Genomic DNA, 144,179 nt, shown 5'->3' with positions numbered 1-144,179 from the left:
AAGTGATCCGTGATGCTGAGGTAAATGATGATGATCTGCACGGATAAGCTTACGGAATACATTTGCGAGTCGGGGCATTTTAGTGTGGGTACATCCTATTAGATATACTGTGTAGCCTGTAACACATGGCAATATACCCATTGACAGACAGCTGTCAATCAACGATCATATTAAAATTCTTTTTCATCGAACTCGCACTATAAACGGACGTAATTTGGGAAACACACATTTGATTTTTTTGTTGTTTATTGAACAAGAACACAAACGTACGGTTATTAAATAATTGAGGAAAGGAGTGAACATGGCGAAAAAATTGGCACAAATGTGCACCATTTATAGTACAGCTGCCACCCGCTTCATTTGTTAGTTACAACCCATTTGACGCTACGATCGCTAAATGGTGCTGCGATAAATCAACTTCTAGTCCGTTCACACGATCGCTGTAAAAATCAGTATACTTATGTGATTTGAGAAACATATTGATGCTGTTTACGTTTTTGTACATTGTCCCTAAATACAATGGCTCAACTTACAACTTTCGATCAGTTGTCATGACAAATCACTTACTACTAATTAATGTGGCATTTTATTCTGAAAATTGTTGAAAATTCCACCCAAAAGGCCAGTAGAGCTGCTGAAATAACTGAGAAACGGGACTGACAACTGGAAATAGAACGAATCAGAGCTTCTACTTTAAAAGCTGCTGAAACATGGGAATAAGATGTCAAGCCGCAAATATGACCGGGTTAGAGCTCCTACTTCGATAGCTGCTGAGAAATTGGAGGAGCGAGATGCATAATTTGGCAACATGCGAGTTTGGGGTTCCCCTTCGAATTTCGACAGCCTCAACAAGATAGTATGCACACGACGTGAAGCTGAATGCTCACGATAGGCTCGAACAAAATTGAGAATCGAACCCAATAAAGCAATATTCAATTGCAATGAAGACTATGAGCACAAAATGCTTCGAAGTGTCTACATTGATCTAATGGGTTTATTAGATCGTTGCGCTTTAAGTTTCAGTGAGAAATAACTAGCTTACATTGTTCTACTGGTAAAGTCAATTTCCACCACCGACTGATCCGCTGGATCCACTTATAACTCATATTACTAGAGTTGTCCAGGTATCCGAACACTATTTACAGCATATTCGGAAATACAATACATGTTTCAAATGGGATAGCCATAGTTTATACTGAGTGCATGAGAGGCCTAGCTAATACCTTAGCCGCAATTAAGGGGTACGAAGGCCAGAGGTGTACAGCGTAACTCCACACTAGAGCTATGCTCGCGATATGGGCAAAATCACGGCCACCTTGAAACTATCCACAAAGAGACCAACTCAACTCAAGAATTCATCTGAAACATATGCGACAGACCGCCATCCCGGTTCTGATGGTACCAGATAATCTTCGGTAAACTTCATGGCAAGACCCACTTCATATGAGCCCCATTACGGACTTGGATTTCATCGCCCTTCTCGAGTGCGTGGCGACGAAATGCAAGGGCCACTCTTTACTTCTTGCAGTACACCAAGAACATATGCAATTTTATACTTAGGCAAAACAATGTCTGCCGGATTCAGCTACTTATTTATATTTTACAATATTTTTTAATTGCGTTTTTGGTTATTCTGGAACAAATCTGTGGCGGAGCACTAAGGGGGTCATCCCGTGTGAAGGTCATTTCTTTCACTTTTTTTAGACATTTTTTTTTACGAACTGGATGAAGGTACAAATACAAATTTTTCACCATATATTTACTGATGTTTAGAGCATGCGTAGGTAATGGTTCCAGCGCGACAACATCTTTCGTTATTGAAATACAGAGCAGATATATAGGTGTACTCCAAAAAAAGGTGTTTTTCTGCTGCCACGCTAGAGGGCGCTGTGACCATCTTAAAGAAAAAATATAAACGGCATTTTAACGTGCAGACTTAACTACTGTCCGCAAGGTAGGATTATTAAAAAATATCAAAAGCTGCCTTGTTAAACTCTTTTTGTAAATTTTTTCAAGGCTTCTTTAATGAATAAAAAAAAACTACCGAATGAATCGCAATTATTCTAGTTTGCGGACCTTATGTTCTCAATAAGTCGCGAAAATTTCTAAAAAAATTTCGTTAGATAGATTTTGGGCAGCCGATTTTCAACACGCAGTTTCGAGAAAAGCGTATTTAAAAGCTAGAATGCGATTTTTAGCCACAAAACCTTAACTGAATGCTATACCTAGTCCATAAACTTTAGGTTTCTTGAAGAAACACAGTCTTGGCTTCAATTCTTATGATTTTAGCGAAGTCAGCGATAAATGCGCGCTTCATTATCTCGATCAACATAAACGTGGCATGTGACATTTTACCTGTTTAACACTGTTGCCCATATATTCTACACTACATCTAGATACAAATGATGCCAAAAAAAATCGATTCCTCAGATCCGACACACGGTATGACGCCCCTTAACAAACACTCGCTTCTCACCTCACCAGGGATTCACATTAATGGGTGACAAAATGTTTAATTATTTACAGTGTGTCAAAAAAGTATTCGTCTGCTTACCTTCACCTTAAGAAAATGTTCAGTTCATGTCCTCAATTTTTCTCTATTATCTACTCTTTAAAAATAAAATTATTATTAGTATTGTTATTAAGAAAAAACTCAGCCGACGCGGCAGGACGGCCCTGGTCCTGTCGAGAAATAGGCAAGTGTTGTTGACGCATGGCGGCGTCAAGACTTTACTTAGCCCGAATAAAACAAATACGATTCTGCACGCTAAATATTAGCACCCTAACTGGAAAGACTAAGGAACTCGCAAAAGCTCTTCGGAAAAGGCGCATTGATTTCTATACTCTGCAAGAAACCTAATGGTCTGGCTCCAAAAGCTGCGACATTGAACGGAAAGGAGGTAAAAATAGCTATAAACTGTAAACTATATATTTTGGTAGTGCACGCACTCAATACGGAGTTGGCATTGCCATCTCAGAGGGTTTCCGTGACCATTATATCAGCTGATCGCACTATTTACTTCTCCACCGCGTACGCCCCACAGACAGGTCGACCTGATGCCGAGAAAGAGGCCTTCGAGCAACTTCTCGATGAAAAGACTTGCCAGGTGCCTGCTGACGACTATTACATTCCCGCCGACCTTAATGGTGATGTGGGTGAAAAGGCAGACGGGAACAGGTGCCATGGGGAAAGGGGTTTGGAGCGCGCAATGAGGGTGACGAGCGTATAATCGATTTTGCGGACACCCATGACCTTTTACTTATGAATGTATGGTTCATCAAACGATTGTCTCATCCTATACATTTGATAGTGGGTTTTTCGTAAGACGCCGACATTTTACCACCGTCACTGATTGCAAAGCCGTATCTTCTGAGACCATCGCGCCTCAACATCGGCCAGTTGGTTCCCGTCCTGCGAATTAAGCCACCCATAAAACAGGGTGAGAAACGCACTAGCCAGCCGCACATTAAGTGCTGGCGATTTCGTGAGAAAAAAGAAGAAATTATCTCACTTATGCGATTATCAACCATTACAAATGTGGAAGAATCGTGGAACCAAATGAAAGACACGATTCATAAAGCGGCCTCTGCCTCTCTCTCTCAGGGTCACCAAGCGAGGTAAGCGATACATCAACCGAGACACTTGGCTTTGAAATGATGAGGTTGGGATGAAGGTTTATGAAAAGAAACGCCTCTATCACAAACTTTCTCGACCATAAAACGCTTGCCGATTGGCAAATTTATAAGGATGCCAACCAGGAAGCAAAGAAAGCAATAGCTGTCACCCGAGCGGACCATTACAAAAATCTTTACGATAAACTGGACACTGGATTGCGAGAAAGATCTGTATTGATTTGCCAAAATCCGAAACGAACGCACACAGGATATCGAACTACTTCTGTTGCGTTAATGACAAGAACGGTACTTTGCTTACCAACGGTCGAGCAGCAACGGATATATAGGGATAATATTTCGAGCAGATTTCAACTGAAGAATTTGCTCATCCTCCACTTCCACAATCAATGCCGACATTTGGAGCAGTTGCACTTGTCAGCGCAACTCAAATCGGGAAGGCACCACTCAGTGAATTTTTTAATCGTATTATTCAGGAAGGTAGAACACCATCTGGCTGCCAAGAAAGTACCAGCAGTTCCAATATGGAAAAGAAAGGTAATTCAGCAGAATCTTCAAATTACCGTCCGATCCGATTACCATCCCATACCACGAGGATTTTTGAACGCATTCTTGGCAACCGTATTCGCGAAATCGTTGACATAACCGTGCAACAAGCCGGATTTATTAAGAACTACTGACGCAATACACGCTGCGCGGTTACTCATGGAGAAACACCGTGAGAAGCATCGCCCCCTTTCCATTGCATTTCTGGATCTAGGGAAAGCGTTTAACCGTGTGCCACACGAACTCATCTGGTATGCTCTATGACAACACTTCGTACCAGAAGAAATCATGCGCTGGATGCAATTGCTCTACCACGATCCAAAAAGTAAAGTTCAAAGTGTGGGGAGTGTATCAAAACTGCTTCGTGTCCTCTGTTGAGGTTCATGAAGGAAGCGCCCTCGCACCACTCTTCTTTGCTCTTATTATGGACACCGTCACACTGGACATTTAACATCAGTGCCCTATACACTGCTTTATGCAGATGGTGTTTTCCTGGTATCTAATAGCAGTAGCTTGTCCAAAAATGGAATGATCGCCTCATGCAACACGATCTCAGTGTGAATGTGAATAAAACTGCATTTTTGACTACCGATCCCCATGAAAGAGGTATATTCACTGCGATGGTGGTGACCTGCCCAGAACTGAGCGATTTAAATACCTCAGGTCAATGCTGTTAGCCATTGGAGAACTGCGTTGGGAAATTGGTTCACGCATTAACGTAACCTGGATGAAGTAGCATTCCACTCCACAACTGGCGTTCTTTCTGATCGACGTATCAACCAACGTCTCAAATATAAAATTTACCGCAATGTCATCCGTCCGACACTCTATAGATCTGAGTGTTGGCCGACTATAAAAGACAATGAACGGCATCTTGCGGTAATGGAGACGAAGATGTAGCGTTAGGACTAGTGGCGTGATATGTTTTGATCATATCCGAAATGCGGATATCCGCCAGGCGAGAGAATTCACTTGCCAAGATTGGTCTGAACATTGAGGTCGATGGTAAACGACCAAAAGGCTGGCCGAAACAACGGTGGCTTGATACACTGGACGGGGATTTAAAAACCTCGACATTGCATCAAGATCAGGCATTTGATAGCCAAATGGCGAAGCCGATCATGGCGAGCCGACCCCGCTTGTAAATGGGACTAAGACTGAAGTAAAGAAAAAGATGAACTCGAGAAAATTGAGGTATTTATAATGAAGATTACATTATCGTTGTTAGCTACTACTAACTTTATTTCCTCTAATTCTTTGAACGTTACATTATATTTGTGTATTTACTGGGAACCTTGTCATTAAGTTGTATTTTGCTGTATTAACATTGCCTTGACTTTTTTCAATTTCATTTTCAATGATTCCAATATGTTATTAGTTTGTATTTTTCTTGCGGTAAATTCATTCAGTTACAATGAAATTGTTAGTTTGTTGCGTCAAATGTAACCTATTTGAGACCTTTCATTTGTACCGCACGTGGCCACATTTTATGAAAAAAAAGTTGCACCCTCCATACACATGAATGGGGATCCCTCCCTTAAACTTAGTACAAAATGGCGTCACTTGCTGCATGTAAAGGGAGCAACAGATTACACGCTCTTACCAAATTTCGTGACAATCTGTGAAGCCGTTTTCGGGTGTGACAGACAGACGGAAACGACCACATTATGATTACCAGTGGACGCAGCGCAGAAGTTATTGGCGGCCGGAAAGGTTCGAATCGGATGGGTTGTTTGCCGTCTGAGAGAGCAGATTTCTCTAAAGAGGACCTTCAAGTGCCTCGCGTTTGGTTATTTCGCGAAGGCATGCACCAGCGGCATTGATCGGTCAGATCGATCGAGAAGGTGTGGGGAGAAACGCCATATTGCCAAAGCGTGCAATAGGGACCCTAAATGCTTACTTGTGCGAAGGAAGGGAAGGACGGGATTACCAGCATATTGACGGAAGTGGTAAATGCTCGGAATTTAAGAAGGCACTGACTTCAATGAAAAAATGAGGTTTATTCAAATAAATCCTCAATCATTGTAGGGTCGCTCAAGATTTACTCGAGCTGACCATCTACGAATCTGAGATGGAAACTGCCATCATTAGCGAACCCTATAGAAACCGTGACAGTGGCGTATGAGTTACAGATTCGACTGGTGCAGCGGCGATATGAGCATGGAGAAGACAAGCCATACAATGTACTGGGGGTCAGACATACAGCGGGTTTGTGTGTTATGCCCCACCAAGCCTGACACTGCCCGAATTCGAGGAAATGCTTGACAGTCTTGTTCTCGACGCAAGGGATCGTAGTCCAAGGGTGATTGCTGGTGACTTCAAGTGCTTGGGCCCGTGAGTGGGGTAGCAGGCAGACAAATGCAAGGGGTCGCAGTCTATTAGACGCTTTCGCACAGTTGGATATCATTCTGGCCAACGAAGTATATGTAAACACCTTTCAGAAAGGGGGGTCTGCCTCAATCGTAGACCTAACTTTTGTTAGCCCTGCACTGGTACGTGGTATGTCCTGGTGCATCAGCAAGCACTACATCCGCAGCGATCACCAGGCAATCTCCTTTGGGCTATGGGTGAAGTCACCAGGACAGAAGACCTTCATGTCCGAAACCGAAAAAGATGTCAGGCTGATCCGCTAAAGTTCTGGATGAGCAGACCTTCATAGAAATGTGGTTAGACCAACCTAATAAAGCAAGCGCCTCTACGGAAAGAGCTGCCCATGTGGCCCAATGCATTGCCAAAGCGTGTGAAGCGTCCATGCCTAGGAGGTGCTCATTCCCCAGTAGAGGACCCAACTTCTGGTGGAATACTGAACTGGCCAACGGAGCAAGAGGGAAAGCTTTGAGGAGCTTTCTTCAGAAGCGGACGTAAACCAGTGGGGGAGCGCCTATAGAATCGTGATGGGGCGATTCATAGGCCGATCATCTCCGCAGATCACGTGCCCTTCACTCTTGTTAAAAATTATCCAGGAGTTACTCCCCCAGCAAGAGGAGGGCATATACAGCTTCCAGCGACAACTCAGCTCTCTGAGTTGTTCGAAGCGTGCATGTCCGAGGGGATATTTCCTGCTATTGGTGCTACTGCCTAAGACTGGCAAACCTCCAGGTGAGCTAACCTCCTAAAGACCTATTTATCTTTTGGAAACTGTTAGCAGAATGCTTCAGCGAGTCATCTATAATAAATTACTCTCGGTTGTTGAGAGCCAGGGAGGTCTCTCAGATCGGCAGTATGGGTTCCATAAAGCGAGATCAGCCATTGATGCCATCAAAGTGGTTACTGGCTTGACTGAAGATGCAATCCACGGAAAGGGTAGTACTAGTAAATATTGCGTGGTAGTGACCCTGGATGTGAGAAATGCATTCAATTCGACCAGTTGGAACCTAATACGGGAATCTTTGGCGAAGATTGGTATTCCCGCTTATCTTGCAGCTATTGTCAACAATACAAGAACGGAGGCTTTGGTATGACACTGCTGACAGACTCCAAGAGTACATTATCTCTCTGGGAGTTCCACAGGGCTCCATACTGGGCCCACTGCTGTGGAACATCATGTACAACGATATGCCTAATCTTCCCATCCCGGAGGAAGCCTCGGTGGTGGGCTACGTCGATGATATAGCGCTGGTTGTGGTCGCAAAGCACCTTGAAGATGCTAGAGAGTTCTGGTCTGACACTTTCGGAGGAAAAAACGGAAGTGGTTCTCATCACTAAGTGCCGTAAAAGATATTTTGCCCGTATTCAAATTGCGAATCAAATCATCATCTCTAAGCCTGCCATCAAATAATTGGGAGTGATGGTAGACGGCAAGCTTAGCTGTAAGCAACACGTGCAGTAGTGTTTATGATAAAGCATCCACTGCAAGTGTGGCCCTAGCAAGGATCATGCCGAACGTGGGAGGGCCACGGCATGCTTCCAGTTTGCTTATAGCTAGGGTAGTGTGTTCGATCCTGCTCTATGCAGCTCCAGTTTGGGGAAAGGCATTGCAGGTGAGATTAATTATAATCTTACCCAGTTTCCCACGGGGCATGGAGGATATCGCCAGTACCTGTTCAGGTTTAAACTAGATACCTCACCCGATTGTCAATACTGCGATGGAGTCCCAGAGGATCCAGAGCATGTATTTTCTCCACTGTCCAAGGTTTGTGGACGAAAGAAAGAACTTAGAGGACACTCTAGGAGAGGTGCTCGTACCATCTGGTGCGAAGAATGTTAGCATGTCAGCAAGACTGGGATGCGATTAACTTCATGGTCGTATTTATCCAGAGCAAATTGCGAAAAGCAGAGGAGACTAGAAAAGCGCGATTACCCATACGCTGGCATATTCAGGCCAGTGGTTTTTGAAGATTTCCACCTCCTCAAAAAAAAAGCTTGACAGATGGACAGACAGACATCGAATCGGTTCTGATAAGGTTTTGTTTCACACAAAACTTTAATGAAGAAATATTTCGGATTTTTAACCAGATACGAATGGAAATATGCATAGAAAGTTTCTCACTAAAGATGAGCACAACATTGAAGCGCCAGCTTCCGATATTCCGACTTGTTTAGAATTGCCTCTTGTTTGTAATAATTAGGTTGCCATTTGTTTGGTTTTGTTACATAATTTCTTATGAAAGCATAGTTGTGTGGGTATTCCTTGTATTTCTCCTTTTTTTCGATTCAGTTTCTGAATATATTTCTCCTCGTTTTGCTCCATATATTAATAAGGTTTGTCTTTGCAACTTGACCCATCCAAATTTTAATTGGTTTCACCTTAGTACAGGTGTGAATATTTTACCTTGTATCTGAGTGGTTGAGATTTTTATATGTTCCAATATAGGGTACTGCGACAGTGCGACTAGTAAAATGATACTTTATTTTTTAACGTTTTGTTTGCAAAACAAAACCTTTTCAAAGTTGGTTTAATGCCTGTCTGTCTGTCTGTCACACACGCTTTTCGCAGAAACGGCTATACCGATTGACACCAAATTTGGTAACAAGGTGGGAACTGTGAACCCCCAGACATGCAGTGAGTGATATCCTTCTACGTTGAGACTAAGGGGGCGGGGCATATATGCAAACACGGGGTGTAGAATTTTTTTTCATCGAATATAATCATGTGGGACACCAAATCAAAGGTCTCGATTAGAACTTTTCGAAGCCGGTATTAGTTTTGAGATTTGTTAGAAAGGCGATGAGTGGGAGGGGTGGAAATTGGTGATTTCTTTAACGGATTCATTCTCAGAAACTACCCAACAGAAAAAACTGAAAAAAATCATGGAACTGCCTCTATATCGTGTCCACACCTCAAAATACCCTCCACATCGATATCTGCTCAAATTCAGTTAATAATAATAGTATATTACCATATTACAAATTAACCGATCCCACGTTTGAATGATTTCATTAAAAGAGCAAGAATTGACGTCAAGCCTTCACATTTGTTTTTTGAAGAAACTGAATATTTGTGGGCTAGGTATAGTAGATTAAATGTCAGTTAAGATTTTATGATTAATTATCACACTCTAACTTCTAAATGAGGTTTTCTAGAAACTGCATGTTGGAAATCGAGTGCCACCATAACTGTATCGAACGGAATTCTTTGAAAATTTCACGGTTTCTTGAGAACACATTTCTGCGGTTTGCAAACTAGGATAATTGTAATCCGTCGCGCCGTGTTAGAAGACGGGAAAACCACAACAATTTACAATTTTTTAATAATCCTAGTTTACGAACTGTGGTATAGTCCACACATCCTCTAGCGTGGCACTCGAAAAGCTTCTTGTTTTTGGAGATGGGTATATATGTTGCCCTGTACTTCAATAATGAGCACCGATATCAATTTTCCCATCCTGTTTGAGGCACTTGGTTAAAGGTAATGCTATTTGTACACATGGGTTTACTATACATAATACATGGTGATTCCAAGGAAGCTTTTAATTTACTTTTTTGTTTTCAGAATGACAGTTTTGGCCTGTTCTCTCCTTTTATTAAAAAAACCCCCTTTGCCATGTCTAAAGTGGTAAATTATCTAATTTGTCAGAAAAACTTTCCATGATCGGATTTGTATATCTACCTTCAACGGTAACTTCGTTGAATTTGCGGTAGTCTATAACTACACGCTACCTTTGCTTTTAGGAATTGTCCATCTTTTTCGGTACAACCCAAATTGGAGAGAGATACGGAGATTTTGAATGTTGAATTATACTTACTACTATATAATGCTTCAACATTTCATCGATTTCCGATTACACTTCGATTTCATGGGCTTGAGGAAACCTATACATTGTTATATTGTTCTTTGGCGCCGAATGCAAACTTAGCACAAAATGGCGTCACTTGCTGCATGTAAAGGGAGCAACAGATTACACACTCTTACCAAATTTCGTGACAATCTGTGAAGCCGTTTGCGGGTGTGACAGACAGACGGAAACGACCACATTGTGATTACCAGTGGACGCAGCGCAGAAGTTATTGGCGGCCGGAAAGGTTCGAATCGGATGGGTTGTTTGCCGTCTGAGAGAGCAGATTTCTCTAAAGAGACCTTCAAGTGCCTCGCGTTTGGTTATTTCGCGAAGGCATGCACCAGCGGCATTGATCGGTCGGATCGATCGAGAAGGTGTGGGGAGAAACGCCATATTGCCAAAGCGTGCAATAGGGACCCCAAATGCTTACTGTGCGAAGGAAGGGAAGGACGGGATTACCGGCATATTGACGGAAGTGGTAAATGCTCGGAATTTAAGAAGGCACTGACTTCAATGAAAAAATGAGGTTTATTCAAATAAATCTCAATCATTGTAGGGTCGCTCAAGATTTACTCGAGCTGACCATCTACGAATCTGAGATGGAAATTGCCATCATTAGCGAACCCTATAGAAACCGTGACAGTGGCGTATGAGTTACAGATTCGACTGGTGCAGCGGCGATATGAGCATGGAGAAGACAAGCCATACAATGTACTGGGGGTCAGGCATACAGCGGGTTTGTGTGTTATGCCCCACCAAGCCTGACACTGCCCGAATTCGAGGAAATGCTTGAAAGTCTTGTTCTCGACGCAAGGGATCGTAGTCCAAGGGTGATTGCTGGTGACTTCAATGCTTGGGCCCGTGAGTGGGGTAGCAGGCAGACAAATGCAAGGGGTCGCAGTCTATTAGACGCTTTTGCACAGTTGGATATCATTCTGGCCAACGAAGTATATGTAAACACCTTTCAGAAAGGGGGGTCTGCCTCAATCGTAGACCTAACTTTTGTTAGCCCTGCACTGGTACGTGGTATGTCCTGGTGCATCAGCAAGCACTACATCCGCAGCGATCACCAGGCAATCTCCTTTGGGCTATGGGTGAAGTCACCATACAGAAGACCTTCATGTCCGAAACCGAAAAAGATGTCAGGCTGATCCGCTAAAGTTCTGGATGAGCAGACCTTCATAGAAATGTGGTTAGACCAACCTAATAAAGCAAGCGCCTCTACGGAAAGAGCTGCCCATGTGGCCCAATGCATTGCCAAAGCGTGTTAAGCGTCCATGCCTAGGAGGTGCTCATTCCCCAGTAGAGGACCCAACTTCTGGTGGAATACTGAACTGGCCAACGGAGCAAGAGGGAAAGCTTTGAGGAGCTTTCTTCAGAAGCGGACGTAAACCCGTGGGGGAGCGCCTATAGAATCGTGATGGGGCGATTCAGAGGCCGATCATCTCCGCAGATCACGTGCCCTTCACTCTTGTTAAAAATTACCCAGAAGTTACTCCCCCAGCAAGAGGAGGGCATATACAGCTTCCAGCAACAACTCAGCTCTCTGAGTTGTTCGAAGCGTGCATGCCCGAGGGGATATTTCCTGTTACTGGTGCTACTGCCTAAGACTGCCAAACCTCCAGGTAAGCCAACCTCCTAAAGACCTATTTATCTTTTGGAAACTGTTAGCAGAATGCTTCAGCGAGTAATCTATAATAAATTACTCTCGGTTGGTGAGAGCCAGGGAGGTCTCTCAGATCGGCAGTATGGGTTCCATAAAGCGAGATCAGCCATTGATGCCATCAAAGTGGTTACTGGCTTGACTGAAGATGCAATCCACGGAAAGGGTAGTACTAGTAAATATTGCGTGGTAGTGACCCTGGATGTGAGAAATGCATTCAATTCGACCAGTTGGAACCTAATACGGGAATCTTTGGCGAAGATTGGTATTCCCGCTTATCTTGCAGCTATTGTCAACAATACAAGAACGGAGGCTTTGGTATGACACTGCTGACAGACTCCAAGAGTACATTATCTCTCTGGGAGTTCCACAGGGCTCCATACTGGGCCCACTGCTGTGGAACATCATGTACAACGATATGCCTAATCTTCCCATCCCGGAGGAAGCCTCGGTGGTGGGCTACGTCGATGATATAGCGCTGGTTGTGGTCGCAAAGCACCTTGAAGATGCTAGAGAGTTCTGGTCTGACACTTTCGGAGGAAAAAACGGAAGTGGTTCTCATCACTAAGTGCCGTAAAAGAAATTTTGCCCGTATTCAAATTGCGAATCAAATCATCATCTCTAAGCCTGCCATCAAATAATTGGGAGTGATGGTAGACGGCAAGCTTAGCTGTAAGCAACACGTGCAGTGTGTTTATGATAAAGCATCCACTGTAAGTGTGGCCCTAGCAAGGATCATGCCGAACGTGGGAGGGCCACGGCATGCTTCCAGTTTGCTTATAGCTAGGGTAGTGTGTTCGATCCTGCCCTATGCAGCTCCAGTTTGGGGAAAGGCATTGCAGGTGAGATTAATTATAATCTTACCCAGTTTCCCACGGGGCATGGAGGATATCGCCAGTACCTGTTCAGGTTTAAACTAGATACCTCACCCGATTGTCAATACTGCGATGGAGCCCCAGAGGATCCAGAGCATGTATTTTTCCACTGTCCAAGGTTTGTGGACGAAAGAAAGAACTTAGAGGACACTCTAGGAGAGGTGCTCGTACCATCTGGTGCGAAGAATGTTAGCATGTAAGCAAGACTGGGATGCGATTAACTTCATGGTCGTATTTATCCAGAGCAAATTGCGAAAAGCAGAGGAGACTAGAAAAGCGCGATTACCCATACGCTGGCATATTCAGGCCAGTGGTTTTTGAAGATTTCCACCTCCTCAAAAAAAAGCTTGACAGATGGACAGACAGACATCGAATCGGTTCTGATAAGGTTTTGTTTCACACAAAACTTTAATGAAGAAATATTTCGGATTTTTAACCAGATACGAATGGAAATATGCATAGAAAGTTTCTCACTAAAGATGAGCACAACATTGAAGCGCCAGCTTCCGATATTCCGACTTGTTTAGAATTGCCTCTTGTTTGTAATAATTAGGTTGCCATTTGTTTGGTTTTGTTACATAATTTCTTATGAAAGCATAGTTGTGTGGGTATTCCTTGTATTTCTCCTTTTTTTCGATTCAGTTTCTGAATATATTTCTCCTCGTTTTGCTCCATATATTAATAAGGTTTGTCTTTGCAACTTGACCCATCCAAATTTTAATTGGTTTCACCTTAGTACAGGTGTGAATATTTTACCTTGTATCTGAGTGGTTGAGATTTTTATATGTTCCAATATAGGGTACTGCGACAGTGCGACTAGTAAAATGATACTTTATTTTTTAACGTTTTGTTTGCAAAACAAAACCTTTTCAAAGTTGGTTTAATGCCTGTCTGTCTGTCTGTCACTACACGCTTTTCGCAGAAACGGCTATACCGATTGACACCAAATTTGGTAACAAGGTGGGAACTGTGAACCCCAGACATGCAGTGAGTGATATCCTTCTACGTTGAGACTAAGGGGGGCGGGGCATATATGCAAACACGGGGTGTAGAATTTTTTTTTCATCGAATATAATCATGTGGGACACCAAATCAAAGGTCTCGATTAGAACTTTTCGAAGCCGGTATTAGTTTTGAGATTTGTTAGAAAGGCGATGAGTGGGAGGGGTGGAAATTGGTGATTTCTTTAACGGATTCATTCTCAGAAACTACCCAACAGAAAAAACTGAAAAAAATCATGGAACTGCCTCTATATCGTGTCCACACCTCAAAATACCCTCCACATCGATATCTGCTCAAATTCAGTTAATAATAATAGTATATTACCATATTACAAATTAACCGATCCCACGTTTGAATGATTTCATTAAAAGAGCAAGAATTGACGTCAAGCCTTCACATTTGTTTTTTGAAGAAACTGAATATTTGTGGGCTAGGTATAGTAGATTAAATGTCAGTTAAGATTTTATGATTAATTATCACACTCTAACTTCTAAATGAGGTTTTCTAGAAACTGCATGTTGGAAATCGAGTGCCACCATAACTGTATCGAACGGAATTCTTTGAAAATTTCACGGTTTCTTGAGAACACATTTCTGCGGTTTGCAAACTAGGATAATTGTAATCCGTCGCGCCGTGTTAGAAGACGGGAAAACCACAACAATTTACAATTTTTTAATAATCCTAGTTTACGAACTGTGGTATAGTCCACACATCCTCTAGCGTGGCACTCGAAAAGCTTCTTGTTTTTGGAGATGGGTATATATGTTGCCCTGTACTTCAATAATGAGCACCGATATCAATTTTCCCATCCTGTTTGAGGCACTTGGTTAAAGGTAATGCTATTTGTACACATGGGTTTACTATACATAATACATGGTGATTCCAAGGAAGCTTTTAATTTACTTTTTTGTTTTCAGAATGACAGTTTTGGCCTGTTCTCTCCTTTTATTAAAAAAACCCCCTTTGCCATGTCTAAAGTGGTAAATTATCTAATTTGTCAGAAAAACTTTCCATGATCGGATTTGTATATCTACCTTCAACGGTAACTTCGTTGAATTTGCGGTAGTCTATAACTACACGCTACCTTTGCTTTTAGGAATTGTCCATCTTTTTCGGTACAACCCAAATTGGAGAGAGATACGGAGATTTTGAATGTTGAATTATACTTACTACTATATAATGCTTCAACATTTCATCGATTTCCGATTACACTTCGATTTCATGGGCTTGAGGAAACCTATACATTGTTATATTGTTCTTTGGCGCCGAATGCCGTGATTAACGCTCTTTTCAAGTTTTCCATCTTTTGTCCGTCAACTTGCTTAATTCTTCTTTTACTGCTCCTTGGATTTTCTTAAGTGCTACTCCTAATAGGTACGCCTTCTGGTCCTGGTTCTGCATCATTCCGATGAATGTGACCACATCGTCGAGGTAGCACTCCAGATCATAGCTGATGCTATTTGTTCCGCTGAATAGCTCGTACTTCTCTCAGTCCATTTGAGAATGTTCCCATTATTTTGAAGTGCTAGTTGCCCAGAATTTTTCTAAAATTCTGCAGCCTAGACCTTTGCAATAGTCTTTTTCGTTTTTCTCTTTTTTTGTTTTTAATTTTTTTATATTGTTTGACCGGGTTGGAAGCGGGGCTCGAGCAGTCGAGCGATACCCGGCAAACAAGGGATACCTTGAAAGAGTTCTTTTGACCGTGATTCGGGGATTATAATATAAATCGAGCGGTGAGAGCTGATAAATAAATTAGAAAGTGAGTGCGGATATACAGTGAGCAAAATTGAAATCCGGACACCGTCTAGGAAATATATAAGTGATAAGAGACTGGGTAGAAAAGATTGTATTTTTTTCCATTCGTACATAAGCAGAATGCAAAATATTCCTTCATATATGCCCAAACTACAAGATATACATATGTATATGCACACATATTAAAGGCATAAATATTATTAACTGATACTGTGCATACATATTTATGTACATATCTAAATTGATCTAACGCAACTCCACGCATCTCTAGTTTACTCCGCGTTTAAAAGTATACATATATGGGGTAAATTAATTACCGCTGGTACTAACGTACAAACATGTCCACCTTATTATATACTACTCACAAATTTCATTAACACATATGTTTGCAAACATGTCTGCCTCGAGTAATTGATACTGATATTCAAATAACTAAAATAAGCGATGAAGGGAAAACTAAAATGTCCCCATGGACCCCGCCGTTCATATAAGTTCACTTGATGCGGTGATGATGTCAGACAGGGCTTAGAGTGTAGACCAAGGCTTCCCACTAAATTTTGTGATAATAGGTTTCGTCGTTTCCAAGTAAATCGGGTTTGACAGATAGGTAGACAGATAGACGTTGTATTGATTTTAATAAGGTTTCGTTTCACACAAAACCTTAAACAAGTCGGAATACCGGAAGCTCGCGCTTCGGGTATAAAGGTTTTGTGTTCATCTTATCTAAGAAATTTCAACGCACATTTTTCTACCCGTATATAGCTACAAATCCAACATACTCAGCCATAGATATTACGCTCACCCTAAACAAACAAACTGCCTATTTCCGAATACCGTACACATATATGCACGTATATAAATTGATCGTACCCACATTTCTGAATAGACACTACCCACAAAGTTCATTAGCACGCATATACTATAATATATACCTACATACACAATTGATATTCATATACAAATGACTAAAAAACTAAAACAAAATAATTCTTTGGGACCCCATTCATAAGAACTCATTTGGTTGTGGTATTGACGAATTGATATGTGATGATGACGTCATGCAGTCATGCATGAAGAGTGCGCGAAATTCGCAAAAACTGGTAAAGCTTTACCCCCTATAACTTTGTCAATAATAGTTGGATTTTCTTCAAACTTGAACAAACTGTGCACTATGTTCTTCATTATATGCATGCCAAATTTTGTACTTCTGAGATGAACATAAGGGGGGTGCCGGGTAAATTTCTAAAATGTGGAAATATACTATTATTAACTTTATTTGTGCAGATATCGGAACCGGATATATTTTGAGGCCTAGATTTCGTAGAGATGCACCACTGTGATTTTTTTCAGATTTTTCGGTTGGATAGGTTCTGAGAACGAGACCTGTTACACTTTTTAGGGGTCATATTTTGAGCCCTCACTCCCCTATGTTTCACCCAATATCAAATATTGAACCAGTTTCGAAAAGTACTAATTGAGACCTTTCATTTGATACCCCACATGGCCACATTTTATGAAAAAAAATTTTCCACCCTCCTTTCACATGTATGGGGAGCCCCCCTTAAACTTAACACAAAATGGCGTCAGTTGCTGCATGTAAAGGGAACGGCAGATTACATACTCCTACCAATTTTCGTGACAATCGGTTCAGCCGTTTCCGAATAAATCGGGTGTGACAGACAGACAGACAGACAGACAGACAGACAGACAGACAGACAGACAGACAGACGGACAGACAGACATCGAATCGATTCTAATAAGGTTTTGTTTCACACAAAACCTTAAAAATGACTATCAATATTATTTAAGGCAGCTTCTGTTTCCTTGGCTATTACAATGGTTAATTTGCTTTTGTCAAGCGTACATTACGTCAGAATTCATGAAAATGTTTGGCTTTATTATCAGTTCATCAGAATTCATGAAAACGTTTGGTCTTATTTGTCAGTTTATTCTCGTTGCTGGTGTAGTCGGTGCACCGAAAATATATATCTGCGGCGCGTTGCGGCTGCTAATTTACTAAATATCATAGATATATTGAAGAGGACTTTACCGCGGTAGGGATGTACGACCTAAAATAAAATATAACTAAAAGGGCTGAGCAAATGACCAACGAGATTAGTCGTCTCTCAAAAACGCATCACTGAAAACTACCACCTCTCCAATGATATGCCAATTACCTCTAGGCGGTGAAGCAGAAATCTGAGGTATGATTTAATTTCACCTGCACGTATCAAAAGAGTGAATGACATGCAACACCTCCAACACCGGACAAACAATCTCAATCCACAACACGCAGGAGACTTCTGAAGAAGTACTTGGAACCAAGTCGTCCTTAAAAAGATCACTCTTGATATTTTTGAAAGTAACGTTGACGTAAATATGGTAATTGGAAGGTGTTGCCTAAATACAGAGCTTATATATAAAACATTTCAAAAACATTCCTAATACATCAGAATATCATTTTAATCAGGTAATTACTGATCTGTACCTAAGTTTCATAATTTTTCACCAATAAGATAACTGACTCCACTCACCTGTCGATTACAAATGTAATCCTTGTAAAAAATATTATTGCCTGGAAAACAATAAAGAAATATTTGAACCCGAAGTTATCGACATCCTTACAATCATTCGGGGAAATAGTAGTCGGCCGCGAAATCCACTTAAGGGCCACTGTAACTGGATTTAGAGTATACCAGCAAGCGGGGAAAGGTGGTTCTTGTAAACAATAAGATTTCCAGTAAAACCGCCGGAAAATTAACAGTTGGTTAGTTTTATCATAAGCCAATCACAAGTCTTTACACAAATCGTAAGGTCGGCACTTCGGAAGGTCGACACTTCGGGTATGAAGATTCCATTTATATGTAGCCCATAGAGGATATACCCCTTATTCAATTCAATCTGATACTGAAATTTTATCTCCTACGGAGTAAGTAGAAAGAGACAATTTGGGCCTAACGTAATAATATTAAGTCAACATTATTATAAAAATTTGCGGACCTGGGGTGAACTTTACAAAATATAATAATATACTGTTATTAACTTGATTTGAACAGATACCGAAACGAAGAGTATTTCGGAGCCCAGATACCATGAACATCATATTTATTTCAGATTTTTTGCGTAGGTTGCTGGGAAACAATCCTCAAAGTATTAGACCTTTTTTTGGACATCCTCACTCCTCCCTTTTGTAACTAATGTCGAAACTAATACCTGCTTCAGAAAGTACTCTTCAAGACCTTTCATTTGATACTCCACATGGCTATATTCTGTTTCAGAAAGTACTTTTCAACACCTTTTATTTGATGCAAGCCATTTGTGGCCATTCCGTTAAAATGTTGCACCCCTTTTTGAGGTGCACCGCCTTAAGTTCAGTGTAATTCACCGCTTGCGTAGAGGTTCACGGTGCCAGTCTTTCTGCCAAATTTTATATCAACAGGTATAACCGTTTCTGCGTGTGCGAAACAGACGGATTTTAATAAGCTTTTGTTTTCAACCAAACCTTAATAAGTCAGAATATCGGAAGCTGCACGCTCCAGATATAAAAATGCTGCGTCCATCTTAGAGAGGCTTCCTATGCTCGTTTCCCTTTTCATACATAGCAAAAAATTCAATATTGTCTTTCATATATTTCTAACTTGCAAGATTTCCAAATGTACATATTAAAGCCAAAAATGCATATGCACGCCTGTATGTAAATTAATTATACGCATCTGAACATCTTCCACTTAAGTTCTTTTCGTACGACCCAGCAGCTAGCATATTCAGCGCGGTGCGTCTACAGCATAAGACAGGCACATGAACGTGGCAGACACAGAAGAATTCTTCCATACATTTACTATGAAAGCATTCATACACGATCCTGCAGCCGGTGCAGGACACGTTAGCGGCTGGATCGTATGCAAAGACTAAATACTTCAAATTTTAAGATAACAATTTCCTAATATTGCAAAATGATATTTTGCTGTCACCAAGGCTTGTTCATCCTACATATTCTCCAACGTTTGTTTTTGACCCGGGCGAATGGGAATTAGTATTTATAACGAGACGATTCATGACTTGGAAAAATTCGGTGCAGTTTTTGCTCTTGCCACCACCGAGGTTGAATTTCAAGTTCAAGGCCGCGGTCAACCAAAGCAAAATTAGCGAGATTTTGAATGGATAACAAAGGTTGGAGTGGAGTGGTGCAAAAGTTGATGCGACATTCCTTGCTTGATTGAAATGTGAAAGATTACACAATTTGGAAGGCGAAGCTGTACTGGTACTTTGACGGATAAGAGACTATAATCTTAAAAAATTAACGGCGTGTAAATGTAATTAGCATTCTGAACGGAGAGACAAGTTTGTGCAGACAAGCAAAATTATTAAGCGGTTTCGCTGTCGGAATTGCCAGAACACAAGATGAGGAAGTTTAGGAATTGTTCGGTCTGATTGTTGAAGAATTTCAAGTGAACAATTGCGGATATGCTAAGGGCTCAGCAGATCCCCTAAGGGGTCGCTCCCATGCACATGATGCGCTGGTGAAATTTCCATGGAGAATAAATCTAGTTACACAAAAAAACGACGAAATAGCAGGAAAGAAGAAAGAGGTGACTGAGTTTTGGCACAGCACCAAAATGCTTCGCTCACCGCAGCGACCAGTGACAGAAGCAGCAATGGCTGAAATACTCGAAATAACATGGGGACGTCCAAATAAAAAGAAAACTTTATTAAATAGCATGACGGGCGGTACGGGGACGGCAACTCCAACACCCTGTAGTCTTCCTGTTCAGCATTTGTGGCGCCAAATGGATCGCAAATAGCTCACCGCAAAGTGAACTGGGGGAAAAGCGAAAGACGTGCCCGATGGAGATGTTATCAAAATAGTTTCCAGGGCTCCAAAAAAAGAAGGCGAAGAACGATAAATGGAAACTGGCTACGCGCCAGAAACCCGTCTATCCAAAGACAAGGAGGCTACAAACCAAAAGCTAGTAATAGAAAAGACGATGAACGAAGAAGGACTAGACCGTCGGCTCTGCACATTAAAACGAAGGAAGGCAAAACATTTGCGGAAGTCCTCAGTGAAATCCGCTACAGGGTAAACCCGAAGACAACGGAGCAGAAGTGTCTTCCATGCGGAAAACGAAGGGTGGTGGGGTCCTCGTCGAATTAGGCCCGAAGACGACCAGCAAGAGTACGTTCTGCGAAGCGGTCAAGCGGTTATTGCAAGGTCACCAAGCGAAAACCTGCAATGAAAGTGAAAGTTGTGTTCTCTGCAGGGATAGTGGCGCGTCCTCTGAGAGCATCGCACACACTGCGGGCTCGGGGTGGCGTCCAATCTTTAAGGCGGAACTACAAAGGGCAAGGGCCTGAATAGCATGATCTGCATTCTACAAAGAATCATGCACCTCCAGCTGCTAGCGTAAATGAGTGTGGAGGTAAAGGCTATTCTACTGCTAATCAGCAAACAATACTGGAACAGGGACCCGGCTTCATAGCATCTTGGCTTATGGGGTACTATTACCATCTGGGTTCGAGACGACCGATGTTCGACTTCGCCGAATAAGACAGTACCGGACGTTTTAGGCACAGAGGTGTGAATTCTGGTAGGCCGTGATTTTAATACTAGCGCCCTTGAATAGGACATACCTCAACCGGACTACAGAGGGAAACGGATCTAGGAAAAAGCGGCGAGAACCGGGCTGGTAGTTTTAAAAACCGCATTCATTCCAACGTTTCGGCGCCCAGCCTGCGAAGGAAGCATTCCTGACATTACTTCTGCGCTGGAATCTGTGGCACCATCAGTGGACGGGTGGCTAGTTCTGGAAAACTTTTCGGCAAGTGATCACCAGTTCATCGTGTTTGAAATGGTTGATGCTACTTGCAGGCGTGCATCAACCCGGCGCTCGTAAACTCAGTGGTGGACATGACAACGACAGCTTGCGAGATTCCATGGCCCGGCAGGGCACCAACCGTGACAAACCTATGTATTGGTGGACAGCAGAAATTGCCGACTTACGAGCGAGTGTCATGAGCTCCGTCGTTTACACTCCGTTCAGGAGGCATGCGTCATAAAGGCGAGGTATGGATCAGTAAAAGGGACACTCCGCAGCGCGATAAATAAAAGTAAAGGCCACAGCTGGGAGAACTTGGTCAACGAGGTGAATAAGGACCCGTGGGGACTTGGCTATAAGCTTGCTACTAGGAAATTCGGATCTCTTCGGAAGTTCTGCATACTAAGTACCGACCAAATGGACTGCATTGTATCGGCATTATTTCCCTGACATCCCGTACGGGTTGATATGAATAGCGCGGAAAACGTCGAGGATTGCTCCTTTTTCATAATGAGAGAGTCCTCACCATGGAAAACAAGCAGGTGTGAAGCCTTAGTGGTATCCCGGTGAAATTTATACAAGTCGGGAAACCGGAAGCTGGATGCTTCTGGTACGAAAGGTTTTGTGTATTTCTTAGTACGTAGCACGTAATATATCCATATATTATGTGAGAGTATCCACTTTCGGGTGATATTGACATTCATAGTCTTCAATTTTCAAAGAAGCAACAAATTTGAGGTATTATAACTTTGTTAGTAATAGTCCGATTTCCACCAAACTTGGTGAGATCATGTTCTATATTATAGCCTATATCACTGCAAAATTTCATGGTACTAGGATGAACCTAAGGGGGGTTTCTAACCAATTACAAAAAAATGTAGTAATATACTATTATTAACTTTATTTAAACAGATATCGGCATGGAAGGTATTTCGGAGCCCAGGCACCATATAGTGGCAGCCTCCTGATTTTTTTCAGATTTTTCGGTTTGGCAGTTTCTGAAAATGGCCCCCTTAAAGAAGTGATCACTTTCAACCCCCCGCCCTCCCCACCCTTCGAACGAATGTCAAAACTAAGATCGGCTTTGAGAAGTACTAATCGAGACCTTTAATTTGATACCCCACATGACTATATTTGATGAAAAAAAATTTTACACCCCCCTTTTGCATGTATGGGGACCCCCCCTTAAATTCGACGTAAAAGGATGTAATTCACTGTATGCGTGGGGGTTGATAGTTCCCACCTTTCTACCAAATTTGGTGTCAATCGCTATAACCGTCTCCGAGAAAAATGCGTGTGACGGACAGACTGACAGACAGACAGACAGAGGAGTGAGGAGTTGCCAGATCTCCCATCAGGCGCGACCCCAGGTGGCGGATAGGGGCATACCTATTGATGTGTAAATATGTGTTCATGCACTTTTCTTTTCTGACTGTGTATGGGCTAGTGTTTGCTCATCTCTGGTGCGTGGACCAAAATGGCTATGGGAAGGATACCCACAACATAAAACCACCATGGAAGACGAGAGAAGGAGTAAACTTACGGTGCAGGAGCTCGGAACCCCAGTACCGGCGGCTTTTGGGAGTGAGCAAGCGGGCTCCCGGCCCTCGATATCCCTCGACCGCAGTGCCTCGGTGGTGGACAACTTGGCCACCGTGGCATCTAATGCTACAAGTGTTTTAGATTTGGAAAATGATGTGTTCAAGCGAAGTACCACTCTACCAAGGACACCAGTAACAAAACCGAAGAAGGGTGAATTGAAAGCAGATCGTTGGACAACAGCAACAACATCGACCGCACATATTCAAAAGGAGCAGCAACAGGAGGTACTCCAGGACCAGGAAAAGGACCCATTCAGAAGAAGTTCGTCAACTTTGAGATCTCCGCCAATGCCAAACATCAAAAAAGATAAAACGGAGGGAATGTCAATGAATGCCAAATGTGAAGGAGTATTTAAAAGTAGCAATCTGGTTAGGAATCATCATGAAGAGCAGAGCCCTGAAGCAGAGGAATTACCCTTCACACAGCTTGGTGCAAAAATAGTGGAGCTGTCTGAGTTCATCAAGGACAAGCACAACGTCCACCAAGCCATAAAAAATATGGTGAGAGCAATTAGAGTGCTCTACAACAAATCGCAGCAGGAGGAACAAAATTCCAAGGGCAAGTCGAAATCTGTTGCCCCAACAGTGTCACAAGCGACCCAAGTGACACCTAATCGTGTTGCAATCGGCCTGCCACCAAACAAGAGAGTGCGGGAAGGAGATGTGGATCCTCTGGGAAGTCAACAGGCGCCTAAGAGGAAAAAAGCCATGCAAACAGTTTGGAAAAACGGAACTAAAGGCACCGAAGAGAGAAAGCAGGTCCCCCAAATGCGAGCTACGGCAATCGACTCGACGAAATCCAAGGGGAATGAAAAAGGTGGTTGGACCAAAGTAGTTAGGAAAAAGACGAAGAAAAAGGCAAAAGTGCGGATTCGCCCAGAAGCGATTGTAATCTCCAGCAATGGAAGTTTGTCTTACGCAGAGATACTGAAAAAGGTCAAAGCTGACCCCGACCTAAAAGATCTAGGCGGAAATGTCAGCAAGATTCGAAGGACCCAAAAGGGTGACCTCATGTTTGAACTGAAAAAAACCAGCTTGGGGAAAACTGATGGCTTCCGAGCTCAGGTTAAGAGCTCACTTGGGGAGAATGTCACAGTACGGACCCAAAAACATGAGGTCTATATACAGTGCAAGGATCTCGATGAAGTGACATCCAAAGGAGAAATTTGCACTGCCTTGATGGAACAATTCAAGTTGGAGGAACTTGCCGAAGAGTCCATTGTGAGTTTGCGGAAAGCCTATGGCAATACTCAGACGGCCACATTGCGATTGCCAGTGGACGCCGCGCAGAAGTTATTGGCGGCCGGGAAGGTTCGAATCGCATGGGTTGTTTGCCGTCTGAGAGAGCAAATTTCTCTAAAGAGGTGCTTCAAGTGCCTCGCGTTTGGTCATTTTGCGAAGGCATGCACCAGCGGCATTGATCGGTCCGATCGATGCAGAAGGTGTGGGGAAAAAGGCTATATTGCCAAAGCGTGCAATAGGGACCCCAAATGCTTATTATGCGAAGGAAGTGAGGGACGGGATTACCGGCATATTGCCGGAAGTGCTAAATGCCCGGAATTTAGGAAGGCGCTGACTTCAATGAAAAAATGAGGTTTATTCAAATAAACCTCAATCATTGTAGGGTCGCTCAAGATTTACTCGAGCAGACCATCTACGAATCCGAGGTGGAAATTGCCATCATTAGCGAACCCTATAAAAACCATGCGGCATGCGGTCGACAAGCCATCCAATGTACTGGGAATCAGACATACAGCGGCTTTGTGTGGGCGAAAATAAACGGGGTATATGTGTACAGCTGTTACGCCCCACCAAGTCTCACACTGCCCGAATTCGAGGAAATGCTTGACAGCCTTGTTCTCGACGCAAGGGGTCGTAGCCCAAGGGTGATAGCTGGTGACTTCAATGCTTGGGCCCGTGAGTGGGGTAGCAGAGAGACAAATGCAAGGGGCCGCAGTCTATTAGACACTTTCGCACAGTTGGATGTCGTTCTGGCCAACGAAGGATGCGTAAACACCTTTCAGAAAGGGGGGTCTACCTCAATCGTAGACCTAACTTTTGTCAGCCCTGCACTGGCACGTGGTATGTCTTGGTGTGTCAGCAACCACTACACCCACAGCGATCACCAGGCAATCTTCTTTGGGCTATGGGTGGAGTCACCGGGCATAAGATCATCATGCCCGAAACCGAGAAAGATGTCAGGCTGGTCCGCTAAAGCTCTGGATGAGCAGACCTTCACGGAGGTGTGGTTAGACCAACCTAATAAAGCAGGCGCCTCTACGGAACGAGTTGTCCATGTGGCCGAATGCATCGCCAAAGCGTGTGACGCGTCCATGCCGAGGAGGTGCTCATTCCCCAGTAGAAGACCAAACTACTGGTGGAATGCTGAACTGGGCAGCCTTCGATCAGCTTGTCACCGAGCCAGAAGAGCGGCTCAAAGAGCGGTAGGCAGAATTGACCAAGGGCAAAAAGAGCGCGCCTATAAGGAAGCCCGCAAAACCTTCAAGCTCGCCATCCAACGGAGCCAGAGGGAATGCTTTAAGGAGCTCTGTTTAGAAGCAGACGTAAACCCGTGGGGGAGCGCCTATAGAATCGTGATGGGGCGATTCAGAGGCCGATCATCTCCGCAGATCACGTGTCCTACACTCTTGTTAGAAATCATCCAGGGGCTATTCCCTCAGCAAGAGGAGGGCGTAGACAGCTTCCAGCGACCTCTGAACGACACGGCAATACCGCCAGTCACCAGTGACGAGCTGCTGGAGATCTGCACTAGGATAGGAGATAATAAAGCTCCGGGTCTGGATCGTGCTTGCCGTGAAATCCAGACCGAACATGTTCGCTGAGTTGTTCGAAGCGTGCATGTCCGAGGGAATATTTCCTACATCATGGAAACGACAGAAGTTGGTGCTACTGCCTAAGGCTGGCAAACCACCAGGTGAGCCAACCTCTTACAGACCTATTTGTCTTTTGGACACTGTGGGCAAAATGCTAGAGCAAGTAATCTATAATAGATTACTCCCGGTTGTTGAGAGCCAGGGAGGTCTCTCAGATCGGCAGTATGGGTTCCGTAAAGCCAGATCAACCATTGATGCCATCAAAATGGTTACTGGCTTGGCCGAAAATGCAATCCACGGAAGGGGCAGTACTAGCAAATACTGCATAGTGGTGACCCTGGATGTGAGAAATGCATTCAATTCGGCCAATTGGAGGCTAATACGGGAATCTCTGGCGAAGATTGGTGTTCCCGCTTATCTTGCAGCTATTATCAACAGCTATTTACAAGAACGGAGGCTTTGGTATGACACCGATGACGGACCCCAAGAGTACGTTGTCTCCGCGGGTGTCCCACAGGGCTCCGTACTGGGCCCACTGCTGTGGAACATCATGTACAACGATGTTCTTAATCTTCCCCTTCCGGAGGAAGCCACGGTGGTGGGCTACGCCGATGATATAGCGCTGGTTGTTGTCGCAAAGTATCTCGAAGATGCTGAGTTATACTCATGCGAAGCGATCAGTGCTGTTAAGGGTTGGCTTGAGAGTTCTGGTCTGACACTTGCAGAGGAAAAAACGGAAGCGGTCCTTATCACCAAGCGCCGTAAAAGAAATTTTGCCCGTATTCAAATTGGGAATCATATTACCACTTCTAAGCCTGCGATCAAATACTTGGGAGTGATGATAGATGGGAAGCTTAGCTATAAAGCACATGTGCAGTATGTCTATGACAAAGCATCCACTGCGAGTGTGGCCCTGGCAAGAATGATGCCGAACGTGGGAGGGCCACGGCATGCTTCCAGGTTGCTTATAGCGAGGGTAGTGAGTTCGATCCTACTCTATGCAGCTCCAGTTTGGGGAAAGGCATTGCAGGTTACATTTAACGGTAACAAACTGAGTTCAGTCTACAGAAGAACAGCCCTAAGAGTGTGCTCGGCATTCAGGACTGTCTCAGATGATGCAGCATTCGTCATTTCTGGAATGATGCCCATTGACATCTTGGCAGACGAGATGACGAATATATATAATGCGAAGTCTATCTCTCCTTTATCGCAGACGAAGAACGCCGAAAGGGAGAGATCGTTAAATAGATGGCAAGAGCGTTGGGAACGCTCGGGAAAGGGTCGGTGGACACACAGGCTCATCCCTGCCATCAAGGAGTGGTTGAAGAGACGGCACGGTAAGATTAATTATAATCTTACTCAGTTTCTCACGGGGCATGGAGGATATCGCCAGTACCTGTTCAGGTTTAAACTGGATACCTCACCCCATTGTCCAAACTGCGATGGAGTCCCAGAGGACGCAGAGCATGTGTTCTTCCACTGTCCAAGGTTTGTGGAGGAAAGGAAGAGCCTAGAGGAGACTCTAGGAGAGGTGCTTGTGCCAGAGAATCTGGTACGAAGAATGCTAACATGTCAGGAAGACTGGGATGCGATCAACTCCATGGTCGTATCTATCCAGAGCAAACTGCGAAAGGCAGAGGAGATCAGAAAAGCGCGGTTATGTACGCCGCGTAGAGACGAAAGGGGACGAAGCTGAAATGAGCTGACTCCGCCCTGTGATGTAATACCGTACGGTGGTTCCACGGGGCTTGGAGGGAGTCGGGGGTGGTTTTAGTGGGTAAAAATTCCACACGCTGGCGTGTCCAGGCCAGTGTCTTTTGAAGATTTCCACCTCCTCCTCAAAAAAAAAAAAAAAAAAGACAGACGGACAGACAGACAGACAGACAGACAGACAGACAGTAAACCGATTTTAATAAGGTTTTGTGTTTACACAAAACCTTAAAAATGGTGTTCCGCTAACGGCCAGACTTGCTGCTCAGGCGCTGAACGCTGGCTTCTAGGAGGGCATTTTTCCTTGTTGCTGCAAGAAAGTGAGACTCGCGCTGATCAGCAAGGGAAAAGAAGATGCGGAGCTGCTGTGTATACTGGGCGAGAAAGTCCTCGAAAAACTTATCAGGAGTAGACTCGGTCAACCGATCTGTGCTGCCGGGGAGTTATCCCCAAGGCAGTTCGGGTTCAGAACAGGGAGAGTTTTGTAAGTTAATTTTACTCAATAAAGATGCGCCGCGAGGCAACCTGCTTCATTTCTATCCTCTCCTCTTGATTTTACGAGGAACTTGCCCTCTTCCTTCATTGTTCTGCATTACGTATCTCTTGGGATTATCACTCGTCGATCATCTTGGAAATGCTTGTTCGATTGCATGACATAACCTGGAATGGAGTTTTCACCCTTTTTACAATGTGTGGCCCATGCACTGCCACTTCTCATATACATAGTAACAAAGAGTGTGGATTAGCCCTGAAAAGTCTCAACTTAATATGGTCGTTAAGATTAACGAAAGGTGGACATTTTCTAGATGTTATAAGGTTCTAAATCATGGTGAACATCTCTTAATGGACCATTGCAAAGCAAGTATATAGTGGATATAAATGATTTATAAATATACATTACAAATTTGAAGTAGAACGAACGAGTCATTTTTCCGAATTATTACGACCCGGATCAGAAAAGTGTGTTTCGAAAAAAAACCGTTTAAAGTTTGTAATGCCACAGAGACACAAGAAGACTGCACTTGCTTCTAAAGGCTGTAAAGTGAAAATGAAAGTAAATATCGATTTAAAATTTTGAGCAGGTAATCTTCAAATGTTTTTCTACCAAAGCCTGTAAAAAGTGAAGATGCCAAAAACGGTTTAACAGCACGTTTCCCCCTTAAATTAGTAATCCGTCCCATGTTTCCCAGTGGCAGTTCTTTTGGGACATGGCCGGCAATTTCATCCGCTTGACCAAGGCAGTTTCGATAGCGACAAAATCTTTGCAAATATATTCGGGCAGGTTACGCAGACTTTGTTTTCCATCCACAGCAGGTATGTTTTGCCACTATTGGGCAGACCCATCTCGGAACCGGCGCGTACTGAATCTAGTGTTTCCATTTCTCTGAGGGGCTGTGGTAAATGAAGACCAAACCTTTATCACTGGAATTTTTGCCTGGAAAAAGCAATCCCAATGTCGAAGCAGTTTGCGTACGTTTTATTCCGTTAACTCAGCCCCTATGCGAAGTGTTATTAATGTTACGGAAATAAGAAAATTCGAAACTTGCAGGTAGGCAACCCACAATTTGTCTTCAAATTAGTTTAGTCCAATTAACAATCAATCAATAATTCTTTTGTGATCTAAATTTATTGAAATCATTTTCACCAGAAATTCCGTAAACTTTATTTTAAATCAAATAGTAATCATAGAAAGCCATGCAAAAGGAAAAGATATAAAAGAAATAATTAATTTAATGTGAACATTTCCACCGACGTTCCCGAATTTAATACGGTATCTTCTGGGGTGGACGGCGCTCCCAAATGGAACCATTTCTCAGTTATACCTGCATCCGCTCTTGAAGAATCCAGTGCATGTCTCAAAGCAAAGAGGACGGAGATAGCAAGACATGATGCAGGCTCGCCGGTAGCTAAAAGATTTTGATTGTATTCATATTAATCATTAGATGATTCATTGATTTTCGTTACCTTTCGATCTTAGAAAGCCTGCAGGATTTGGACTATTTTGCAGCAATGTAATCCTAAAGTCAATCGGTATGTCCTTAGCACCCGGTGGCTTATAAGTCCAAGTGCGGTTAGTAAGGAGCTCTCCAGATTGCCGATTAAAAACCAACTTTTCCGTTAACCAATACCCGACCCCCATTATAAAAGCACCCTCGATTTGTCCCACATCGATTATGGGACTTAAACTTTCCCCAGTATCCTCTAAAATATCCACACGCTTTATGACTAAATTTCCAGTTAAAATATCCACTTCTATTTCAGATAAACAAAGACCCCATACGTCGTAAACTTGCAAGTCTCCTGCCTTATGTGATCGTGACGCTGTTAGCGATATGTTGGAGCTCCAGCATTTCTGAACAAGTGTTAGCCAAGTGGGATTTTCCATAGTATCGCGAACGGGTTGCATTCTTAAAAGCAATTCCTCACAAGCCTTTTTCGCCGCCTGAAAAACCAGGAAACATGTTAAACAAAGCAAATATTAAAGTGGAGTAAAGGTCTTACGTAACAAGCTGTCTCACTACCAACGCCGCCACCAGTCACTGTGGCATTGGCGCCATTAAAGCTGTCTGAAGGATGAATTCGAATCGTTTCTAGTGGAACACCAAGAACATATGCGGCAACTTGTGCGACCTTGGTATTTAATCCTTGTCCCATTTCGATACCACCATGGCTTATCGACACGCTGCCGTCTCCTTGATAGATACTAACGGTAGCGGGTTGCGTGCCGAAATAATGAGTAGGATATTTCATTAAAGCTAGGCCTAAACCACGCTTACGCCAACGGTTCTGTTCATTAAATTTTATTATTTCCTCTTTGCGTGCCTTATATTCCGTGCTTGTGAGAAATTCGGGCAGTAAAGTTTCCATTTTAGTGCCTGGTTTCAGGTTCCGCAATCGTACGTCAGCGGAATCCTGCTGAGTTTCACAAGCAATATGTTCCATGATATTCTCGATCATTGCAATTCCTTCCAGTGCTCCTGGTGCTCTGCACCAAGTATGACTAGGTGCATCTGTTTTTACTGTCTTTCCACTAATTTTCCAATTTCCATCTGCATCGTAACAGTTTGAAACTGTCCATGTGGACAAATAATTCACAGGACTCTCGTTGACGGTGCATCCGCAATCTTCATAGAACGAATTCGTGAGTTTTACTATTTTCCCTTTATCGTCGACGTCAACTGTGTAATCACAGTGGCACGCGAATCGTTTCCCAACGGCATTCATCATAGATTCCAGGCTCTGTACAAATCGAACGGGCCTGTTCAAAAGCGTACTTGCCACTGCACAGGCACAAGCGATCTGAGAAGCCCGAGAAATCTTGCAGCCATACCCACCACCCAACCGCCTTACTTGCAAGAACACTTTAGACTTTGTAGTATCCAAGCACTTGGCAATTGCTGATTGTGTCAAATCCATATGCTGTGTGGCCGAGTAAACGTCCAAGCCATCCTCTGTCGGGATACAGACACACGTCTGCGGTTCCATGGTATAATGATACTGACTTCCTATATCGAAGTTACTCTGAATATGTTTCGTGCCCTCCAGGGGGGATGTACTTTCTTTATAATTTTCGGATTCCGTCACGCCAGAGATTCTATGGAAGGCTTTGTTTTCGAAAACGTCCTGCATCGTAGGCATTACCGAACCACTCAGCTTTTCATAAAGGACCTTAACCTTCTCACTCGCTGCTTTAGCTATGTCGGCCGTTTCCGCAACAATCACACCCAACGGTTGTGAATGGAACTGGACCAGATCGTCACAGAATATATATTCTTCTTCATCGAATCCAAACATGCCTTTCTCAATGAAAGAGTTTGTCCCTGGAATGTCTTTTGCCGAATAGAAGGCTACTACTCCGGGTATATTCAAGGCAGGACTAGCATCGATCTTCGCGATTCGCGAGTTAGCTTGCGTTGCATGAACAAATGCTGCCCAAACTTCTCCCGGTAACGGAGGCAAATCATTCATATAAAAAGCTTCTCCAGAACATTGCGCAATCGCTTCAATTTTGCGTATTGGCTTTGTTACAGGATACATATCCTTGCGAGTATCATAAATCTGCGTTCCACTTGATAGCGATCGGCGAAGAATGTCTCCACCGGATCTATTCTGTTCTTTTACAATATCTTGAGGAGCAACCCCTAAGATGAACTTGTAAAATAGTCCACAAGCTAGTTTTCTGCGATATTCGGGAGAAGCGTCAGGAAGAACCCAATCGGGGTTAATTTCGGCTTCGAGTTCCGTCATTACTCCTTGAATAGTTTCGTTTGAGAAGAGGTTTTTGCCAACCAAAAATTTTTCGGTTTGATAAGCGTGAATAAAGTCTGGATTAATGCCACCGAAGCATATACGCGCTGATTTAACGGTATCATTCGCCATTTCTAGGAGAAATCCGGCATTGACAAATGCATGAGCATTTTGTGCTCGGGGCATTATCTAAAATCAGATGTAGAATCAAAAGTAATTAATTAATCAAAAGTATCATATATCTGAAAATGAGTTCAAAAAAAAATATTACTTCTTCCCATGAGCCTCCTTAATGTTATGTTAATATGGCTTAGGCCGGAGTTTTTGGCATGTAGGTTCGCGTAAAAAACATTGAAGGAAACCTTAAGAAAAGTTGGTTTTGTTTGAATGACCCTTCTTACCTTATATGAATTGAAGAGGTACTGATCCACTGGCTTTGCCTCAATGATGATTTTCGTTAAGATCTTCTTACTCATATCCATTTGTAAGTAGTTCAATACTGAAGACGTAGTCGTCTTGCCATCCAGGCCCATTATAGTGAATTTGGCGTTCAATGTTTCAAGCAATATAAAAATGTCTGAGGGGAATTCCTTGTGCTGATGCTTGATCGACAAATTTCCGGCTAATGTACCCATCTGAAATTTAGGAGTATTATTATAAATAAAACAAAATGAATGCCTTTAAAGGGGGTATATCATCAATGGATAATTAAGTTAACATGTCTGTCCGAAACATACGGCGTGATCGTTGGGGGGCTAGAGGGCTGTTTTCCGTTCCGGTTGGACTCTTCTTCGCCGTGGATGTTTGTGTTCGTTTTGGAGAGGATTAAGTGTGATGATAATGAAACTGGAGCTTTGTTGCTCTACTGAAGATTTTTAATAATGGTTCACCTCCGGAGCTGCGGGAATTTGCCGATCTATCTAAACATGTCTTGAAGTCTTTAATGCACTTTTTTCTCGTTGGATAATTTTCAGGAAAAGAGTAGAGCGCATATATAATTGACTTCTTAGTCGTGCCGTCACAACTCGATAAACAGTCCCTCAGAGGTTGATCTCCGCCTCTGAGCAGATAGCTAGCTTGAGGCTTCTGCGACGCTCTCTCTTTAGCCCTAATTCTTCCTATTTACCGCTCTCCGTGGAGATGTTTGACCATCCATGGGTTTTGCAGGCCAACCGGACGTCTTCTTTGGTTATGGCTTTGGACATTCTGGTCTGCTAAGTTGTGTGCACTGTGGCTCCTTAATAGTTCACTATGGCGTTGCTAATACATTAGGATGAATTACGCTCCAGCGTAAGCTTATAATAGTCAGACCTACTATCGAACTGGAGCGTCCTTCCCGAGATGTTGTAATATCACTTTCGTTAGCCAGCATTATATTTGACTGGACAGAAAGTTCTGTCCAATTTACTCAGGCTACTCATGCTTGCGACCACACATTCATATCGTCGATACACTAGTCGAATCTGTGACCCATACATTCTTCACGTTTTTGCAGGGTTTACTTCTGATCGTAATTTCCAACTTGAATTCGTGGTCTGTGCAAGTGAATCTTGAGCCAGTCTGCAATGATGGAGATTTATTCGAACGAACTTGTTTTTCTTATCGCAGGCAATGCTTTTGTCAATTCTGGCGTTTGCAACTACGGTTCTGAATTTGTTCAGTTATCCTGCAACTCCTTCCAATCTAGGTCGCTAATGCAACCCTTGACGGTGCACATCTTCTCCGTCGATCCGACTGGTTAATTCCGCTGTGGCGCACCTTCCAAACAAGTCTTTGAAGTATCTCATTCAATGCGGTAGAATCAACAGTTAAATCAAGGTGAGGATCTAGAGAGGGAGTCCCGCAATGAAGGGATACTCAGGTCTGTTCTCTGGCCACCAATGGTTTCTACACTACCTCCATTAGTAATCGCATTCTAGGCGTTTGAGTGCCACCACAGGATTTGCATAAAATTACGATAGATTCTCCAAGTTTTTCAAACTTAAATTGTTCTTTCAAAACAGTGTCCCGATTTTTCCATCGGATATCACTTTATTGAGATCTTTGGCCTTTATATAGATCTCAAGCTTTTGAGTACGCACTGCAACGAACTTCCTAAGTGAGCTTTCACTACAAAAGAAATCAGTTTTGCCTAGGATGAATTTTATAACCGGTTTTCTAGGTGCTTCCGTGACACCTGGGCCCAGAACTTTAAGGTTTGGTCAGCTTTTGACGTATGGCACGTATGGCAGCTAGAAATAGCGATTGCCTGTGGACGAATTTCCAATTTGGCTTTCTTCGTCGCCTTTTCGTCTGTAGTCTTTGTCAATATCACAATATATTGGTGGTGGGTAGTAAATAGTTGTGCTTTGCCTTAGGGCCTACATCAACCTTTTCGCGGGGGAGTAGGCCCAAAGCTGGTCCTTCCCATTGGTATACTTAAACGAAAGCGAGACAGAAGAGAACGTAAGTGCAAGCAATTTGTGTCTCACCACTACCGTAGGAATTTCCTCTAAGGGTGGCAAAATATCCGAAGCGCAATTTACCGACTGAAGAGAATCAAGATTTTCATTATCGACTCGTCCATCTATAGTGCATCGTAGAGTTTGCCGTAAAGTAGCTGCTACAGGTAACTCCAATTTTGGTTCTGGCCTTTCGCCTAAATTCACGATTGTAGACCCCAGGCTTCGCAGGATAGAACAAGTGGCATGTGTGATACCCGGCGGTTGAAGAACGGCAGCATACATGGCGGGAAAATCTCAGCGTTGGCCTCGCAATTGCGAACGGCTTGTAAGATAGTTCCTGCCTGCAGTGCAGTGAATAAGCAGAAGAAGGGAAAGCTAGAGACGTTAACGGAACCGCCTCCCAGCCTCTCTATGGAATAACATCACCGGACGCTGGCAACCAGATTTGTCGGCAAATCGAAAATAAGAAAATGTTTGCGAATTCTCACAGAAATCGATAATGAGGAGATCGAGTCTTTGGCGGTAGAGTGTGAGAAAAACTTGGTTACATACCGACAATAGCATGCACTTTTAACTGCTTTCTATTATATAAAGATTATGTGATTATGCAGAATGCTAAACCTTTTCCCTTTCTAATGGCAGCAAAAAATGATGGATTGCACTTCAAAGATATCAACATCTTACCGCCCCTTACTGCAACAGAGATTCGTCGAGTGTTTCCCGATATTCGCGCACGTGACTGTGCAGCGAGTCGCGGACCAGTACCGCTTTATAGCTCGCAGCAACACAATCCCAGCCACCATTAGGGAGCGTATTCGACTTAAAGTCATCGCGGAAATCACTGATGAGATTGCATCTCGACTTTGGGCTGATATGCCACTGCTGCAACTACAATCACTTATATATTTTGGTGCTGTTGCGGCTGCCAAATGGCGCGGTCAGATGATTCGCTTTCGTGTTATTGGTTTGAGTGACCGGCGGAACATCGGCGGGACTGACTAAGGCAGAACATTGCTAGGTTGATTCAAATCAACTCTGACAATGCCAGCAGACGGGTGAAGAATAAAGTGCAGAGGCTTTACAAAAACTATGTTATCCCCAATGAGACACCCGTTGTTGAAATTCTGGACACACTAAAGCAGAAACTTTCTGTCATATGCAGTCGGTTACGACGGTATGGCGAAAGTTATTCCAGACGTGTCCAGAATGCAACATACGCGAGGAACCAGCGGAGCTTTTTCAGATCTCTCAACGAATCCCAACAGAGCGCCCAGACAATACAGTTCTCGGTGACGGAAGCGAAAGAGTATTGGGGTGGACTTTGGGGGTTACCTGCCCAGCATGCTGAGCAGGCTGAGTGGATCACCGCCGAAGGCACCCGCCATGCCAATATGCCTGGCATGAATTTTGCGGATGTTACCGAAGAGGAAGTTCGACGAGCCATAACAGCTTGAAAAACTGGAGGGGCCAAGGTCTGGATCGGGTGCAGAATTTCTGGTATAAGAAATTTGCCAGCGTAGATAGTCGCTTGATACGCAGTATAAATGAGGTTATGAGTGGGCCGTAGGAATTTTCACCCTTCCTCACTGCGTGGATTACCTACCCTATTCCTAAGAAGGACATGGTGCAGGACCCCGCAGACACAAGACCGATTAGTTCGTTATCAACCCTCTACAAATTCATAACGTTCATTGTTAGTGGAAGGATCAATGCGCACCTCGAGACCAACAACATTCTGTTCGAGGAGCAGAAGGGTTGCCGAGTTGGGTCAAAGGATTGCAAAGATCAACTCATTATCGATTCGGTAGTTGTAGGACAAGCAACTAGAGGCCAAAGTAACCTCTTTAGTTACTATATCGAGGCTTTCAATAGCGTTCCGCATACCTTTATCGCATCGATCCGAAACTAATAATGTTTTTGGCGACAGTCATGGAAGTGTATTCCTCTGAGGGTACTAATACCTCAGAATCCATCTCTATAAGGAGAGGCATCTTGCAGGGGGATTCGTTGACTCCCCTTTGGTTTTGTATGGCACTGAACCCCTTTTGGTGGCTACTGAATGATGCTAGAAGGCATGGTTTTGCAATTAAACCTACATGATAAGTGCGAACTGAAATACTTGATGACATCAAACTGTATGCTGGTACTGACGAGCATCTTAGAAGTCTGTCGTGAATAATTGACATGTTCAGCCGTGATATTCGGATAGAGTTTGGATTAGACAAGTGTGGAATCCAAGCCATCCGCAAAGGTCATCACGAGCCGCATAACATAGCATTGGTGACCTCCACATTGAAGTTACGACCGGAACAGACTTCTACAAGTACCTAGGAATTCTGTAAGGAACCCATGCTCGAGTTTGTGATCTGAATTTTTCCTATCGGAACCAAAAAAACATTGTGTGTTGAAAAACTGGAAGATTTACAGAAGTGCCTATTGTGGGCATCCCTATTAGCCATAAGTCATTAGCTAGAAATTCTTCAAGATGATCAGTGTCCGCCCTGTAATAAGGAATCGCAATCCACACAATTCCAATGTGTGTGCCCTGCTTATACGCCCACCAGATATCAGATTGCAGCGGGAAGCATCACATCCACTAAACGAAATTCTGCTAAACATAGACGATTCTGTGATATTTCGTTAGACGGGGACTACTACGGGTTTAGTGCTCAGAGGGTGTGCCTCTCGCACATATCGCATACACACGCATATACCATGGAAAATTTCCCCGTTGCATTGGCATTAGGGCCTTGAACGTTTATAGTTGTAATAATATAAGCTAACTATCTAAGATTAAGATTAACTATCTTAAGATTAATAAAGCGGTAAAAAAACATTTTGTCCGTTTTTAAACCACCTAGCTTTTGTCCAACCAGAAATGCCGCGGCCCATACCAGCACTTTAACCTTTTCAGGCCGAAATCATCCCCACATGGTAACAACTGGAAGCTCCATTGAATGTGGATATTATGAGGAATGTTTTAGGTTGTTTGGGCAGATTTACAATAATACGCGAAAATATTCCACCACGGGCGAATTGAAATTTATCATCCAGGATGCTTTTAAAAGGTTAGCTAAAAGGCATTAGAAATTCCACTATTTTTACAAGAAAATGACACAATTTAATGAAGACAATAATGGTCTAAATTATTATTAGTAGTCGTGTTTTTTAATTTTAATTGTTACAAACTTGTTTTGATGCACCTAAATTTTTTGGACACCACCCTTTGCTGGGAGCCTAAACTGTTTCACAGCGAACATGCCGACCAGACTTTGATTGATTCTATTTAAAAGCAAATACTTTCGAAGAAATGGGAAGAACTTGAAGCAACTTTTCCTAATGCAAGATAGACTTAGTTAGCAATGTATGTATGTTATTGAACTTGCTATGTTCCTAGAAACAATACCCTTGAAGGTACTTAAAGATCAAAACTTCAGCTATACTTTACAACTTATTCTAACTTTGCATACTCACGTTCCGAACTGGTACGTTTGCAACTAAGTCGATATGATGCACTACTTTGTCGCAAAATTCAAACCCTGGAGTTGACGTGGCTTTTCGCAGCACATCCATGGTTTCACTAAGGCTTAAATTTCCACCTAGTTCAATCTCCTTTTCGCCAATAGAGTGTGCGTGCAAATCAGGAATTTTATTGATGTCGATAAAAATCTGAACATCCCGCGATCTTCGGTAGACACCATGTGCTGTATTTCCGGCCACCAGCATATACTTTTTGCTGCCAATATTTCCCAAAGTTTGAATTATATCATCAATGGAATGAGGTTGAATCCACTCTCTATCATCTTCGAAAACTACATGCATTTTTCGTGCCCTGCACGTTCCAGAACATTTTGTGCCTGTTTTCGGACAAGTTTTATCCAAATCTTCAATATCTTTGCATTTGTCAATAAATTCGTAGTCTGAATTTATGCCAAATGATTTCATTGCATCTAAAATAGGCCTATAGCCGGTGCAGCGACAAATGTTTCCGCCGAAGGAATTTTCTATTTCTTCCATGCTGATCTGTCCTCCTTTAGATTCCAAGAGTGCGTACATGTTCATAACCATTCCTGGAGAACAGTATCCACATTGAGTACCATTCAAGTCAGCTAATCGGGTTTGAATTGGGTGATAACCATCTTTTTTGTTTCCAATGCCTTCAGAGGTTATAATTTCCCATCCATCGCAGACGTTTAATAAAGTCAGACACTATAAGGATATAAGAAGAGAAGGAGCGATATTAATTCTATTTTTATTTAATGGACTAGACTGAATAAAAAATGTAGCTACATTCATACGTAATGATACATGCAGGTGGAAGTAGATCTACACGTTCGGATAGTAGGTCAGGTGAATAACAGAAATGCAATTATTTGGCTTCTCCATTTTGCTTGCGAAATGTACAAAGTGGGTCCAAGAATTTTAAGATTTTGACTATATGCGGAAAAACTTCCTTTCAGAAAAAACTTTATTATTAAGGCGTTACATACTATAGGAGCGCAAAATATCACCTTAGTAAGTAATGTGATATCATGCCACTTTTTGAAAAAGGTGATATTACAAAGTAATCTCACAAACATCACCTCTTAACCAAATATTACTGGTTACTAGAATACTTTGTACTGCAGTTATTGCATTCATAACGTAAATTATAGGACAGCGCAAAATAAATATCAATGAAAAATGAAAGAACCTTTCTTGCAAGAAAAGATAGAATAAAACAAAAGATCCTACAAGGATATAAGCTAATAGATAGAACAATATTTTCACACGCATAGAATGAGCGTTACTTTACTTAAAAGTTATCTTTGCTTAGCACAAGCACATAAAATCGACATCATCTTTTCACATCAAAGCTAGCTGGGAGAACAGATTTACAATCGGTAGGTGGGGTCAGCATTCAATAGTCATCTCGGCCGTTTGTACGAGGAAATATTACATAACCTACCGTTGTATACACATCAACCAGCAGCCAACATTCATTAAAAACCCTAACATTACAAATCAATTACTTAAGGATTTTTTTGGTTTTTTTTTGTCATCAATTGAGGTGAAAATTGAAATCAATGCTTTATATATGTTTTTTAAAAGATTTCGAAGGTTCACGGACTAGGTATGGCAGATTAATGGGCAGTTAAAATTGATAGTAGTAGTAAGTAATCACATTTTAATTTTAAATGTGTTTCTCTTGAAACTGCAAGTTGAAAATTGGGTGCCAACATAGCCCAATATCTATCCAATCTTTGAAATTTTCACGACTTATTCCGAAGATATTCCCAGCTAGGATAATTGGGATTAATCGTGCCTTTGTTTCAACAGTGAAGAAAGTGAAAAAACACCCAAGTTTACAAAAAAAAGTTTAACAAGTTATGAAAAATTTACCTTTCAATGTTTTTAAATAAATCAAGTTTGCGAAAGGTGAGTATATTACCACACGTTAAAATTCCGTTGATTTTTTTTATGATGGGCAGAACACTCTCTAACGTTGCACATCGCAAATAATTTTTTTTGGGAATGGCGACATGTTCTTCAATAACGGGCAATAATATCGGTCTAAATGGATCGTACTTATGTTCAGGATATTAAAAGGGCCTTCACACGGGATGACACCCTTAAAGCTAAGGATCTGTCAAAATCATTTTCTAACCCGAAGTCAGCCCAAAACTAACCCGAATTCAGTCCAAAACCAGCCCGCTACTCAGTGTCACATCGACAACCAAAACTGTAAAAACAGTCTCCATTAGCTCAACTGGTACTAAAGACGGACACTTGTAACACTGCCCTGGGAGCCACTTTCGTTTCGTTCGAACACATAGCATAGTTCACAAGAGAAGTCGTTCATATTATGGGAAATAAAAACATGTTAGTTGACGCAATGTCACGACTGAATGCCATATCCACGGTACCCATCTCAAAACCTGAAGAACTACAAAAGCTCAGCAGAGCGAAGGCATACTATCAAACTTCCGATGAAAGGCTCCTCACCAAATCTTCAGAGGCTGGCACTTTCACGTGGTCATAAGGTCCTCCATTACGAAAGTCCAAACCTAATGAGAAGAGCTGTTTACTGCTGTACAGTTGCCAGCAACATCAACTCATCCAAAAAATCACAGTTCCGGATTAAAGATTCGATCCCATTTACCTCGATACCATTTGATTATCTTAGATCCGTTTTCTTGTTGGCCTGAGGCAACGCTTCTCAAAAGCTACTGAATATTACTCTGGATCGAATATGGCTCCGCTCTCCTAAATCCACATTTATGTGCATTTATTCATACCCTAGATTGATCACCTTTTTCGACTGTAATTGAATGGTCTTGGGCATGATTCTGCTGCTTTTATTTGGTCTCGCACATTGGTTGGAATCAGCTTAGCCAACCTTATCAATTAAGTCGGGGTACCGACTTCCTTCATAGTTCTGTGTAGTTTTAGTTTGACGACGTTGATAAGCGTTCTTAATGTTGGAGGATATAATATATGATAGATGGGACTCAGCTACATGATATTATCCTTTCACATTGTCCTAAATGCCCCGTTGTCAGCTATCGCCCAAAACTTCACTGTATCAAACATTGAGCATACGTCGATGAACCGCCTGGTGTAGCTAGTCGTCTTTATATCATATTTAACCAGTGTGGCTATAATTCTATCGGTTGCTGCCGACTTATTATTCTGACGGTGGCAGAAATGGCAAAGATACAAAGTATTCCCAACTAGCTTCCAATCGACAGGACCTCTCGACAAGCTTCCCATCAACTCGCACCGACACAAATGAGAAGACAGTTACTTTCGTATCTTCTCCGACCAAACATGTTCATATTAGTAGAAAAGGGGAGATTTGGTGGAAATCGCACTATTGATGTTGTCGTTTCTTCGCAAATTCAAGACTATGAATGTCAATATCATCCGAAAGTGGATACTCTCAAATAATATATGCATATATTACGTGCTACGTGCTACGTGCTAATGGGTCAAATGCACACTCAAATGTCTTTATATAAGAAATACACAAAATCTTTTATACCTGAAACGTCCAGCTTTTCTGTGATACATAAAAATCCCTTCACATATAGTAAGTGTGCCATTTTTTGTTGAGTTTGAAGGGGAGCTCGCCATACATGCGAAAGGGGTGTAACATTTCTTTTCAAAGAGGATGATCATGTAGAGTACCAAACGAAAAGACTCGATTTATACTTTCCGAATTGGGTGAAATAATTACTGAGAATTCAAAATCACTATCATCAACGGTGCAACAACCGGTATCCGGTCTAGCTCTGCCTTAATAAGGAACTCCGGACATCCACCTTTTGCGCCACGGTCCACCGATTCGATATCCCTAAAAGCTGTCTAGGGTCCTGACCTACGCCATCGTTCCATCTGAGGCAGATATTCATGGAATCGCTCAGAGTTTTTGTCGTTTTGTAGGCTACGGAATCGTCCATCCTTACGTAGGGGGCCAAAGATTCTTCGAAGGATTTTTCTCTCGAACGCGGCCAAGAGTTCGCAGTTTTTTTTGCTAAGAACCGAAGTCTCCGAAAAGTACATGAGGACTGGTAAGATCATAGTCTTGTATAGTAAGAGCTTTGACCCAATGATGAAACGTTTCCAGCGAAAACAGTTCTTGTAGCTGAAATAGGCTCTTTTGGCTGCCAGCAACCGTGCGCGGATTTCATCGTCATAGCTGCTATCGGTTGTGATTTTCGACCCTATATAGGAGAAATTATCAACGGTCTCAAAGTTCTAGTCTCCTATCGTCCTTGTTTTCGTTTGACCAGTGCGATTCGATGTTGTTCGTTATTTTGGTTTTGGCTATGACGTTGACACCATATATTTCGTCTTGCCTTCATTAATGTGCAGCCCATGATCTCGGGCCGCCTGCTCGATCTGGATGAAGGTAGACTGTACATCTCGGGATGTTCTTCCTATGATGTCGACTATCGTCAGCATAGGCCAGTAGTTGGGCGGACTTGAAGAGGATGGTGCCTCTCACATTTACAGTCGGCATCGCGAATCACTTTCTCCAGGGCCATAGTTGAAGAGGACGCATGATAGCGCATCCCCTTGTCGTAGACCGTTGTTGATGTTGAATCGTCTAGGGTCAGTCTAGTCAGTCTTATCAATTTCGTTGGGATACCGAATTCAAAATGTGTGTTCCAAAAAGTGAAATAAGTCTCGTTCTCAGAACCTATTGAACCGAAAGTCCAAAAAATGCACAATAGTGCATCAATACGAAATCTAAGCCGCAAAATACATAACTTTGATAAGTTTGAATGAAATGCAACTACTATTAACAAAGTTATAGAAGGTTAAAGTTTGCATTTCACGTGCATTTACTGCACTATGATATATATAACGTCATCATCACATAAAGTAAACTAATATGAATGCTCTTTTGAGTTCTTGTATGGTAGTTTGAATTACTCAAGGCAGATACTGTATCTGTATACGTATGTGCTAATTAAGTTTGCGGGTAGTGCACCCTAGTACAAGTGGTATTTGCTTTTGTGCACAGGAAGTGGAAATGCGTGAAGACGCGTTGGATTTTGGATGGGTAACATTTGTTTATTTAGGGTTAACAAAACATTTATGTTTTTGATATGTATGCACATCTACATATGTATGTATATCTGGAGTTTAGCTAGCAATTAATGAAGGAATATTTTGTATTTTCAGCTATGTATGAACGGGAAACCCTGAAAAACACACACATTCAGGCGGCAACTTCCAAAATCGAATGCCTAACGCGATAAGTTCGATCTGATTAGATATTCGTTGCGGTCAGTCGAAACATAACTGACCCTGTGACCGGCCCTATATACGATAGACGAGATGCAGAAATTCACTGAGAACATGCCCATATCACAGGTCTGTCCAAGGTTTTGTCACAGCTCATCCTGACATCCAAATAACTTTTAGGAATTATATGTAGAACTGCGAGTAACTACTCATCCTTCTCCACTATGTGAAAAATCTCTGATCCTTAAACTGTACCGGAGTCGTGCAGTGAATATCACGTGGGAAACCGATTCGCGTCAATATCTATCACTTGACTCTCCATGGTCGAAGGGCTCAGTACCGTAAAATAGAGAGGAGTACTCTCCAGAGTCCCACCATCTCAATTTAATCTTACTTTTTGAATAATATATTCCGGCACTGGCGAGGAATACTAGCTCTAAGATTTGACAACTAATTGTTGGCTTCTATTCTAGTAAGATTCAATAAAATCAATATGTTGTAAAGAAATTAGGGATTTCGAGTTTTGGAAGTTAACTAGAAATGTATACTACAGTGTTCGAAATAATATGTAAGTATGTATGTATAATGTGTAAAACAAAACTATTAGAAACGATTTAATGTCTGCCCGTCCGTTTGTCTGTCTATCATACCCGATTTACTCGGAAACGGCTGAACCAATTGTCACGAAATTTGGTGAGGAGGTATGGTGAATGCATTCCTTTGCATACAACAGGATGGCATCATTTGGAATAGGTTTATGGAGGGCTCTCCACACATGATGAAAGGGGGCTGTAACTTTTGTTCGGCAGAATATTGTCATGTGCTATGATACTGGCTGAAACAAAGGGGAGTGAGGGATCAAAATGTGTGCCCCGAAAAGTGTAACAGGTCTCGTTATCAGAATCCTATCCACCAGAAGAAGCTGAAAAAAATTTACAATGGCGGATCCGTACGAAATCTAGGCCTTAGAATAAATCCCATTCCGATATATACTCGAATAAAGTGAATAAGTTCTTTATTCATGAAAAACTGCAGACGGAGAAGGAGAAAGGCGAGTCTCCCGCGCCTAAAACCGGGACAAAATGTACCGACTGGTCCTCCAGGTTGGGGTTGTGTAGGACTGACAACCCTACATGAAAAACTGATGTTACGAAGCCGTGGAAAGAGCCTCGGATAGGATGGATTTTACAACGACAAACCCGGCAACGACAATGGATTAACGAATGTGCGAATTTTCTCATGGGACGTGCGCTTCTTGTACAGACCGAATGCTGCTGAGCAGCTAGCCTGATACCCTATCGTAATATAAGGCTGATGTAACAGCGCTACAAGAGATGCGATGGACAAGGGACCGGTTTCCTGGAGAAGAGCCGCTACACCAGTATATAATAGCGGCCATCCAGTACACCATGTGCTCGGAGTAGGTTTCTTAGTCAGCCAAAAAATGAAACCTGTTGTTATCGGCTCTGAAAATATAAGCAAACAGCTATGCACTCTACGTTTGCGAGGAAAGTTTAGAAATATAAGCCTCATAAACATGCATGCCCTACTAGAGGAGACTGCAGAGTCGGAGAAGGATGAGCGGACCCTCGAAGCCTGTCCCAAGTATGATATTAAAATCATACTTGGAGATTTCAAGAGTCAAGTAGGGAAGGAGCCCTTTTCAAGCGATACGTCGGCTCCCGTAGCTTACATAGGGATACTAATGATAACGGCCTGTGGACCTATTCAGTTAGCATTATCGCACGAAATGGTCGTTGGAAGTACCTGGTTTGCGCGGAAAGTGGTCCACAAACATACGTGAGCCTCTCCTGATGAGACCACTTTCAACCAAATTGACCACGTGCTGATTGAACGCCGCCACCTCCCAGCCTTGATGAATGTCAGAACATATAAGGGAACAATATAGACTTTAACCACTGTCTCGCTGGCATGGTGCTCCGAGCTTGAATTACGGCACCACCTACAATCCCCTCTAACAATCAGGGGGAGTGAATACTGAAGCCATTCACAACAAAGCCCTCCGTAACACCTATAAGAGGGAAATGGATGCCGCACTAATCGCAGTCAACAGAGATCCTGGAGATGAAGCACCAACAAATGATCTTCACAATCACCTGAAGAACGTTATCATTGATACGGCCACAAAGATACTTGGCCCCAGCCGCAAAAGAAGTTGGAATGGCTGGTTTGACGATGAATGTAAGCTAGCAATGGAACGCAAGAATTCTGCATACCGAGTAATGTTGCATTCTCAAAGAAGGCGGGCACTCGTAGAGACTTATCATGAACTCCGAAGCGACGTCATAGACGGAAAAAGGAAGCCTGGGAGAACCAAAAAATCTGTGAACAACCAAATATCAGCGAGTCGGGAGTCCCGCCAACTGAAAACGACGTGCAAATACTGCCACCACCAATTTTAGGAGAAACAGTCCGTGCAATTCATCGGCGTACAAATCATAAGTCGTCAGGAGCCGATGGAATTACAGCCGAATTGGTTAAATATGGAGGCAACCAACTACACAAAGTACCCCATCAACTGATGCTCAGAGTATGGTACAGCGAATCAGTGCCTGACGATTGGCAACGAGGCATTATCTGTCTCATACATAAAAAAGGGGATATCACACAGTGCAGCAATTATAGAGGTGTCACCTTGCTGAGTACCATCTATAAGATATTCTCCACTATCTTGCTAGGCCAGGTAACCCCATACGTCCAGAACTATTATTGGCCCTCATCAAAAAGGCTTCACTCCAAGGAAATCAGCAACAGATCAGATTTTCTGTTTGCCGCAAGCGCTGGAAAAACTGTTGGAATATGGGCATCAGTTGCATCATCTTTTCATTGACTTTAAAGCCGCTTATGATAGCATAGCCAGGGTAAAACTGTCCTACGGCCATGAGAGAAATCGGTATACCGACGGAAACTAATACGACTGACTAGGCTAATCCCTGACCAATGTGCGAGGCCAGATAAAAGCAGCAGGATCACTCTCAAGACCATGCGACATCAACAACGGTCTGAGACAAGGGGAAGTCCTATCATGCGTCCTTTTCAACCTGGCCCTCGAGAAGGTGATTCGCGATTCAGATGTAAATACGACAGGCACCATCCTCTTTAAGTCCACTCAACTACTGGCATATGCTTATGATATCGACATCATGGGAAGAACAACCCAAGATGTACAGTCTACCTTCATCCAGATCGAGCAAGCGGCGCGAGATCTTGAACTGCATAATAATGAAGGCAAGACGAAGTATAGGGTGCCAACGTCAGCGCCAAAACCAAAAGAACGAACAGCATTAAACAATGCAGATGTTTTCGTTTGACCAGTGCGACGGGGACTACAACTTTGAGACCGTTGATAATTTCTCCTATCTAGGGTCGAAAATCACAACCGATAACAGCTATGTTGATGAAATCCGCGTGTAGTTGTTGGCAGCCAACAGAGCCTATTTCAGCTTTACAAAAACTGTTCCGCACGAAGCGTCTCACCATGAGGTCAAAGTTCTTCCTGTACAAGGCTGTGATCTTGGCAGTCCTCATGTATTCCTCGGAGACTTCGGTTCTTAGCAAAAAAAAAAAAAATCTGCGAACTCTTGGCCGCGAGAGAAAAATCCTCCGAAGAATCTTTGACCCCCTAGATGAGGATGGACGATTCCGTAGCCTACATAACGACGAAATCTATGGGCGATACCATGACCGTCAGGTTGTGGATAAACTCCGGCTCAACGGCAATGAGAAAAAGAGATGGAGCGATGACGTAGGTCAGGACGCCGGACAGCTTTTAGGGATGACGAATTTGTGGATCTCTGTGCAAAACCGGAGTGTCTAGAGGTCCTTATTAAGGCAGGCCTAGATCGGATACTGGTTGTTGCGCCGTTGATGATAATGATGAATGTGAATAATAGTATATTGCCATATTTTAGAAGTTTTTCGAAAACACTCATAAGTTCGTTCTAGAGTGTCCGGATAGCTGAGTGGTTAGAACACAAAGCTGACGTACGGAAGATTGCGGTTTAAATCTCACTGGTAGCAGTGGTATTTGTATCTTGATTTGACATCGGATACCAGTCGACTCAGCTGTGAATAAGTTCTTGAGTTAAATCAGGGTAATAATCTCGGGCGAGCGCAATGCTGACCACATTGCCTCCTACAGGCTATTCTGTAGTGTACCGTTATGGTCTTGAATGAAGTGCTCTAACACACTTCAAGGCTCTGATCCAATATGGAATGTTGTGTCAACGATTATTATTATTATAAATTCGCGCGTGAAAGCTTGAACTGTAACTGTAACTTTGATACTGATAGCCGGATTCCTGCGAAAGGAGAGTTATGCCAGATACTGTCCTCTATCCTGCTGAAGAATTTGGTGCTCCTAGGATGAAATTATGGGGCGTTTTTGGACAGATGTCGGAATTAGATGCAGTTTGAGCACTAGGCTTCATATAAGCGATTTCTGGGTTGAGTACTTTCCAAAAATGAGTCCTGTCTCACTTTAAGTGTGCAAATTTTGACTCTTTACTCATGCGTTTCGCAGTTTAGATCAAAATCAGTATCAGTTTCGGAGAACAATATTCGAGGCCTTTCAATTATTACCCTCATGTGTACATTAGGTGGAAACATTTTTTCCATTCCCCGAAGGGCAGACTTGCAGGCAGTGAATCGATTTGAGTAAGGTTTCATTATACACAAAACCTTAAAAATGAACTCGACCAGTTTAACGAAAGATATTCGTGATCGCAAACTCATGTGTTGCGTCAATTGTTTGCATCTTGTTCGTGGTGTAGCGCGAAGTAATTATACCGGACCAAGGATAAATGCTGATAAAATAAGAATATTTTTGGTTTCTTTGTATTAAGGTTGGTAAGTAAGAAAAATTAAAAAAAAATATATTTCCTATTAAAATGAACCAACTTAGTATCTGCTTCGATAGTAATTCTCGAAACTTTTCATTTCATACCATGACTATATTCGATGAAAAAAATTAAAAATTTTGTTAGGTTAATGGGCACCAAACCTTAAAAAAGTGGTTTCAAATAGCTTTGGGTTGAGGTTTGCTGACAGCGTGAAACACGATACCCTGGAAACTTTAAAGAAGTATAATCCTAATCAGATACTAGATACATCACCCATATTATCATGTGGGCCGGGTTTGGATACTCTAGACAAATTGAGCTCTAGCTATGGTGGCGGGTTGTTTGAGAACGTGCTTTTAAGTTTTGATGATTTAAGTTTTTGATGATCTACCCAGACAATATATTTCAACTGGGAAAGGCATTGAGCCACGTTCAGCCAAACTACAATCCATTTTGACGTTCAAAAACATGGCAATGCTCTAATAACAGGTTGTAAGTCCTGATCTAAACTCCATGCTGTAAGCAGAACTATCAAGTACTACCTATAGCTCATATCGGCAAACAGGACATGTTTCCATGATCAGCCAATGCTCGTATGCAAGGTTTTGGTGAATCACCTTATACACAGCATTGAGCCTGCCGTGTATTGCACAGGTGCCATAACAGTGTAGCCAGAAATGGGATAGTCCAACGTCCCTAACGCCAAACTACACATTCTGCACTGATTGTTTCCCACTTGCTCTTTCATTATAAGCTTTTTGTAAACTCGTGGCGACTACGCCTTAAATGACACACATGCATCTCTGCGTCCCAGCAGAGAGCTCCCCAGTACAGAGCCATCTGTCCGACAAACGTAAATAGATAAATATCCGGCATAGTGCAAGGTTTGTGCCTTCAACGGTAATCCACTCAACTTGGAAAGCATACTGGGCGCGTACCCCCAAATTCAACCCCAAAACTCCTTTGCTTTCGTTACCGAAAACTGTACTGTTGGGATTCGTTGAGTGATCTTAACAAACTTTGCTTGTTTCTTTGCGTATTTCGAATTCTAAACACGTCTGGAATGACTTTCGCCATACCGTCGTAACCGACTGCATACGACAGAAAAGTTTCTGCTTTAGTGTGTCCAGAATTTCAGCTATGAGTGTCTCACTGGGGATGGATAGTTCCAGTAAACTTCCTTTACTTTATTATTCACCCATCTGCTGGCATTGCTAGAGCTGATTTAAATAAGTCGCGCCGACATTCTAGATTAATTTTCCGTGGTGGATCTTTTCGGTCACTCAAACCAATGCCACGAAAACGAACCATCTGACCGTGCACACTGACAGCGCAACAGCACCAGAATATACAAGGTATTGTAGTTACAGTAGCGACATATCAGGAACACAATCGAAATTTAATCTCATATTTGATTTGAGGTAGATTTCTCGAAGTTGCTGGAGCTGCACAGTGCCTAGTTACACCTGGTTAATGCAAATGATTCATTTTCAAAAATTCTATATACGTTGTTTGGAATTCGCTCAGACATCAGGCGGAAAAGATGTGTTCTTTGGCGGGTACTGGAATTTTTGCACACAGCGCAGCGAGGTGTAATTGATGCAGCCACCTTTGCCCCCATCGATCCTCGGTCACCTCTTTCCGCGATGACGGCCAGGATTGTGTCGCTGCCAGTAATAAGTGGTACTGGTCTGTGACCCACTGCACAGTCACGTGCGTGTATTGTGGGAAGCGCTCAACGAATCTCTGGTGCAATAAAGGACGGTAATATGTACGTGCCTCTGCTGTTATTTCGTAGTAGGAACAGATAATAAAGAGGTTGATATCATCAGTCCACTTCATCCGCTATCTACGCGAACCTGGTGAATCGGTTACTACAGATTGTGGTGAAACAGCTGCAGCAGACAGAGCTATGCTAGTGGTCATCGTGACGCCTATACGTCGATCTCTCCTCCTTTCACAACCGACATGGTAACCGACTCCGGGCGAGCTGTTAGTGTTTTATATTATTATTTTAATAGAATAGGTACCAATTATGTAATGTCTTTATGTTCTCAATGCATAAATAACAAACATAAGGAAGATGAACTAAATGATTTTGTAATAAATAAAACTTTTTACTGTCCATTATAATAATTTTGCAGTCTATTATAGGTCGCAAATCATACCGCAAAGTATGATGTAAATCCTTCTATCATTGACAAAACTACAGTAGGTGAATTTGTGCTTTTCGTAACGCCCCATATATTGGTAGCAACACATTAAAGTACTATTTTTTTTTTACCAACTGGAACTTCATTCGCCTCAATAAATTAAATGATTTAAATGGGAGAAGCCGGCCAGGATAGCCATAAAATTATATTCTATTAACAATGATTGGAAATCAGTTCAAATGAAGAGGATGGCTCAAAGAAACAGCCAACCATGATATGATCAGTGATTGGCGTAGCTGGAAGAGTCTAATACTTGCCACCTGGGAAAATTAAACTTAATTATTTTTCAATTTTTTGGTAGTTATTTAATTGCTACCCGGGGAAACCTAATTAAACCATTTTCTTTAGCAGTAAAATGCATTACTGTACTATTTTAAATTAAAATTTTTTATTTAAAACTTGGAAAACAGTGAAATTTGCCTGCCATAGTCAACTTTCATGACTATTGAAGACAGTATTTGAAGTTCAATGCAAGATCTCATATCGTATTTTGAAAGTATAGTATATACATGTAAAGCATCAAAGATAACTTTTATTGAAGCTCAGATTGCATCTTCATTCACGAGTATAATCGTACACACGGCGCACGCTTTCTCTGCATTGAAAATCATTCAAAGCCACGAATCCGATGGGCAAAGCAACTTCTCAGCATTCAGGCCAATGTAGACTTTTTCCCAGAGCAAATAACTTTAATGCTATTGTAGCAGCTAAATGGTCACAGAACTTACCAATTAATTTTTCTCTGCCACTTAGGAATGATTTAAGATGAGATACTTACAGAATTGGTCGCCCATACTTTGTGTTCATTTGTATCTGGATGTCGTCCTTTCACCGCACAAATGCACACTCCACATCCACCTTCTAGGCACATGAACTTTGTGGCAGGCAGGTTCGCATGCTGGCGTATGAAGGTATTGAGGGTAATATCGGGCGGATGATTTTGCAGGAGAACTACGAATCCGACACGAAACTAAGCATTTTTACTCAAGTATCGTAGTAACTACTTACCCTTATATGGTTTTCCATTTATTTTGAAATTTACAGCCATTTTGCCCGAAATCTACACTAAACTTTCAACTGCGTTTTTCAAGAGAACGTTTGTTATTGCTTACTGAGTCTGTTTGGCTCTGGTACCACGATTCAACAAGAAACGAGTTTCAAATGATTGAAATGACGCTCCTCTGTGGTCGGGCTAACAGCAATGGAAACGTGATTATCCACTATAAACACACAAAAATAATTGCCGATAGTGGGATCCGTTACACAATACCAGTTCTTCATTAGAAATTATGATTGGACCTATAAAAGTAAATTATATATAATTACTTGAGAAGCACATTTTCATCAGGTCATCCATAAATTTGTACTGTTTACGAAGATATCATCTACATCTCTGTACCTTTGATAATGACTTTTCTATAGTTATTCGGTGGCCAAGAAAAAACGACCTGTATAAAATGCTAATTCCTACGGTTGTGTTTTTGTGATATGCATATTACATTGTAGCCAACGCTGCACGAATTCAGTTGGAAATCACTGCCATGCAATGCCAAGTCCATGCAGAAGCACCTTATCATCATTGCTAAACGTTTCGATCATGTTTGGGAGATACAAACCGATATAACCAGAAGTCTGCTTTCAGTTTTCCTAATGACTCCCTTTCCGCTCGGTGGATTTACACAATATCGAGTTACGAGTATCTTACGGAATTTAGGTGAAAATAGATTCAAGACTCATGATGTGCCACAATTCCCACTGTTAGATATCTACGAGTACAAGTTTCGGCCAATGTCTTATGTGCATGCTTCCATGCAAGCATCACTTGAATTGATAGTTGGATAAGAACTACCTACTCCAAGGACAACAAGTTTACAATTTAGTGCTAAATGAATTCAAACTATTGTAAGGTACTTACAAAAAAAAAAAACAAATGGAGAATCATCATTGCTGAGCGCAAAACCAGAAATTTAAATTCCTAGAATGCTGCTACCAACAAAGTGAAAACCAATAGCTTCACGCTGGCGCTTCGGTCGACATGAAATTTTTTTTCCAAGACGTGCAGTCATATCTGCGTCTAATGAATTGCTCAATTTGCAAAAACCTGTAAATATTTATATGTGCGTTTGGTAGAGGAAAAATATTCTTGACTAACTAATTAGCTAACTAACCTACTGTATCCACATAGTAATTCGAATTAGAAGGAACGAGTAATTGCGAAAGTTCCTATGGAAGAAGTGACTAGAGGAGCAAAGTCTGACCCAATTGCAATCACTGCGTTGGGTTGTATATACACACATATGTATACCACAGCTGACAACTAGCATCAGATTTAAATTCGAATTGAATTTTTGACCTTAAATTGTTGTATGTAACTTTATTAAGATATTCTTAATTTGTTTTTAATTTGAAATAAGGGCATTTGCTGCAAGTTACCAGTACACCATATAGTAGAACTGCATCTAGCTAGCTTTAAAGGGACGAATGGCGAAAGTTTCTCACGAGCGGCATGTAATCAGGTTTCAGACTTATACATAAGGGATGGATTAAAATATATCAGATAACATATTGAAGGGTTGCAATAATTAAATCCGCCTGGGTGAACCATCAGCGTGCAGAGCATTCGTGGATATGCGCGGATGAGGCTACTTTTCAATCAAAGCAGCAGTGAAATTCACACAAAGTGTAAAAGTTTCACCTTATATAACTTTGTTAATAATAGTTGGGTTTTCTTCAAAACTTCGCAAAGTTATGCCTTATATTATCCCTCATGCCTCAACCCTCTCCCCTAAATTTCTAAAATATGCTATTATACTATTATTAACTTTATTTATGCATTGTTGGATAGATTCTGAAAACGAGACCTATTACCTTTTCGGGGGTCATATTTTGAGCCCTCACTCCCCTACGTGTCACCAGATATCAAATATGGGACCAGTTTCGAAAAGTACTAATTAATTCTGTGAAAGAAAATGTTGCACCTTCCATTCACATGTATGGGTTTCCTTGAAAATTTTGTTTCACATAAAACCTTAAAAAGACCACGTGCCTCCTTCATCAGCGCTAATACTTAATCAAATTAGGTATTACCACTTGTGAAGAAAGGCACAGTGAACCCCAAAACAATTGTATGCTACAAGACATAAAAAAATTTACGGAATAAGGATAAAACCTAGTTCGTTTCCTTAATCTATAATCATTATAAATAATAACAAGTCGGGAAACTGGAAGCTGGGCGCTTCAGGTATGAAAGGTTTTGTTTGCTTCTTTTGCGAGTATGTTTGAGTGTAGAACTATCCCATTTGTACGTAGCCCGTTATGTACATGCATTTAGCATGTCAGATTTAGTACTTCGGGGTGCAAATTTGCAAGGTAAAGACAAATTTGAGCTACTGTAACTTTGTTACTAATAGTATCATTTTGATCAAGCTTAGGGATAATATGCTCCAGATTATATTTTATACTACTACCAACTTTCATAACGCTTGGATAAACTTAAGGGGGGTTTTACTCAATTTTCCAAAAAAATATGTCAATAGTACTATTATTATAAATTAATTTGAACAGACATCCATATGGAGAGTATTTTGAGGTCGGACACCATATAAAGGCAGTTTCATGAATTTTTTCAGACTTTTCGTTTGGGTAGTTTTGGAGAACGGGCCCGTAAAAAAATCATCAATTTCCACCCCTCCCACTCCCCGCCTTTCTAACAATCTACTAATCGAGACCTTTCATTTGATACCCCACATGACTACATTCGGTGAAAAAAAATTGTACACTCCCTTTTTACATGTATGGGGACCCCCTTAAATCTCAACGTGGAAGGATGTCACTTCTCACCAAATTTCGTGTCAATCGGTATAGCCGTTTCTGAGAAAAGTGCGTGTGACAGACAGACAAACAGACATACAGCGAAGGTTCGTACTCCCGCCTATCCCGCTGCTATCGTCGATAGTTACTTAACTGAAAGGAGGCTCTGGTATGACACCGATGACGAACCCCAGGAGTACGTTGTTTCCGCGAGTGTCTCGCAGGGCTCCGCATTGGGCCTACTACTGTGAAATATTATGTACAACGACGTACTTAATTTTCCCTCTCCGAAGGAAGCCACAGTGGTGGGTTACGCTGACGACATAGCGCTAGTTATTGTCGCAAAGCAACTAGAAGATGCTGAGTTATACTCAAGCGAGGCAATCAGTGCTGGTTAGAGAGCTCTGGTCTGACGCTAGCGGAGGAAAAAACAGAAGCGGTCCTCATCACGAAGCCGCCGGAAGAGAAATTACGTCCTGTGTTAGAATCGGGAATCATATCATCACATCGAAGCCGACCATCAAATACTTTAGGGTGGTGATAGCAGGAAGCTCAGCTATAAGCAACACGTACAGTATGTTTGTGATAAATCATCCACTGCTAGCATGGCCCTGGCGAGGATGATGCCGAACGTGGAAGGGCCACGGCCTACTTCTAGGTTGCTTATAGCCAGGGTGGCGACCTCAATCATGCTTCTATGCGACCCCAGTTAGGAGGAAGGCGTTGCGGATGTCAGTTAACACTAGCAAACTGAATGTAGTCCACAGGAGGACAGCTCTGAGGGTATGCCCTGCCTTCAGGACTGTCTCAGATGATTCAGCATTCGTCATCACTGGAATGATGCCGATTGATATCTTGGCAGATGATATGGCGAATATATACCATGCGAAGCCAATCTCTCCCTTATCGCAGACGAAGACAGACCTGTGAGGAGTGGCCAGATCTCCCGCCAGGCGCGACCCCAGCTGGCGGATTGGAGCATACCTATTGATGTGTAAATATGTGCTCATGCACTTTTCTTTTCTGACTGTGTATGGGCTAGTGTTTGCTCATCTCTGATGCGCGGACCAAAATGGCTATGAGAACGATACCCAGAACATAAAACCACCATGGAAGACGATAGAAGGAGGAAACTTACCGGTGCAGGGGCTCGGAACCCCAGTACCGGCGGCTTTTGGGAGTGAGTAAGCGGGCTCCCGGTCGTCGATTTCCCTCGAAAGCAGTGCCTCGGTGGTGGACAACTTGGCCCACCTTGGCATATAAAGTTACAAGTGATTTGTATCTGGGGAAGGAGGTGCTCAAGCGAAATACCGACCTTATCGAGAAGACCAGTAGCAAGACCAAATAAAGATGAACTGAAGGCAGATCGTTGAACGACAAAGACCGTGATAACACCCTACCGGATATGTTCAAGATGTGCGATAGCAGGAGGTGCTCCAGGAACAAGAAAGGGATCCATTTAAAAAAAGCTCATCAACTTTGAGATCGCCCCCAATGCTGAAGACGGTGAAGGAAGGCAAGATCAATAAACGCCAAAAGGGAAGGAGCCGTATAAAAGGAGTAACTCTGTCGAGGCTTATAGGGAGCAGAGTCCCGATCCGGGGGAATTACTCTTTATTTAGGTTGGGAGAAAAAATAGTTGAGCGGTCCGAGTTTATCAAGGACAAGCACAACGTGCACCAAGCCATAAAGAATATGGTGTGGGAGCTATCAGAGTCCTCTATAATAGATCGCAGATGGAGGAAAAGAATAATAAGAACACGCCGAACCCCCCTGCACCAATACTAACAGTGTCACAAGGGACCTTAGTGACACCTAACCGCACTACCATCGAATTACGCCAGAAATAAACGAATGCGAGAAAGAGAGGGGCATCCTTTAAATAATCAGTAGGCGCCTAAGAAAAAAAAAGGCGGTCAGGAAACTCTGAAAACCAGCACTAATAGCATTGAAGGAGGAAAGCGTATAGCCAATGTAGGAAACTCGACCAGCGTTGCGAAGCCCAAGACGAACGGAAACGATGGATGGACTAAGGTTACGAGCAAAAAAATGAAAGAAAAAGCAAAATTGCGAACCTGTCCAGATGCGATTGTTATCTACAGTAAGGGCAATGTGTCTTACGAGGAGATACTCCGAAAGGTCAAAGCAGATCTGAGCGGAAATATCAACCGAATTCGAAGAACCCAGAAAGGGAATCCGATGTTTGAGCTAGGTAAAACTGATGACCAGCGTGGGTAAAAGTGATGACTTTCGCACTCAGGTGAAAAACTCACTTGGATCAGGGCCTTGAAGTGTGTTAGAGCACTTCATTCAAGACAGTAACGGTACACTACAGTACACTGTAAGAGGCAATGTGGTCAGCACTTGTGTTCGCCCGAGATTATTACCCTGATTTCTCAGGTACTCACTCACAGCTGAGTCGACTGGTGTCCGACATCCAGTCACAATAACAAATCTCTCTGCCACCAGTGAGATTTGAATCGCGACCAGTCCAGTGCTTTAACCACTTGAGCCATCCGGATGAGAACAGACTCGGTGTTTTAAATGCCTCATGTTTGGGCACTTTGCGAAGGTATGCACCAGCAGCATTGATCGATCTGATCGATGCAGAAGGAGTGGGGAGAAAGGCCATATTGCTAGGGAGTGCAATAGGGACCCCAAATGCCTATTGTGCGAGGTGAACGAGGGACAGGATAACCGGCATATTGCCGGAAGTAGCAAATGTCTGGAATTTAGGAAGGCGCTCGCTGCAATGAGAAAATGAGGTTTATTCAAATAAACCTCAATCATTGCAGGGTCGCTCAGGATTTACTTAAGCAGACCACGTTCGAATCAGGGATGGAAGTGAGCCGTACAGAAACCATCACGGTGGCATATGGGCCACAGATTTCGACTGGTGGAGCGGCGATATGGGATTGCGGTCAACTGCCCATACAATGTATTGCCAGTCAGGCAGCCAGTGGCTTTGTGTGGGCGAAAACAAATGCTGTATATGTATACAGCTGTTACGCCCCACCAAATCTGACACTGTCTGAATTCGAGCAAATGCTTGATAATCTTGTTCTCGATGCGAGGGGACGAAGTCCAAAAGTAATTGCTGGTGATTTCAACGCTTGGGCCCTTGAGTGGGGAAGCAGACAATCAAGTGCCAGGGTGTTAGAAGCTTTTGCGCAGATGGACATAGTTTTGGCCAACGAAGGTGCGGTAAACACCTTTCAGAAAGAGGGGTGAGGTTCGGCTGTAGACCTGACCTTTGTCAGACCTGCGCTGGCGCGTGGTATATCCTGGTGCGTCAGTGAACGCTACACCCACAGCGATCACCAGGCGATCTTCTTTGAGACATGTATCTAGCCACAGGGCAAAGAGCTATCATGCCCGAAACCGAAAAAGATTTCAGGCTGGTCTGCAAAATCTTTGGAAGAACAGAACTTCATAGAGATGTGGTTAGATCAACCTGATAAAGCAGGCACCTCTACGGAAAGAGCTGTCCATCTGCCTCAATGCATCGCCAAAGCATGTAACGCATCCATGCCTAGGAGGTGTTCATTCCCCAGTAGAAGACTAAACTACTGGTGGAATGATGAACTGGCTGGTTTTCGATCAGCCTGCACCGAGCTAAAAGAGCGGCTCAGAGGGCGGTAGGTAGAGTCGATCAGGGGCAAAAAGAGTGTTCCTATAAGGCAGCCCGCAAAACCCTCAAGCTCGCCATCCAGCGAAGCAAGACGAAATGCTTTAAGGAGCTCTGCTCAGAAGCGGACATAAACCCGTCGGGGGGTGATAGGTGATGGGACGATTCATTCATCTCTGCAGATCACGTGTCCTATCCTTTTGCTGAAAATCATCCTAGAGGTTATTCCCCCAGCAAGAGGAGAGCACCAGCACATTCCTACTACCTCTGAATGTGGCGGCAATTCCGCCAAGTCACCAGAGACGAGCTCCTGGAGATCTGCGGCAGAATAGGAGACAATAAAGCACCGGGTCTGGACGGAGTACCGAATAAGGCCCATAAGCTTGCCGTGAAATCCAGACCAGGACATGTTCGCTGAGTTGTCCGAAGCGTGCATGTGCGAAGGGATATTTCCAGCGGCATGGAAGCGGCAGAAGTTGGTACTTCTGCCTAAGCCTGGTAAACCTCCAGGTGAACCATCGTCATACCGACCCATATGTCTTTTGGACACGGTGGGGAAAATGTTAGAGCGGGTAATCTATAATAGATTTACTTCCGGTTGTTGAGGGCCAAGGCGGCCTTTCAGATCGGCAGTATGGGTTCCGAAAAGCCAGATCAACCATTGATGCCATCAAATTATAGTTACTGGCTTGATCGAAGATGCAATTCACGGAAAGGGTAGTACCAGCAAATATTGCGTGGTAGTAACCCTGGATTTGAAAAATGCATTCAGTTCGACCAATTGGAATCTAATACGGAAATCTTTAACGAAGGTTGGTATTCCCGCCTATCTCGCTGCTATCGTCCATAATTATTTAACTGAAGGAGGCTCTGGTATGACACCGATGACGGACCGCAAGGAGTACTTCGTTTCCGCTGGTGTCCCGCAGGGCTCCGTATTGGGCCCACTACTGTGGAACATCATGTACAACGATATACTTAATCTTCCCCTTCTGAGGAAAGCCACAGTGGTGGTTGTTGTTGCAAAGCATCTCGAAGATGCTGAGTTATACTCAAGCGAGGCAATCAGTGCTGTCAAATGCTAGTTAGAGAGCTCTGGTCTGACGCTTGCCGAGGAAAAAACAGAAGCGGTCCTCATCACGAGGCGCCGGAAGAGAAATTGCGCCTGTATTAGAATCGGGAATCATATCATCACTTCCAAGCCGACCATCAAATACTTGGGGGTGGTAATAGGCAAGAAGCTTTGCTATAAGCAATCATCAACTGCAAGTATGGCCCTGGCAAGGATGATGCCGAACGTGGGAGGGCCACGACAAACCTCTAGGTTGCTGGTGGTGACCTCGATCATGCTCTATGCAACCCGAGGTTGGAGAAAGGCGTTGCGGATGTCAGGGAACGCTACCAAACTGAGTTCAGTCTACAGGAGGACAGCCCTGAGGATATGCTCTGCGTTCAGGACTGTCTCAGATGATGCAGCATTCGTCATCTCTGGAATGATGTCGATTGACATCTTGGCAGATGAGATGGCGAATATATTGTATACAATGCGAAGCCAACCTCTTCCTCGTCGCGGACGAAGAAGACTGACAAGGGAGAGATCCGTAAATAGATGGAAAGAGCGTAGGGAATGCTCGGGAAAGGGTCGGTGGACTCACAGGCTCATTCCTGCCATCAAGGAGGGGTTGGAGAGACGAAACGGAAAGATTAATTATAATCTCACCCAGTTTCCCACCGGGCAGACTCTAGGAGAGGTGCTGGTATCAGAAAATCTGGTGCCGAAATGCTAGCACATCAAGAGAATTGGGATGCGGTCGACTCCATGGTCGCATCTATCCACAATAAACTGCGAAAGGCAGAGGAGACGAGAAAAACGTGGTCATATGCGCCGCGTATAGAAGAAAGGTGGCTAAGCTATATTGAGCTGACTCCGCCCCGCGATGTAATACCTTATGGTGGTTCCGCGGGTTAGGGAGGAAGTCGGGGGTGGTTTTAGTGGGTAAAAATCCCACACGCTGGTGTGTCCAGACCAGTGTCTTTTGAAGATTTCCACCTGCGCCGCGTATAGAAGAAAGGTGGCTAAGCTATATTGAGCTGATTCCGCCCCGCGATGTAATACCTTATGGTGGTTCCGCGGGTTAGGGAGGAAGTCGGGGGTGGTTTTAGTGGGTAAAAATCCCACTTCATGACTGTTTTCAGATTTTTCGGTTGAGCATTTGCTGAGAATGGGTGCATAAAAAAGTCATCAGTTTGTTTTGTTTTACAAACAAAACTTTTTAAAGTGTTCTTTTGTTGACTGCCGGTTTAGATTGCAGGACAAAGGAGACTTCATCTGCGCTGCCAAGTAGCGTGACCGAAAGCTGCGACGGATCTTATTTATGTCGCTTGTATGAAATTCAAAATTGGACAGATTAGACACCTAACATTCTGTTTGGGGATTGAGTAGTCCTTATGACGGGCCGCATCGATTTGAGGAGCAACTTACTCCTTAGTTGTAACGCGCCGGAATCGAGACTAACATGCAACAAAAAAATATTTTTTGGAAATATTGGGCACTTGCTCAAAAAAGAGTAGTTCGTCTATTATAACGAAGGAGTAAGTTGCTTAGCAAATCTGTGCGGCCCGCCATTGAGTAAATGAGAGAGGGGATGGAAAACTCTATCTAAAAACGAAAACTAAAACAAGAAGAAAACCTGAAGTTTAGCGATGAAGAATATTTGAGTGGATGTTTGTCCCATTCGTACTTACCTCGTCACGTATATGTATGCCAGACTATTCTTTTAATGTGCCCATGTCATTCAAAATTTTAGAGTGGAACAAATTTGAACAAAAGTGAGAAATTTAAGCTGCTATCGCTTTGTTAGTTATAATGCGATTTCGGCCACACTTGGCGATATCTTGCTCTATATTAAAGCCTACATTACTGTTTATGATTGTTGAGCAAACTTAAATAGGGTTCGAAGTCAAAAAATAATTATTATTAACCTTATTTGAGTTGCTTCTGAGATTGGATCCATGACAAAAACAATCACTTTCCAGCTCCATTCCCCCATTTTGTATCTCATGTCAAAACTGAAGCTGGATTTGAAAAGTAGCTGAGGCTTTTCATTTGATAACCTACATGACTTTAATCTTAGAAAAAAATTGTAGACCAACTTTTTGCATACATGGTTACTCCCTTAGACCCAACACAGAAACAATGTAACTGTGTGGCGCGGCAGGATCTGCAGCATTCGAAATTTATTTCGAATGTTGCGGATGCGGACGGGTAGATGGCGCGGAACTCTCCACTCACCCTATTTTAGAACGCACCAAGGGAGTGGAGAATTAGCGGTGGAAAAATGCCGTTGGTTGGGACAGTAAGGACCGCACTGGAAATAAGCCGGTCTCTTCTGTTTCCAATCGCGGCGGTGAACACATTAATAGTGATCTTTGTTCTGAAGTCATAAACAGTGGGATCAAACATTTTTTACCATCCATTTCGTATCGCCTCTCATTATTAAATTAAAATTTAAATATTCAAAATACGTAAAAAAATAAAATACTTTAAGGAGAAGAAAGTGTTAAATATTGATGATAGGAAATTATAAAGATAGGAACTCTAACTAAATTGCACTAATCGAAATCTTGAGTTTTTGAGAACATCTTCGTTCACATCTTTGAATCATTTTGGATCTTAATATTTCGATTTGAAAATATTCAATAAATAGCTTGAAGGAGAAAAATATCGTAAGTTGACAACGTGTTAAAACTGCATGCATAGGCGGTCACAGTTCCCACCGTTGCACTAATTTTCGTATCAATAGAAGCAAGCGTTTCTAAGTAAAGCGTGTGTGACAGAAAAACGTTGAATTAATCAGAGTGAAATTATGCGGTGTTTCCAACGATTAATTAATTGAAGTAAAAAAACTTGTTGTTTCCTTTTCGTTGGTGTGGGTATTTATGCTTGCAAATACCGATATTTCGGGAACCACTTGTTCCCTTCATCAGTGCAAACAAACTGTTGTTGCAAGAATAAATACCCACACCAACGAAAAAGAAACAACAAGTTTTTTTACTTCAAGTTGAATTAATTTTAATGAGTTTCATTTTACCCTCAAAACGGAGATTCTTCATATATTGGACTTGATTCACTCGAATTTTATTATTATTATTATTCTGTTAAGGGGAAGTTGCATTGCGTGCTTAAAGAGCTATTGTGCCCCTTTTACTGGTTATAGTGCACCTATTAATCATAGTATCTCAAGCAAGCCTATGATATAACCGTTAGGAATTTTAGTATATTCCCTACTTTCAAATTTTTCAACTTTGCATCTGATATTAAGTATTACCCCAGCTACCATGATCTACTATACACCAATTCCGGGCACTGTCCCAGAACGTGTATAGAGGTTTCGGCACACTCCGCACAGAACCTGCAGGCAGTGTCCGTAGATATCCCTAGCTTCCGTAGATGATAGTTAAGTTGGCAGTAACTAGTGAGAATTCCTATTATCATTCGGAGGTTTTTCTTGGTGAGGTTTAAACAGACCTTCAGTTGGTTTGGGTTCGCATCCTCTAATAAGCACCCTAGACTGGCTCCATTCCTGATAAGCTCATCCAGTATAGCTCCCGCAGCCGTTCTCCTTAATTTTTGAATTGCCATAGCCATGAACTCGTTTCCGATTCCACACAAGAGCGTCAGACCCAGGAAGGGCGTCCCTAGCTTCCTTCTTGGCCAGTTCGTTCGCCGCCTCATTGCTTCCAACTCAACATGGCCTGAAACCCAGCCTGTCAGCCGAGCGTATTCAGTCTCTCATGATATTCTCATACCATTTCGCCTAGTTGAATCTAAGTGCCGCCGCTTGGCTATCAGTCAGAATAGCAATGTTCTGCTCTCTGTGGTTCCTTCAAGACTAAAGGAGCCACATCCGCCTAAGACATATATTTTCGCCTGGAATATGCTAGTGTACCTGCCCATTGGACTCCGAGTACATTTTCCTTGGACGAATGACCCTGGCACCCGCTCTCTCTGTTGTGAGGGAATCCGCCAGTGTACCGAGTAATCAGTTGGTGATTCTAACCGTATCGTCGCCAGCCAAGCTCTAGCAGTTTGCTTTGTTACTCCAACGTGTTTCAAACTTCGAAATGAAACTTCGTTGTCATATTATATCCCTTGGTATCAATAATTCGGGGTACCATCTAGAAAGAATATCAATCTTCTTTCGATTTAGGCAGCTCTCAGTCTCACTGATAATCCCGGCCATCCTGAAGATTGCCTTCCTTGTGTGCATCTGTATCTGTAGATGGAGAGGGGTTAATCTCAGAAGGATGTCCAGGGGTGCCGTTGGGCAGGTCTTCATTGCCTCACTAATACACATGCAAGCCAGCCTTTGGAATTTCTGTAATTCCCTGGCTTGTGTGCTGCGTTCAGTTCTTTCTGCCCAAATTACCGCTCGGTAATCATTGGCCTTACTATTGCAGTATATATCCAAATTAGTATCTTCGGGCTACATCCCCATTTTGTTCCTACTATGGACCTACAAGTCATCAGAGCTGACATGTGTCTTCCGGAGTAATTTTTGGTCTAGCGTAATTCCCAAATATTTTCAGCTCCACGCCATGTAACCTTATGGCTCTTAGATTATCAAGCTTATCCCTGCTCACATAGGGTATCTTATATTTGCTCCTACAGATTAAATCAATCTCGTTAGTGTAACCCTGGACCAGTATTCCGATATTTGTTAGCTTGTCCAGGAGTTCATATGCTACCATTGTCTCATAAGCGGTGATTCCACCCTGCGCTGTGGACAACCTTGAATAGTTTTCATACCTCTATTTCCTACTGTCTAATATTTTGGCCATCCAAAAACCTTGGGTGTTTCCCACTGCCATACGGATCGGCGCACCTTTCATCCCTTCGTGCGATGTGTTATCCATAAACGCACACAGTGGTATCTCTTTCGTTTCTTTGGCATTCCCTAATACATCCGTCAGCTGATGCAGAGTAGTTTCGGTTGACCGCCCTGCCCGGTAAGCGTGTTGACACTGATATAGGGGATTACGCATTAGAACGTTAGTTCTAATATAGTTTTCTACGACCTTCTCCATCGTTTTGAGTACGAACGATATAAGGCAGATTGGTCTGAAAGATTTAGGTGTATCTTCAGAGCTCTCGTCTTTTGCTAATATTCAGTTTCCCGTTCTTCCCCTTTTATTTGGCCTTCCACCGTGGAGTACGACTTTGGGAAGTGAGTTCTGAGCAGCAGCTAAACTCCTCATTCTCGGTAAATGTAGCATCCCCTTTCTTTAGTCAGACAGGAGATATTGCCCGTCTTTGGCTATAGCTTTGTATAGTCTGCCTGCTTTTATGGTTTGTTCGATCCTTTCACAGTTTTTAGGCCAAGGTCCACCAATTCGATATCCCTAAACGCTGTCTGGACCTACGCCATGCTCCCTCTTAGGCAGGGTCTGCCTCGTCTTCTTTTTCTACCATAGATATTGCCCTTATAGACTTTCCGGGTGGAATCATCCTCACCCATACGGATTAAGTTACCCGCCGACCGTAACCTATTGAGCCGGATTTTATCTACAACCGGACGGTCATGGTATCGCTCATAGATTTCGTCATTGTGTAGGCTACGGAATCATCCATCCTCATGTAGGGAACCAAAAATTCTTCGGAGGATTCTTCTCTCGAACGTAGCCAAGAGTTCGCAATTTCTCTTGCTTAGAATCCAAGTTTGCGAGGAATACATGAGGACTGGCAAGATCATTGTCGTGTATAGTAAGAGCTTTGACCCTATGGTGAGACGTTTCGTGCGGAATAGTCTTTGTAAGATGAAATAGGCTCTGTTGGCTGACAACAACCGTGCGCGAATTTCATCATCGTAGGTGTTATCGGTTGTGATTTTCGACTCTAGATAGGAGAAATTGTCAACGGTTTCAAAGTTGTATACTCTTATCCTTATTCTTCTTCGTGTTTGACCAGCGCGGTTTGATGTTTTTGGTTGATTCGTCTTCGGTGCTGACGTTGCCACCATATATTTTGTCTTGCCTTCATTGATGTGCAGCCCAAGATCTCGCACCCAACGCCGCCTGCTCGATCTGGATGAAGGCAGTTTGTACGTCTCGGGTAGTTCTTTCCATGATGTCGAAATCGTCAGCATAGGCCAGTAGTTGGGTGGACTTAAAGAGGATCGTACCTCTTGCATTTACCTCAGCATCACGGATCACTTTCTCGAGGGCCAGGTTAAAGAGGACGCATGATAGCGCATCCCCTTGTCGTAGACCGTTGTTGTCGAATGGTCTTGAGAGTGATTCTGCTGCTTTTATCTGGCCTCGCCCATTGGTCAGGGTCAGCCTAGTCAGTCTTATTAATACCGATACCGAATTCCGTCATGGCCGTGTACAGTTTTACCCTGGCTATGCTATCATAGGCGGCTTTAAAATCGATGAACAAATGGTGCAACTGTTGTCCATATTCCAACAGTTTTTCCATCGCTTGCCGCAGAGAGAAAATCTGATCTGTTGCTGATTTGCCCATCGGTTTCAGTTGGGGGAAGCTCCAACTCGCCGGTTGTTCAGTAGCTCATCAAAGTACTCAACCCATCGCTCTAATATGCCCATTCTGTCAGAAATCAGATTTCCCTCTTTGTCTCGCAGGATGAGCATCGAGGTGTATAAGGCTTCAACCTGCTGACTTGTTGGTAAAACTTCCGCACCTGGTGCGGTTGCTCCCTGTAGTTTTCTAGTTCGCAGACTTGTTGGTTCTCCCAGGCTTCTTTTTTCCGTCTGTGGAGCCGCTTCTCCGCTCGACGGAGTTCGTGATAAGTCTCTGCGGGATGTCCGTTCAAGAGACACTTAAAGCAGCTCTTCAAGGAGATTTGCTATCAAAGGCGATAGACTACCAACCCAATACGGACCGTTTCAGCATCTAGCATCTTGTGCGCTACTTCTGTTGATAGCCAGACGGTCGCCGTATGCATAGGTCTTTCTGGGGCTTACAATGGATGCTTTGTGCAAGTCGTGCACCTTGAACTGCTCCGTTAAGGCAGTGCAGATTTCGCCTTTAGAAACCACCAGATTTTCCTCAAGTTAATTTTTGATTTGGCTGCGGAAGCTTTCGGCTTTGCTTTCTTCGGCTCCAACATGAGAGCCTCCGTTTGGTTCCTCCGGATCCTTCACCCCAAGCCATTGAAATCAAGGTCAGCTTTTACTCTTCTTAGTATGTCTGTGTGGAGCATACTAGTGGTTGTGATGATAATCGCCTCAGGCCGGATTCTCATTCTCTCGTTCTTCTTTTCTTGATTTTTTTGGCGAAACCTTAGTCCAACCGGCGTGTATCTTTTGGTCGGATATCGGCTCGCTTGCGAGGCTCGGTTGTTTTAGGTACTATTTTGCAGCCTACCGAGGTTTTAAACCTCTTCCCCAATGGGCGATAAGCCTTTTGGTTTTTTGGGAACCTGCTGATTTCCTGGATATTCATCTTCGTTTTCCCGAACCCTCCTTTTTAAGGTTTTGTGTAAACACAAAACCTTATTAAAATCGGTTTACCGTCTGTCTGTCTGTCTGTCTGTCTGTCCGTCACACGCATTTTTCTCAGAGACGGTTATAGCGATTGACACCAAATTTGGTAGAAAGGTGGGAACTGTGAACGCTCACACATACAGTGAGTTACATCCTTTTACGTTGAATTTAAGGGGGGGTCCCCATACATGCAAAAGGAGGGTGTACAATTTTTTTTCATCAAATATAGTCATGTGGGGTATCAAATTAAAGGCCTCGATTAGTACTTTTCGAAGCCGGTCTTAGGTTTGACATTTCTTGGAAACTTGGGGAGTGCGGGGGGTTGAAAGTGATCATTTCTTTAAGGGGGCCATTCTCAGAAACTACCAAACCGAAAAATCTGAAAAAAATCAGGAGGCTGCCACTATATGGTGCCTTGGCTCCGAAATACCTTTCATACCGATACCTGTTCAAAAAAAGTTAATAATACTATATTACCATAATTTTTTGAAATTGGCTGGAAACCCCCCTTAAATTCATCCTAGCGGCACGAAATTATGCAGTGATGTAGGTTATAATGTAGAGCATGATCATACCAAGTTTGATGGAAATCGTGCTATTACTAACAAATTTATAATACGTCGAAGTTGTTGCTTCTTTGAAAATTGAAGACTATCAATGTCAATATCACCCGAAAGTGGACATATGCATATATTACGTGCTACGTACTAAGAAATACACAAAACCTTTCGTACCTGAAGCGTCGAGCTTCCGGTTTCCCGACTTGTTCTTTGTCCATACCGAGAAAGGAGTAATTCTTTCATATCTTCCTGTGATTTGTTATGTAGAATGCTGATGGCTATCACTGTATGCTCCAGTGCTTGGTGCATGCTGTGTTTATCTTGATAAATTCCAACAACTCAATAATTTTCGTTCCAAGCAAAAGGTAGAATGACTCTTCCAGGACAGACTTTTTTTCCGCAGCCTCCATTCTGCTTTCCGAACATTTTGAAACAATAATAATAAGGATTTGCTTTCACCCAGACCTGTACCACCTTAGATATTGGAGAAGATCTCACAATCATTGAGCTTCTCCTGAACAGATCTGGCTATCGACACTGAGGATAGTTCCTTACGGTTCATTAGTGTCATTAGTGCTTTTCATGCAGGTCGACTTGTTGGTATTGGTAACGGTCAACTTCATACAGTAGGAGTTCAACAGTATTATCAATTGTGAAGAATTTCATCTACAATAGATACAATAAAGGGCTGGGGAGAAGTAGCTTCATCATAAATGGAACTTCAATTTTTCGCTCGATTATCGGTTATTTTTGTTAACTATGATGTCAGCATCTTATTTGCATTGCTTAAGATGCAGTAAATTCGGCTTTCGACGAAACTTGCCGATATTAAGCGCGATACTATTTTCTATGCTGCTGCAATTTTACTACTCATAGGTTAAACTTATGTATGCTTACAACCAACATGCTTCACTAATCACATGTATGTACGGATTTTCATTGATGAGGTGGAGACTGCAATAGTACCTGATGGGTATCTTCAGGCACGAGCCATCTAAATTGGCTTAAAACCATCATACAAACTGATAAGGGTTTCTATTTAATCTGGGTTAGTTCTATGTTTATTTGCATGTATTTGTTAAGAGAATTCTTTATTAGAAAAAAATCAAAGCCTATGCAAATTCAGTTCGCTTTCCTGGGTAGGTTAGTCACAGTTGTTTGCGCCAAGCAGCCAACAGGTCATTCGTAGGTCAAGCTGATGATTGGGAAGGATACAAATAAATATTTATTGGTGTTATATATATATATCAAAAAGCCCACGGACCCTCTTCCCGCCCAACCGGACCGAGGGGCGACCAACCTAAGGATGGGCTGAAGGCAACATCCAAAGGCCCGCATCACAGCGATGATGCGTTTTAACGCAAAGTGTGTGCGACCATGCGAAAATGTATTGCTACATCTCGATTGTCGCAAACACTTCAGCCAATGACGCGGAGGTCCTACACTACAGAGACATGGATCTTATATTGAAGACAGTGCGGATCAAGACTGAAACCCATTAGGTCAGATTGTTACCGGACAGGACTCTTCGGACTATAGCACAGGTTGCAAGGATAACTGCTTTTTGCATCTCCATGTATAGTCCAGCCCTAAGATCGAGCGTTTTCAGCGCTTTATGTAAGTTCTGCGGGACTAATCCCGTCGCTGAAATTATTACTGGGACTACTTGGATCTTTTGTAGTCTCCAAGTCTGCTTCATATCATCTGCCAAGGGGCCGTAGTTCCGGATTTTTTCGTGCTGTTTTTCAACAGTGTTCCGGTCCAACGGTACGGCTACATCGATTATAAAGCACGCTCGTTCTTCCTTCAGAAGCAGAACTAGATCGGGTCTGTTATGATTAACACTGTGGTCGGTGGCAATAGTGTGGTCCCACAGTAATTTGGCCCGATCATTTTCCAAGATTCTCTGCGGAGTATACTTATAGTAAGGATGGTAGGTTGCTACTAAGTTATACTTCAACGCAAGGTTTTGATGGAGAATCTTGCAGACGGAGTTATGACGATTGGTGTACTCGGTACCGCTCAACATCCTGCACGCAGATGTTATGTGCTGGATGGTCTCCTCTTCAGAGTTGCATAACCTACAACTGGAGTTGGTGATTGAGGAGTCGTGAAGAATGTACCGTTTATAATTTTTTGTTGGGAGCGAAGCATCCTGAATTGAAGTTAGGAATGCTTCGGTCTCATAGAAAAGTACACCATTTGTCAACCATTTGTTGGAGGCTTCGATGTCAATGCCTGACAACAACAAATTTTTTATATGACCTCCGTGAATGGGTTTTTCTTTCCACATGTCGATCTTCTGTTGGACTGAAGTAACATTCGACATGGGATCCCATTCTCTGCTTCTCAAGTTCAAAGGAGATAATTTATTATCTGCCATGACGGTAGCCTGATGTATTTGGCTAGAGGATTGTTTCTTATAGAAAAACTCACGAAGAGAATGCACTTGATTGTAGTGCATCGTTTTTAAATCAAGTACCCCCCTTCCTCCCTGATGACGTGGGATAGTGATCCTCAATTTTTCGGCAGCTCTATTGTGCATGTTGTTGTTTGCAAGAACTACCCTTACCCGTCTATTGACAGATTCTAAATCAGTATTACTCCACTGTATCACACCGAAAGTGTATAGAAGGACGGGAATGGCAAAGGTGTTGATTGCCATGATTTTATTTTTCCCGTACAGCTCAGTTTTAAGGACAAGATCCAGACGCCGCTCAAATTCCCCCAGCAACTTAGATTTAATTATTGCCACAACAGGTGTTGTTGCTTGCAATATGCCGAGGTATTTGTAGACGTCGTCCGAATCCATGCCCTCAATTCGGATGTTATTTTGGCTGTATCCTTCGTTGTCGGTGTGTTTTCCCCGAACAATTGTTTTTATGCGACATTTCTCCAAACCCAACTGCATGCCGATATCCCTGCTGAACTGGATGGTGATGTCCAGCAAGGAGCGAAGTTGGTTCTCGTCTTTGGCATACAATTTGATGTCGTCAATGTACATTAAATGGCTTAATGTACATTTCGACAATATGCCATGCTTGACTTGGAACCCGTATTTGCTTTCATGCAAAAGATGGGATAGCGGATTCAAAGCCAAACAAAACCACAGTGGGCTTTCGGCAACTACTAACATCATTGCTGCCGTTGACAGAATTTTGGCTGATCGTTTGGCTAGCGAGATTACTGCTACAGAGGTTCACAGCCTGATCTACGTTGCAGCTGCCACGGTTATTCGTCTCCATAACCAACATCTTAGAGCGAATAACAGAGGTATGCGCAGAAGGACTTTACCGTTCTGGGTGTTTCGACTCAACAAAAGAGTCGAAAAGTTGAGAAAGGAGATTGGTCGTGTGACGCAAGCACTCCTTGGAAATCCATCACCAAGAGTGCACAGATGCGTTGCGAACATCATTGGAAACTACCATCTGTCCAATGATATGCCAATCGAAGAAATCCTCGAGGTGCTGAAGCAGAAACTTGCGGTATGCTCCAATCGCATCCGTAGGTATCAGAAAAGCTTTCAGCGAAGGACAGACAACACCTTGTTCTTCCAGAACCAACGAGGATTCTACAAAAATCTCATCAACTCAGGTAGGGAAAGTAACCTCAATCTGGATCAGGCAGAAGACTTCTGGAGAAGTGTTTGGAGCGAATCCAGTCGTTGCAATTTAGAAGCAGCGTGGCTCCCACACCTTATGCGTTCATGCGAGGCCCTCCCCGAAATGACCATGCCTGACGTAACTGAAGTCGATGTTAAAGCAGTCCTTGACAAGGCAGGTAACTGGAAGGCGCCAGGAGTTGACAAAATTCACAACTTCTGGCTGAAGCGGTTCAAGAGCACTCACAGGATATTGGCAAATCAATTTAATCAGATGATTGCCGATCCTGATTTAGTTCCACCATTTTTCACCAAGGGGATAACTTTCCTCATCCCCAAGGAACAGGGTGTCTCTTGCCCTTCAAAATGTCGACCAATTACTTGTCTTCCTACCATCTACAAGGTCTTCACTTCAGTTCTGTGCGCGAACATCTCAAAACATCTTGATGTTCATAAATTGATAGCTGAGGAGCAAAAAGGATGCGCAAAAGGCTCCCGAGGCTGCAAAGAACAGCTTATAATCGATACGGTAGCTGTAAAGCAGGCTGTCCACCAAAAACGAAACATCTCGACATCCTACATCGATTATAAATCAGCCTTTGACTCCATATCACATTCGTGGTTACTACAAGTGTTACGCTTGTATAAAATCAACCCGAATGTTGTTCTTCTTCTGAGAACAGTAATGAAGAATTGGAGCACGAAGCTATCGGTATCTTCGCAAACATCAGGAGAGATACCAATCAGGCGTGGCATTTTCCAAGGCGACTCTCTAAGCCCACTGTGGTTTTGTTTGGCTTTGAATCCGCTATCCCATCTTTTGCATGAAAGCAAATACGGGTTCCAAGTCAAGCATGGCATATTGTCGAAATGTACATTAAGCCATTTAATGTACATTGACGACATCAAATTGTATGCCAAAGACGAGAACCAACTTCGCTCCTTGCTGGACATCACCATCCAGTTCAGCAGGGATATCGGCATGCAGTTGGGTTTGGAGAAATGTCGCATAAAAACAATTGTTCGGGGAAAACACACCGACAACGAAGGATACAGCCAAAATAACATCCGAATTGAGGGCATGGATTCGGACGACGTCTACAAATACCTCGGCATATTGCAAGCAACAACACCTGTTGTGGCAATAATTAAATCTAAGTTGCTGGGGGAATTTGAGCGGCGTCTGGATCTTGTCCTTAAAACTGAGCTGTACGGGAAAAATAAAATCATGGCAATCAACACCTTTGCCATTCCCGTCCTTCTATACACTTTCGGTGTGATACAGTGGAGTAATACTGATTTAGAATCTGTCAATAGACGGGTAAGGGTAGTTCTTGCAAACAACAACATGCACAATAGAGCTGCCGAAAAATTGAGGATCACTATCCCACGTCATCAGGGAGGAAGGGGGGTACTTGATTTAAAAACGATGCACTACAATCAAGTGCATTCTCTTCGTGAGTTTTTCTATAAGAAACAATCCTCTAGCCAAATACATCAGGCTACCGTCATGGCAGATACTAAATTATCTCCTTTGAACTTGAGAAGCAGAGAATGGGATCCCATGTCGAATGTTACTTCAGTCCAACAGAAGATCGACATGTGGAAAGAAAAACCCATTCACGGAGGTCATATAAAAAATTTGTTGTTGTCAGGCATTGACATCGAAGCCTCCAACAAATGGTTGACAAATGGTGTACTTTTCTATGAGACCGAAGCATTCCTAACTTCAATTCAGGATGCTTCGCTCCCAACAAAAAATTATAAACGGTACATTCTTCACGACTCCTCAATCACCAACTCCAGTTGTAGGTTATGCAACTGTGAAGAGGAGACCATCCAGCACATAACATCTGCGTGCAGGATGTTGAGCGGTACCGAGTACACCAATCGTCATAACTCCGTCTGCAAGATTCTCCATCAAAACCTTGCGTTGAAGTATAACTTAGTAGCAACCTACCATCCTTACTATAAGTATACTCCGCAGAGAATCTTGGAAAATGATCGGGCCAAATTACTGTGGGACCACACTATTGCCACCGACCACAGTGTTAATCATAACAGACCCGATCTAGTTCTGCTTCTGAAGGAAGAACGAGCGTGCTTTATAATCGATGTAGCCGTACCGTTGGACCGGAACACTGTTGAAAAACAGCACGAAAAAATCCGGAACTACGGCCCCTTGGCAGATGATATGAAGCAGACTTGGAGACTACAAAAGATCCAAGTAGTCCCAGTAATAATTTCAGCGACGGGATTAGTCCCGCAGAACTTACATAAAGCGCTGAAAACGCTCGATCTTAGGGCTGGACTATACATGGAGATGCAAAAAGCAGTTATCCTTGCAACCTGTGCTATAGTCCGAAGAGTCCTGTCCGGTAACAATCTGACCTAATGGGTTTCAGTCTTGATCCGCACTGTCTTCAATATAAGATCCATGTCTCTGTAGTGTAGGACCTCCGCGTCATTGGCTGAAGTGTTTGCGACAATCGAGATGTAGCAATACATTTTCGCATGGTCGCACACACTTTGCGTTAAAACGCATCATCGCTGTGATGCGGGCCTTTGGATGTTGCCTTCAGCCCATCCTTAGGTTGGTCGCCCCTCGGTCCGGTTGGGCGGGAAGAGGGTCCGTGGGCTTTTTGAAATATAGAAGACAACATTTTACGTACTCTAGGTAACTTGGTGAATTTCCGTGAAATATATTGCAACAAACTTAAAAAAAAGAACTACGAATTGAGTTTGAAATCATCCTTTGTGTGGCCGGCAGCAAGAACAATATCCTCGATAGTAGTGGGTGCACCTATAGATTAAACCCAATAAGACAGGTATTGAAATACACTAGTAGTTTTACTCACCAAGTTCATACCATGCATCGATACCTGCATCATTCCTGGCTGAGTCCAATGCATGTCTCAAAGCGAACACTGCACAAATCGACATACAAATTCCCATTTCACCAGTTGCTAAAAATATACATTCTCCCTGATAGTTTTGTTAAATTTTCCAACAAGAAAAACAGTACTTACTTTTCGAACGAAGAAATCCATATGGATTAGGTCTATTTTGAAGAAGCTTAACACGAAAATCAATCGGAATGTCCTTAGCGCCGGGCACTTTATATTCCCACGTATTGAAAGTTTTTAATTCGCCCGTTTGTCGATCGTACACCAGCTTCTCTGTCAACCAATAACCTAAACCTTGGACAAATCCTCCTTCAATTTGCCCTACATCAATAAGTGGGCTTAGGCTTTCACCAGTGTCCTCCACAATATCGGCGCGTGTTATCTGCCACTTCCCAGTAAGTATATCAACCTCCATCTCGGTGCAAGCCAACCCCCATACATCATATCCTTGTAAATCTCCTGCTTTGTGAATTTGTCTTGAGAAGAGGTTAATATTCTCTTCGTGACTTTTTTGGACCAGTTCTAACCAAGTAGGGTTTGACAGTTTATCGCGAATTGGCTTCATACGAGAAAGTAGTTGATTGCAAGCTTTGCGTACGGCCTGTATGTAAATAGGTGCAAGTATGATATATTAAAAACCTTTGTATTTACAAAAAGAAAAGTACGACTGCGCACAAATTAAATTAAACGTAGACAGTGGGTAGACCCAAATAAAAGTGAAAGTGAAAAAGGGTCAAGTGAAAAAGGGTCAAGATGAAACTTTCTAGGAATCCCACCGCAATCACGATCCAGACAATGGTAGCAAAGCGAGTTTTTACAATATTATTCAACTGTTTCCAACTAAAGTCGAATTGTTACTCAGAAATTTCAACAGCCAAAGATAACTCGAAAATAATTGTTTCTTATTTACCGATTATCTAATAAAACGTTCTATATATAAGAAATATGTGGTTATCCGGTCTATCCAGATAAGAATATCCAAATATTGCAAGCCAAGCGCATTTAGCATATTAATATCAACATTTGTTTATCCCAATTGCACCCGCTCAAATAACAAATCATTCTCTTCAGTATGGGAATAAACTGTTAATAAACTAATTGAAGAACCAAATGCAGAGTATATAAAGAGGAATCGCAGATAGAAGAGTCTTCTTCAGTGGTTAGTCGGTCAGTGTTCGGTGTTCAGTTCTTCATTTCGTTTCATTTCAATAGTTTAGTTCGGTAATAAGTGATCTAAGTAAATATTAGGTGTGTTAAATAAAGTATTATTTCAAACTAATTAAAGTATTTTTTTCATTGGGCCGATTGCCCATAGAAAATATATTTTTAATAATCCCGGAGAACGGAATTTTAACTCTCGTGATGGTTATCTTAATTTAACTCAGGTGCTCATTCACAGCTAAGTCGATTTGCATCTAACGTCAAGTTATGATACAAATCCCACTGACACAAGTGAGATTTAAGCCGCAACCATCCATACGCTTGCTTCCTTACGGCAGCCTAGTGCTTTTACCACTGAGCTGTCCTGGACAACTTGGAAGCTTGTATCTTCAAAAACAAACAAATTTAATACTCAATGAAACATTATAGTGCAGGTTTCAGGTGGTACTTATTCCTTCAGTAGCCTTGGTTGAACACATTCCAGTCCACCAAATGCCATTTAATTGCCTTCGCATTGAAACTAGAAACTCAGAAGCAATTCAAATGATATGAAAGGTATTGTGGTTTCCTTATTGAGAAAATTCGTTTGCAACTACATAGCTCGTAACATTCTGTTCGGTATGAACAAATCTGTAGCCGATACACATTGAATGATCTTAAATGCTTATCGTGAAACTGTGAAAATGGAAGACTTTTGAGTTTCAATGTTTGAAGATTGCAAAGACTGGAAATTGTAACTATGCACCTAAAATGAATTCATAACGATAACATCAGGAAATCATCGCGGAATGTTTAGATGTTCTTGCCCAAAGAGAATATGTCTGGCTAGAAGGTCCGGTTTAGCACAGTGGGTCACCTTTTAAAGCCAAATGAAACAATCAGCTGGTGTTGAACGCAGGCGGTCTTATATGAAGACATTAGCGAGATTTTTTCAGTTTCCGGATCGATTGTGGCTGTCCTTAGACTTTACTTCCTCCATATGCAACCTCAAAATATAGACCTGCCTTGCAAAGTGCATAGCGAGATTCTTTGCTCCACGTTTTATGTGGCTCTATTTACTAAAAGCTAATATTGCACGATTAAAGAAAATACAACTAATATTTATTTTTTTTATAGGTAACCCTTTTTCCCCCTATACTGGTGACCGTCTCGAACGAGTTATGTCCCCATAACGACCATCAACATCTTACATTTACTTGCAATTCATATTTTTACCTTAAGTAAACATAAATTTATTCTAAATTGCACTTTTTACAAATTCGTAATAAAATACATTTTTCCGGCAAGTTCATTGTATCAGATATCTTTCTAGCACATGCCGGATGTGCATTTTCGAAGTAAGCATAAAATAAAATGTATAGAAGACAGCAATAGAAATTAACAGAAGAGGTTGTAATCGGGATTTTGGCAGAAACGCTGCCCTAATAAATCGTTAAAAAACTTAAACTTTTGTTTTTTTTAAGAAGGGTTAATGTATAACCCATAACTAACGCGACGACCTTCTTTGGCGTCGAGTGCAGAAAGCAGACGAGCATCTGCGGTTCTTGAGGGTAGCGACCACGTTCAATTACCACCGCGTCCGTTGGAACAGAAGCAAACACGACCTGGTCCTTTGTTTTCACGACGCCGACATTGTCCAGAAGACAACCGATGTTCTCATGAACCAGCAGCGCTTTGGGTCAGTAGGCAAACCTATCCTCTCTAGCCCGGCAACGATCAGCCGCAGTGAGGACTTTCGAGACAAAGGAGCCGCCCCAATCCATACTGGAACTTGCATCACCAGTTGTACGGCTCGCCAGCGCAGAAATACGATGGGCCTTCCTCCTTCAACGGCAACAATCAAAGAAACTGGCAAATCCGCCTTCGACTCAAACGGGTGAGGTCGACGTTACTATTCCCGCAGAAAAACGCCTCAATATATTCCACCGCAACACCCATATAAAGTCCCTGATCGACCCAGGTTTAGCCATTGCTTTGCTTCCTATGACTATCAACAGCCAGCGGCAACTACAGCACCTACCGCTCACTTTCCAGGCAGCCATAGCGTAGCCGATCGTTAAGTTCAGTGCAAGCAGGTTGACATTGAATTTGGGCCTACCTAGCACGTATTCCTGGCAGTACACCGTAGCGAAACTCCTGCCCCAACACGTTCTCCTCATCGATATTTGAGGCAAGAAATTACAGGATTGATTAATCGAACTTGTTTTGTACGACAACATGGAGCTACTTTCATCCACATTGTAATTGTAGAAGTCGCCACTGCTTCAGAAGAACACAAAATTCACAACGCGGTTTCCTTAGAAGTTTCAAAGACATCTGCCTTTTCAAAGTACAACTATCTTACTACCGAATCTTACAGTAAATTACAAGATTCTCACAACGGGCTCTCAATCTTTGAGCGTCCCCTAATGCTTGTCCAACCCCGCTTTGAAGCCGCCAAGAAGCAATTTTAACATCTACAGGAACAGAGCAACGCCAACCACCACCCGCGCAGTGGGCCAGTTTACTCCACCCCGTTTTAAAGACATACCGCACAGGAACGAAGTAAAGCACATTGGCTATACCCTCTCTTCAAAAATGATTAAGCCTCCCTAGCGCAAAGTCCAAGCTACCGACGATTTTCATCGACATAAGCGTAGACAACTATACTATACCCTTTAACAGCAGGTAGCCTTCAAGAGAATCGAGAACATGGTGTCATATGCGTTTCCTCCTTCGACCGTGGTTGCTGTGACCTCTATGTTAGTGCGGAAACTACAGCCGCAGCTCAAGCTAGCGATTAGCAAATCCGTCATCCAAGTTGAAGCCCCAAGTTGCCTTTTAAACGATTGCGCGTCAACGTGCGACACCTGATGCAACACACGACACTTGAGCATCAGTTCGCCTGCTTTCTCAGAGGTAGGTCTGGGCCGACATCCGAAAAGATTTCGCTCGAGGATTTCAGCAATGCTTGCTTTGCCAACACTCCAATGCGTATCGTCGTGGCCGTTACCTGTCCCTCTTGCAGACTAAAGAGCTACCACCTTCGCTTTGTCTTTGGTTGGTCGCCCACGGTTACGTCGGAATCGTTCGAAGCAGTGACTTTCACGGAGCTGGTCAATCTCCTCGGTGCCAACCGCATCCGAACATTATGTCAACCCTAGGTCCGTTCTGCTACCGACAGTTCTCTTCGGCCCTCGAACTGCCTTCACTGAGTACCTTCAAGTTTCACCAGCTGAGGTGCTATTTGGAACGACGCTTTGACAATGCAAAGTCGTATCCTTCATAGTTTGCGCAAGGCTTATGACACTTCACTCAGGCTTTCAAACCTATGCTAACATCTAACCATGTTGCGGACAGGAACTGAAATGAGTAGGCTACCAATTTCGAAACTTTACTGCTACCGAAACACCAATAACGCCTTGGATGGGGACTAAACTCACGCAGAACTCTTTTAGCTATCAAAAATGACTAAAATTAGCTTCTGGAATGCGTGCATGCTTCTCGACAATGGTATGGAGGGTCTTCACAATGCTCCCTTTCTCCAACTCGAGCGAGAATTCCAACAGTATAAGCTGGATATTCTGATCCTAAACGAAACGAGATCGTAGGACTCTACAGAGTACTCCCCTCCCGGTTGCGGCAATATGATTTTGCACTCCGGAAAGTCAACGAATATGTATTATTATTGACGGCTACCACAAGGTGCGCACTCATGACCTGGGAACCGGTTTCTGACAGGATTGTTACCGCAAGTTAATGGCCCAGGTTATGGAGCATCACAATTGTACAATGCTATGCATCAACGGAGACTTCCGATATTGTAGACAATAATGTTTTTTACGAGCAATTACACGGTGTTCAGGGGAGGCTTCCTAAAGTAGACATTCTGATCGTGATCGCAACACCTTGCTCCGACATGGGAGGAGGAAATACGGTCTTGGCTACCATAATCACAACATTGGGAGATTTGAAGATTTCAGCAGCAGAATGATCGTTAAGATTTCAAAAAAGGGCACCCGTTTTGAGTGTGAGGAATGGCTGGATATCTGCGTATTTCCGGCATCTCAAAGATATCAGCTAAAATAATGCGGGAATGCATCAGAAAATGCCTCGAGAGCTGCATCGTCAAAGAGTAGGCCCCTACCACGCAATTGATAATAAAAGTAAGATTCTAAAAATAAACAATTAGGAGAAAATTATATCGATTTCTACCTGTGTATTGAACTTTGTTAAATACAAGCTTCTAAAGATCCTCCTGAATTGATTGATCAACACCCTAGGGATCATGTTGAAACAGTGTTTGCAGAAAGCTTCGAGAAAGCTCTTAACAACGTGAACAGGGAGTGTATTTGGCGAGACAGTCCTAAAAAACTAGTAACTATTATCGGAGCAATATATAATTGCACAAAATGTCACTTGCTGCATCATGGTAAAGTCTCGCAGGAATTTGTGTTTGAAAGTCTTTCAGTGTTGTATCTTACCACCGATATTGTTTCATCTCGCTATCGGCGGCATTCTCCATGCAGTCCTGTTTAGAGGCATAGAGAAGTTGACAAATAGAAAAAAAACAGACAGGAAGAGAAACGTCAAAAGCTGCCCGAGAATCTCGTCAAATGCAAGGCAAATATAGGCGTCTCCTTTATTGTCAGGACAGTTCAACATATCGAAAAGCTTCCCGACAATCAAGCGACATCGTCTTAAGATAAAGCCAACCCAAATGTGGAGCAAATTTTATTTTTTAGAAAACAAGAGTCTATAATATAAAAAAAAACTACTCCCTATCCTAGGGATGGGAAAAGAACAGATTAGAACTCATTGAAGTGGTAGATAAGGTATACATCCAGAAATAATGAAATAAGTACTGAGTAGAACCAGGAGCACGCAACTAAAATAATTCCTTAATATTACCAATCCCACCTGGACTCTAAAAACTGCTAGGGCGGTTTCCAAATTTCCAAAATCAAATACGGAATAATATTAGTAACTAATACAGATAAAGGGTTGCTAAATATTAGTCAAATTAAACGAATAAGATGTATATTTAAGGCAGACGACGTAGGCTAGTCCAGCAGTAAATATGAACAAATTAGAGATAGTTATTTCAAAATATGTGAAAACAAACTGTTACTTCAAAATACTCACTAAACAAACCGTCTCGCTTGTAACGCTCCCACCAGATACTAGACTGTTAGCACCATCAAATGTATTGGACGCTTTTACTGTAACCATATCTAGAGGTATTCCAAGTGTATAAGCAGCAACTTGAGCAGCTTTTGTGTTGACTCCTTGTCCCATTTCAATTCCACCATGGCTGATTAGAACCGTGCCGTCATAATGATATATGGCTACTGCAGCCGACATTTGACCAATATATATAATTGGGTACCGCATAAGTGATATCGCTATCCCACGCTTTCTCCAGCGATTTTCTCCATTGAAGACGTCTATATTTTTGCGTCGCTGACGATAGTCTGTTTGCTTGATGAAATCTGGCAATAATTTTTTCATGTCACTACCGTCTGGAATGTTGTTGAGGCGGACATCTACTGGATCCATTTTGACCACTCTTGCAATGTGCTCCATTACGTTTTCAGTCATGGCAATGCCTTCAAGAGTCCCAGGGGCACGACACCATGTGTTGGATGGTGCATCCGTGATGACATTAGTCCCATTGATTACCCAGGAATCCGTTCGATTGTAACAATTAGCGGCAGTAGGGATAGTGAAATTCTCGATGGGGCTTTCGTTGACTGTAGTTCCCATGTCTTCGTAAAAATTAAGTGTGAAGGATTTTATTTTTCCTTTATCGTTAGTAGTCAATATATAATCGCAAATACATGGAAATCTTTTTCCAGATATTCTCATATTATTTTCAATGCTCTGAACAAATCGCACTGGGCGGTTTGACAGCCAGCTCGCTAGGGCACAACCAACTGCGACATGATTGCAACGGGAGATCCTACTACCAAAACTGCCCCCTAACCGACGAACCTCAATTTCGATGCGATTGCTTGGAAGGTTCAAAGTATTAGTGATGCTGGCCTGTACGTGGTCCATGTGTTGAGTCGATGAATACAAAAACAGGCCATTCTGACGGGGAATACAGATTGTTGTATGGGACTCAATTGAGAAGTGAAATTGTCCCTCTAGCTCAAAATGCCCACGAATTCGTCGAGTTTTGCCTAAGTGCTTTTCAACTAGATGGTCCTCTTTTACTTTGACGAACTCATCCTCACTATCGTCCTGGCAAACCGCACTCTCATTTGCAATTACATCCTTTAGAGTTGGCGTCAGTATTTTCTTCCTTTCATTATGCTCGTAAAGAATATGTACTTTGGTCGCTGCAATTTGAGCCATTTTATTTGATTTCGCTAAAATAATCCCAACAGGTTGCGAGTGGTACCTGACAATATCCGCGCAGAACAATTCTTCATTCTCAAAGATTTGAAACAACCCGATTACTACAAAGGAATTAGTCCCTGGGATATCTTTTGCCGAGTAGAACGCAATCACACCTTCCATCGCTAGTGCTTCGGAAGCATCAATGCTTGCAACTGTGGATAGAACTCTGGTAGCTGGAACAAATGCCGCCCAAACTTCATCCGGTAAATGTGGAGCATCGTTCGCAAAATGTGCTTCACCAGAACATTGCCACACAGCTTCCAGTTTTCGCACTGGCTTGTTTACAGGCCACAATTCTTCTTTAGTATCGAAGTATTGGGTACCACTCGAGATAGGCCGCTTTGGAAAATGTCCACCACTTAGATAAATGCGCCCAATATAACCTCGTGGAGCATTTTTTATCACAAATTTATAGAATAGACCAAGTGCCAATTTTTTCCGATATTCTGGTGATGGCGCTGGAAGTACCCAGTCTGGTCGGAGTTCAGCATTTAAAATGTTGAGTGCTTCTGCGAAGGTTCTGGGATCAAACAAGTTTCGGCCTTTGAAAAACCTTTTCGTTGCAGTTGATTCGTTAAACTGAGAGTTTATTCCCCCGAACACAACTCTCGATGTTAGGATTTTTGTTCCAGAGACACTGAAAAGGAAACCAGCATTTACGAATGCGTGCGAATGTTGTGCTCGTGGTTCGATCTGGAAGGCAGAAAGAATATTTATGAACATACCTTTCGGATAAAAGAATATTCCGGAAGAAAATCGTCTTAGTCTCTGGACTAAAAATCATTTTTATTTAAGTTTTCCTGTAAAATCAAATCCTGCTATGGCAGGAAGGTTACGACTGGGATGACATTATTCAGGAACCGTTCCGAAAGCAACTTGAAAATGTGTTCTCGTCCTTAGAATACCTGAATGAAATTCGGGTTCCACGTTGGAGTGGGCACACCTCCAAGGATGAAAAGATGGAGCTAGTAGGCTTCAGCGATGCATCCGGTGATGGTTACGCCGCGGTCATCTATAGTCGACGCAAAATTGAGACGGGTTACCTCGTGCGGTTGATCGCAGCCCGAGGGCGTGTCACGCCTTTAAAGACACGATCGAGTATAAGCTCCAAAGCATGCACGATCCCTAAACTCGAGTTGGAAAGTGTAGTACTATTAACGGAATTGTTCAACGACGTCCGTAAAAACCTAGGGACTAGCCCAGTAAAATTCACCACCTACCCCTGAAATTTCGATGTTGGTCTTTTTCTTTTTTAACCGAAGTTTCTGTACTAGATCTTCGGTTATATAGCTGCTCTGACTGCCTTGATCGATCAAACACCGAACTGGAACGGCATGTCCTTCTCTTGCCTCTAGCTTAACGACAGCTGTTGGAAGAACGGTTCCGGACCATGACAATGCTGTCGAATTTTTGGCATGATGAACAGCAGAAGACGGGTTATCCCCTTTGCACGGATGCATGGCAGTAAGATGTTGCCCTTTGCATATTTCGCATTGGAGATTCTTGCGTTTATTGCACGCTTCCCCCCTGATATATTTGTGGGAGAGACAGTAAATGCAAACATGATAACGGCGGAGCAGTTTCTCCTTGTCGGTACTTTCAATGAATTGAGGACACTGGGCTGTGAAGTGCTTCCCCATACATAAGAAGCATTTAATCCAGTTTCTCTTTTCACCATCCGACTTGGAGACCAAGGCTATCTCCTTCTGGGTTTTTCTCTTATTCCCAAGATCCTCCGCCTTGGATATCCCACTTAGACCATCCCAAGCGGGGGACATGACCACATATCTATTTTCTAGAAATTGGTCGATGTCGTTTATCGTAACGGGCATTTTCGGATCTCGTAACGTCAAGTCGAATTCCCTTCGAGTTGTCATATCCATTTTCCTCGTCAGGACGAACGGAATGAATGGAATACCTTCATCTGCATTGAATCCTGCTTTCCGTAGGTTCTGAACTGCGGAACGCATGGTATCCAATGCTCTTCCCAGCGTTCTAGCCTCCCTTTGGTTTATCTGAGGTAAGTCAACTAACGCCTGAATTTCCTTTTCTATTAAGGCCCGACGATTACTGTACCTTCGGTCAAGAAGAACCCATGCTTGTTGGTAATTCTCTCCGTATATCCCTAAATGGTCGATTACACGTTTTGCATCGCCTCTTAACTTGCTCTGAAGCATCATTAAGCGCTCCGCAAAACCGATTTCAGAACCATCGTATACAGAGTTAAAGAGGCTTTTGAATGGTTCGTATTGACTGATGTCCCCACTGAATATTGGAATATCTGGGATGGGTGGGGCGGGTCTAAAACGATATCCTGAGTTCCAAGGGGAAAAATGGCTCGAAGGACCAAAATGGTTTGGCCGGGTCTGGCTGGGATCCAAGAAGAATTCTGAGCGGTTTGGTCCAGGAGTCCGCAAATATTCTGGGCGGGGCTGACTAGGATCTAATAAATAGTCCGGTCGTAGATGGGTGGAGAAGGGCCCAAGATTAGATGTACGCGGTTCGTCTCTCCACGTTGGATAATTTTGTCTATCCTTATCACAGGCCCCCCATGCCCCTCCAAATGCAACTTCACACCTGCTTGAACTCCTGGGCAGATCCCTAGCTGTCGCTTCACCTTGGAGTCTGTCGTTGATGTCTATGCCCAAGTCTCGTTCTAATAACCCGGTTTCAACTTGTCTTGGGACGGCCCCCCTACTCGAACTTCCTTCACCGGGATCTACATAATTTTGAGTCACTGGCGGGAGTTTAGGGACTTGCTCCCTAACTGGTCCCAAAGTTAACGGGTCGACCTCTGTTTGTCTCTCCTCAGGGATAAGAGAGGGATGAACTCTCTCAACGAACTCCTTTGTTTTCAAATAAACTGATTGCATGAGTCCCAGCTTATTCTCTCGAAAATATATTAAATCTGCCGAGGGATTCAATAATAGAAGCCGTTTATGTTCTGCAATGAACTCTAAATAGATCTGCCGGACCTCACTCCACGCGGTTTCAAAGCGTTCCTTAGTTCGCTTTTCCTGCCGCAGTTTGCATAGCGTCTCGCGAACCTCTTCAACTTTCAAAACCCGCTTTTGCTGAGCTTCAATGATCTCCTGGATCTCCATTTTTGTTTCTGTTTCAACTGGTTGTCACTTAATTGAATTAAATATTTCCGTTTGGTACGGACAGTGTATATGAACGACACACAAAATACGTGGGAGGCGCAACACTATAAGGATCTTTCCTTTGGTCTGAACGCGCCCACGTAACAACAACAATAATAAAAATACACACCAACGATGTTAGAGTGTCGTTTGAGAAACGTGGGAGGCGCAACACGATAAGGACTTTGCCTTGGGTCTGAACGCGCCCACGGATCAACAACACCACAAAAATTCACACCAACGATGTTAGAGTGTCGTTAGAGAAACGTGGGAGGCGCAACGCTATAAGGACTTTGCCTTGGGTTTGAACGCGCCCACGGATCAACAACACCACAAAAATTCACACCAACGTTGATAGAGTGTCGTTAGAGAAACGTGGGAGGCGCAACACTATAAGGACTTTGCCTTGGGTTGAACGCGCCCACGAATCAACAACACTACAAAGAATCACACCAACGATGTTAGAGTGTCGTTAGAGAAACGTGGGAGGCGCAACACTATAAGGACTTTGCCTTGGGTTTGAACGCGCCCACGGATCAACAACACCACAAAAATTCACACCAACGTTGATAGAGTGTCGTTAGAGAAACGTGGGAGGCGCAACACTATAAGGACTTTGCCTTGGGTTGAACGCGCCCACGAATCAACAACACTACAAAGAATCACACCAACGATGTTAGAGTGTCGTTCGAGAAACGTGGGAGGCGCAACACTATAAGGACTTTGCCTTGGGTTTGAACGCGCCCACGGATCAACAACACCACAAAAATTCACACCAGCGATGATAGAGTGTCGTTCGAGAAACGTGGGAGGCGCAACACTATAAGGACTTTGCCTTGGGTTGAACGCGCCCACGAATCAACAACACCACAAAAGTTCACACTAACGATGATAGAGTGTCGTTCGAGAAACGTGGGAGGCGCAACACTATAAGGACTTTGCCTTGGGTTGAACGCGCCCACGAATCAACAACACTACAAAAATTCACACCAACGATGATAGAATGTCGTTAGAGAAACGTGGGAGGCGCAACGCTATAAGGAACTTTGCCTTGGGTTTGAACGCGCCCACGGATCAACAACACAAAAAACAATGCACACCAACGTTGACGTTCAAGTAGTGTTTTATGTTGTGTAAACGAAACACAATCACTATAATTTCCCGCACTTTATATATATTTTTTCACAAGAGAAATTATTTTTATAATAGTAATTTTTATTTAAAAACTTACCTTGGATCGTTATCCGGCTCGACGGACCAGCTGTTTCAGCATTCTCCTAAACGGCCTCTTCCAGTGAACTACCCTGCTTGGCGTTGGCCAAGCTCGCGCACTAGCTCCTGGATCTTTAACTCGAGGACCGTGGTTGCTTTCGTTCCGGGTTGCCGAAACCTAACTTCGGAACGATGGGGTAATCACACACCACTGAAACAGAATAACACTAAAGGGGTTAGAAAGAATACTTACTCGATTTGTATGGCTTAAGTAAATGAGAACACTCGCGACTCCACTTCAACATATCTTTATTTTCTAATCACAATATTCTATTTCACTCTTATTAATAATTTTTACTTAATTATCATAATATCAAAAGCGATTTTAAAGTAATTCCCGCGCGTAAAGTGTTCTCGGATAGAACCCTTTAGCTCTGTTCAGAGGCTTGTACACAACTCAAAATTAAAAGTAACGTTATTCTTAAAATCACCTATGTTTGACCCTTCCGTGTTTACACATTGCTTTGAAAGTGTTCTTGTACACTACACAAGAACACTTGTTTATTATTGTAAATTTGGTTGTCGGCGACAAATCGACACCTGCTGTTGCGCTGCGAACTGCTGACACGGAAGAAAGTCATGTCGAGGCCAAAATATACCATTTGGTATGTAACATGCTGATGCAAAGGCGGAAAAGAATCTCGTGATGTCCAAACAGGCCATTTGCATAGCATGTGATGTAACGACGGAAGAGGTTAAATGCGCAGGCAGACTGGGTTTCATGGGGCTAGCTCCAAAGATGCGGCTGCTGGAGAAAATCCGGTGAAATCGCTTGAACATCCTCCCGCGCAAAGAAAGTCCAATTGCCTGGACCTGGACTGTTATCTATTGGCAAACGGTCCCAAGTTTCTGGATATGGAAACTCTTGTATTGGTGTCACTCGTTGCCAGCTTGCATTCTAAGGGTGTAAGGCCATCCTGGCCTGGTTTTTCAACCACCTTTTCTCCTGACCGAGATGTGAAAATTGTGGACCCTTCCGCAAAAAGAAAATTAGGCATAAGCTTTGATATGTATCATACTAACAAGACAATCGACTTCATCGGAAAAAAAACAACACATCAACACCCGGAAGACAATTCTGCATCAATCGGAGATTGATGGCAGGAAGGTTACGACTGGGATGACATTATTCAGGAACCGTTCCGAAAGCAACTTGAAAATGTGTTCTCGTCCTTAGAATACCTGAATGAAATTCGGGTTCCACGTTGGAGTGGGCACACCTCCAAGGATGAAAAGATGGAGCTAGTAGGCTTCAGCGATGCATCCGGTGATGGTTACGCCGCGGTCATCTATAGTCGACGCAAAATTGAGACGGGTTACCTCGTGCGGTTGATCGCAGCCCGAGGGCGTGTCACGCCTTTAAAGACACGATCGAGTATAAGCTCCAAAGCATGCACGATCCCTAAACTGTTTGAATGCTGTTTCAGCATTCTCCTAGACGGCCTCTTCCAGTGAACTACCCTGCTTGGCGTTGGCCAAGCTCGCGCACTAGCTCCTGGATCTTTAACTCGAGGACCGTGGTTGCTTTCGTTCCGGGTTGCCGAAACCTAACTTCGGAACGATGGGGTAATCACACACCACTGAAACAGAATAACACTAAAGGGGTTAGAAAGAATACTTACTCGATTTGTATGGCTTAAGTAAATGAGAACACTCGCGACTCCACTTCAACATATCTTTATTTTCTAATCACAATATTCTATTTCACTCTTATTAATAATTTTTACTTAATTATCATAATATCAAAAGCGATTTTAAAGTAATTCCCGCGCGTAAAGTGTTCTCGGATAGAACCCTTTAGCTCTGTTCAGAGGCTTGTACACAACTCAAAATTAAAAGTAACGTTATTCTTAAAATCACCTATGTTTGACCCTTCCGTGTTTACACATTGCTTTGAAAGTGTTCTTGTACACAACACAATAACACTTGTTTGTTATTATAAATTTGGTTGTCGGCGACAAATCGACACCTGCTGTTGCGCTGCGAACTGCTGACACGGAAGAAAGTCATGTCGAGGCCAAATATACCATTTGGTATGTAACATGCTGATGCAAAGGCGGAAAAGAATCTCGTGATGTCCAAACAGGCCATTTGCATAGCATGTGATGTAACGACGGAAGAGGTTAAATGCGCAGGCAGACTGGGATTCATGGGGCTAGCTCCAAAGATGCGGCTGCTGGAGAAAATCCGGTGAAATCGCTTGAACATCCTCCCGCGCAAAGAAAGTCCAATTGCCTGGACCTGGACTGTTATCTATTGGCAAACGGTCCCAAGTTTCTGGATATGGAAACTCTTGTGTTGGTGTCACTCGTTGCCAGCTTGCATTCTAAGGGTGTAAGGCCATCCTTCTACCTCTAACGATCGAAATGATGGCGCCCAAAACGGAAACCCCTAAGTAGTGCGTAGCGTCTTAATAACCCCTTCCATCAATAGCCAGTCCCCTGGTAGATCTCCGATTGATGCAGAATTGTCTTCCGGGTGTTGATGTGTTGTTTTTTTCCGATGAAGTCGATTGTCTTGTTAGTATTATACATATCAAAGCTTATGCCTAATTTTCTTTTTGCGGAAGGGTCCACAATTTTGTTTGTTCTTAAATGTATCGTTCTTATTTTCTTCATTGTGTTCATTATTCTTTTATAATCGAATCTGCTCTTTAAAAATTATAATAAAAAAGGCTATTTAACCCTAGGACTTTGTTACAAGAGGATGAAAATGAAGAATGTAATAATTACACAAATATAAATACTTAGTCGTTTTTTATAAACGCCTGGAAAACTTGAATCGTTTAATTGGATACTATTTTGCTTGTATATGATGTAGTTATCATTATGTTCATATGCATTTTGTGTTTATAGTTAATTCTAGTGTTGATTTAGAAAATATTCATACTTCACAAGATCACCACATTTCGTTTTTTGCTTACTATTTCTGCAATATTTTTACTCTCAGTTAATTGTTCTCAGATTACTTATATTTCGTTTTTTTTTTTTTCATTGTGCACTTAAGTGTGCTACCTATTGGTAGTAATTAAACTACACGCGTAGTAATCAAAATTACTCGAAAGCGATTCAATGCCTAGGGAATACCTCATCAGCTCAGTTTCACGATGACGTACCACGGTAAAGAAATGTGATCCATCAAGCGTTGACTTTGCACATTTGAAATCAGAGCGCCGGCTGCCCCAGACATTGAATCACTTTTGCATGCGTCTGCATTCATTTTTGCTTGCACTCACAACAACACATATCCAGCGACCGTCACCCAAAATAACAAAAAACAAAAAACAATCAAAACAAATCTGATACCTTGACACCATGCTACTGTTCTTGACCGTGACTTTTTTGCCGCCGGTCTGTTGTTAATTTGTATTAGTCACTTATTTACAATCCATTCATACACAAGAATTTTACGTAGGATTAGTGATTATTATTTAATTTCATTTATTTACATTACAATTTCGGATCCAACTACGGGTTTGTTGTTTTTTTTTTTTTTACATGGGAATGTATACACAGGAATTCTAGACTGAGGAATTTGCGGGTGACATGATACCTATAGGGTTTGTCGATTCTTGACCCCATCTCCCGTGCTGCCGATCCGCTGTTGCTAGATGGCTTATAAAGGTAGGGTGATCGTCATCCCCCTTTCGCTTCTTTCTGGCTAACCGTACCCAAATTCCTACGATAACGGCCCCTACTAATAACCCTGCCAAAGTACAACCGTGGGGAATGTATTGTTTGAACACATTATCGTCATTAATTACTCCATCGAGTTCTCTCTTTAATGTGGCTATAAGGTGCTTGTTGTCCCGGACGAGACTGATCTCGGTTGATGGAAGATTAAACCGAGGAGTGACTGTTTCATACACCTTTGTCCAGTTTACTGTAATGGCTCGTGGAATCTCTTTTATCTGGAAGGAGACCTCGCCCATGGTACAATAGTCGAGCTCTACTAGAGAAACAGGAAACCGAATTTCTAACTGAGTGTCATTACACGTGATTGGTATTTTATCAACTTGCCCTTTGAATATCACTCCAACATGGGGGCTAATGCGACCGATGTAGGTCTCATTGCTCCACCGCGTGGTCGAACACCAATCCTTTAATTGTTGGCCTCCCCGTATAATTTCCTTAATACATGATGGTCCAGAGCGTAACAATTTTGTCTCATATAGACGAGGAAGAACCTCTGTAGACTCTTCCTCGAAGAAAAACTTGTCCGCATTGGGCCCAACGAATAGGATGCGGAATGGTACCGTTGTCCCCAAGTCCCAAGTGTTATTTTTAGAATCTGGAGGGGTGATAACTGCTACCTGTCTAAATTCCTCTTTATACGCAAGAGGAATTGTATATTCGATCGTAACGAGATCATTCTGAAGCCATGCAGACACTGGATTAACCTCGAACACTCTTTCTGGCTCATCTTGTTTCGGCAGGACTACCCCAGGGACCTCCCTATTAACCTGGCTTATAAAAGCAGCCAGTTCCTTGGTAGGTCGAATGTTTCGTAATTGCTCATGTTTGGCAACGATTTCGCTAATTAATGTTTTAATTCCTAGGGAGAACTCCGACAGCTCCTGCCTTAACATTTCTTTCCCCTGCTGCTCCATTAGCTGATTTATCTGGTTCTCCACCTGATGGTACTCTAGGTCCGTGATGTTTAACGTTAACGCTGCGATTTTTGTCTGTTGATGTCTAAGAGCTTTCACTTCCTCGCGAATAGCTATGTCTCGGTAACTAAGGTAAGCTACTGTCCCCGCCGCTAAGAGACCGGGGATATACTTAGCCCCTGTTTTCAATAAACTACTTGATATAATGGGGACTATACCAAAGGCCCGCCTAACTCGGTTGACCTTATAGGAAGCGGTCAACCGTCGATTAACATCAGCGACTTGGAGTTCGCTTGCAAGTTTCAGCTCGTTGCAATGTTCTTGGACTTCCTCCACCATCTGCCGCTCACATATCCTTTGGAACTTTTCCAACTGTTGCGACATTGTGTCGAGATCACGCGTGAGGTTTACTGAGGTTGCAATAGTATATTTTAGGTCAAATGCCTTTACCTGCACTAATCCCAATTCCAAAATTCTGGTTTCCAAGACCGGGTCCACTGCCCAGGACACCACTGTGGCGGGCATTAGGCATATACACAGCAGAGTAGCCACTTGTGCTAGAGACCACGGCTTCCATCCTTTTCCGCTTCGCGTTCGGGAGGGAATGTTAGGTGGAGCCTTGTCCGGTTCTAACGCATTATCATCTGCTTCCTGCGCTTGAGAGGGCTCAGCTTCCTCTTCTGGAAGAAGGGGAACGAGCTGATGCACAGCACGATGTATATTGTCCCTACCAGCAGTTTTTAATTTTACTTGACGGATGGTGCCCTGTAGATCTGGAAAAACTTCTAACACTCGCCCGGTCTTCCAATCTAATGGCCTGTGACCACTTTCTTTGATTAGCACAAGTTCACCTGGCCTCAGTTGCCTACCGGGGGCCTTCCATTTATACCGCTTCTGTAGATACCCCAAATAGTCAGTCTCGAATTTGACCCAGAAATGCTTCTGCAGTTCCTGGATCTGAAGCCATTTTTTGGTTGCTGGGAGACTTTCATTTAGACCTTCCCCAGCCGGAGGTGACAATAGGCTTCTTTGAATGATGAAATGTGCAGGAGTTAGTACCTGTAGGTCATGACTATTATCAGCCAGCGGATACAATGGTCGGCTGTTTAATATTGCTTCCCATGTGCAGACGGCAGTTTGAAAGTTTTCATATGTCAGGTTGGAAATTGAAGGCATCCGCTTTATGTAGCGTTTTAGACTCCCCACTGCTGCCTCAAATAGCCCTCCGTAGTGGCTGGCTCTTGGGGGATTATGATGCCATACGATCTGACGCTGAGCCAACCTCTCCTCGCATTCACTGGTCAACTTTCCCCAGGCTTCCCTGAGCACTTTGGAAGCCCCTACTAAGTTTGTGCCGTTGTCGGAGCGAACCATTTTCGGCTGGCCTCGCCGGCTTACGAACCTTTGAAACGCAGCCAAAAATGCATTTGTGGTAAGATCCGTACAGAGCTCTAAATGTATCGCTTTAGTAGACATACATACGAAGACCACTATGTAGACCTTCATAGATTTTGTGGTCCGTAAATTTGATGCTTTTATTTGAAATGGTCCGCACAGATCGGTTCCCACATTTTCAAAAACAGCGGATGACCTGATTCGCTCGGGAGGAAGGTCTGCCATTTTCGGGATTATAGTGGCTCCTCGCATTCGAACGCACCTAACGCATCCCCTAATCCACTTCTTCACTCTCTGCTGCAACGCTGGAATGTAATATCTTTCTCGGATGATAGCCATTGTGAGTCCTGTTCCACAATGTTGGTGAAACTTATGAACATGTTGAATTATGAGGTCAGCTAGGTGACACTTCCCGAGAATTATAGGGTGTTTCTGCTCAAACGGGATGAGCGCCTGCTCTAATCTTCCTCCCACTCGGAGAACCCCAGATACCTGATCGACAAAGGGGTTTAGCGTGGACAGCCAATGGTTTTTCTCGATATTCAATCCCTTCTGAATTCTGAAAATTTGCCTCCCGAAGAGTAGTTTTTGTTGATACCTGACGACTGCCCACTCCGCTTGCTTCAACTCCTGAGCTGAGAACGTACCGGAAGTTCCCGATCTCCATCGACGGCATCTCGCGATTGTGTTTATCAATCGAGGTAAACTTGAGAATCGCTGAATGAAATCTGGATCAGGCGTAGGCTCGGAAGCAACTTCTGCTAGATGAGTCACTGTTTCAGCACCAGAACCGACGACCTCCGTGCGAGGGAGTTCCCCTTGCAAGAATTGCGGTCCATGGAACCACAACTTGTGAGCTACAAATTTCCGGGGACACATGCCCCTAGATGCACAATCTGCAGGGTTATGACTTGACCTCACGTGGTGGATATCTGTGGGTGACAAATACTTATGGATCGCGGCTACTCGTCGCTTAACCAATTTGTTTTCGATATCCTTCCGACTCCGAATCCAGCAGAGAGCCACCTCGGAATCGGTATACGCCGTGAATTTTACTGGGCTAGTCCCTAGGTTTTTACGGACGTCGTTGAACAATTCCGTTAATAGTACTACACTTTCCAACTCGAGTTTAGGGATCGTGCATGCTTTGGAGCTTATACTCGATCGTGTCTTTAAAGGCGTAACACGCCCTCGGGCTGCGATCAACCGCACGAGGTAACCCGTCTCAATTTTGCGTCGACTATAGATGACCGCGGCGTAACCATCACCGGATGCATCGCTGAAGCCTACTAGCTCCATCTTTTCATCCTTGGAGGTGTGCCCACTCCAACGTGGAACCCGAATTTCATTCAGGTATTCTAAGGACGAGAACACATTTTCAAGTTGCTTTCGGAACGGTTCCTGAATAATGTCATCCCAGTCGTAACCTTCCTGCCATAGATGTTGAATTTCTATTCTCAGTTTCATTACAACTGGAAGCAGCCAACCAATAGGATCGAAAATAGAAGCAGCTATACTAAGCACTCTTCGTTTGGTATACCTAACATTTAAAATTGGCTTGATACTGTACAGGAAACAGTCATCAATAGGACTATAGTGTAGGCCAAGGATCTTAAGATCCTTATCTGCCTTGTCAACCTCAACGTATGAACTAATTCGGTGACTTTCGTCAATATATTTTAGAACTTCTGGGCAATTCGTCGCCCACATCGTTAGCGGAAGTTTGCCTTTCCCTATAGTTTCTGTGATTTTTCGGATGACGTCTTGAGCTTCTTTTATACTGGACGCCCCGTATAACAGATCATCCATATAGAACGCGTTCTTGATGTTCAAGCGATTTCACCGGATTTTCTCCAGCAGCCGCATCTTTGGAGCTAGCCCAATGAAACCCAGTCTGCCTGCGCATTTAACCTCTTCCGTCGTTTCATCACATGCTATGCAAATGGCCTGTTTGGACATCACGAGATTCTTTTCCGCCTTTGCATCAGCATGTTACATACCAAATGGTATATTTGGCCTCGACATGACTTTCTTCCGTGTCAGCAGTTCGCAGCGCAACAGCAGGTGTCGATTTGTCGCCGACAACCAAATTTACAATAATAAACAAGTGTTATTGTGTTATGTACAAGAACACTTTCAAAGCAATGTGTAAACACGGAAGGGTCAAACATAGGTGATTTTAAGAATGACGTTACTTTTACTTTTGAGTTGTGTACAAGCCTCTGAACAGAGCTAAAGGGTTCTATCCGAGAACACTTTACGCGCGGGAATTACTTTAAAATCGCTTTTGATATTATGATAATTAAGTAAAAATTATTAATAAGAGTGAAATAGAATATTGTGATTAGAAAATAAAGATATGTTGAAGTGGAGTCGCGAGTGTTCTCATTTACTTAAGCCATACAAATCGAGTAAGTATTCTTTCTAACCCCTTTAGTGTTATTCTGTTTCAGTGGTGTGTGATTACCCCATCGTTCCGAAGTTAGGTTTCGGCAACCCGGAACGAAAGCAACCACGGTCCTCGAGTTAAAGATCCAGGAGCTAGTGCGCGAGCTTGGCCAACGCCAAGCAGGGTAGTTCATTGGAAGAGGCCGTTTAGGAGAATGCTGAAACAGCTGGTCCGTCGAGCCGGATTACAATCCAAAGTAAGTTTTTAAATAAAAATTACTATTATAAAAATAATTTCTCTTGTGAAAAAATATATATAAAGTGCGGGAAATTATAGTGATTGTGTTTCGTTTACACAACATAAAACACTACTTGAACGTCAACGTTGGTGTGCATTGTTTTTTGTGTTGTTGATCCGTGGGCGCGTTCAAACCCAAGGGAAAGTTCCTTATAGCGTTGCGCCTCCCACGTTTCTCTAACGACATTCTATCATCGTTGGTGTGAATTTTTGTGGTGTTGTTGATCCGTGGGCGCGTTCAAACCCAAGGCAAAGTCCTTATAGTGTTGCGCCTCCCACGTTTCTCTAACGACACTCTATCATCGTTGGTGTGAATTTTTGTGGTGTTGTTGATCCGTGGGCGCGTTCAAACCCAAGGCAAAGTCCTTATAGTGTTGCGCCTCCCACGTTTCTCTAACGACACTCTATCATCGTTGGTGTGAATTTTTGTGGTGTTGTTGATCCGTGGGCGCGTTCAAACCCAAGGCAAAGTCCTTTTAGTGTTGCGCCTCCCACGTTTCTCTAACGACACTCTATCATCGTTGGTGTGAATTTTTGTGGTGTTGTTGATCCGTGGGCGCGTTCAAACCCAAGGCAAAGTCCTTTTAGTGTTGCGCCTCCCACGTTTCTCTAACGACACTCTATCATCGTTGGTGTGAATTTTTGTGGTGTTGTTGATCCGTGGGCGCGTTCAAACCCAAGGCAAAGTCCTTATAGTGTTGCGCCTCCCACGTTTCTCAAACGACACTCTAACATCGTTGGTGTGTATTTTTATTATTGTTGTTGTTACGTGGGCGCGTTCAGACCAAAGGAAAGATCCTTATAGTGTTGCGCCTCCCACGTATTTTGTGTGTCGTTCATATACACTGTCCGTACCAAACGGAAATATTTAATTCAATTAAGTGACAACCAGTTGAAATAGAACCAAAAATGGAGATCCAGGAGATCATTGAAGCTCAGCAAAAGCGGGTTTTGAAAGTTGAAGAGGTTCGCGAGACGCTATGCAAACTGCGGCAGGAAAAGCGAACTAAGGAACGCTTTGAAACCGCGTGGAGTGAGGTCCGGCAGATCTATTTAGAGTTCATTGCAGAACATAAACGGCTTCTATTATTAAATCGCTCGGCAGATTTAATATATTTTCGAGAGAATAAGCTGGGACTCATGCAATCAGTTTATTTGAAAACAAAGGAGTTCGTTGAGAGAGTTCATCCCTCTCTTATCCCTGAGGAGAGACAAACAGAGGTCGACCCGTTAACTTTGGGACCAGTTAGGGAGCAAGTCCCTAAACTCCCGCCAGTGGCTCAAAACTATATAGATCCCGGTGAAGGAAGTTCGAATAGGGGGGCCGTCCCAAGACAAGTTCAAACAGGATTATTAGAACGAGACTTGGGCATAGACGTCAACGACAGACTCCAAGGTGAAGCGACAGCTAGGGATCTGCCCAGGAGTTCAAGCAGATGTGAAGTTGCATTTGGAGGGGCATGGGGGGCCTGTGATAAGGATAGACAAAATTATCCAACGTGGAGAGACGAACCGCGTACATCTAATCTTGGGCCCTTCCCCACCCATCTACGACCGGACTATTTATTAGATCCTAGTCAGCCCCGCCCAGAATATTTGCGGACTCCTGGACCAAACCGCTCAGAATTCTTCTTGGATCCCAGCCAGACCCGGCCAAACCATTTTGGTCCTTCAAGCCATTTTTCCCCTTGGAACTCAGGATATCGTTTTAGACCCGCCCCACCCATCCCAGATATTCCAATATTCAGTGGGGATATCAGTCAATACGAACCATTCAAAAGCCTCTTTAACTGTGTATACGATGGTTCTGAAATCGGTTTTGCGGAGCGCTTAATGATGCTTCAGAGCAAGTTAAGAGGCGATGCAAAACGTGTAATCGACCATTTGGGGATATACGGAGAGAATTACCAACAAGCATGGGTTCTTCTTGACCGAAGGTACAGTAATCGTCGGGCCTTAATAGAAAAGGAAATTCAGGCGTTAGTTGACTTACCTCAGATAAACCAAAGGGAGGCTAGAACGCTGGGAAGAGCATTGGATACCATGCGTTCCGCAGTTCAGAACCTACGGAAAGCAGGATTCAATGCAGATGAAGGTATTCCATTCATTCCGTTCGTCCTGACGAGGAAAATGGATATGACAACTCGGAGGGAGTTCGACTTAACGTTACGAGATCCAAAAATGCCCGTTACGATAAACGACATCGACCAATTTCTAGAAAATAGATATGTGGTCATGTCCCCTGGTTGGGATGGTCTAAGTGGGATATCCAAGGCGGAGGATCTTGGGAATAAGAGAAAAACCCAGAAGGAGATAGCCTTGGTCTCCAAGTCGGATGGTGAAAAGAGAAACTGGATTAAATGCTTCTTATGTATGGGGAAGCACTTCACAGCCCAGTGTCCTCAATTCATTGAAAGTGCCGACAAGGAGAAACTGCTCCGCCGTTATCATGTTTGCATTTACTGTCTCTCCCACAAATATATCAGGGGGGAAGCGTGCAATAAACGCAAGAATCTCCAATGCGAAATATGCAAAGGGCAACATCTTACTGCCATGCATCCGTGCAAAGGGGATAACCCGTCTTCTGCTGTTCATCATGCCAAAAATTCGACAGCATTGTCATGGTCCGGAACCGTTCTTCCAACAGCTGTCGTTAAGCTAGAGGCAAGAGAAGGACATGCCGTTCCAGTTCGGTGCTTGATCGATCAAGGCAGTCAAAGCAGCTATATAACCGAAGATCTAGTACAGAAACTTCGGTTAAAAAAGAAAAAGACCAACATCGAAATTTCAGGAGTAGGTGGTGTGTCAGCAGGGAAAGTGTCAGCGGTTGTGTGTCTCACCCTTAAATTGGACGATGGTTCCGAGGTCAGCACTAAAGCGTTAGTAGTCAGACGGGTAACTAAAGGTTCCCTTCCACAGGTACCGCCGCAAGTAAAGGCATTGTTTCAAGGGAAGAATTTGGCGGATCCCGTAACGGAACATGCATCTCACGTTCCAGTTTTATTAGGGTCTAGTATCCTTCCACAACTTTTCGTGAATGGAGTAGAAACCGTAGATAGTTTCCTGCTCCAGAACACGAAATTGGGATGGATTGTGTCTGGTCCGGCGGAATCCTCTGTATCGAAGTTCACTTCAACACATGTCACTATCAAGGAATGGGAACAGGACTTAAGGGCTTTTTGGGACATGCCCCTAAGTAGAGATGAATCTAGTCGCATAGATGACGAAATTTGTGAGGACCTATTCGTAAAGGGTCATTACCGAGAGAACGATGGCCGATACGTGGTACCGACCCCGTGGCGACAAGATAATATTAAACTAGGAAACTCGTATCACAAGGCTGTGCATCACTATCTCGGTCAGGAGAAAAGGTGGTTGAAAAACAAAGACCACAAGCTCAAATCGGATGAGTTTATGGAAGAATATTTTAATTTGGACCACATGGCTGAAGTTCCAAAGGATCATCAATCTGACACTAGCGGCGAAGTATATTATATCCCGTATTTAAGCGTGGTTCGCCAAGAGGCCACGTCGACGAAATTGCGGAATGTCTTCAATGCTTCCAGTCCGACATCAAATGGTGTGAGCCTTAACGAGATGATCCATCCCGGTCCAAAGTTGCAAAACCATATTTTCGACATTGTCACTAGAATACGCAGGTTTGCGTATGTATACTCTAGTGACATTACTAAGATGTATCGGCAGATACTTTTGAGACCAGAGGATCAGATCAGGCTTAGGATTCTCTGGCGGGCAAAGCCTGAAGAACCGATAAGAGAGTTTTACTTGAAAACGGTGACCTACGGGTTAGACTGTGCACCTTGGCAAGCAATTCGAACACTCCACCAGGTGGCAGACGACAATGCTCCTGATGAGGAGATCAACTGGATCATCAAGAACGCGTTCTATATGGATGATCTGTTATACGGGGCGTCCAGTATAAAAGAAGCTCAAGACGTCATCCGAAAAATCACAGAAACTCTAGGGAAAGGCAAACTTCCGCTAACGAAGTGGGCGACGAATTGCCCAGAAGTTTTAAAATATATTGACGAAAGTCACCGAATTAGTTCATACGTTGAGGTTGACAAGGCAGATAAGGATCTTAAGATCCTTGGCCTACACTATAGTCCTATTGATGACTGTTTCCTGTACAGTATCAAGCCAATTTCAAATGTTAGGTATACCAAACGAAGAGTGCTTAGTATAGCTGCTTCTATTTTCGATCCTATTGGTTGGCTGCTTCCAGTTGTAATGAAACTGAGAATAGAAATTCAGCATCTATGGCAGGAAGGTTACGACTGGGATGACATTATTCAGGAACCGTTCCGAAAGCAACTTGAAAATGTGTTCTCGTCCTTAGAATACCTGAATGAAATTCGGGTTCCACGTTGGAGTGGGCACACCTCCAAGGATGAAAAGATGGAGCTAGTAGGCTTCAGCGATGCATCCGGTGATGGTTACGCCGCGGTCATCTATAGCCGACGCAAAATTGAGACGGGTTACCTCGTGCGGTTGATCGCAGCCCGAGGGCGTGTCACGCCTTTAAAGACACGATCGAGTATAAGCTCCAAAGCATGTACGATCCCTAAACTCGAGTTGGAAAGTGTAGTACTATTAACGGAATTGTTCAACGACGTCCGTAAAAACCTAGGGACTAGCCCAGTAAAATTCACGGCGTATACCGATTCCGAGGTGGCTCTCTGCTGGATTCGGAGTCGGAAGGATATCGAAAACAAATTGGTTAAGCGGCGAGTAGCCGCGATCCATAAGTATTTGTCACCTACAGATATCCACCACGTGAGGTCAAGTCATAACCCTGCAGATTGTGCATCTAGGGGCATGTGTCCCCGGAGATTTGTAGCTCACAAGTTGTGGTTCCAAGGACCGCAATTCTTGCAAGGGGAACTCCCTCGCACGGAGGTCGTCGGTTCTGGTGCTGAAACAGTGACTCATCTAGCAGAAGTTGCTTCCGAGCCTACGCCTGATCCAGATTTCATTCAGCGATTCTCAAGTTTACCTCGATTGATAAACACAATCGCGAGATGCCGTCGATGGAGATCGGGAACTTCCGGTACGTTCTCAGCTCAGGAGTTGAAGCAAGCGGAGTGGGCAGTCGTCAGGTATCAACAAAAACTACTCTTCGGGAGGCAAATTTTCAGAATTCAGAAGGGATTGAATATCGAGAAAAACCATTGGCTGTCTACGCTAAACCCCTTTGTCGATCAGGTATCTGGGGTTCTCCGAGTGGGAGGAAGATTAGAGCAGGCGCTCATCCCGTTTGAGCAGAAACACCCTATAATTCTCGGGAAGTGTCACCTAGCTGACCTCATAATTCAACATGTTCATAAGTTTCACCAACATTGTGGAACAGGACTCACAATGGCTATCATCCGAGAAAGATATTACATTCCAGCGTTGCAGCAGAGAGTGAAGAAGTGGATTAGGGGATGCGTTAGGTGCGTTCGAATGCGAGGAGCCACTATAATCCCGAAAATGGCAGACCTTCCTCCCGAGCGAATCAGGTCATCCGCTGTTTTTGAAAATGTGGGAACCGATCTGTGCGGACCATTTCAAATAAAAGCATCAAATTTACGGACCACAAAATCTATGAAGGTCTACATAGTGGTCTTCGTATGTATGTCTACTAAAGCGATACATTTAGAGCTCTGTACGGATCTTACCACAAATGCATTTTTGGCTGCGTTTCAAAGGTTCGTAAGCCGGCGAGGCCAGCCGAAAATGGTTCGCTCCGACAACGGCACAAACTTAGTAGGGGCTTCCAAAGTGCTCAGGGAAGCCTGGGGAAAGTTGACCAGTGAATGCGAGGAGAGGTTGGCTCAGCGTCAGATCGTATGGCATCATAATCCCCCAAGAGCCAGCCACTACGGAGGGCTATTTGAGGCAGCAGTGGGGAGTCTAAAACGCTACATAAAGCGGATGCCTTCAATTTCCAACCTGACATATGAAAATTTTCAAACTGCCGTCTGCACATGGGAAGCAGTATTAAACAGCCGACCATTGTATCCGCTGGCTGATAATAGTCATGACCTACAGGTACTAACTCCTGCACATTTCATCATTCAAAGAAGCCTATTGTCACCTCCGGCTGGGGAAGGTCTAAATGAAAGTCTCCCAGCAACCAAAAAATGGCTTCAGATCCAGGAACTGCAGAAGTGTTTCTGGGTCAAATTCGAGACTGACTATTTGGGGTATCTACAGAAGCGGTATAAATGGAAGGCCCCCGGTAGGCAACTGTGGCCAGGTGAACTTGTTCTAATCAAAGAAAGTGGTCACAGGCCATTAGATTGGAAGACCGGGCGAGTGTTAGAAGTTTTTCCAGATCTACAGGGCACCATCCGTCAAGTAAAACTAAAAACTGCTGGTAGGGACAATATACATCGTGCCGTGCATCAGCTCGTTCCCCTTCTTCCAGAAGAGGAAGCTGAGCCCTCTCAAGCGCAGGAAGCAGATGATAATGCGTTAGAACCGGACAAGGTTCCACCTAACATTCCCTCCCGAACGCGAAGCGGAAAAGGATGGAAGCCGTGGTCTCTAGCGCCAGTGCTGTGTATATGCCGAATGCCCGCCACAGTGGTGTCCTGGGCAGTGGACCCGGTCTTGGAAACCAGAATTTTGGAATTGGGATTAGTGCAGGTAAAGGCATTTGACCTAAAATATACTATTGCAACCTCAGTAAACCTCACGCGTGATCTCGACACAATGTCGCAACAGTTGGAAAAGTTCCATAAGATATGTGAGCGGCAGATGGTGGAGGAAGTCCAAGAACATTGCAACGAGCTGAAACTTACAAGCGAACTGCAAGTCGCTGATGTTAATCGACAGTTGACCGCTTCCTATAAGGTCAACCGAGTTAGGCGGGCCTTTGGTATAGTCCCCATTATATCAAGTAGTTTATTGAAAACAGGGGCTAAGTATATCCCAGGTCTCTTAGCGGCGGGGACAGTAGCTTACCTTAGTTACCGAGACATAGCTATTCGCGAGGAAGTGAAAGCTCTTAGACATCAACAGACAAAAATCGCAGCGTTAACGTTAAACATCACGGACCTAGAGTACCATCAGGTGGAGAACCAGATAAATCAGCTAATGGAGCAGCAGGGGAAAGAAATGTTAAGGCAGGAGCTGTCGGAGTTCTCCCTAGGAATTAAAACATTAATTAGCGAAATCGTTGCCAAACATGAGCAATTACGAAACATTCGACCTACCAAGGAACTGGCGGCTTTTATAAGCCAGGTTAATAGGGAGGTCCCTGGGGTAGTCCTGCCGAAACAAGATGAGCCAGAAAGAGTGTTCGAGGTTAATCCAGTGTCTGCATGGCTTCAGAATGATCTCGTTACGATCGAATATACAATTCCTCTTGCGTATAAAGAGGAATTTAGACAGGTAGCAGTTATCACCCCTCCAGATTCTAAAAATAACACTTGGGACTTGGGGACAACGATACCATTCCGCATCCTATTCGTTGGGCCCAATGCGGACAAGTTTTTCTTCGAGGAAGAGTCTACAGAGATTCTCCCTCGTCTATATGAGACAAAATTGTTACGCTCTGGACCATCATGTATTAAGGAAATTATACGGGGAGGCCAACAATTAAAGGATTGGTGTTCGACCACGCGGTGGAGCAATGAGACCTACATCGGTCGCATTAGCCCCCATGTTGGAGTGATATTCAAAGGGCAAGTTGATAAAATACCAATCACGTGTAATGACACTCAGTTAGAAATTCGGTTTCCTGTTTCTCTAGTAGAGCTCGACTATTGTACCATGGGCGAGGTCCCCTTCCAGATAAAAGAGATTCCACGAGCCATTACAGTAAACTGGACAAAGGTGTATGAAACAGTCACTCCTCGGTTTAATCTTCCATCAACCGAGATCAGTCTCGTCCGGGACAACAAGCACCTTATAGCCACATTAAAGAGAGAACTCGATGGAGTAATTAATGACGATAATGTGTTCAAACAATACATTCCCCACGGTTGTACTTTGGCAGGGTTATTAGTAGGGGCCGTTATCGTAGGCATTTGGGTACGGTTAGCCAGAAAGAAGCGAAAGGGGGATGACGATCACCCTACCTTTATAAGCCATCTAGCAACAGCGGATCGGCAGCACGGGAGATGGGGTCAAGAATCGACAAACCCTATAGGTATCATGTCACCCGCAAATTCCTCAGTCTAGAATTCCTGTGTATACATTCCCATGTAAAAAAAAAAAAAAACAAACCCGTAGTTGGATCCGAAACTGTAATATAAATAAATGAAATTAAATAATAATCACTAATCCTACGTAAAATTCTTGTGTATGAATGGATTGTAAATAAGTGACTAATACAAATTAACAACAGACCGGCGGCAAAAAAGTCACGGTCAAGAACAGTAGCATGGTGTCAAGGTATCAGATTTGTTTTGATTGTTTTTTGTTTTTTGTTATTTTGGGTGACGGTCGCTGGATATGTGTTGTTGTTGAGTGCAAGCAAAAATGAATGCAGATGCGTGCAAAGTGATTCAATGTCTGGGGCAGCCGGCGCTCTGATTTCAAATGTGCAAAGTCAACGCTTGATGGATCACATTTCTTTACCGTGGTACGTCATCGTGAATCTGAGCTGATGAGGTATTCCCTAGGCATTGAATCGCTTTCGAGTAATTTTGATTACTACGCGTGTAGTTTAATTACTAACAATAGGTAGCACACTTAAGTGCACAATGAAAAAAAACGAAATATAAGTAATCTGAGAACAATTAACTGAGAGTAAAAATATTGCAGAAATAGTAAGCAAAAAACGAAATGTGGTGATCTTGTGAAGTATGAATATTTTCTAAATCAACACTAGAATTAACTATAAACACAAAATGCATATGAACATAATGATAACTACATCATATACAAGCAAAATAGCATCCAAATAAACGATTCAAGTTTTCCAGGCGTTTATAAAAAACGACCCCAAGTATTTATATTTGTGTAATTATTACATTCTTCATTTTCATCCTCTTGTAACAAAGTCCTAGGGTTAAATAGCCTTTTTTATTATAATGTTTAAAGAGCAGATTCGATTATAAAAGAATAATGAACACAATGAAGAAACGATACATTTAAGAACAAACAAAATTGTGGACCCTTCCGCAAAAAGAAAATTAGGCATAAGCTTTGATATGTATAATACTAACAAGACAATCGACTTCATCGGAAAAAAACAACACATCAACACCCGGAAGACAATTCTGCATCAATCGGAGATCTACCAGGGGACTGGCTATTGATGGAAGGGGTTATTAAGGCGCTACGCACTACTTAGGGGTTTCCGTTTTGGGCGCCATCATTTCGATCGTTAGAGGTAGAAGGATGGCCTTACACCCTTAGAATGCAAGCTGGCAACGAGTGACACCAATACGAGAGTTTCCATATTCAGAAACTTGGGACCGTTTGCCAATAGATAACAGTCCAGGTCCAGGCAATTGGACTTTCTTTGCGCGGGAGGATGTTCAAGCGATTTCACCGGATTTTCTCCAGCAGCCGCATCTTTGGAGCTAGCCCAATGAAACCCAGTCTGCCTGCGCATTTAACCTCTTCCGTCGTTTCATCACATGCTATGCAAATGGCCTGTTTGGACATCACGAGATTCTTTTCCGCCTTTGCATCAGCATGTTACATACCAAATGGTATATTTGGCCTCGACATGACTTTCTTCCGTGTCAGCAGTTCGCAGCGCAACAGCAGGTGTCGATTTGTCGCCGACAACCAAATTTACAATAATAAACAAGTGTTATTGTGTTATGTACAAGAACACTTTCAAAGCAATGTGTAAACACGGAAGGGTCAAACATAGGTGATTTTAAGAATGACGTTACTTTTACTTTTGAGTTGTGTACAAGCCTCTGAACAGAGCTAAAGGGTTCTATCCGAGAACACTTTACGCGCGGGAATTACTTTAAAATCGCTTTTGATATTATGATAATTAAGTAAAAATTATTAATAAGAGTGAAATAGAATATTGTGATTAGAAAATAAAGATATGTTGAAGTGGAGTCGCGAGTGTTCTCATTTACTTAAGCCATACAAATCGAGTAAGTATTCTTTCTAACCCCTTTAGTGTTATTCTGTTTCAGTGGTGTGTGATTACCCCATCGTTCCGAAGTTAGGTTTCGGCAACCCGGAACGAAAGCAACCACGGTCCTCGAGTTAAAGATCCAGGAGCTAGTGCGCGAGCTTGGCCAACGCCAAGCAGGGTAGTTCATTGGAAGAGGCCGTTTAGGAGAATGCTGAAACATATCATTGTCTAACCGTCAAAAGATCGTTTATGGGATTTTTACCCATTAAAATCGCCTTCAACTCCCCTCCCTGTCATGTAGAATCACCAGTAGATATTAGATTAGAGTAGATATTAGATTAGATTCTCCTTTATTCTTTGCGCATTTTCCTGAGCATTTCCACTTTTGACGATTTACCCTCCTGGCATGCTGGTATTCTCCATAATTCAAGAGACTAATTAAACTAAATAAACTTTAGCTGTAATGTAAACTATACTATAGAGCCAATTTTGGTGGAAAGCTCACTATTACCAGCAAATTTATGATAGATCAAAATTGTTACTTTTGTGCAAATTTGGTGCAAATTTCTAAGACTTTGAAGTGAATTGTCTAGTAAACTAAATGCGTAAACGGTACGAGTTTAGTATAAATAGAACAAATGGCCATTCAAATACACTTATGTAAGGAATACACAAAACCGGTTTCCCGACTAGCATGAGTGACTTATAAGCGTGTTCGCGAAATTGTTGAAATAACCGTAAATCAAGCCGCATTGCACGTGTTTCTGTTGGTGTTCATCACCGAAGTGCCCTCTCACCACTCCTCTCTGCTGTTATTATGGAAACCGTCACACGGGACATCCAACGTTCAGCGCCCTATACTCTGCCTTATGCAAGTGATGTTTTCCTAGTGTCTCGAGCAACTTGTACAAATATGGAATGATCGCCTCATGCAAAACATTCTCAGATTGAATCTGAATAAAATTGAGTTTTTGACGACCGATCCCCATGAAACAGGCACAATCACTGTCTGCGAGACCTGCCAGAACTGAGCAATTTTAATACAGTCAATGGTATCAGCCAATGGAATACTGCGTTGGGAAATTGCTTCATGCATTAACGTAACCTGGATGAAGTGGCGTTCCATAATTGGTCTTCCCCGTGATCGAGGCATTAACGAACGTCTCAAATCTAAAATTTATCACGATTTCGTCGGTCCTGCGGCCCTTTATAGTTCTGAGTGTTCACCGACTATAAAAGACAATGAACGTCGTCTTACGGTAATGGAGACGAAGATGTTTTGTTGGACTAGTGGCGTGACACGTTTCGATCACATCCGAAATGAGGATATCCGTGATCGATATGGAGTTGTACCGATCGTAGAAGAATCCCGGAGGCGTCTTCGATAGGTATGGTTAAGTAATTCGCGCTAACGAGAGTTCACTTGCTAAGATTGGTCTGAACATTGAAGTCGATGGTAAGCAACCGAAAGGTCGGCCAAAACGACGGTGGCTTGATACGCTGATTGGAGATCAAAAAACCTCGCAACTGCATTCAGATCGGGCAAATGGCGAAACTGATCATGACGAGCCGACCCCGCTTGTGAACGGGACAAAGACTGAAGAAAAAGAAGAAACTGATGTGTTCATATGAGGACATTTAGTATGATGAATGGTTTACAATAATCATATGAAGATTATATGAAATGTGCGTATGTACATTGATTAATGATCAGTAATACTTCAACCCTTTAGCTGCACAGGCTACGAAAATCACGTCCTATATAAAAATTTTAACTAAATAGATTTGCACTGCAATTTTACTTACGCTAATAGTTAAATATAAAAATGAACATTGAAATGCAATTAATAACTTGAAATTCTCACCTTATATGTTCCGTACATTGTAGTGTCCTTATCCCATTGTGGTAGAACTATCTTGACAATTATTTGACGTGTCATGTTGAAATTCAAAAATTCAAGAAGTGTCACCGACACATGTGATGAAGTATTCGCTATAATAATACGAGCATCGACAGTCAACAGCATCGCAAAGATGTCAGACACGAATTCGTTATGTTCATACTTTATCATCAAGTTTCCGGCAATTGTCCCAAGCTATGAAAAATTGATACACGTTTGAAAATAATATTGAAACACATAAATTCGGCAATAATAATGCTATACTGCTGTAGTTGCCACCCTCATATAGGCTAGGAGGGTATAAGCGACCTGTTACTAACGTCACTTCCTTATGCAGGCAGACTTTTAATGAAACATAGTTAGCTAGCACTACCAATATGAAACTAAGATATTGATTAAAAAAAGTATGAAGATTGTAGGAGGATTTTGAAGAGTTCAAACGATATTTCGGAAAAGTCAACTTGGTCCGGTCCAGCATTAAGTTGATGCGGACGTAGGAACCCATCATTCTCAAAACGGATATTTCGGAATCTACAGAGAAGGCAGGTCTGAAACAAGTCTTCTTCTACTACTACTTCTTATATAAAAATATTTGAGTGAACATTTGTCCCATTAGTATCTAGCACGTATATACATATATGATATATTATACGATACATGTAATATGTACATTTTATGTCCGCAGAAATGAGTCTGAGTGCTAAAGAAATTCAAAGTCGTAAGTTGCCACTTTTCTCCAGAAGTAAATTGCCGAGTTTCGGTCAGAAATTGGTCTGACCGTTTAAATACGGATAGAAATTGTCGGACAGAAACTGCGGTTAATGTAAATTGTGGTGAATTTATCTCAGACATATGTACTTCAACCGCCAGCTATTTGGGTTAACACTTTATACGAAATGTAAACCTCGATTAGTTTCAAAGTCTCTGACACTTATTGCGTTGGTTGTTCGTCAACTTTTCAGGATAGAGAAATACAGTGCAATCCCAGCGAATCATGACCATCACTGACTTCAATGCAACTATGGAATTTAGTCCAGGTAGTTTTATGATATGTATATTCTTTTATACACATTAGCATCTTATTATTTGGCCACCTGTACTCACTGCTGACCCTAGGAAAATCGCCGTTATATTTTGTTTTACGCTGAAAAGTGCTAGTGAATAAGATACCTAATAACCTAGTTTAAGATCGATCTGTAAGGGCAAACGATTGTGGTTATAAAATTGTTGGAGAACCGCAAAGTAACTTTAATAAAAATCCAAACAAATTTGTAGTTTTATCGGGTCTCTTTGTTCATTCGAATAATGAAGCGTTGATGTGCTGAAACTGGCCTAAAATCATATTGTCCAACAAAAAGGCCAGAAATTCAAAAAGGACGATGAAAAAGATCCGTTTCAATTTTGCAAAGGAGTGCAAGACTGGGAAAAGGTAATACTGAAAAACACAATAAGCTGCAGCTTCTAGTCTAGCCGCAGCTTATTGTGGTTTCTTAGCTTCGTTTTAGTTATAATCCACTATGAAGGCATTAACAGACCAGTTTGTTTCCATTCGACGACGATTAGGGGAAAACTACTACCCTCCCTGCGTTTAAATAATTGTTAGACATCCTTACTCAGTGATGGCTTGGGAAGTGGTAGTGAAGAAAAGTGCTAGGATCCTTGCACTTTGTGGGAGGCAGCAAAAGCCAGCAGCATTATTTAAAAGGTTTTAACCATTATCTTTTGCCATTTAAACAACGAATGTAAGCAAATGAAGATCCTAGAATCTATCTGCAAGGCAATGCAATCTTCAAGGAGGCTTTGTCCAGCTGAAACATCGCCGCTCTTCCTTGTCCACCCAAGCCTCCTGATACCAACCCAATTGAAAATAGTTGGAGTCTTTTAAAACAAAAGGTTTATTAGAGGCAAAACCCTACGAAGAAATTAATAGACAAGAGGTAGCTTCCTCCAAACTAAAATTTTTAGTTTCAATGTAAATATATATTTCGAGATCAACTTACCCCCTTCGACAGTACAAAGCTACTAAAAACAATTGCGATTATACGGTTCTTTAAGGTTGTGTTTGCAAAACAAAACCTTATTAAAATCGGTTCAATGTCTGTCTGTCTGTCACAGGCACTTTTCTCAGAAACGGTTATACCGATTGACACGAAATTCGGTGAGAAGGTCGGACCTGTGGACCCCCAGCCATGCAGACATCCTCCTCCGTTGAGATTTAGGGGGGTCCCCATACATGTAAAAGGGGGGTGTAAAATTTTTTTTCACCGAATATAGGTCATGTGGGGTATCAAATGAAAGGTCTTAACTAGTACTTTTTGAAGCCGGTCTTAGTTTTGAGATTTGTTCAAAAGGCGGGGAGTGGGAGGGGTGGAAAGTGATGATATCTTTAACAACAATCCAAAAAGTCTGAAAAAAATCATGAAGTTGTGTGGTGCCCACGCCTCAAAATACTCTCCATATCGATATCTATTCAAATTAAGTTAATAATAGTATATTACCATATTTTTGGAAAAATTGAGCAAAAACCCCTTCCCTCCTAACCTCAGGGCTATAAAAGTTGGCAGTAGTATAAAATATAATATGAAGCATATTGTCGCCAAGTTTAATCAAAATCATACTATTAGTAAGAACGTTACAGTAGCTCAAAGTTGTCTTTACCGTGTAAATTTACAACCCGAAGTACTAAATCTGACATGCTAAATGCATATTCTTAACGGGCTACGTACAAATGGGATAGTTCTACACTCAAATATACTCACATAAGAAGCAAACAAAACCTTTCAAACCTGAAGCGCCCAGCTTCCGATTTTCCGACTTGTTTATACTTAAAAGAAGAAATACAAGATTCGGCCGAAGTAGTGATGAGTAGTAAATATCAAAGTGGCCAGGACACTTGCCTTAACTGCTTGCAAAATTTTCTCCATCTACTTACTTACTTACTTACTTACTTTTTTAGCGTCGTTTCGGTAGGTTATGACTTTATGATCGTTAAAAGTAAGCTTTACGTACTCAGCAGGTTTTATTTTTAAAAAATTTCAAACAGAGGTTAATTGGTCGTAGGCAACGGCTACCCCTTCCATTTTTGGAATAATAACACAAGTCGGTGAACCGGAAGCTGGACGCTTCAGGAGTGAACATTTTTTGTGTTTTTTTTCATGGGAGAAACCTTGAGTACACGATATTTCCTCTTGTACATAGGTATACATTCAATTGTACATTGTTTTCAAGAACTATTTACATTACTAACTTGTTCTATATCCATAACGGTCCACTCTCTTTAATGCCTGGTTTCACAGGGAGAGTTGAGTATTCTTCAATCGAGTTATTCTGGTAAATATAACACAATTTGACTAGCTAGTCGTGATACTGGAAGCTGGGCGCTTCGAGTATAAAGATTTCGTATTCATCTTATGTGAGAAACTCTCTATGCACGAGTTTCCATTCGTACATACCTAAGAATACAAAATATTCCGTCATATTTTGCCAAACTTCAAGATACACATGTGTATGTATATACAAAGCGACGACATAAATACTGTACTCATCCAAAATAAACTAACAGCTATTTATCTCGAGTAATTGACACTGATATGCAAATAAATAAAAGAATCCAAAGACTCTCCATGGACCCCGCGGTTTATATAAGTTATAAGTTCACTCTATATGATGATGACGTCATACACGCCTTAGCGTACAATAAATTTACCTGAAATGCTCTCATAACTTTGTTAATGATAGCTGGATTGCATCCAAACTTTTCAGAATTATGTCTCATATTAACGCTTATACTGATGTCATCCAGTAGAATTCTGAAACATGGTAATATACTATTAATAACTTTATTTGTACAAATATCGGAGCGGGATGTACAGTGGCGGTAAAAATTATAAGACACCCCATGTTTTTCAAGAAATCTTAAAACAATAAAACAATTCCATGAAGCTGTGTATGCATCTCAGATAACTGGACATAGTTGCATTCTCCTGAGTAATTACCTGGGGTTTCCCTGTATAACACACCCAGTAATTAAAGAAAGTCGGATTTCAGGTAAGTAAAAAGATACGACACCTTATATTTGGTCATTTTAGAATAGAATTCAAGTAACAAAACCCAGTTTTTTTATGACATTTTAATACTTTATTGTGCCTCCTTTCTTTTTAAGGTTTTGTTTGTAAAACAAAACCTTATTAAAATCGGTTTACTGTCTGCTTGTCTGTCCGTCTGCCTGTCTGTCTGTCTGCCTGTCTGTCTGTCTGTCTGTCCGTCTGTCTGTCTGTCTGTCTGCCTGTCTGTCTGTCTGTCTGTCCGTCACACGCATTTTTCTCGGGGACGGTTGTAGCGATTGGCACCAAATTTGGTAGAAAGGTGGGAACTGTGAACGCTCACGTATATAATGAGTTACATCCTTTTACGTCGAATTTAAGGGGGGGGGGCCCCAATCATGCAAAAGGAGGCTGTAAATTTTTTTTTATCAAATATAGTCATGTGGGGTATCAAATTAAAGGTCTCGATAAGTACTTTTCGAAGCCAGTCTTAGTTTTGACATTTGTTGAAAATGTTAGGGTGCGAGGAGTTGAAAGTGGTCATTTTTTTAACGAACCCATTCTCAGAAACTACCCAACCGAAAAATCTGAAAAAAATCAGGGGGCTGTCACTATATGGTGTCTAGGCTCCGAAATACCCTCCATACCGATAGCTGTTAAAAAAAAGTTAATAATAGTACATTACTATAATTTTTAGTAATTGACAGGAAAACCCACCTTAAGTTCACCCTAGAATCACAAAATTTTGCAACAATATAGGCTGTTCAAATAAAGTTAATAATAGTACATTACTATAATTTTTAGTAATTGACAGGAAAACCCCCCTTAAGTTCACCCTAGAATCACAAAATTTTGCAACGATATAGCCTACAGCATAGAGCATGATCCTACCGAATTTGGTGAAAATCGCACTATTACTAACAAAGTAATACTAAGTCAAATCTGTCGCTTCTCTGCAAATTCGAGACTATGAATGTCAATATCACTTGAAAGTGGCTATTTTCACATAATATATGCACATTTTACGTGTTACATGCTAATGGGACAAATGCACACCCAAATCTCTTTATAAAAGAAATACACAAAACCTTTCATACCTGAAGCGTCTAGCTTCCGGTTTCCCGACTTGTTTATAATTTCTCGCATTCTTTTAGGTATATATAGGTATGTATACATAATTTAGCCCCATACAGAAATAATAGCGTTTTTTAATTAATTTTTAATTTCAAATTGCTTTGATTCAGCATAAAAGATTCGCCCCCAACAATTGTCGATTATATTCAAGTCAGAAGACCTCGCTGGAAAATCGAGGACATCAGTGTGTTGCTACAGAAAATACTGCTTAACGAGCTTTGCGCTATGAATCGCAGCATCTTGCTGGAAAATGAACGGCTGACCTGCGATCGCCCCCGACTTGTCGCCAAATTCCTCACGTAGTATTTGCACATACCGGGAGCTGTCTATTTTCCCAATTAAAAACCGAATAGTTGACCGCCCATTGTATCCCATAGCAGCCAAACCATTAAATTTCCGCCACCAACTGTCTTTTGCTTAACACTCTCTTTCTTCCTTAAATCATGGAAATAATAGCTGAAACCGTCGGTTCCGTCGAGGTTAAATTTTTTCTCGTCTGTAAAAATTACACGGCGCCATTTTTTATTCCAACGCAAGTGGTTTTCTGCAAAAGCCATTCTGGCCAATTTGTGCTTTTCTGTGAGAGGCGGTTTTCTCTGTAATTCGCGGCGCTTGAGATGCTTTGCTCGTGCGATAATTTTTCGGACATTTCTAATTGCAGTGTCAACGCCTGCCTTGCCTTCGATTCGCCGTGACTATCAGTAAAGGCAGCGCGGTTTGAATTAGATTGGTTGCGCATGCCAGAGCGGATTTCATTAAGGACGCGCTTCAAGTGTCTCAAGTTTGGACACATTTCGAAGGCATGCACCGCCGGCATTGATCGATCGGAACGATGCAGAAGGTATGTGGAAAAAAGGACCATATTACCAAGGAGTGCAATAAGGACCCCAAATGCTTATTGTGCTAAGGAAAGTAAGGAAGCAATAACCAGCATATTGCCGGAAGTCGTAAATGCCCGCAATTCAGTAATGGCTTCGTTGACTTGCAAAGTATATTCGAATAAATCCTCAATTATTGCAAGCTCGCTCAGGACTTACTTGAGCAAACTACATATGAATATGCAATGGGACGAAATCCAAAGGTGATTGCCGTTGACTTTAACGGAGTCCTCGAGTGGGGAAGCAAGGAGAGGTAGCGCAAGAAGTAGAAATCTATTAGAGACTTTTGCCCATTTAGATTTAGTTTTGGCCAATGAATGCGACTGTAAGCACCTTTCACAAAGAGGGGTCTTCCTCAATCAGCCTTGCCCTGGTACGTAGAATGTCCTGGTACTTTAGCGAGAACTACGCGCGCAACGATCACCAGGCAATCATTTTTGAATTGAGGAAGGAACCAGAGGCCAGGGAAACAGGATACATAAAGCCTTCAGTCTATAAAAGCATTGGAAAAGGGAAGCTTTTTAGCAGTGTGTCTAGACCAACCCACGGAAAGAACCCTGCATGTCATCCACCGCATAGTTAAGGCATGTGATACATCCAAGTATAGGAGGTCTTCATGCCTCAATGGAATACCAAATTGCAGATGCCACCGAGCCAGAAAAACGGTTCAGAGGGCGATAGGAAGGAGTTATCAGGGACAAAAGGAAAATGCTTACATGGTAGACCGCGAAAACCTCAAGCTTGCCATTCAACGGATCAAGAGGGAATGCTTTAAGAAGCTCCGCTCGGAAGCGGATGTAAATCCGTGGGGGAGCGCTTATTGAATTGTGATGAAACGGTTGAGAGACCGATCATCCCCATAGATCATCTGCCTCACTCCCTTGTTAAAAATCATCCAGGGGTTATTCTCCTAGCCGGAGAAGAGCACTGACACATTTCAGAGATATCTGAATGGGACGACAATTCCTGCAGTAACCGCGGACTAGCTATTAGAGATCTGTAGCAGAATAGGGGACAACAAAGCTCTGAGCCTGGACGGCATACCGAACGGAGCCCTTAAGCTCGCCATAAAATCCAGACCGGACATGTTCGCTGAATTATACGAGAGTGTATGCCCGAGACTGGTGAATCCTCCTGGCGTACCATCCTCTTATAAACCCATATGCCTTCAAGACACTATGGGAAAATTGTTGGAGCGTGTAATTTATAATAGATTACTCCCGATCGTCGAGAGCCAGTGAGGTCTTTTAGATAGGCAGTATTGGTTGCCTAAAACTATATCAACAATTAATGCCATCAAAATAGGTTATTGGCTTGGTCGAAAATGCAATTCATGGAAGGGGTTGCACCAGCAAATATTGTATGGTGTTAATCGTGGACGTGAAGAATGCATTTAATTCGGCCACTTTCAACCTTATACGAGAGTGCCTGGCCACGATTGGTGATCCCACTTATTTCGCAGCTATTGCTGATAGCTTCCTGCGAGAACGGACGCTCTGGTATGCCACCGATGATGGACCAAAGGAGTACGTTGTCTCCGCAATAATGTGTGCAGCCATCGATGATCCAAAAGTATTCGCTCTCATCTTCACGGTATCCCGCTTCTTATACGTGCTTTTGGAACCGATATGCCATGTATTCCGTTCTATGTAGGTTTTGTGACAGTCACTGCAACTTATTTTGTGTGTGCTAGTATTTTCTTTTTTGACTACCTAGTCATTCTTTGATCGTGATATCTCTAATGGAGTTGACCACTCTTATGTTTAACTTTCTAATAGAGGCTTTACAAATCAAACTCGCAATTTTCTAAACCAATTCAGAATTTTCCAAACTCCTTTCAGAGCTATAAAGCTTTAACGAGCTAGTCTGAGAATATAACCGTGCAAAGACGGGACGGAGACTAGGACTAGGACGGGAGTCTGAAGTTGTGAAGTCCCTTCGATTGTCAGCGGATAAAAACGAGTTTTTACAGGAAAAGGCGCAAGTAATTTCAGTCACAAATACACTATTTTATATCTAACGGTCAAGAAAACAACAGCAGATTAAGGAGATTATATTCTTTGCCAGCCCGAATACCATGGTCCATTAGATGCCGCTGTAAAAGAATTCTATACCGTTCACCCGATAGCCGTGAAAATTTAATTGGAAAATATTTTTGTGCTGGCCACATTATTGTAATTTGCCTTTAAATAATGACTATGGTTGGTGATATATTAAATTCTGAATATGATTGAAAATGCCACTCAAAAAATCGAACACTGGAAGACGAACCTGACGTGGTTCCGGCAGAGCTGCTGAAATGTCTGAAGAACAAGGACTGGCTACAGGCGGAATAAATCAAAATCTCGACTTCGTGAGCTGCTGAAACATTAAAACAAGTCGGGAAACCGGAAGCTGGACGCTTCAGGTATGAAAGGTTTTGTTTGCTTCTTGTGTGAGTATATTTGAGTGTAGAACTATCCCATTTGTACGTAGCCCGTTAAGAATATGCATTTAGCATGTCAGATTTAGTACTTCGGGTTGTAAATTTTCACGGTAAAGACAACTTTGAGCTATTATAACTTTGTTGCTAATAGTATGAGTTTGATCAAACTTGGAGATAATATGCTTCATATTATATTTTATACTACTACCGACTTTTATAACTCTGAGATAAACTTAAAGGGGGTTTTACTCAATTTTCCCAAAAATATGGTAATATACTATTATTAATTTAATTTGAATAGATATCGATATGGAGGGTATTTTGAAGCCTGGGCACCATATAGAGGCAGCTCGTGATTTTTTCAGATTTTTCAGTTGGGTAGTTTCTGAGAATGGCTCCGTTAAAGAAATCATCACTTTCCACCCCTCCCACTCCCCGCTTTTCTAACAGATCGCAAGTACTAACACTGGCTTCAGAAAGTACTCATTAAGACTTTTCATTTGATACCCCACATAACTACATTTCGGTAAAAAAAAATTTTACACCCTCCTTTTACAAGTATGGGGACCCCCCCTAAATCTCAACTTAGAAAGATATCACTCACTACATGTCTGGGAGTACCACAGGTCCAACCTTCTCACCAAATTTCGTGTCAATCGGTATAGCCGTTTCTGAGAAAAGTGCCTGTGACAGACAGACAGACAGATGCAAGTAGTGGGCCGGAGGCGATAACTAAACTAGGGACGATGATAAAAGACCAACCTCATGGAAGTATGTAAACGCGTGCTATTAGAGCTGCGTATCTTGAAGTACGAGAAGAACTAAAAGAAAGTAGTGAAGGGGAGAAACAGGGAGAAACTACAGCACTGCAATCAACAGCCTAGAGTGCTCCCATCTCCATCTCATCATCTCCCCCCCCCTTCACTATTAAGGATGCACAACGTATACTCGGCACAAATGAAACTCCGGAGCTCCGTAAAAGCACCGAGAGAGTCTAATGGGGAACCGGAATCTCCTCGACGTAGCCAAAAACGCAAAATGGAGAAAACGCCTCCACGACAAATTCGAGAAAGACTACCAGACCCTACGGCGAAAGACGGTAACTGCAATCAAGGTTCCACTTGGGCTAAGGTGGAAAAGAAGAAAAAGCTGCAGAAGAGAAGGCGGCCCGATCCGCTAATAATAACAAAAACAAGTGAGCTTACGTATGCTGATATTCTGCGAAAGGTCAAAACAGACACCTTGTTAATGTGGCTAGGGGAAAGTGTGAACCGCATAAGGCGAACACAGAAGGGCGACTTATTGATGGAACTCAAACCAGGCGAAAACAAGTCAGAAGACTTGCAGAAAAGAATCGAGTCGTCACTGGGTGAGGCAGCAGAAGTGAAGCTCAGTTCAAAATCGTGTAGTTAGTGAGTGTAAAGACTTTGACGAGATCACAACGAAGGAAGGAATTTGTCAAGCCCTACAATCCTAGTTGGGAATACAGTCGGTCCAGGAGCGAGATATTCTACGGCTGAGGAAGGCATATGGCGGCACACAAACAGCGTCCATAAGTCTAACACTTGAAGCGGCCAAAAGGGCTATTACTGCCAGTGTAGTTCGGATTGGCTGGGTCGTCTGCCGACTACGAGAGTAGATAACTCTGAAAAGATGCTTCAGGTGTTTGGAATTTGGGCACATGGCGAAAAAATGTACTAGCGTTCACGATAGGTCCTGACCTGTGCCGTAAATGCGGAAATAAAGGCCACATTGCAAAAGCCGGCGAAGAAAAACCCAATTGCCTGTTCTGCAGACAAATAAACGACATTGACAGCGCCCAGTATCATACGGCTCACGACCTGCTCTCCCAGACGATATTGGAAAACAATATCGACGATCTGCGTAGTAGTACAAAATTCTAGCCAGTGGAGTATGGGTCGCGGATAAAAGCGGAAAGGTAGCGATATGGATATGCGGAAATGGGGCCATAGAAGGAACCACCAAGATTACCTCGAAAATGGCTTCACTAGAGCAAAAATAGGCGGAATATCTATTTACAGCTGTTATCCGGCTCCAGGCCTTACGACAGAGGAGTTCCATTCTTTGGTGGAGAGGCTAGCAACAGATGCACACAACCATAGTCCTAAGATAGTGGCTGGAGATTTCAATGCATGGGCTGAAGAATGGAGCAGCCGAGAAACGAACGCAAGAGGACGTATATTACTTGAAGCTCTTTCTCGTCTGAATCTTGTAGTGGCTAACACTGGATGCGTGAACACTTTCCGTAAGAGAGAAATGGGGTCCGTGATAGATGTCACTTTTGTTAGCGATGTTTTAGCTTAGGATCTGCAGTGGTATGTCAGTGACGAATATACACATAGCGACCACCAGGCCATCATTTTTGAAATCATGCATGGTACACGAATGAAATGGTCTCGGACGAGAACTGAAAGGTGGGCAGTTAAAATGTTTGACGAGGAGATTTTCGGAGAAGTTCTGCAGCAAAATACAGCGCTTGAAGGAAGCGCAGAAAATAAAGCTTTGCAGATTGGCGAGAAGTTGCGACGAGCATGTGACGCATCCATGCCAAGGTTGTTGTATCACAGAAGCGAGTTCCGAAGTTTTGGTGGAATTCTGAAATCGGAGAATGCCGCAAGGCCTGCCTCAAGGCCAGAATCAGCGAAATAGAAACCGATGTGGATACGAGCAATTACATGAAGAATATAAAAACGCTCGGAAGAAATTACATGTGGCCATCATGAAAAGTAAAAGCGAACATTTTAAGCGACCCTGTAATGAAGCTGACACGAACCCCTGGGGTGGCGCCTATAAAACCGTAATATCGAAAGTTAAAGGCAAACTCTCCCCACCGATCTCTTCCCGTACTCTGCTTGATGAAATAGTAACGCATCTTTTCCCACAGAATGTGTGAGTACCGCTAACCTTCCCACTGTCGAGATAGACACCGCCGAAGTTCCTATGGTAAGCGAAAAGTAGATTCCTCGAAGCTGCGGATAAAATTGTTGAAAATAAAGCACCTGGCTTGGATAGCATCCCCAATAAAGGTCTCAAGGCAACAGTCAAAATAGCTCCAAATATGTTTGCCGAGACGTTCACCACATTCCTTAAAGAAGGAGTATTTTCTACACAATGGAAGAAGCAGAAATTAATTCTAGTCCCCAAGCCAAACAAACCTTTGGGTGAAGCTTCGTCCCACAGGCCCCATATGCCTCCTAAATAATACTGGCAAACTATTCCAACGAGTAATCTATAACAGATTAATTGGCGGTCTCTCCGAAAATCAGTTCGGTTTTCGTGAAGGGGAGGTCTACAACGGATGCACTTGTCCTAGTAGCTAACACAGCTAAGACCGCACTTGACGAGGGCAAATGTTGTGCAGTGATTAGACTTGATGTGAAGAATGCCTTCAATTCCGCTAGATGGAGCAAGATACTTGAGTCCCTAATTAACTTAGGCGTGGCGAAGTACCTGGTCCGTATCGTTGCCGACTTCCTAATCGATAGGATTCTGTGCTGCGAATCAGATGAAGGAATGAAAGCATACCAAACGACATGCGGAGTTCCACAAGGGTCTGTCCTAGGGCCACTCTTGTGGATTATTATGTATAACGGGGTACTGACCCTAGACCTTCCTACTGGTGTGGCCTCCATTGGTTTCGCGGACGATATTGGTGTGACGGTTGTTGCACGCCTTCTCGAAGAGGTCGAGCTCTATGCAGATGAAGCAGTGTATGAGATTAAATCATGGTTACAGAATGCTGGTCTACAGCTCGCAGAGCATAAGTCGGAAGTAATACTTATTACCAAGCGAAGAAAGTGCACTTCCATGAAGATCAAAGTTCGAACGCAAACAATTTATTCCAAGCCTGTACTTAAGTACTTAGGTGTAATGATTGACCAGAGGTTGAATTTCAGATTGCATGTGGAGGGTGCAGCAACCAAGGAAGCACTGGTTGCGAGAATGCTACCAAATATAGGTGGCCCAAGGCCGAGCCGTCGACTCCTTATTTCATGGGTGGTCAGTTCGATCCTACTGTATGCAGCCCCAGTATGGGCAATTACGCTGGAAAATATAATAAATAAGAGAAAGATTGGAGCTGCGTATCGCATAAGTGTACTCCGAACATGTTGCGCTTACAGAACAATTTCCAATGAAGCAGCTCGCGTGATAGCAGGAATGGTCCCGATTGAGATTCTGGCGAAAGAAATACAACGACTTTACGATCGAACGTACCTCACCGGAGAATCTCCTGCCCGTCGGCGACAGTTCGCACGAGATGAAACTGTCGTGGAATGGCAAGAGAAGTGGTACGAGTCAGAAAAAGGCCGTTGGACTCACAAAATCATATGGGATATCCGGAAATGGATCAAGCGACCTCACGGTGAAGTAGGTTTCGACCTTACTCATTTCTTGAGCGGACACGGAGGTTATCGAGCATGTCTGTATCGATTTGGGCGTGATGATTCGCCATATTGCCCACAGTGTGCAAATATTCCAGAGGGCGCAGAACATGTCTTTTTTTCACTGCCCCAGATTCGAAACCCAAACATTAGAAAAGCGGAATACACGATTTGACAACCTGCGAGTGTGAGTATGCCGAAGCATCTCAACAACATGGTGTTCGAATTGCAACCAGCGAGCAGTGTCTCCTTTCTGAGCTGCCGCAATTTCCGAGTAAGACGCACGACATAAAGCTGAAAGCTTACCCCAGTATATAATGAAGACAACGATTATAAAATATATCGAAATGTGCTCATTCATCTAATGGCTATATTGTGCTTACTTTGTCGTGTTTTGAAGTTTAAGTTAGAATTGTCTGATACGTGTTGTTCCACTGGCAATGTCAATTTGTTACCACTAATTGAGCCGCCACAGCCACTTCTAACTCACATTGCTGAAGCGACTCAAGAGTCTAATCATTTCTTACAGCATGTTCAGAAGTACAATGGATGCTTTACAATTAAATGGTTTGGAGTGACGAACATTGTAAAATATGACAATTTTAGACCCACATTTAAAGTTAAAAGTCAAGTCCATCGTCCGATTGGTTTGCTTTTTCCAGTATCTGAAGAAAATCAATAATTTTTTCAAATATACACAGTAAGAACATAGCCTGCGGGGATTCGCTAATATCCCATAAATATTATTATTCTATAGAACTTGTTGGGCATCAGTATTCTTATCCATTTTTGCACGAAAAATTTTGTACTCCCTCATATTCATTCTTTCTTTCGTCTAATTAATCTCGTCTAAGTAAGCTGCTGGCTATTGGCCTATGTACTATCGAATTATAGGCCGCCATTTGCTGTGCTGTGGCATGTGTCGAAATCGTTGTTATCGCTTTCTGAGTTGATGTAGGTTTCCTAGGTACGTCGTATTCGAAGTTTTTCGTTGTGGTTTATGATCCGCCAGTCCAAGCATGATAGTGATCCATTTTCTTCCATTTACATGGTAAATTGGATTTTTAGGTGTAGCTTAGAATGTTCGCACCTAAAGCGAACAGGTCGTCGACATAACGCAACAATATTCTTGGCGCTATCTCTTTTTCTGCGATTCCTTGTATTAAATAATTTAATTAATGGCGGTGAAAGAGTAGCATAGGTCCCAGCGCAACACGTGAATTGTTACCCCACAATGGAGCATAGAACCTGGGATACGCCTGCTGAACCAACACCAACAGCTTTACTTCCAAACCCCATCCCCACTCCCACATGGTAATCGCTGGGATTTCTTTCTTAATGAAAACCTGCAAACGGAGAAGGATGAAAGCGGGTCTCCCGCACCTGAAAACAGGGTAAATTGTACCAACCCGTCCTCCAGGTTGGGAGTTGGGTAGGGCTGACAACCCTACACGGATAACCCTAAGTTACAAAGCCCCGGAGGAAGCCTCGGACAGGATGAATTTCACAACGACGTGCGCTCCCTGTACAGACCGAATTCTGCTTAGCAGCTAGCCGATACCCTGCCCCAATATAAGGCTGATGCAATAACGTTGCAAGACATGCGCTGGACTGATTTCCTGCAGAAAAGCCACTACACCATATATTATAACAGATAACCAGTAAACCATGTGTCAATTAAAAAATGAAACCTGCTGTTGTCAGCTTTGAAAACATAAGTGCTTGGCAAATTTAGTAATAAAAGCCTCATTAACGTTCTCGTTCCTGCAGAGACGGAGAAGGATAACTTATACGAGGCAGTCGAGCCAGCCCACGATTCCTGTCCCAAGTATGATGTCAAAACCATGCTTGGAGATTTTAACAGTCAAGTAGAGGACCGAGCCCGTATTGAGGCGATACGTCGGCTTCCATAGCTTACATAAATATACCAATGATAACGAAATAGGTTGTTGAAAGCACTTGGTTTGCGCGGAAAGCATAAACATATATGAGCCTCTCTAGATGGGACCACTTTGCAACCATGATTGATTGAACAACGCCACCTCTCAGCCTTAATGAATGTCAGAACTTATAGCGGGCTAATATAGATGGAGCGTAAAATCTGGGAAATACCTGCCGAACCAACACCAACAGATCTACTACCAAACCCTATCTCAACCTCCACGTGGTGACCGCTGGGAGCTCTTTCAGTAACGAAAAGCTGCAGACAGAGAAGGATGAAGGCGAGTCTCCCGCGCCTAAAAACGGGACAAACTGTCTGTACCAACTGGTCCTCCAGGTTGGGGGTTGGGTAGGGCTGACAACCCTACACGGAAAACCGATGTTACGGAGCCACGAAAGGAGCCTCGGACAGGATGGACTTTACAACGACGAACCCGACAACGACAATGCTCCCTGTAGAGAGATAAAGCTGATGAGCAGCTAGCCGATACCCTGTCCCAATATAGGGCTGATATAACAGCGTTACAAGAGATGCGATGGACAGGGACCGGTTTCCTGGAGAAGAGCCACTACACCATATATTATAGCGGTCATCCAGTAAACCATGTGCTCGGAGTAGGTTTCTTAGTCAGCCAAAAAATGAAACCTGCTGTTACCGGCTTTGAAAACATAAGCCAACGGCTATGCACTTTGCGCTTGCGAGGCAAATTTAGAAATATAAGCGTCATTAACGTTCGCGCCCCTACAGAGGAGACTGCAGAGTCGGAGAAGGATTCCTTCTACGAGGCAGTAGAACGAACCTCTAAGCCTGTCCAGATATATTAAATCTTACTTGGAGATTTTAACAGCCAAGAAGGGACGGAGCCCGTATTCAGACGATACGTCGGCTCCCATAGCTTACACGAAAAAACAAATGATAACTTTGCAGAGTCACACGAAATGGTTGTTCGAAGTACCTGGTTTGCGCGGAAAGCGGTCCACAAACATACGTGCACCTCTCCAGACGGGACCACTTTCAACCAAATTGACGTGTTAATCGAACGTCGCCACCTCCCAGCCTTGATGAATGTCAGGCTAATATAGACTCGGATCGTTGGCATGGTTCTCCGAGCTCGAATAACAATACCACCTAGAATCCCCTCTAACAATCAGGTGAGAGTTAACACTGAAGCCATCCACAACACAACCCTCCGCGACACCTATAAGAGGGAAATGGATGCCGCAATAACTGCAGTCAACAGAGGACCTGGAGATGAAGCATCAACAAATGATTTTCACAATCACCTGAAGAACGTTATAATGGATACGGCCATAAACATACTTGGCCCCAGCCGCAAAAAAGGTAGGAACGGCTGGTTTGACGATGAATGTAAGCTAGCAATGGAACGGAAGAATTCCGCATACCTAGTAATGTTGCATTCTCAAAGAACGCGGGCACGCGCAAAGACTTATCACGAACTCCGTCGAGCGGAGAAGCGACTTCACAGACGGAAAAAGGAAGCCTGGGAGAACCAACAAGTCCTGTGAACTAGAAAAGCACATCGAGCAACCGCAACAGGCGCGGAAATTTTACCAACAAGTCAGCAGGATGAAGCCTTATACAACTCGATGCTCATCCTGCCGAGACAAAGAGGGAAATCTGATTTCCGACAGAAGGGGCATATTAGAGCGATGGGTTGAATACTTTGATGAGTTAGTGAACAACGAGAACATCGGCGAGCTGGAGGTCCCGCCAACTGAAGACGATGGATAAATACTGCCACCACCAAGTATAGAAGAAACAATCCGTGCAATTCATCGGCTTAAAAGTCATAAGTCGCCAGGAACCGATGGAATTAGTTAAATATGGAGGCGACCAGTTATACCAAGTGGCTTATCAACTTTTGCTTCAAGGTACGGGACTGAGAATCAATACCTCACGATTGGCAACGAGGCATAATCTGTCTCATACATAAAAAGGGAGATATCACACAGTGCAGCAATTATAGAGGTATCACGTTGCTGAGTACCATCTATAAGATATTCTCCACTATCTTGCTAGGCTGGATAGCCCCATACGCCCAGAACATCATTCGCCCATACCAAAGAGGCTTCACTCCAGGCAAATCAGAAACAGATCAGATTTTCTCAGTGCGGCAAGCGATGGAAAAACTGTTGGAATATGGACAGCAGTTGCACCATCTCTTCATCGACTTTAAAGCCGCCTATGATAGCATAGCCAGGGTAAAACTGTACACGGCCATGAGAGAATTCGGTATCCCGACGAAACTAACTGACTAACTGGCTAGGCTGACCCTGATCAATGTGCGAGGCCAGACAAAAGCGCAGGATCACTCTCAAGACCATTCAACATCAACAACGGTCTACGACAAGGAGATGCGCTATCATGCGTCCTCTTTAACCTGGTGCTCGAGAAAGTGATCCGTGATGCTGAGGTAAATGCAAGAGGTACGATCATCTGCGAGTCCACCCAACTACTTGGCCTATGCTGACGATATCGACATCATGGGAAGAACCACCCGAGACATACAAACTGCCTTCATCCAGATCGAGCAGGCAGCGTGAGATCTTGGGCTGCACATCAATGAAGGCAAGACAAAATATATGGTGGCAACGTCAACACGGAAGACGAATCAACCAACAACATCAAACCGCACTGGTCAAACACGAAGAAGAATAAGGATAGGAGAATAAAACTTTGAGACCGTTGACAATTTCTCCTATCTAGGGTCGAAAATCACAACCAATAATAGCTATGACAATAAAATCCGCGCACGGTTGTTAGCAGCCGACAGAGTCTATTTCAGCTTACAAAGACTATTCTGATCGAAACGTCTCACCGTAGGGTCAAAGCTCTTACTCTAGAAGATTATGATCTTGCCAGTCCTCATGTATTCCTCGGAGACTTCCCTTCTTAGTATGAAAAATTGCGAACTCTTGGCCGTGTTGGAGAGAAAAAATTCTCAGAAGAATTTTTGGCTCCCTACATGAGGATGGACGATTCCGTAGCCTACATAACGACGAAATCTGTGAGCAATACCAGGTTGCAGTAGGCGGGACATATTTATAGGCAGTACATATTTATGGTAGGAAAAGAAGATGAGACAAACCCTAGTTGAGATGGAGTTGCGACGTAGATGAGGTTGGCAGGGATATCTGGGGTGTGTCGAGTTACTTAGTAAGTTAGGCCTAGGCTGGATACTGGTTGTTGCGTTGTTTGTGGTGACCGCGGCTTCCCGACGGGAACGGAATTTCATTCTTCTCTTTCTAAATTAATTTGCCCAAAGAATGCATTTCATAATGTGCACTCACCATAATGTTCGCCGCCGATTACACATTATTGAATGCATTCGGGCGAATTGATCTTGACAGAAGGGAATGATTTGTCGCATCCGTAGGCGTACGCGCATGTTGCTGCAACATGCCCTCCAAAGAGTTCAAGGCAAGTAGCGGCTGCAGAGCGGTTCTCTGTAAAAACAGCTGTTCGGTGCCGAGGAAAGTACCGCTAAACTTCGGAGTCAAGTGAAGAGTTTCGTCGGGGACGGTAGTCATGAGAAGAAAGTTTCGAATGCCCGACATGTTCATTTCCCGAAAAATTTCGCGAGTTGGATATCTGGATAGTGGGAGACAAGTTGGTAGGAAGAATTGTTTGTGCGGCAACGAACGACTTGCAACAAGACGTTTCCATCCCTTTTCGAAGTAAAATAGGAAAGGTAAAAGAAAGTTCGGCGCACGGAGAAGAACGTTGGGATTGACGGCCCTTAAATTTCCTTATCGTTGGTGAATTCGACGAGAGAATATTTATGTGGCAACTGTGTGTCGCGTATCAAACTGTTACGAGGCTGTAACATCAGCATTAATGAATTTTGCAATAAAATCAGACTTTGGGTAAATGTCCGAAAGGTTCGGAAGGTTTTCGTACACAAATTGAACGTCTCGAGCAAAGTTTAATGTGTCGCTATGTGTTTATAACAAAATACGAGGAAAGCGGAGTTGGAGGAGGAAACAAAGACGAGAGCAGCGCGCAGTGCGAGTTAGTTTATTGAGGCTCGTGAGGTGATTCCACCAACTGTGCAGGAATTTGCGGTGGATGTTGATGCGACTCTAATTACTGTCGCCAAGTCCATCAGTGCCCTTTTCCTGAAGTGCTTAACTATCTAAGGACTAGCGCGAGCCCGTCGCGTTAACAATTAACGGTATCTTGGAGTTGATAGCGCGCGCACCTGAGGCCAATTAGTAGGTGCGTCGGCGGTTACACCATTCAAGAAATAAATATTTCGGGCACAGCCAGCATCAACAGAAAAACCATTTGCCCGTGGTTCAGAAAGTCTGTGGGTCGACTTTTGAATGTTGCAGTTTTGCTCCTAATCCTATGAACGCGGACGCTGTTTCAGAGGTGATAAAACAGAAGTTGTTTAGCGACACCAAGTTAATGAATGTATTCATTATAGTTTTATTGAACATATTCGTATTTTTTATTTACCATTCTTAAAAATTTGGATAATAATTTATAAAATTTTGTTTCTTTTAGCTAACGAGTCCAGCCACTGCATTGACACGCCGCATTTGGAGTGATTCTGTAGTGAGTGTTCATTGCATTTTTTTATTATTCTTTTTCTTTTCTGCATATATTTTCTTTTTTTTTGGTTTAATTGAAATCTAGCATATATTTTTATTTTTTTTATTTTTAAATTTTAAATTTTTGCCTATGTTTTTTATTTTATATATGTCCGCTTGGAATTTAGGATGAATACAGAATGATTAATTTCCACTAAAGTTTGAATGGTTTGATGACTTCGTCCCTCTCTCTTCCTCCTTGTTCCCGCAGAACTTTGTTCAGGGACATCGTCTAAAAAACAAATTGGCCTGAGGATGTCAAGGAAGGGTGGGAACCTCAGGGGCCGCGTCTCATTCACGATCTGAGGCAGAAGGGGCAATAGTCGGGATTGTGATCCGTCGTGGATCTTCCTCCCTTGATCGCGGCACTCGGATCCGGAGACGTACGGCTGCACGCGCGCGGTCGAGCTGTTTTTTTTTTAATTTTCAATTTTAGCTCGCGTTCCGGTCATTATTCGTTAGGCCCTCGCAAATTCCTTTGCATTGTCTATTTTGAAATCCGGTGCGGACCCACGCATCGGAATAGACACGTTAATTTTATAGTAATGAAGCGTGAGGGATCAAAGCGCTTAAAGGACCCGCCCCTCCACATTCCCGAGCCTAGCTAGCACAGAGGCGTGCAAGAACGTGTCGACTAAGCACTTTGAAGGAGCTTCAATCATTGCGGGCGGACCTTCACGGTCAATTTCGCCAATTGTTTTAGGTTTATGGCATAGCTCTGCCCTCTAGGCCGTTGTCGGCCACTCAGGATGTTCGTTCTACTCATCCTACCCAACTATGATCATTACATGTTGATTCGTTGTACTTAGTACGAGCTATAATTTAGAGCACTATATTGGCGGACAACCTAAAATTATGAACAAAGTTACAGTTTGTAGTCAAGTTGTTATTTTATTTTAATTCGTAAATACCCATATTTCGGTAATAATTTCCTTCCTTTTTTTGTGCTTTACGCCTCGAAGGTATATCACTGAAAAAGTAGACAAGTGATTTTCGAAGTATGGGAATATGTGAATAAAATTCTATTACGTTCTGCATGAAACCGTTAAATGGAGCTATTAGTTACTAAGGGAAGTCATTAGGTAATATGGTGGGCTAAAGTATCTCATAAATGCCGACTAATACGACGGTACTCACCAAAATTATACTTACATTTCGGACCTGTACACTTGCAACCGCATCTAAATGCTTAAGAAGTTCTCGAAAATACTCGAACCCGCGCAATTCCGAGGTAGATTTTAGCACGTCTATTACTTCTGTTAGCGGCATGTTTCCTCCTAATTCCACCACGTTGCCTACTTCATAAGAACGAAGCTCAGTCACATTATTTACATCGATGAAAATTTCGATATCTCGACTTCTATATATTCCTTGTGATGTATTGCCAGCAACAAGCATGTAGTGACTATCGTTGATGCTATCTAAAATGTCGAATACTTCCGGCAGGCTTTGCGGGTGGTACCAGGCACGAGTTCTATCGACCCGGAGTTTTCTCGGAATTTTACAGTTTCGATCACAAACTTTCCCGACTTTTGGACATAATCTTAAATCTTCAATATCGTTTTCGAGGAATTCATATTCGCAATCCGAAGCGAAAGATTTCATAGTGTCGAGAATTGGACGATATCCTGTACACCTGCACAAGTTGCCACCAAAACTATTTTCAATTTCCTTCGATGTAATTTTTCCTTTAGTGCCCTCTAGAAGACTGTACATCTGCATGATAAATCCCGGGGAGCAGAAGCCACACTGGGACCCATTGAAATGGGCTAGTCTTTCTTGAAGAGGGTGATAGCCGTCTGCGCGATTGCCTAGACCTTCGATTGTTACTATATCCCATCCATGGCATATGTTCAGAAGTGTCAGACACTGAAACAAAAATGTGTAACGCGACTCTGTCAATATTCATTCCAGTTCATGTGCATACCGTGTACACCCCTCGACTTTGATATTGATGTGTTACTGGATGCCTGAATCGAACAGTTACTGTACAGCAGCCACATCCTCCTTCAAAGCAATAGAATTTGGTTCCAAAAAGCTTAGCATATTCACGGATAAATGTATTTAGAGTAATGTCCGCTGGGTAGTCTTCGGTCTTAACTAAACAACAAGAAAGGACAAAAATATTTAGTGAGGAAATACACCAGAATAAAATAATAATGAAAGTTGCAATGATAAGGAGAATTGATAATACATAGCAAAATATTAATGACAATTTCTAAGCACTTATGTTTGTGGTGATATATGTACATGTGCTAACTAGGAACGGGTTTCAGGATCCGGAAAAAATTAGCGACAATCAAGAAACGAATGCGGTGGCCGGACATACGAAAACAAATTGCCTTTCAAACCCCGTTATTTTATGTAAATATCATGCTAGTTTCAAGCCCAGGTAAAGGGGGAGGGGTCCGGGAAACTGAAAGGAAAGTAGAAGTGGACGCCCAGGTTAGTTGGGATTCACCATACTGTATCCTACCCGATCACACCTCTCGGCAATGGTCCTACTGTCCAAGTGTGCAACACAGTCGACCTGACCCTCCAGGTTGGGAGTTGGGGGCGACATGCCTTCAACCCATCATCAAAAAATTAAGTAACATGTACAGAAACAGGATGAACAGATTCGGACTGGATTAACACCACGGAAACGAATAAATGACTGCGCTCTTGAACCCTCGAAGACTAAACAAATCTGATGTTCTTAAAGAGCTACTTAAACAGACCAGTAAGTATAAGGCGAGGCCAGGAAACAAATTGAAATCAAGATAATCGACAAGGGGTTTCACATAATCTTGACAGGTGGGAAATTATCATGGGAACCTGAGTTTAGAGTCTCTTTCGTCATGAATAGAGACTTTAAAGCAAGGTTATCGACTTCAAACCCATACACCAAACGCTTCGCATCAAAACCTTTTAAAATTTAGTTGCTTATATACTTTATTATATCATATTATTTTAATTAAGCATTTATTTGCTAATTGATGTAAACTTAAATCAATTAAATCTAATTGTGCAAATATTAATTCAATTTATTTTCGGTTCATGCAAAGTAAACGGCTGACTATTATAAATTCGTTTACATTTTTTCTTAATTATTAATAATAACGATGTACGGGTGGCAGCTGGCTGCAAACTGACAAATAATCATAATCAATTATTTTTTTTTTAAATCAAAATTAATTGTTAAGGCCAACTACGCCACGGAGAACACCGGTGGTGGCATCTTTCAGTCGAATTAACGACATTCAAAATAAATTTCGAATGTTGTTAACCCTGCTGCGCCACAAAAATACATATGTATAGTATATGCCCCAAATGAAGAAAAATGTGACGAAGTGAAAGAGCAATTTTACGATAGCATGGAAGGATCACACAATTTAATCACCAGAACTCACAAGAATTATGGTCGAGCATAACAGAAAGATTGAACTGCCTACATTGGAAAAAATATAGGCAGCAATCAGCAATCAAAACAAGTCGGAATACCGGTAGCTCGGCGCTTTAGGCATGAAGGTTTTATGTTCATCTTATCTGAGAAACTCTTTATGCACGTTTTTACATTCATACGTAGCTAAGAATGTAAAATATTCCGTCATATAGTGCCAAACAAAATATGCATATGTACGTACATATTAAAGACATAAATATTGTGCAAAATTGATCTAACGCATCTTCACGCATTTCCACTTTGTGCATGAAAACATACACACTTCTATTCTGTTGAATACTACTCACAAATTTCATTAGCATATATGTACATACAGACAGGTGCCTGTCTCCAGTATATAAAATAACTAAAATAACTCAAACAGAAAAGTGTCTTCATGGATACCGCCGTTCATATAAGTTCGTTTTATACATATAATGATGACTTCATGCACGCCTTAGAGTGCAATAAATTTACGTGATAATAGTTGAATTACGTTCAAACTTTCCAGAATTATGTCCTACATTATCGCCTGAGATGATGCCAATTTTTTTACTTCTAGAATGGTGGTGGGTTTTCGGGTAAATTTCCAAAATATGATAATATACCTTTATTAACTTTATTTGGGCGGATATCGGAACAGGATGTATTTTGGGGTCTAGATTTCGAAAGGTAAGTATTGCCCATCGCTAGCCACAACTTTCTTCCATCTTTCAGACAATTCATAGATACCATCGCGCCAAAAATTGGCCTGCTTGGCCGCTATCCACTCATCGAGCCATTTTTTGAGTTCGTCGTAATTGGAGAAGTGCTGGTCAGCCAAGCCATGCTGCATCGACCGGAACAAATGGTAATCAGAAGGAGCAATGTCTGGAGAGTACGGCGGGTGGGGTAGGACTTCCCATTTCAACGTTTCTAGATATGTTTTAACGGGCTGTGCAACATGTGGACGAGCATTGTCATGTTGCAAAATAACTTTATCATGCTTTTGCTGGTATTGCGGCCGTTTTTTCTTGAGTTCGCGGCTCAAACGTATCATTTGACATCGGTAGAGTTTGCCCGTGACCGTTTCGTTCGGTTTTAGCAGCTCATAGTATACCACACCCAGCTGGTCCCACCATATACACGGCATGATCTCCTCACCATGAATATTCGCTTTGGCCGTCGATGATGAAGCATGGCCGGGGTATCCCCACGTTGCCCGATGCTTGGGATTATCGTAATGAATCCACTTTTCATCGCCAGTAACTATTCGATGCAGAAAACCCTTCCTTTCTTGTCATTGAAGCAGTTGTTCGCACGTGAAAAAACGGCGTTCGACGTCTCTTGGCTTCAGTTCATACGGAACCCAACGTCCGACCTTTCGGATCATTCCCGTTGCTTTTAAACGGTTGGAAATGGTTTGCTGAGTGACTCCAAGTGCTTTTCCAAGTTCTTCTTCCGTTTGCGATGGATCTTGGTCGAGCAATGCCTCTAATTCTTGATCTTCAAAAATTGTTGGTCGTCCGGCGCGCTCTTCGTCTTCCAAGTCAAAATTGCCACTTTTAAACCGTCCAAACCACCTCTGACACGTTCGTTCAGATAGAGCATGGTCACCATAAATTTCCACCAAAATGCGATGACTTTCGGTTGCTTTTTTCTTCATATTGAAATAATGAAGTAGAACTCCCCGCAAAAACACATTATTTGGTACAAAATTGGCCATTTTCGTTGATGAAAAAAGTATTGTTGTTTACACTTCAATTAAATAATTTATACTGACGTTTGTGCCTATTGACAGTAGCTTTCCGATGAATGTTTAGAAATGTGGATCAATGGAATAAAAAACAGGCTACGCCATCTATTGTGAAAACCGACAGAACTTATTTGTAGGCCTAATACTAATTCTGACATTTCATTTCACCTGAATTTATGACAATTACTGTATGCGTGAGATTTCATAGTTCCCATATATCCGCCAATTTTCGTTCGAATCGTCTACCTGTTTTACGTGTGACAGACGTGAATCGTTTTTAATGAAGTTTCGTTTCACACAAACAAAAATGTACATTTTATATGTATATAACATTGTATTATTGTATTGTAATATTGCCTATTACCGCTTACTAGTAATTAAATGCACTCGGCGACAATAATCAAATAATTTAGGTTTCTGATTTAAGGTATCTTCACTAATTATAAATAATTAAAAGTTCTGACAAATTTTGTTTTCAAGGTTTTGTGTAATCGAATTACTGTCTGTCAGTGTGTCACACAGACTTTCTCCAAAAGAGCTACACCCATTCAAACGAAATTTACTAGATATATATACAGGGCATACAGGCAATGGTATAAATGTGTATGAAGTCCACATGCAAAGGGGGATGCAGGCATTTCCTTCTCCTTATATATCCATGTGGAGTACCAAATTAAGCTTTAAGTGGGGCAGGACTCTTTTTTCGGAAACTACCCAACCCAAAAATTTTAAAAATTCAGGCTGACGCGCGTATATAAAATCCACGCTTCGAAATACATCTCATTCCGATTTCTGCTCAAATAAACCTAATAATAATTTATCACAGATAATACTGAAAAATATTGCTACTTATCAATTTCGGGCGAATTTACAGCATCTTAAACAGTAGAAATGAGATGCTAATGTTGTACTTACGAGAACAAGAGACGAAGAAGTTTCTCTTTACCAATCCTTTTGAGGTTTCGTGCGAAACAAAGGTTTATTAAAATCGATTCGATATGTATCTGTCACACCTGATTTACTATAAAATGATTGACGCTGTTGCCATGCAATTTAATTAAAATATCATATATATGCAGCGAATGGCATCATGTTGCGTTGGGGCTGTCACGGAACGAGCAATTTGCAGTGTCAGGCACACACAAGTGTGAATCGTGGCGGCCATGACATAAAAAAAGAATTTTTGTCATCCAAAAATTGTTTTTCGGTGTCAGTTGGAGTTCGAGAGTGGTGACTCCTCACTATTTAATTTATATAGTAATTTAAATTTATTAAGGTTCCGAAGGGGTAAAATCTTATTTATCCCATAGGCGTAAACGGGGCCTTCTGATACATGCAAAGGGAAGGGAGGTGGACTAATTTTTTTTAACGGAATATATTGGGTGAAACGTAGGTAGCGAGGGCTCAAAATGAATGTCCCAAAAAGTGTGACAGGTTTCCTTCTCAGAAACTACACAACCGAAAAATTAGGAAAAATTGACAATGATGCATCTATATGAAATTTATGCCCTATTTGGATATCTGCTCAAATAAAGTTAAAAAGGTAAATTACCATATTTTAGAAATTTACCGCAAAAACTCCCTTAAGTTCATGAATATTTTCTTATTTTTTAAGGTTTTGTGTGAAACAAAACCTTATTAGAATCGAGACTGTGTCTGTCTGTCCGTCTGTCCGTCTGTCTGTCTGTCTGTCACACCCGATTTATCCAGAAACGGCTGGACCGATTGCCACGAAAATTGATGAGAGTATGTAATGGTGTTCCCTTTACATGCAGTAAGTGGCGCCATCTTGGGTTCAGTTTAAGGGGGGGCTCCCATACATGTAAATGGAGGGTGCAAATTTTTTTTTCACAGAATGTAGCTATGTGGGGTATCAAATGAAAGGTCTTAATTAGTACTTTTCGAAACTGGTTCAATATTTGATGTTGGGTGAAACATAGGGGAGTGAGGGCTCAAAATATGACCCCCAAAAAGTGTAACAGGTCTCGTTCTCAGAACCTATCCAACCGAAAAATCTGAAAAAAATCACAGTGGTGCATCTCTACGAAATCTAGGCCTCAAAATATATCCAGTTCCGATATCTGCACAAATAAAGTTAATAATAGTATATTTGTACATTTTAGAAATTTACCCGGCACCCCCCTTATGTTCATCCCAGAAGTACAAAATTTGGCATGCGTGTAATGAAGAACATAATGCACAGTTTGGTCAAGTTTGAAGAAAATCCAACTATTACTAACAAAGTTAAAGGGGGTGAAACTTCACATTTTTTGTGAATTTCGTGCACTCTACAACCTGCATGATGTCATCATCACATATCAATTCGTGAATACCACAACGAAATGAGTTCTTATGAATTGTGTGGCAGAGAATTTTTTTGTTTTAGTTTTTTAGTTATTTGTCAACCAGACATGTGTGTATGTAGGTATATAATATATGCGTGCTAATGAACTTTGCGGGTAGTGCCTAATTCAAATAGACATAAGAAGTAAATCGGAAATATGGGTACGATCTATTTATATACGTGCATATATGTGCACAGTATTCGGAAATAGACAGTTTGTTTGTTTAGGGTGAGCGGAATATCTATGGCTGTAATATGTACGTATGTCTCGTAGTTTGGAAAAATATGAAGGACTATGTTGGATTGGTAGCTATATACGGATAGAAAAATGTGCGTTGAAATTTCTTACATAAGATGAACACAAAACCTTTATACCCGAAGCGCGAGCTTCCGGTATTCCGACTTGTTTTATTGTTATTTTGTGTGAAAGAAAACCTCATTTAAATCGATTCAATGTCTGCCTGCCTGCCAGTCTATCTGCCATACCCGGTTCACTCAGAAACGGCTGAAACTATTGTCAGAAATTCGATGAGAATGTGTGATCTGTGAATCCCTTTATATATAGCAACTCGCGCCATTTTTTGTTGAGTTTAAAGAGGAGTTGCTCATACATGTAAAAGAATTGTGCAATTTTGTTTTTACAAATTATGGCCATGAAAGGCTTCGTTTTAACACTGGTCCTATTTTTGATACTGAATGAAACATGGGGAAGTGAGGAATCACTGAGCCGCAAAAAATGAAATAGGTCTCATTCTCAGAACCTATGCAAACAAAAAATCTGAAAAAATCACAAACTCTTCTAAATCGTGGCCTTGAAATCGGGATATTCAATACATTTTAGAATTTACCTGAAAACCCGATTAAGTTCATTTTAGTTGTATAAATTTTGGCATTGGTATAAGGATAATATAAGGGGCAATTTCGGGAAGTTTGAAGGGAATCCAACTATTATTAACAGGCTAGCTGCTGGTTAGTATGACCGTGGTTGGGACCTATCGCTGCAAGTCTATGAGAACCAATGGCCTGTTGAATGTTTTGCGATATTCATCGATTTGAACGCACATCGAAATTACAACAAAAAGAACTTTCCCAGACGTCTATTTCTGCACGAATTAGGCTATTCGCTATTGGCACCACAGGTGGAAAGATAGAAACGCACACGAAGATCAAATTCGTGGCATTCCACCACCGCAACCATAGCTGCGGAAGCATCCGGACACTAATCGCCATGCTTCGTTGAAGAAGCACGCAAAGCGCCACATATGCTCACAAGTGCGTATTACCAATATTCACTCGTGCGAATGCGAATAATGAAAGAAAAAGTTTTCGGCAACGTCGTTTTATTATACATATGCGAAATATGTGGAGGGCAATGGTTTCTTTCAATCAATTTGTATCATATTTTATATTGGTTTTGCAAGTCAAACTTAGAATTTTCCAGATCAATTCAGGAATGTCAAAACTAATTTCAGAAATTTTAAAACTAACTTCAGATTTTTTTAAGTCAATTTCAGAATTTTCCATTTTAAATTTCGACTTTTTATTATTTTACTGTCAAGTTCTATACCAACTTTTTACCACTGGATAATGATGAAACTGGGATACATTGAAAAAAAAACTTCAGCTTTCCATCGTCCTAGGTTTACCAGCCTAGAGATGCGTATAATACTGCAAAGTCTCGTGAGAATCACACTATTAAGGTGGCAGTCAAAATTTATCAATTTCGCGCGAATTTACTGCATCTTAAGCCATGCAAATAAGATGCTGAGGTCATAATCAACGAAAGTAATTGACAAGAAAGGCAAATATATGAAGAAGTTGCTTCTCTCTAGCTCTTTAGTTCGCTGTCGCAATTAGGTGAGCCCTTTTTAAGGTTCTGTCTAGAAGAAAACCCCTCTTTGACATGTATGTGTGAAACCAAACCCTATTTAAATCGATTGAATGTACATACGTCTTTCACACCTGATTTACTTGCAAACGGGTCAGCTGATTGTCATGAAATTTGGCGAGAGTGTGTAAATTTTTTTCACAGCTTTCACGTTGGGTATCAAATGAAAGGGCTTAATTAATATTTTTTCTTCCTGACATTGGGGAGTGAGGGCTCAAAATGTGTGCCCCCAGAAAGTGAAACAGGTATCGTTCTCAGAACCTATCCAATTGAAAAATCTGGAAAAAAAATCCAGTGATGCATCTATATATAATAATAATCGTTGGCGCAACAATCCATGTTGGATCAGGGCCTTGAAGTGTGTTAGAGCACTTCATTCAAGACCGTAACGGTACACTAGGAGTCAATGTGGTCAGCATTGCGCTCGCCCGAGATTATTACTCCGATTTGACTCAGGTACTCATTCACAGCTGAGTCGACTGGTGTCGGACGTCAAATCACGATACAAATTCCACTGCCACCAGTGAGATTTGAACCGCGATCTTCCGTACGACAGCCTTGCGCTCTAACCACTCAGCTATCCGGACACTGCATCTATATGCTGGCCTTAAAGTATATCCCATACCGGTATCTGGATAAATGAAGTTAATAATAGTATATTACAATTTTTTGGAAATTTACCCGAAAACACGCCTTAAGTTTACCTCTTTCAGAAGTACAAAATTTGACAACAGTGTAAGGGAGTTATATTGTCCCATATGTATTCTAATTCTGAAAAAATTTTAGGCAATTTAGCTATTATTAACAAAGTTATAAAAATTCCAAGTTTTGTATTTGCCATAAATTTATTTCACTCTAAAACGTGCATGATGTCATCATCATATAAAGTTATGTCTTTATGTATATGCCCATGTGTATTTTACAGTTTGGCAATATATGAATGAATAGTTTGCATTTTCACCAGAATAGAGAAACGTGAAAATACAGTTGCTTCTATAAGGTGAACACAAAACCGTTATACTCGAAGCGTCGAGATCCCGGTATCCCCATTTGTTGGAAATTTGGTCATGTGTGTAGGTCCCGATAAGGAGTTTTGAGAATTAGCCTAGGTTTCGATATCAACTGGAAGACAAGGGAACTATGATTCAACATGTGGGTACCATAAAGTGTAACCGGTCTTGGGAGTAACGAAGTTTCCAGGGCTCCAAATACATCCCATACCGGCATTTGCACGAATAAAGGTAATGGTAGCATATGGTCATATTATTGAAATTTACCCGAAAACCTCCTCCTAAGTTATCCTAGAAGTTCAAAATTTTCTATCAGTGACTATGTAAGATGGGAAACAATTCTGAAAAGTTTCAAGGCAATACAACTATTACTAATGAAGGTCCTGGGTGTTTGACGTGAGTACCTGCCGTGTATGCATAATCCCACGGTCCATTGGGGGCCACAATCAGAGCCACAGCAATCCTGGTTTATACTGAGGTTCAGCATTGATACCAGCGGAAGCCTATTTAACACCTCTACCACAACTTTAGGGTATGGTAATCGAGTTGTCTGGCGCACCCCCACATTTGAGCTCCAAGAAGTTGTGCCCGCGATGTAGACACAACCACCATGAACTCCCACAACCGTGTCGAGAGCACATCCTTCTGGAATTCTCCTGGAGCAAATGCTTCCCCGGTTCCCATAGTACCAGATAACCTCCGGTGAAGCTTCGTGACAAGAGCCGCTTCAGATGAGTCCTTTGCACTCTCGGGTCTGATCATTCTTTGTCTTCAAAATAAAGGAAAAGGCAAATCAATATGTTATTTCATTTCTGAGAAATCACAATTTTAGAATCACTCTACTCATTGTGTTCCGTGTGTGAAAAGTGCCCTTAAATTACTATTTTCGTTTGGTTTTCTTTTGCTTATGCATGAAATATATTATAGTTAAAATGAGGAGAAATTGAATCCCTTTGTTTCGCTTTTTTTCTTTACAGCCACAGAACTCACATTAATCCAGGGGCGCTTTTATGCTTGAGCATGCCAAGGTTCTGGGGAGCGCCCGCTCGCCGCTGATCTTTTACTATTTTTTGTCTTTACTTTTCGAGGTTTAGCTGACATAATGATCTTTTGAAGATTGCAATGTGAACCCACGCACGGTTAAGGACACATCAGAGTGATTCAGAGGATCCAGCCAATTTTCCAAGCATGGCTAACATATACGCCAGCAAGAACAGTGTCGACGGAACATTTCAGTAGGGCTTCAGTATTGGCTGGCGGACGATCAAGTTCACCAAGATTTTGGAATAGCTCCCCCCTCTTGGCCCTCTCCGGCCACTCAAGATCGGTCGCCAATCACAACATGTTAGTTTCTTATAAATGGGTAAAAGTATATTACACAAACATTAAATCTTTCATACCTGAAATGTCAAACGTATCCATATTTATGAGTACGAATACGAATTCTGTTGGATTAATACGAATATTTCCAAGTGCGAATACGAATTTTTTATATTGAAATGTAAGCATTCGCCTGGATAGCGAATATTATTGCCTTAAGTGATTTCATATTGTTGTGCGGGGTCGCACTGTTAGACAAATGTATGTGTCAGACAAATGTCTGCTCCAGGCGATGTCTACTTCTGTATCAGACAAATGTCTAACGCTGGCTCAGACAAATGTCTGAGTCTGTCTGTGTATTTGTATTAATTTTTGGACTGGGAGAATAGAGCCGCATTCATATTCACTTGTGTAAATACCGTGATATTCACTTTTTCGAAAACGACTGCTTTCGTATTCGTATTCATAGAAAGTCATCCTACGAATATATTCGTATTTACAAATACAAATATGCCCAACACTGAGTTTAACATACTAGATAGATTGAAATAATAAAAACTTGTTGTTTCCTTTTCGTTGGTGTGGATATTTATTCTTGCAAATACCGATATTTCGGGAACCACTTGTTCCCTTCATCAGTGCTAACAAGTTTGCTCATCTGTAGACATTAAGGTTCTATTTATACTATTCTAAATCTATACTATATACTATGACATTATAATTATGGCTAAAAAACTTATATCTAGAAAAAATATTATTTCAATTAATTAATCGTTGGAAACACCGCATAATTTCACTCAGATACTAGATAGAATTTCTTGTATACAAAGCTATTTAGATGAGGCACTGAATTTCCAGTTTCCGACTTCATGTGCTCAACTACTTTCAGGAAATAAGAAAGGAAGTATGTGCGTATTGGATAAATGCAAGTGTTTGCCCGATCGTAAGAAAACCCCAGCTATATTCACCATCATCAACGGCATAACAACTGGAATCCGGTCTAGGCCTGCCTTAATAAGGAACTCCAGACATTCCGGTTTTGCGGCGAGGTCCACTAATTCGATATCCCTAAAAGCTGTCTGGCGTCCTAAACTACACCATTGCTCCATCTCAGGCAGGATCTGCCTCGTCTTCTTTTTCTACCATAAATATTGCCCTTATAGACTTTCCGGGTGGAATCATCCCCATCCATACGGATTAAGTGACCCACCCACTGTAACCTATTAAGCCGAATTTTACCCACAACTTGATGGTCATGGTATCGCTTATAGATTTCGTCGTTATGTAGGCTACGGAATCGTCCATCTTCATGTAGGGGGCCAAAAATTCTTCGGAGGATTCTTCTCTCGAACCCGACCAAGAGTTCGTAATTTTTCTTACTAAGAACGCAAGTCTCTAAGGAATACATGAAGACTGGGAAGATAATTGTCTTGTACAGTAAGAGCTTTGACCCTATGGTGAGACGTTTCGAGCGGAATAGTTTTTGTAAGCTGAAATAGGCTCTGTCGACTGCCAACAACCGTGCACGGATTTCATCGTCTTAGCTGTTATCGGTTGTGATTTTCGACCATAAATAGGAGAAATTATCAACGGTCTCAAAGTTGTAGTCTATCATCTTTATTTTTCCCTTTTGAACAGTGCGCTTTGATGCTGTTGGTTGGTTGGTTTTTGGTGCTGACGTTGCCACCATATATTTTGTCTTGCCTTCATTGATGTGCAGTCTAAGATCTCGCGCCGCCTGCTCGATCTGGATGAAGGCAGTTTGTACGTCTCCCTGCTATATTGCAGATTATTAAAGGGGAGGATAACGTCTTTACACTTTTCTTTTATTTGATTTTCTGAATGGAGAACTTTTCAAGAATATGTGTGAAAATTGGAGATGAGAAGTGTCAGATGCGATTTGAGATAAATCGATGTACAATAACAATGAAAGCTCAAAGCAACTTAATTGTTTGGAAAATCACACCAAAGCACTTGAGCGAAACCTCTATCAGCTTTGAAATTGCAGTTGATGTGTCTTTAATGAAAGTTCTTTTGCTTCACTAACTAACCTTTATGCAAGCTATGAGAATTAGTAGAGTAGTAGTAGACCACCCATGAATGGGCGCATAAACCGATCGAAACCGGGAGCTGAAGAACAGACTAAAGAAGGCAGGACTTATCATAGGCAGGAGCAAGAAGACGGTTTAGGCATTATAGATGATAGCTACATCTTTTATTCAGTGTAAGCTAAGCCGATAAAACTCGCTTATGGCTGTTTCTTTACGGTTCAAAACTTCAAAGCGCTTTTCCCACAGCTTACGTTTTCAAAGTCGGCGCCCTTCAAAACTCCAAAATTACTACCGATCCTTTTGAAATTCCGAACACCATTTCTGTACATAATTTACGAGTTAACCCTGAATAATTTTTTTTCAAATTTATTAATATTTTCTGTTTTGTAATATATTTTTTTTAATTCAAAGTGATCCCAAAAAGTGAAAAATTCAAATTTCGAAAAACCCTTCCAGCGTTATTTGGAAAAAACGATAATCTAATGAAGGTTTTTTTTATTTCAGATGGTCCAGCCCCAGTAATGAGGGTACTGTAATTCTACTTTTTCCGAGAAGCTTCCTAATAATTGGCAGCAACTATTGCCTTAGTTTTTAATATTGATTTATGCGCAATTTTACACAATATTTTTCCAATGTAATCCATTGGTTTTAATAAATAGATTTTATCTGAGCCGTAAAAGAAAAGTGCCTTTTTTGCACGAATTAACATTACCACCTAAAAAGACTTATTCAGTCCATTGTTTTGTTGGCCATCCGTCGATTCGGAGGAGATCCCTCTCTTTAAATTAGTATTTCGAATAATATGCATTTTCAATAATCACTTTATCACTGTAGGGAACACATCTTGCCACTGGCCCATGATTACTTGCCACTTTCCGTTGAACTGTTATATTGAAATTTCAGTACAATTTGTGGAAATAATCAAACACTCAAATTTGTTTCACATCTTCATTTCATTTTAGTATGCACTGATTAAAGAATTTTACGAAGGAGCTATAAACTATTTACCCCAATCATTCTCTAAAATTATCCTTTCAACACTTCTGTTCACCTGAATACGGCTTTCCGTTAATGGTGAATTCCAGCGGCATTGCTCCTGACTGTTTCTTGATTTTGGGTTCTCGAAGCGAAAGTATGAATCGAACTAAAGGTCTCAAAATAATGATGGTATATCTTCGTAATGAGCTTTGGTTGCAGATAAGCACAAGAACTGGATATGAGTGCTAATGAACTTGAAATTTTAGATACTCTATTGACCATTGTGATCCCAAATTTATATAATAGTTTGTTATGGTTTCATTTGTTGTTTGTTGTTCGAAAACTAGTAATATGTAAAAATCTTAGTCACATGTACATATACATATATGATAGAACACTTGTTTCATATCGCTTCAATATATGCATGAAATTTGCATAATACTCAACGTTTACTAAAATATGTTAATGTAGGAAAATAAAATAGTATATATACATATAAGGTCCTAAAACATCAGGATTTGAAACAAGTGTCCCGCCTTTTTTACAAAAATTTCAGGTCATTTTTGTAGTTTTGTAGAAAACAAGTTTAATTCGGGTTATAATTCCATTGGGGTGAACAATTTCCAAAGTTATTAATATTTGACATCAGAGCAGAGAAGTCTTTGTGCCCTGTGAGTTGGGGCTTATGAATACTCTCAAAATCTTCTTTGCTTGGTGTAGGAGGCCAAAAGGAAATTTGTAGGCTATCAATTTGCAACATTTCGAAACTTTACTGCTACCAAAACTTCAATCATGCTTCGAACAGGGACTAACCTGACGCCGAAGACCTTTGGCTATTGAAAACGGACTATGATGGGTTTCTGGAATGTACGCACGCTCCTCGACAATAACGTAACAAGAAAAGTGTTGGCGTCAGGCTCAATCACCAACCAATGTCCGCTTGCGTGTTGCGTACGCCATTTCATGCAGGGTTGGCAAGCTGGAATCCCCAAGTTCAACATCGACCGCTTGTATGAACAAGCTGTCGCTCGAAGGTAGGAGAGCTATCTTGCTGACCGAAAGGGATACGCAATGAGTGATCCGCATGGGAATATCGATGATCGTTGGCGGCTATCAAGACTGCTCTTTTCTCGGGTGTTACGCAGGTCGTCGCTAATGTCCCGAAGGAGCGTCATAAAATCTAGCTGACTACAGAATTGTGGGTGCGGATCACTGAACGAAACGGGTTGAAGGCTCCATTGATCGCTTCGAATGATGGTGGATGTCACGCGCTTGAACTATGATAATATGACCGAATGAAATCCCGCAGTGTGTGCCGTGACAAAACGGAATTTACTATTGCGCTGATCAGTGAAGCGGAAGATGCTGAAGAGCGCAATGATTTCAGCAGTGAATACCGGCGGCAGTATGCCTTCCACTTTAAGACCAACCGCTGCTAGCGTGCTCAAGACTTTTTATGTTGGACTTGTGCTAATTCTTATACCCTAGATTGAGGGTGTTATTACGCCATCAATTGGGGATGTCGCATTTTGCATGTGCGGCACAATGCTTGCATTGTTTACGCAAACAACTTGGCAATTATGTCGATGAGTGATTGTGGGGCCATTACTGCGGCATTGCTCTAGTGTAACGGTCTTTTTTTGGCAATCCCCGCATAATTCTGGAACCAATTTGTTGGATGATAATTCAAGTGGGTCTTTCCAAGTTGTTTAATTTAATTATGCTTTAACAGGCAGTTTTACAGTTGTTTTTTTTTCAAAACGTTGGTAATATGCTATTAGTAAGTTTATTTGAGCAGATATCAAAATGGGACTAATTTTGAGATTTCGTTTAAGCGCATTAGCCTGTTTTTTCCAGATTTTGGTTTGAGTAGGGTAGGTAGGTAGGTATCAGTGGCCGCTCCGAGGAGCCCAATTAGCGCTTTGGTGCGCCGTTTCGATGCCACGAACTCCTAAGACCGTGACTGTTGTTATGGGAGCAGGGAAGCAGAGTCCAGCCGGCTCGGATCTTCAGAGCCAGCCCGTAGTATTCACGAAGGAAAGCAGCTCTCCCACCCTGCAGCTAGAAATCTCTCTGAGGTCCCCAAAGAATGGTTTATTCAGAGTCCGAAGCCTGACTCTAGCCAGAGCTGGGCAATCGCAGAGAAAGTGCATGAGGGTTTCCCTTCCTTTTCCGCAGTTTCGGCAATGCGAGTTGTAGGGTATGCCGAGCCTAGCGGCATGGTTCCCTATGGGCCAGTGCCCCGTGCAGACCGCCGTAATCTTGAATGCATTTGCACGCGTCTGGCACAGGAGCTCTCGTGATCGGGCTATGTTATAAGCGGGCCAAATTCTCCTTGACTTGGCACAGCTTGTAAGTCTTCGCCATCTTAGGCCCGCGGCTGCTAGGTAGTGCGAGTAGACTCCGCCCCCGACAGCCGCCAGCGGAACACTGACTGTATTCACCGAGGGACTGCCAAGAGCAGAGCCTTGCCTGGCCAATCCGTCAGCCCGCTCATTCCCCTCTATGTTCCTATGTCCGAACTCTGAGGAGAGTGACCTTGAGCGTGCCGCCCAGATGGTTGAGCGCATCTCTGCACTGCCCCACCAGCCGGGAAGATGTCGTCGTTGAGCACAAGGCCTTGATGGCCGCTTGGCTGTCGGTCAGAATGGCTATGTTACGCTTGGGGCTCGAATCACTCTCCAGCCATCGACAGACTTCCAATATCCCCAGTACTTCCGCCTGGAATACACTGGTGAAACCTGAGAGACCATACGACTTGGATACACCGTGTGTATTCGAGAAAACCCCCGCGCCGACTCCATAGGCCATCTTTGATCCGTCCGTAAAGAATACTATGTCATAGTTTTGAAACACGCCGCCGGTCTTCCACTTTGCCCTGGTTGGAAGGTCCACAGCAAAGTTTCTCGTGAAGTTCAGCTTGCGTGTGACATAGTCCGTGGGGGATGCCCAGATTTCTCGAGGTATTTCATCTAGGATGTTGCTGTGGCCGTAGGACTTCGCTGCCCAGCATCCGGACTCACGTAGTCTGACGGCACTGCACGCTGCAACATATTTGATGTGGAGGTCTAAGGGGAGGAGATGCAGGAGTACATTGAGAGCATCTGCCGGGCAGGACTGCAGAGCCCCAGTAGCACCTGCACACGCGGTTCTTTGAATCCTATTAAGCTTCGTTCCATTGTATTTCTTCTTCAAAGCCTGCCACCATACAATAGAGCCGTACGTCAGGATCGGACGCACTGCAGCGGTGTACATTCAGAGAACCATCCCCGGCCGGAGACCTCATTTCTTTGCAAAGGTTCTCTTGTAGGCATATAAGGCTATACAGGCCTTCTTCACCCTCAGTTCTATGTTCAACCTACAATTTAGCTTAGGATCCAGGATTACACCCGAATACTTTACATTAGAGGAAAGGATCAATCTTTGTTCATTCAGCCGTGGTAGATGGAATTCAGGTATCCTTGTCTTGGTGGTGAATAGCATCAGTTGCGTTTTGGTTGGGTTTATGCTCAGTCCGCATCTTGCGGCCCACAGGCACACCTTTCGCAACGCTCCTTCCATGATGTCGCTCATAATGGACAGAAACATCCCTGATACTAATATCACCAAGTCGTCGGCATACGCCACCACCTTCACCCCGCTGCATGTCCAATGTACGTACAATTTTGTTCATTACTATTAACCAGAGCACCGGTGAGATGGCGCCAACCTGGGGCGTGCCGCTGTTTACAGCTCTGGTCAAGTGGTTGCCTCCCAGATCGGACTATGGAATATCATGCGTGGGATACCCCTCCAATCCAATACCGGTCAAGGCTTCCTTGATGGCGTTGGTACTGACGTTGTTGAAAGGTCCCTCTATATCCAAGAAGGCAGCAAGGGTATACTGCTTGTACTGCAGCGACCACTCAATCGTGCCAATTACCTCGTGGCGGGCGGTTTCTGTGGATTTTCCTTTGAGGTAGGCATGCTGGAACTTAGAGAAAGGCGCTTCTCTCCATAATCGTCCTTAAGTGAATGTCCAGGACGCGTTCCAGGGTCTTCAGCACCAAAGAGGTCAGGCTGATTGGTCGGAACTCCTTCGCGGACTCATCACCGCGCCTGCCCGCTTTCGGTATGAAAACCACTCGTGCGCGCCTCCAGGACTGCGGTACGTATCCTAAAGTGATGCAGCTCCGGTAAATCTCAACAAGCCACGGCACAAACCTATCCTG

At 42.6% G+C, this 144,179-nt stretch overlaps 2 protein-coding genes across 4 annotated transcripts; both read right to left on the bottom strand.

The window, feature by feature from the left end:
• Positions 1-29,258: 29,258 nt before the first annotated feature.
• LOC119646436 (indole-3-acetaldehyde oxidase-like) lies at positions 29,259-51,299 on the bottom strand. 2 transcript variants are annotated; one of them, XM_038046886.1, is made up of 7 exons: positions 51,162-51,299; positions 50,932-51,104; positions 37,817-38,551; positions 32,300-32,533; positions 30,153-32,087; positions 29,616-30,093; positions 29,259-29,557 (listed from the first exon to the last, which is right to left on the bottom strand). In XM_038046886.1, the coding sequence occupies exons 1-7, from the start codon at positions 51,199-51,201 to the stop codon at positions 29,376-29,378; spliced, it is 3,777 nt and encodes a 1,258-aa protein (XP_037902814.1). In that variant the 5' UTR covers positions 51,202-51,299; the 3' UTR covers positions 29,259-29,375. The 2 variants fall into 2 exon arrangements, with proteins under 2 accessions (XP_037902814.1, XP_037902815.1); XM_038046887.1 differs by lacking the exon at positions 37,817-38,551.
• A 16,420-nt stretch (positions 51,300-67,719) lies between these two features.
• On the bottom strand, positions 67,720-140,117 carry LOC119647022 (indole-3-acetaldehyde oxidase-like). Of its 2 annotated transcripts, none has more exons than XM_038047759.1 (9): positions 140,042-140,117; positions 127,146-127,318; positions 126,356-127,087; positions 105,742-105,972; positions 79,449-81,401; positions 73,287-73,764; positions 73,116-73,223; positions 72,930-73,060; positions 67,720-67,851 (listed from the first exon to the last, which is right to left on the bottom strand). In XM_038047759.1, the coding sequence occupies exons 1-8, from the start codon at positions 140,079-140,081 to the stop codon at positions 72,987-72,989; spliced, it is 3,789 nt and encodes a 1,262-aa protein (XP_037903687.1). In that variant the 5' UTR covers positions 140,082-140,117; the 3' UTR covers positions 67,720-67,851; positions 72,930-72,986. The 2 variants fall into 2 exon arrangements, with proteins under 2 accessions (XP_037903687.1, XP_037903688.1); XM_038047760.1 differs by having other exon boundaries at positions 126,371-127,087.
• Positions 140,118-144,179: the final 4,062 nt, after the last annotated feature.

The sequence above is a fragment of the Hermetia illucens genome, chromosome 1, assembly GCF_905115235.1.
Source record: "Hermetia illucens chromosome 1, iHerIll2.2.curated.20191125, whole genome shotgun sequence".
Taxonomy (NCBI): domain Eukaryota; kingdom Metazoa; phylum Arthropoda; class Insecta; order Diptera; family Stratiomyidae; genus Hermetia; species Hermetia illucens.
Note: the sequence above shows the minus strand (reverse complement) of the source record. Positions and strands in the feature narration are given on the sequence as shown.

Excerpts from the sequence above, each read along its gene's own strand:
- LOC119646436 (XM_038046886.1), bottom strand. The coding sequence starts at position 51,201 with ATGGCTGTAAATTTCAAAATAAATGGAAAACCATATAAGG. Across the intron at positions 32,534-37,816 it reads CAAACGTACCAGTTCGGAAC|ATGGGTACATTAGCCGGAAA; the intron begins GTGAGTATGCAA and ends CCTAAATTTCAG. Across the intron at positions 32,088-32,299 it reads ACCTCTTCAATTCATATAAG|ATAATGCCCCGAGCACAAAA; the intron begins GTAAGAAGGGTC and ends ATCTGATTTTAG.
- LOC119647022 (XM_038047759.1), bottom strand. The coding sequence starts at position 140,081 with ATGCCGCTGGAATTCACCATTAACGGAAAGCCGTATTCAG. Across the intron at positions 105,973-126,355 it reads GAAATGTAAGTATAATTTTG|CTTGGGACAATTGCCGGAAA; the intron begins GTGAGTACCGTC and ends AATTTTTCATAG. Across the intron at positions 73,061-73,115 it reads CGATGCATGGTATGAACTTG|GTGCACCCACTACTATCGAG; the intron begins GTGAGTAAAACT and ends TTTAATCTATAG.